Source organism: Thalassophryne amazonica, chromosome 21, assembly GCF_902500255.1.
Source record: "Thalassophryne amazonica chromosome 21, fThaAma1.1, whole genome shotgun sequence".
NCBI classification, from domain to species: domain Eukaryota; kingdom Metazoa; phylum Chordata; class Actinopteri; order Batrachoidiformes; family Batrachoididae; genus Thalassophryne; species Thalassophryne amazonica.
In genome coordinates this window covers 21,286,699-21,396,505 of record NC_047123.1, presented here as the reverse complement: position 1 = coordinate 21,396,505, position 109,807 = coordinate 21,286,699, and the positions used below count along the sequence as shown (strand labels likewise).

The 109,807-nt window shown below is 38.9% G+C and overlaps 3 protein-coding genes across 4 annotated transcripts in view; 2 read left to right on the top strand and 1 right to left on the bottom strand.

Moving 5' to 3' along the window:
* Positions 1 to 5,155: 5,155 nt before the first annotated feature.
* prep (prolyl endopeptidase) lies at positions 5,156 to 11,880 on the top strand. 2 transcript variants are annotated; one of them, XM_034162305.1, is made up of 14 exons: positions 5,156 to 5,357; positions 6,801 to 6,875; positions 7,899 to 8,032; positions 8,191 to 8,321; positions 8,622 to 8,831; positions 9,040 to 9,161; positions 9,249 to 9,354; positions 9,464 to 9,655; positions 9,736 to 9,933; positions 10,062 to 10,165; positions 10,245 to 10,476; positions 10,553 to 10,684; positions 10,772 to 10,928; positions 11,007 to 11,880. In XM_034162305.1, exons 1-14 carry the CDS (start codon positions 5,220 to 5,222, stop codon positions 11,299 to 11,301), a joined length of 2,226 nt encoding a protein of 741 aa, XP_034018196.1. In that variant the 5' UTR covers positions 5,156 to 5,219; the 3' UTR covers positions 11,302 to 11,880. The 2 variants fall into 2 exon arrangements, with proteins under 2 accessions (XP_034018196.1, XP_034018197.1); XM_034162306.1 differs by having other exon boundaries at positions 10,772 to 10,932; positions 11,007 to 11,044.
* Positions 11,881 to 25,696: 13,816 nt separating this feature from the next.
* On the top strand, positions 25,697 to 65,402 carry lin28b (lin-28 homolog B (C. elegans)). Its single transcript, XM_034162175.1, has 4 exons — positions 25,697 to 25,840; positions 26,454 to 26,644; positions 55,347 to 55,534; positions 64,938 to 65,402. Exons 1-4 carry the CDS (start codon positions 25,831 to 25,833, stop codon positions 65,248 to 65,250), a joined length of 702 nt encoding a protein of 233 aa, XP_034018066.1. The 5' UTR covers positions 25,697 to 25,830; the 3' UTR covers positions 65,251 to 65,402.
* Positions 65,403 to 109,505: 44,103 nt separating this feature from the next.
* Positions 109,506 to 109,807, bottom strand: part of LOC117503306 (glutamate receptor ionotropic, kainate 2-like) — a 176,745-nt gene continuing 176,443 nt past the window's right edge. The window contains exon 16 of the mRNA XM_034162522.1: positions 109,506 to 109,740. Coding sequence (XP_034018413.1) covers positions 109,576 to 109,740 — 165 coding nt within the window. The 3' untranslated portion in view covers positions 109,506 to 109,575. The remainder of the gene's footprint in view (positions 109,741 to 109,807) is intronic.

Below are 109,807 nucleotides of genomic sequence, written 5' to 3'. Positions count from 1 at the left end.
CCATAAATCAAACATTTCTTGCTATACCTCAATAACAAGTAAAGGGGTGGGGACCAAAACATGTTGGATTTAAATTACTCATAGACCCCAAGTTTTTATTGAGTCCATGAGCCCCAAGCCCATTTTGACGTGATTGGTATCACTTAAGGTGCACAAACAACACTTGCAATCCAGCCTTAGTATACCATGACCACCACAAAAATGTATAGTAGTCATCCCAGAGTGGTAGCTATAGCCAGGTTTGGGTCATTGAAGGATAACACTGGGGTCAATATTTAAAAATGCACCAGTCATATTGAAGACTATACCACATTACCACAATATGTGATTTTTATAGGGCGCATTCACTTTGGGCTTTTGTGTGTGCGTGCTTGATTTCTTTTCTTTCTTTTTTTTAATTGACTGATTTTGCTGATCCACCCTTGCCAACAATCTTCTGGTGGGAGATACAGAGCACCAAAATGCAGACTGAGTTGTTTTAAAAACTTATTTGTGCCATCCTCTATCACCATCCAGTGTAAGACTCAGTCATTAGTAAATCCCTTCGGCTGCTCCATGTTTGCACTCAGGGTCGCCACAGCAAATCCAAGGTGGATCTGCATGTTGAATTGGCACAGGTTTTACGCCGGATGCCCTTCATGATGTAACTCCACATTACATGGAGAAATGTGGCAGGGGTGGGATTTGAACCCGGAATCTTCTGAACTGAAACCAAGCGCATTAACCACTAAGACTCAGTCATTGACCTATAAATTTCTGTTTAGACGTCTTGCTGTTAATCCTGTTAATTTCCCCATTGCTATATGTATACATCGTGCGACCTACCATATTGGAGCTTGCATTATGAGAACCTATGCAATACTGTCTGGAGTGCAGTAGGAAGGGTCTGTGGAATATGGCTATAAATGCAATATGTGGCCAAGTGCAGTGTTGACAGTTGTGCAATATGTTCTTGTTTTTCTCTCTTCCCCCTTTTCTATCATCTCTTTATTAACTGTAATATACGAGGATGAAGCTAGAAAGCAGATGTTAGAGTTAAAGCATTCAAACACCCTGAGTTTCTATTTGTGAATTATCTTTGTTTCTATTTATTAAACTTTTTTTTTTTTTCATGAAAGTGACTGGAAACTGTCATTTTGACATTTGACCGACAATAAACTCAGAACTCGCTGTCACTGGCCGAAGTGTTCCACTGGAGGTAGACTTCACGCAACATTAAGTCATAGTTCAATACCTCGATTTGAATGCATGCTTACGTCATGCAGTCTAAAAATCAGCTCAGGGGTGAGTGACCAGTAACATAGCATGTCATGCTTTATAGGAAATATTTTCCTGGTTGTTGAATTAAACTTTAAAGCTACTCTTGGAATAGATCGACGAGAGTTAAAACTTTCCATCTGAAATGTCAAAGAAGCTGCTGATGCACCAGCAGAACAGCCTACGGTTTTGTTTTTGTTCCTTAAATCATGTATCTAATCTCTAATCTCGTGATCTTAAAATTTACTGTTGTGTCTACCATCTTCCCTGTGTGGCGCTAAAAAAGAGAGGCACTTCCTTTGTGTTTAATCATTTTGTTATGAGTCAAACGTAAATAAAAAGAAAGTCACGTTTCTTACTAAATGCGGCGCTTCGCGTAAGTGGAGAGAGAGAGATTTATGGAGGGGTTAACCTCGTCGTAACCCTTTGCGGTGAAATACCACAGGTGGCCGTCCTTCTTCGGAGACAGCTGCTTCCGACGACGCGGGCACCGGTCACTTCGGACAATGTAGGAAAACAGGAGAACAAAGGAGGTCTGATTCACACAGGCCCAATTACAACAATACCCCAGAACACACAAACGTACCCTTGAACCAAGTCGTGAGTGTAAAAAGTCCGTAAACACAAACACGCTCAATCAAACTGGCAAGTGTTTTTGTCCCTACACCTCAATCTCGTGCCGTCCTGTTTGGGAAACAGAGGCATCACGAGACAATTGTTCTGTGACCCATATCTGAGGCTGACATAAGCAAACAGGAAGAGATCCCCCTCAGCGTAGAGCGGTATTCCTGACTGCAAGGCAAGGAAGGGAAGAAGAATGGAGGGTTGACCCAAAACACGCGTGAACATTCCCAATGCAAGTTCATCCCGGATGATCGGGAGAGAGGCCGAGGCCTCTGAGAACTTCAGCCGCCATGAAACGGCACAGGTTTGTCTTCATTCTTCCTCCCACTCCACTTTCACTGGACGACACGTCTCTTCTTCCGCACTGGCAGGACATCAAGCAGAATGTGACACAAACAACATTCTGGAATTTGTTTTTGGTTTTATGACATCTGACGGTCTGGTCAGCGCTGGAATCCCAACCATGTGTTTCCTCCTGGACTGAAGCACTTAAAACGTTGTCTTATCTTCATTGCTGTAGGATGACACACAATCATATTTGGCGTCATAGCGGATTAACAAAGCACATGAAGGGCTCGACCGCATTTGTGTTTGTTTTGGATGACTTCAATCCACCAAAGTTTACATTCAGCTGGCACGATAGAGCGGCAGATAGGCTTTATGACAGGGTTATGCGGTACTCCAATGATCAAAAATCAAACACTTCCTCAACCTTTTATTCAGCAGGTGTCTCATACATTGCCCGCTATCAGTCCACAACAAACAAAAAAGAATGTCGTGTTAACATAAAGATATGTACATGGGTTCTCCAGTGCAGTGGCATTGGACAGTTTTGATGGAGATGCCGCTGTCCACCAGTTGTCTCTTTTGTATGCTCACAAGTATTTTGAAAAGTTTATTTGTTTGTTTGTGGGGTTTTTTTGTTTGTTTTACTTTTTCTGTAGCAATTGTTTCATTTGGTATTTGTTGCAATTCAAAACTGTGACCTAGTTTCTGAGGCTGTTGTTTAATTTACTGTTTTATTGCACTTTGACAATGTGAACCATGTTCTGAATCATTTGTTTCATTTATTGTTTTGTGCACTTTGAATCTGTTACCCAATTTCTGAAGCAGTTGTTTCATTTAGTTTTTTGTACAGTTTCGAACTTTGAACCATTTTCTTAAGCAGCTGTTTCATTTAATTTTTACAGCATGGAAATTGTGAGCCATTTTCTGAAGAAGAATGCTAAACTTTTCTGATGCTGTTGTTTGATTTCATGGTTTGTGCACTTGAAACTGTAAACCATTTGCTGAATCAGTTGTTTAATTTATTGTTAATACACTTGAAATTGCTGAAACAGTTACTTATTGTTTTATGCACTTTAAAATCATGACTGATTTTCTGATGCAGATGTTTAATCTATTGTTTTGTGCCCTTGGAAACTGTGAACCAATTTCTGAAACAGTTGATTAATTTAGTGTTTTGTCCACTTTGAAGCAGTGATCCAATTTCTGAAGCAATTGTTTCATTTAATGTTTTGAGCATGTTGAAACAGCAAACCAATTTCTGAAGCAGTTCTTTTATCTATTGTTTTGTCCTTTTTGAAACAGTGAGCCAATTTCCGAGGCAGTTATTTCATTTTGTGTTTTGTGTTTTTTGAAACTTGAAACTGTGAACCAATTTCTGAAGCAGTTGTTTAATTTATTGCACTTTGAAATTGCAAACATTTACTGAAGCAGTTGCTTATTATTTAAGCACTTTGAAATCATGAACTATTTTCTAATGCAGATGTTTAATTTACCGTTTTGTGCACTTTGAAATAGTGAGCCAATTTCTGAAGCAGTTGTTTCATTTATTGCACTTTGAAATGGCAAACTTTTACTGAAGCAGTTGCTTATTGTTTAAGCACTTTGAAATCATGAACTGTTTTCTAATGCAGATGTTTCATTTACCGTTTTGTGCACTTTGAAACAGTGAGCCAATTTCTGAAGCAGTTGTTTCATTTAGTGTTTTGAGCACTTTAAACAGTGAACTATTTTCTGAAGCATTTCTTTCATTTATTGTTTTGTGCCATTGGAAACTCTGAACCAATTTCTGAGACAGCTGATTCATTTTGTGTTTTGCCCACTTTGAAGCAGTGAGCCAATTTCTGAAGCACTTGGTTCATTTACTCTTTTGTGCATGTTGAAACAGTGAACCAATTTCTGAAGCAGTTGTTTCATTTTGTGTTTTGTGCACTTTAAACAGTGAAGTATTTTCTGAAGCTGTTGTTTTGTGCACCTTAAAACAGTGAATTATTTTCTGAAACAGTCTGTGATTCCAATTTGAGGATCCTTAACATGAAGCCCCAAATATATGTAACCATGAACAATAAATGATTTGCACATTGTGACCCCTTTAGTGTTTTCCTGCGTTCCAGTGTTCATCTTCCAGGCAGGATGAACGAAAATATGATCACTATCAATGAAGTTCCTGTGCAAAATGCATTTAAAAGAAACCCATTGAAAGGACTGACTGCAGAGGATCCAGAAAGCGCGGTGCTACCTCAGCGCGCCTTATCTTGTGCTAACAGTCATTGTGTAAGAGCACTTGTTAGACGCATTGATGGTTGAATCAGGACTGATTGATTAAACAGAGAGGAAAGAGGAAGGAGGAAATGATGAGTATAAAGGAAGGCGAGTGATGGATTGACCTCTGACCTCCTCTGTTAAACAGAAAACACTGGTGATTGACACTACGGGGTGTGCAGTGTAACAAACTATAACGACAACATTTAGACTGGATGACTATGTTTTTGCAGAACATTTAATAGCAATCTCCTCTGTAATTTTTGATAGGTGTAGATGTAGTCCAGCTTTAGAAGGAAAGAACTGGAAAACACAAGTTTTTAGAAAGGTTTAAAAAAAAGTAACTATTTGAAACTCTCCAAACACCCAATTAAGAAATTCCTCCACAAAATATATCTGAAACATTAAACCAGTTGTTTTAAAAAAGGTCACTTTTTAAACTCCTTAATATGCCAAATGCTTCACAGTTTCAAAATGCTTGAAACATTAAATAAAACTATTTTGTTTTGAAATGAGTCACTGTTAAAAGTCCTGAAATGCTACATGACCCAAGTACTCTAAGAATTGATCTGTTATGCTGTTATGAAATACTCAAAACACAAAACAGGGCAGCTTCGAAACAGGAATTGCTCTTTCGAAACTCCTGAAACACTAAATGTTTCATCCGTCGTCTTTCTCTTGTTCATCCTCCCAGTCGAAAGATGGCGCTATATCATTTACTGACGCACCTCTTGGAAGTATTTGTTGACTAGAAGCCGCTGGTCATCTTTTTTTTGATTTGTTTAAAGTTAATGTTTTGTAAGTTCCACAGATTCATTTCACGACCATTAAATCAGTCTTTGGAGCGGCTTTTTTTCATACGTAAATCCCGAACACTGGCGTCAAAAATGCCCTTTCAGTACCCGCAGGCTTACCGAGACGAAGCGGTTGTAAGTAAAAGCCTACTGTCTGGTTAGCTTAGCATGCTAACAAGCCGGGAGCGTTTCTCATTCATTGGAATAAGCTTTGTTAGCATGCTAGTTAGCGCCGCTGACTCAGGCTGGCTGTTGACAAATGAAAAAAACGTAAACTCTAACGTGACTGCAGCTTATTAAAACTTTTAAAAACTACTCTAGTTAATGCGTTAGGTGGTATTTACTTTGTCTTTTTGGTTAACAACAGTGCTTTGTAGGTGGCAGCTCGTTAACGCAAAGCAGTGCTATACTTTGGTCATATATACACTCAACAAAAATATAAACGCAACACTTGGTTTTGCTCCCATTTTGTATGAGATGAACTCAAAGATCTAAAACTTTTTCCACATACACAATATCACCATTTCCCTCAAATATTGTTCACAAACCAGTCTAAATCTGTGATAGTGAGCACTTCTCCTTTGCTGAGATAATCCATCCCACCTCACAGGTGTGCCATATCAAGATGCTGATTAGACACCATGATTAGTGCACAGGTGTGCCTTAGACTGCCCACAATAAAAGGCCACTCTGAAAGGTGCAGTTTTATCACACAGCACAATCTCACAGATGTCGCAAGATTTGAGGGAGTGTGCAGTTGGCATGCTGACAGCAGGAATGTCAACCAGAGCTGTTGCTCGTGTATTGAATGTTCATTTCTCTACCATAAGCCGTCTCCAAAGTCGTTTCAGAGAATTTGGCAGTACATCCAACCAGCCTCACAACCGCAGACCACGTGTAACCACACCAGCCCAGGACCTCCACATCCAGCACGTTCACCTCCAAGATCGTCTGAGACCAGCCACTCGGACAGCTGCTGAAACAATTGGTTTGCATAACCAAAGAATATCTGCACAAACTGTCAGAAACCGTCTCAGGGAAGCTCATCTGCATGCTCGTCGTCCTCATCGGGGTCTCGACCTGACTCCAGTTCGTCGTCGTAACCGACTTGAGTGGGCAAATGCTCACATTCGCTGGCGTTTGGCACACTGGAGAGGTGTTCTCTTCACGGATGATGCGAAGGAGATGTGTTGCACTGCATGAGGCAAATGGTGGTCACACCAGATACTGACTGGTATCCCCCCCAATAAAACAAAACTGCACCTTTCAGAGTGGCCTTTTATTGTGGGCAGTCTAAGGCACACCTGTGCACTAATCATGGTGTCTAATCAGCATCTTGGTATGGCACACCTGTGAGGTGGGATGGATTATCACAGCAAAGGAAAAGTGCTCACTATCACAGATTTAGACTGGTTTGTGAACAATATTTGAGGGAAATGGTGATATTGTGTATGTGGAAAAAGTTTTAGATCTTTGAGTTCATCTCATACAAAATGGGAGCAAAACCAAAAGTGTTGCGTTTATATTTTTGTTGAGTATATATACACACACACATACACGCTGTTCTGTCTGTTTCAGGTTGATGATTATCATGGCTGCAAAGTACCTGATCCATATAGCTGGTTGGAGGATCCTGACAGTGAAAAAACACAGGTAAATAATGTTTTCAGGTTGTGAAATCAGTATTATTATTTATTTATTGCATTTTGGAACTTCAGGATCTCTGGCTAATCATGTAATTGTGTTGGAATATACAGTCAGCTGCATTTGGTCAGTGCCAACCCATTGGCTTCCCATTTCCATAAAGCACTGTAACTTCCCACAATGCACTACAATTTTTAGGTGTGAAAATCGGCTTGTGTCAGTCTCCGGTAAAGATGAGAGCAATGATGGGCACAGAAGGTGCCCATTTTTTGAGTGATTTGTGGTCTTCAAAAAAAGGAACGTGGTTCATACAGGTAGTTTTTGTGATGCTGCATTGTGTAGCAACTCATCTGGGAAGAATAAAATGCTTAGGATCAAGAGATCATACCAGATTCCAACACAAAGATCCAAAAAGATTGCAATTTACAAACCAGAAATTGTCTACTGTGAATCTTGGATGAAATCTCACACCTCAAGAGGTTGTTATATTTCCAGATGCGAAGCCACTAGATATTTGTACTTTTGGCTCTGTGTGAACAAAGCAGCTGAAATGAAACAGTTAAGTTGTTCTTGTATTGTGGACTTAACTTTAATTCAAGGGGTTGAGCAAATATGCTTCATTAACCATTTAGGAATTACATCCGTGTCTTTTTCCTGTGTTTTCAGAGACAATACATAATTGGACAGTCTAAATATGAAGATTTTTGTGAATCCACATCATGACTTTTACACCTAGTTTTCTTTTGACAAGTCAGGAGATGGATACATGAACAACTTGGTCATTCACAAATACTGAGAGTATGGTATTGTGTGGTTAATCTGTCATGACTAGGTACTTGTCAAAAAACAAAAGGACACCAATGACAGAAGCCAAGGTACCCATGACAACTCTGCAGGAGTTACAGGTGTCTGGCTGTGCATCTTGCAACTACTGCATTGTATATTGGTGTTAAATATAATTGTATCCAGATATTTGAGAGGTTCTTTAAAGATTTCCCAAGGATGATTTTCTGTATTGTTGTCTTCCACAAGGCTTTTGTAAGTGCTCAGAACCAGCTGACTTTACCATTTTTAGAGGGCTGCGAAGTGCGAGATCTCTTCAAGGAGCGCATGACCGAACTGTATGACTACCCCAAGTATAGCTGTCCGTTCAAGAGGGGGAGCAGGTGAGGCCAGGGTAACCACAGTAGAATCATGTTGCTGCACTTTATTTGGGTCACTGACGCACGAGTTTGCTTTGGTTTACTCGTTTCCTATATTTGTGTTTCCAAAGCACAGATCTGCAGATCCTCTGCAATTAATGCTTCTGTCACCCCGTTTGCAGGTACTTTCACTTCTACAACACCGGCCTCCAGAACCAGAGCGTCATGTACGTGCAGGAGAGTCTGGACGCTGAGCCCACAATCTTCTTGGATCCAAATACATTTTCTGATGATGGGACTGTTGCTCTACGAGGTATCAAACAATAATTATCACAATTTCAAGCTTAGATATAATTTCTTTTCCCTAATGGAAGCATTTGGTGCACATGGTTAGTTAAAGGACCGTTGGAAATTTGGCTATCACATTTCTGTGGAACACCTTTTATATTTTTAGTCCAAAGTATCTGTTAATCAAAACACGCTTTCATGTGGTTATAATGTGTTCATGAATTAAATTTTAAAAACTAAATTCTGACTCTGTTATGTCCAGAATCAAGCTGTTATTTTTAGTTACACCACAGAGCTCAAGATGTGCTTTCCTTAACGTATATAGGTTACGCGTTCTCTGAAGACGGGGAGTACCTGGCGTACGGTACCAGTGCCAGTGGCTCGGACTGGGTGGAGATCCATTTCCTGCGTGTTGCGGGAGCCGTCCTTCTGGAAGATCATCTTGAACGAGTCAAGTTTAGCTGCATGTCGTGGACCCATGATGGGAAAGGCCTTTTCTACAACTCCTACCCTGACCAGGAGGGCAAGAGTGATGGTGAGGTCCCTGCTCCAATCTGGAGGCAGTGATCAATGATTTAATTTGAAATTATTATTATTTTTTTATTATTATCATTATATCTCGTTCTACAATGTGGTTGTTTCTGCAGCCCCAGCCCACCCGATTTACATCTCATCTGACAGGTGTATTTTCTCAGTTCCCACTAGGGGGCATCAGCAACACTAAAATATTTTGTGTCTGTCAGGAACTGAGACCTCCACCAACCTGCACCAGAAGCTCTACTTCCACATCTTGGGGACTCCACAGTCTCAAGATATCCTGTGCGCCGAGTTCCCTGAACACCCCAAGTGGATGAGTGGGGCCGAGGTATTGTGCAGAGGTTATTCTTGCACCTGAAATCTTAAAAAGTTGAAATATACAACACAACAGAGTGCATGTTGTCATGCATTTCAGGTGTCGGATGATGGACGCTATGTGCTGCTTTCTATCAGGGAAGGTTGTGATCCTGTCAACAGACTGTGGTACTGTGACCTCCAGACCACCCCGCAGGGAATCACGGGTGCGTTTTGCATGTGTGGGTACTTCCTGCATTGGCCTTGTGTCTTTGTATTTTCTGGAGTCTTCGTGTTCTTTTTAAAGCACAAAAATACTCGCCTCCTTGTGTTTAGGACTTCTGCCGTGGGTGAAACTAATCGACAATTTTGATGCTGAGTATGAGTACGTGACCAACGACGGCACGTTGTTCACTTTCAAGACCAATCTAGATGCCCCGTGTTACCGTCTCATCAATATAGACTTTGCCTCGCCGGCACAGACCAACTGGAAGGAGCTCATTCCTCAGCACGACAAAGATGTTATTGGTAAGACGCAGCACCGATCAAGTAATGGTATTGGTTGATTAATTGACTGACAGAAGATCTCCTTTATGTATCGCCTGCAGTGTTCGCCACCTGTACCTACTCCAGCTACCTGTTTGTGTGTTTCCTCCATGACGTGAAGAACGTGTTGAAAATGTACTGCCTGAGCTCAGGGGAGGAGCTGCGGACCTTCCCCCTGGACGTCGGCTCCGTGGTGGGCTTCACGGGACGCAAGAGGGACTCGGAAATCTTCTACTACTTCACCTCCTTCCTCTCCCCAGGTAGCACATTGCCGAAAGCGAATCAGTGCCATATTTATAAAACATCTCCATGCCAGTGTCGCAGTTAAAACCAGTGCGAATAAATGTGTGAAGCTGCTGGAACTAATGGCCTCCCTCTTGCTGTCCAGCGATCATTTATCACTGCGATCTGACCAAGGAGCCGCTGCAGCCGCACATCTTCCGAGAGGTGACTGTCAAAGGCTTCAATCCCGCCGATTACCAGACCACACAGGTAAATCAGAAAAGCAAAAAGCCTTTTTGTGATCCCGTCCTTCCCTAATTCAGTCGGTTTATCGTGTCCTTTCTGATAGATTTTCTACCCCAGCAAAGACGGCACTCAAATCCCCATGTTCATTGTTCACAAGAAGGGCATCAAAATGGACGGATCACATCCGGGCTTTTTATACGGCTACGGAGGCTTTAACATCTCCATCACACCGAGCTACAGCGTCTCCCGCCTCATCTTTGTCAGACACCTGGGTGGAGTCCTGGCTGTGGCCAACATCCGAGGAGGAGGGGAGTACGGCGAGACTTGGCACAAAGGTACGAGAAACATTTGGAACCTCATTGGTCACCTCGTTTTGTTTTAGTCACCAGCCCTGTGTACGTTTTCCTGCAGCGGGCATGCTGGCCAACAAGCAGAACTGCTTCACGGACTTTCAGTGCGCGGCCGAATATCTCATCAAGGAGGGTTACACCTCTCCGGCCAAGCTGACTATAAACGGAGGGTCTAACGGCGGCCTGCTTGTAGGTGTGTTCTGATGCCCGCAGAATCATGTCCAAATGAGCGTCTTTCCCCAAACCGCCTGTGACATGTTTGTGTGTTTTCTTCCGTCAGCCGCGTGTGTGAACCAGCGGCCGGAGCTGTTCGGCTGCGCGGTGGCTCAGGTTGGCGTCATGGACATGCTGAAATTCCACAAGTTCACCATCGGCCACGCCTGGACCACCGACTTCGGCTGTGCAGAAGTCAAAGACCAGTTTGATTGGCTCATCGCGTAAGTGTTCCATGACCAGAATGGAATTTTGACCATTCCAAACACTCAAAACGCATTTCTGTTTCTCCCCATTCCCAGTTACTCCCCGCTCCATAACATCCATGTCCCAGAGGGCAACGGTGTCCAGTACCCCGCTATCCTCCTTCTAACGGGGGACCATGATGACCGCGTGGTGCCGCTGCACTCCCTCAAATACATCGCCACCCTGCAGCACATCGTGGGTCACAGCCCCAAGCAGACGAACCCCCTGTTCATCCTGGTGGACACCAAGTCGGGACACGGCGCCGGCAAGCCAACCAGCAAGGTCATCCAGGAGGTGGCGGACACGTATGCCTTTACTGCTCGCTGTCTGAGCATCTCTTGGGTGAAATAACCTGCGACCCTTTACAAAAAAATGTACTTTTTCTTTACTTGAAATACGTTTCTGAAAAAGGAAAAATGACAGCAGCTGATCACGCAACCGTTATGTTGTTAGATAGCCGCATCCTGTCTTCTGCTCATGTCTTCCCATCTGCCACCCCCGCTGCCATCTCCTTTTATGACCCTCTTCCCACACCGTACACACAGACGTTTATAGCCCTTAACAATTAAGACAGAGTTCCTTGTCGTGAGATAAACGTGTAAAGCGAGGATCAGCCGTAGTGAGATCAAAGTATCAAAAGACTTTTGCATCCGGTTGTGCCGATGTGCATGTTATTTATTTATCATCTGTTCTCTCAGTGGAGAAGGTAAATGCTGACGAGACGGCGTAGTCGGAATTGTGACGTGCGTCGACAGTATTGTTTTGACCGCGAGAGCAGACACTCGAAACACGTTGCTGTGCGTTTTGAACGTCAGTCCCCGTGTTCCTTTCAGACCGACCAGTTCTACCTCTGACGTGTACTGATTGTTTCTCTTTTAAAGGGATACAAACACAACGCCATAACAACAATAAACAGCTTTTTAAAACCGATCAATGCACACTGATTTTTTTTTTTTTTTTGTATAACACTGAGGCTGTACTGTTGTGTACAATGAAATGTGTGTCACTGACATAACTCACATTTTCCTCATCATCTGAGATCTTTGAATTCTAAACAACTCATGCTTTCCAGTTACCTCTGGCTTCTTGATGAATTCTGGCATTCCTCAGGGATGTGTTGCAGCTCCTACACTGTTCACTTCTTGCTTGGATTGTGTGTTTGGTAGGATTGTGCTGTTCAGCCACTTTTTTATTTTTTTTTGGTGAAGACAGGTTTACTGACCTTGAGCTTTCTGGACCGGGGCCATCAGTACTATACAGTGAAACTCGCGATTTGTGCAGTGGTTTGTGTCTGTGCATCCTCAGCCTTTGACATTAGGAGACAACTGGTAGTGGAGCATTTAACATCGATTTTACAGCAAAATTGTGCAAATACTGATATAAACACAGAATTTTGGCATGATTATTCCCAAGGTAGTATTTACTAAATGTGATTTGTGTGATCTTGGTGTTAAATTGTAGGTTTTCAGGTATGCTGGATTTAAATTTTCATATTCCAACAACACTCTGACACTCTGAGTTGCATAAATTTGGCATTTAACCATGTTGACAGCAGATATAACACAATATATTAAACACTTAACACCTTTTAATAGATTAGTTTCCGGTGTTGAGGACCCCCCCCCCCCCAAACGGGTAAATATCAAGGGATGCACCCACTGGCTACAGCAGACAGGTTACATTCAGTTGTCTCCAGAAAACAAAGCAGTAAAGCAAAGCAAATAAATTTCCACCCATCATGTGACTTTTAATTTTGGCTCAAATTTGGTAAAACACGTGTCTGGAAAATGTATGTATGTAACCACCAGATGGCGCAATCTACCTATACTGGATGGATAGTAAATCGGTCAAAAAATAAGTGGGCAGGTAAAGCTAGAGGTGTTAGCCCTGGTGAGAATTATTGGCAACCTAGAATTTTAAGTAAAATATGTTAATAAATAACTGCAAATGACCCAATTTCGTACAACCAGAATATGTATTTTTTTTAATCATCTTGGACTTCATTTAGGAAATAGGGTGCTGTAAATCTGTAGTAGGAAAGAAGGAAACCCACGAGGGAAGCCACCAGGAGTTCTTTTCCTTAATGGAGGTCACTGGAAAAACTGCATAGTAAACCATGAGTGGTACGTATCTGGTGATATTCTGGTTTACTGCTGGCTGTAGATAAGCAGGTTCATAGTGGAGTGGAACAGAGAAGAAGTTTTGTTGCATGAAAACATCAAATCTAGGTTTGAATTTATGGGAAAGATGTTAAAATGTTCACTTGTTCTTTGCTACACTCCACAGTGAAGCTGTGACTGATCATACAACAGACACACTCATGTTGTCCTTAGAAGTTTTCAACTGTGTTGCAGTTTTCTTGGTGGCTTCCCTCACTTGCCTCCTCCTTCATGGGGACCATGAGATTGCGTGACCTGCTTGTTCACACTCACCTGTTGCTCTGTGGTAGACAAAGGCACAAACCGGAAATGGCATAAAATATCTGCCCAGTGGGGAAAAGCCACAAACTGGACAACATTGTCGTAAAAAGTTACAAACTGGAAATGACAGGGTGAGATGCTGAAGAGATTCACTTGTGCATGTCCATGACATATACATAGTACCAATAATCCTGACTGAAACTGCAGAAAGAGCTGTGCATGTAGGTCTTTAAGCTTCCCTCACCTTGGTGTCACCTGCAGTATTGGCAGATAATTATTGGCAACAACTTTTTGGTCTCCTGCCGCAGACTTTATATCAGTTTGATTATGTTTTATTTATTTTAATTGAGCGCTTTGTGGATGGCTGTACTCACACCTGAGTGGACAGATTTTAGTGGGAAAATCTGGTGACAAGAAGCTGCGTGGGGGTTGTGAAGCGTGGATGATGATGAGTAGGGGAGTGGGGGGTTGCACGAGCTGTGGACCAGGAGCCGCCACAGAACTCGCGCACACACACACACCACACGTTCCTTTAACGCGTCATCACGTGCGGAGGCTGATTGAAGAAAAGCTTGTCCTTAAATTTGAAGAGTAAAGCAGCTCATTTTTAAGAAGAGATTTTTGAGACTTTTTTTCCAAAAGAAGCGGCTTTTGAATCGCGACCCGTGCCACACTTGCTTTTGTGTTTTTTTTGTTGTTTTTTTTTTTTTTTTTCTAGTTGCCAGATCTGTGCCGCAGACTCGCACCAATCTGTGAGTCCGCCGGATCGCGTTTAAAACAACGCGGCTCCGGTTACTCACCGACTATAAAATATTCATCCATGGAAACAGCTCTCTGATTCCAGCAGGCTTTCACACGCGTGTGCGTGCGGGTTAAACTCGGGCCCTAAACATGTAATCCAAACTAAAAGGAGCGGCTCCGAGGCCGTCGGGCGCACTCACACCGGCTGCGCGCACGCGGTGCCACTCTGATCCAGAGGCGGGGAACCCGGAGGATGTCCGCTTCTTCTTCCACAGGTGAGCCACCACACTCACACGGATTACATTTTAACGCATGAATAACACGGCAAACGTTGATTTTTGACGTGGTGACAAGAAGAAGAAGAAGAAAAAAACAGCTTAATTAAATATGCGCAAAGACGCGCGCACCTTAAAATAAAATTACTAATGAAGATCGAAATGATCACGGATAAAGTTAAGATAATTTCAGATAATATCTACAAATAAAGCACACAAGCTTTATAAATAATTTTAAAGAATTGGTAAGATTTTTCGTTAAGGTCGAACATGTATAAAACTTATTTTTTTTTTATGTTCAAAGCGTGAATGAATCAGAGGATTTGAATGACGTCACGCTGACGTGTCAGATTCCGGCGCAAAAAAAACTAAAAAAAAAACTTATAGCACTGGGGAGGAATTTAGAGCGGATATTTTGCACCATCGTGCACATTTTCTCCCCTAATTATTTTTGGCGCAGCTGCTGCTTTCCCTGAACCGACCCCCCCTCCCCCGCCTTTCTCTGACGTCACTGACGTGTGTCGTGTTTTTTTTTTTTTTTTTTTTTTTTTTTTTTAATTTCCTGGTGGATTTTCTGAACGTGAAAGTAACCGATTTTTTTTAAAGTAAATTTTTCTGTTTTAGTTCTCATCTAAAACTAAAAATAATTCTTGCACCAAGCCCTCTGAAAATATCTCTTATTTAAAATTGCGAACGAACGAAAACCGAACGAAAACACCGTCTGCATAGAAAAAAAAACCCAAATATGACTTTTATTTAATTTAGCTACCAAACAAAAAGTTTTAAATATTTTGTTTTCTTTTTGTGACGGAGTATTGAAGTTTTAAGTTCCAGCCAAAAAAAAAACAAAAAACAACAAACAAACTAAAAAACACAAAATAAATAAACAAACAAATTTCGTTTATTTAAATGATAAAGTAAGTAAGTCCCTTCGGCTGCTCCCTTGTTTGCACTCGGGGTCGCCACAGCAAATCCAAGGTGGATCTGCATGTTGATTTGGCACGGATGCCCTTCATTTTAACGAAATTCTTCCGGTTTATTGGAATAAATCACTCGCATTTAACAAAAACTGTGCAGTCTTATTGTGAAAAGGTGCCGAAGCATCAATCTTTGCATACTGAAGTTCAGCAGTGTTTACACTGATTTTTTTTTTTTTTTTTTTTTTTTTTTTTTTAAGTGAGGGATTTTAGTGGCTGGTATGCATGGAGTAAACCCACCCCTGCAAAAAAAAAAAAAAAAAAAAAAAAAAAGGAGCTCAATGACCCCTTTGAACTGCATTGACAGGGTAAAGGCACATTTCCTCTGGGAGCCTGTGGGGTGAGGTGAGGGGGGATGGGTGAGGTTAGCTGGGGTGACAGAATCCAAAGTCTGCTCACAAAGTTGGTATTTAAAGAGCTCAGAATCCCCATGAGCTCCAGCAGCTTTACACCCTCTAATAATCCCTGCTGGCTCTCCATTGTTTTTTTTGTTTGTTTGTTTTGTTTTGTTTTTTTTTGCTTCATTTCATGGCAGGAGCTAAATGAATGATTTGATTGGTTAATCAGATCTTCTGCATGATGATGTGGCAGCTGCAGTATATGATTCTACTTTATCGATTCTAAAGGGTGATTAAACATGATATAGTCAGATTAATGTACTGTTGTCATGGACACCTTACGGATAAAGACTGGGGGAAAAATGTAAAAAAAAAAATTCTGTGTATCAGGAAAATAATTCTGTTCTCAAGAAAATAACTCTGTTATTAATAATTCTGTTATTTTCCACAATATTACTCTCATTTGATGACTATAAAACATAATTTCAAAAGAGTTACAACAGAAATGTGGGAACTTTCAGACAAAAATTGTCACTGGTGGACGCAAATTCACCTGGTGACAAATTTACACCTCATTAAAGGCAACAGAAATACATCTTTTATAACTTTTTTTGAAGCACTATATCCTTAAAATTACAGAAAGCTTACCAAAGCTTATAACTCACCCAAAATGCAGTAGAATCTTCAACTGTGTGGCCCATCCACAGACAAACAAGCTTGATGGAAAACACACCCACCACATAATGCATACAAATAAATGAATAAAGTAATAATAATGGGAATAATAACTTTATTTATAGTGGAGATTCTTAGTCATCCAGTGGGTTGAGTCTGGTCAAGTGGACTTCCTTGAAAGTCCACTTGACCAGACTCAGTCCATACTTGGATTCATTTATAATACATTTCTAACAGCTTTACAAAGTGCTTTACATTTCGATGACATGAAAACAAAATAAACAGGAAAAAGTAATGAATAAAAAAGCAGAAAAATACCAAAAATCAACAGTAAAATTATGAAGCAATATTTTTATATTTACATTTAAAATATGGTGACATGAAAATGCTAAAAAGAGAGACAAAATTCAAAATCAAGTCAAACAAATCAAATGTAAAACACTTAGTGAGTGTTTTAAAATAGCACATTAAATATCAGGAGTTTATTGGAGTTTATTTTGTTTAGTGCTTTGATTCCTGGTAAAGGGTCACATATATAGCTATTATAATTACTGTTATAAATAACAAAGTTGCAGAGCCCCCCCAAAACTAGTTAAAAAAAACTAGTTAAAAAAAAAACCCTGCAACTTATACTCAGGAAAATATGGTATGTTTTATTTTTGTTTTGGATTTTAAATGAAGATTCGTTCATTAGTTCACAGAGAAATGATAAAACCAAAGATAAAGAGCCTATGCAAGGAAATACAGTGGTATGTAAAAGTTTGGCCACCCCTGATGATTTGTATGATTTTCCTTTATACTGTAAATCATTGGTTGTTTGGATCAGCAATTTCAGTTAAATATATCATATAGCAGATAAACATATTTGAGAAGTGAAATGAAGTTTATAGGATTTACAGAAAGTGTGCAATAATTCTTTAAACAAAATTAGGCAGGTGCATAAATTTGGGCACCCCAACAGAAAAAATACATCAATATTTAGTAGAGCCTCCTTTAGCAGAAATAACAGCCTCTAAACACTTCCTATAGCTTGCAATGAGAGTCTGGATTCTGGTTGAAGGTATTTTGGACCATTCTTCTTTACAAAACATCTCAGGTTTGTTGGTTTCCGAGCATGGACAGCCTGCTTAAAATCACACCAAAGATTTTCAATAATATTCAGGTCTGGGGACTGCGATGGTCATTCCAGAACATTGTAGTTGTTCCTCTGCATGAATGCCATAGTAGATTTTGAGCAGTGTTTAGGGTCGTCTTGTTGAAAGATCCAGCCCCGGTGCAACTTCAACTTTGTCACTGATTCATGAATATTGTTCTCAATAATCTGCTGATATTGACTGGAATCCATGTGACCCTCAACTTTAACAAGATTTCCAGTACCTGCACTGGCCATACAGTCACACAGCATGATGGAACCACCTCCAAATTTTACTGTAGGTAGCAAGCGTTTTTCTTGGAATGTTGTGTTCTTTTTCAGCCATGCATACCGCCCTTTGTTATGTCCAAATAACTTCACCAGTTTCATCAGTCCACAGCACCTTATTCCAAAATGAATCTGTGGTGTTTGTGGTGTGTATGCAGAAAAGGCTTCCTCTGCATTACAGCATCATACAAGATCTCTTTGTGTATAGTTGAATGATTCACAGAGACACTATCTGCAGCAAGATCACGTTGTAGGTCTTTGGAGCAGGTCTGTAGGTTGACTATGACTGTTCTCACCATCCTTCGCTTCAGCTTATCTGAGATTTTTCTTGGCCTGCCACTTTGGGCCTTAACTAGTACTGTGCCTGCGCTCTTCCATTTCCTTACTATCTTCCTCACAGTGGAAACTGACAACTGAAATCTCTGAGATAGCTTTTTGTATCCTTCCCCTAAACCATGATGTTGAACAATCTTTGTTTTCAGGTCATTTGAGAGTTGCTCAGAGGCTCCCATGTTGCCACTCATTAGAAGAGCTGCAAAGTGGAGAAACATTTGTAAATGGCCACCTTAAATACCCTTTCTCATGAAAGGATTCACTGTGTAAGGAGGTCAAGGGTCAATGAGCTTACCAAACCAATTTTGTGTTCCAATAATTAGTGCTAAATGTATTCAAATCAGTAAATGACAAGGGTGCCCAAATTTATGCACCTGCCTGATTTTGTTTAAATAATTATTGCACACTTTCTGTAAATACTCGAAACTTCATTTCACTTCTCAAATATCAGTGTGTTTGTCTGGTATATGATATATTTAACTGAAATTTCGGATCCAGACAACCAATGATTTATAACGGAAAATCATGAAAATTATCAGGAGTGCCCAAACTTTTGCATACAACTGTATGTTATTTTGTCTGTTCAGTTTGTTGCTCTTATAATCAAATCACTAATTGATATAAGGCTTCTTCCTGTGCTGTTAAAAAATTTTAGGCATTAAAAAATTAAATAAAACAAGCAAAAACAATAAAAAAATTCCAAAAAAAAAAAAAAATCATTTACAATAAAGACTACAGAATGTTTCACTTTTAAAGCTGAAATATTTGGTGTGAGCTTAACTGTCATTTTTGCATGGTGATCAATTCATTTTTTAATTGTTTATTGCCTGGAATCATGCATTGGGCTGCAAACCTACAAAGTGATCAGTTTATTCATTTGAATTTTTGGTTTTATATATATATATATATATATATATATATATATATATATATATATATATATATATATAATTTTTTTTTTTTTTTAATAAAGGACATAAAATTCTCTAACATTTAGTTTTCCATATTCATTTTGGATATTATTTGTACACATCAAATTTGTTTTTTAATTGACATACCAATAGACAAGAAATAAATACGCATGACACATTTATACAGAAACAGGGGGCTTAAGAATTCAATTTTCAGTGACCACTATCCAATATGGTGTTTATGAAATCATGGTCTACAAATGTCATTTTTTAAAATTAAAAAATGGGACTTATTTCTCTAATATTCCACTTTGTTTAATAAAATTGAGAAAATTCACTCCAAAATTTGATTTTTCATGTGTTATAACACTGGCAAATGTCAAACTTCACATTTTAATGACATGTTAATGAATTAAAAAAAAATAGGGTACACATTTAAACAGAAACAGTGTGGTTAATAGTTAAATAATCTGTGAGTATTACCCTGATCATCTTTGTAAAATCACATATCAAGCTAAAAAAACAAGACACTTTTAATTAATCCAATATATATTCTAATATATTGTTTTTACTTCACAAAATGGTGAAATTTCTTTGTAACACTTGATTTTTCATCTTACTTTTTAAAATTAACATTTGTAAATGACAGATTTGGTCTTTTACTGATATAAGGGTTAAAAAAAAAAATCAGAAAGCACATTTATACAGAAGCAGCGTCGTTCAATATTCAGTGATTATGACCTCATTTGTTGTTTATGTGAAATCATATGGAGTAACAATCATATCAAAGTATTAATCAATCTGAAAAAGTCTGTGACTTACTTTTAATATGCTATTTTATTTATTAGAAAGGTTCCATTTCTCTGTAACATTTGATATATATTTAAAAGTAACATTTACAAATTTCAGATCTGGTGTTTTATTAACAGTGAAGAAATGTACTCATACAGAAACTTTAAAGTGCTCAAGAGTTTTACATAGCATGTTTTAAATGAATAAAAGACAGTTCGTTAACGGAATATATATATAAATATAAAAAAACTTTAAAAGATCGATAAAGCACAAAAGTGCTTTTATAACTAAAATTAGCTCTTGACTAAAACTGAGAACATTTAATATTTTAAAAGTTATTTAAGTATTTATATCAAATATTTGTAAACAGCTTTTTCTTTTTAAATGTATAATCAGCTGACAAATTTTTTTTTATATATTTTTAAAATGTAAATGAAAGTCAGATTATGAAGTGTTATTATTATTATTATTATTATGTTATATTTTCTTGCTGGTCACTGAGTGGAAGTTAAAGATTTAATTTTACTGTTGAAGGATGTGTGATAATCAGCTGCAGCTGAGGATGGATTTGTTGGTGATGGACGCGGCTCACGTGACTAAAAGCATCACTTTTCAACTTTTTTCTTTTCGTATGCAGTTGCATTCCAAAGCTGTGAGTTCAGCTCTGCTGCCCGCTGCTGGGAGGTGACTGCTGAAGAACACGAGCTCAAAAACAACACGTGTCCATGCTGAATGCTGATTACATTTCTTAGAAACTGAACATGAACATGCAGTTCTGAAATCAAATCGAACTGAGTCCCTATGATGTTAAAAAAAAAAAAAAAACACCACTCCATTCAGCTTCACGTGGCTCCTTTTGTAACGCTGAACTTTTACATCGCAGTATGTGACAACATATTTCCACCAGCACATGAATTTTTCATTATGATTCACAACATTCTAAGTCTTTGTTTCACTACTGTGTAACATGCAAATGTGTATTTTTACTTGCAGATTCAAATTCTTTCCTGATTTGCAGTACATTGTAGGTTTTATTTCCATAGATGGTAATAACTGATCTGTCATCAGTTTTTATAGGTTCTAAGCATAAACAACTCACCTGGGATCTGTGTTAAACTGATCTAGGATTTGGTTTTATTATTGATCTAGGATCAGTTTTTATTACTTTTAAATATGACAACGTAGTCTCAGTTTTGGGATTTTATTATTCCACCCACAGAAACTTTTAATGACTTTTAAATATAATCATGTTTGGGATCCATTTTATAAACAGCTTTTAAATATAATAAACTGATGAGCAATTGTGGAATCTGTTTTTATAAACAGCTTTTAAATATAATAAACTGAGGATCACTTCTGGGATCTGTTTTTATAAACAGCTTTTAAATATAATAAACTGAGGATCACTTCTGGGATCTGTTTTCATAAACAGCTTTTAAATAGAATTAACTGAGGATCACTTCTGGGATCTGTTTTATAAACAGCTTTTAAATATAATAAACTAAAGATCACTTGTGGGATCTGTTTTTATAAACAGCTTTTAAATATAATAAACCAAGGATCACTTCTGGGATCTGTTTTCATAAACAGCTTTTAAATATAATAAACTGAGGATCACTTCTGGGATCTGTTTTCATAAACAGCTTTTAAATAGAATTAACTGAGGATCACTTCTGGGATCTGTTTTTATAAACAGCTTTTAAATATAATAAACTAAAGATCACTTGTGGGATCTGTTTTTATAAACAGCTTTTAAATATAATAAACCGAGGATCACTTCTGGGATCTGTTTTCATAAACAGCTTTTAAATATAATAAACTGAGGATCACTTCTGGGATCTGTTTTTATAAACAGCTTTTAAATATAATAAACTAAGGATCACTTGTGGGATGTGTTTTTATAAACAGCTTTTAAATATACCAAACTGAGGATCACCTTTGGGATCTGTCTTTATAAACAGCTTTTAAATATAATAAACCGAGGATCACTTGTGGGATCTGTTTTTATAAACAGCTTTAATAATAAACCGGGGTTCAGTTCTGGGATCTGTTTTTTTTAACCGCTTTTAAATATAACAAACTCAGGATCACCTCTGGGATCTGTCTTTATAAATAGCTTTTAAATATAATAAACTGAGGATCACTTGTGGTATCTGTTTTAAAGCAACTTTAAATATAGCATGTTGCCTGTTGTGATCCACGGGTTCTAGATTGGGTAGTGTTTATAAAATAGGTAGCTGACATTTTGTTCATGGGTGGTAATGAATTAAGCAAAGCTTGTATAATGAGTTGGAATGGAGTATGAGTCTAGAATGTTTTTAGAATGTTATAACCTAACCCTTTTATTTCCTGTTATGTAATTTTTTAAATATTAATTTTCTATCATAATGTATTTCTAAATTGTTTAGGTTCTTGTTATCATATGCACACTATTATTATTATTATTATTATTATTAGTGTATTTTATTATTACTTCTACTTTGTCATTTGTTTTTTGAATGGACCACAATGGAAATAAGTGTTTTCACTTCCTTGTGTTATCCACATATTTTTTAACATATTTCCAATTATATTATGTACTTACACTAACCTTATTAAATAAAATCATGCGCTCGCAGTTTTAATATTAAGATGATTTACTGCCCCCTGCTAGAATGGTGTGTGAGTCCAGAATGTAGTTAGCAGCGTTAGCTAATATCAGTAGCTTCTCCAAAAATTTTGTCCTTTCAACGTTCCGTTTTGGCAGCGTTCATCCTTGACCCAAAAGACATAAGTATACCAAATGGTAAATGGCAGCTCTCCCCAGTTTGTCCGTTGCAGGTGCTTCTAATTTTAGACAGAGGTGGTGGTAGAAGACATCAAATGCAATACTGTTCTCACTCATGGTACCAGCAAAATGAGACTTAACTAGACTAACTAAACCAATTGAACTACAAAAACACAATAAATCAATAATACTAACAACACTGTTAAACTAACATGAACTAGAAAAATAACATTTAAAACCCCCAAACCCCAAACTCCCATGATGCATTGCAGCAGACCATCCATTGTTTACTGGTTAGTTAAATTGCTAATTTCTCCAAAAAATGTGGCCTTTTAACTTTCCATTTTCACACCATTCATCCTTGATCCAAAATACATAGGCACATTAAACAGCAAATGTCAGCTCTTCCCGGTTTCTCTGTGTTTGAAGCTGCACGCATGCTTGCACGTAGAGTCCACTTGGCTATAAATATAAACTAAGAATCACTTGTGGACATGTTTTTAAATAGCTTTTAAAGATAATAAAGTGAGGATCACTTGTGGGATCTGTTTTTAAATAGCTTTTAAATATAATAAACTGAGGATCACTTCTCAGAACAGTTTTTAAAACAGTGTTTAAGTGTAATAAACATGATTTGTTGTGTGATTTATTTATTTACATCTTTTAAGTATAGCAAAGCTGATAATCACTTTTAGGTTTTTTTAAATATAGCTTTTAATTATAATAAAAACTGAAGATCAGTTCTAGAACATTTTAAAAACACCTTTTAAGTATAATAAACATTTTTTTGTTGTGATTTATTTGTCTGTTTTATTTTTTTAACAGCTTCTAAGTATAGCAAAGCTCAGAATCACTTTTAATTTAATTAAGCTTTGTATTATAATAAACTGACTACTAGTTCTGGGATCAGCTTTGCAATTTGAGAATTAGTTTTAGATTCATTTGTTAAAGAGCTTTTAAATATAATAAAGGGAGGACCAGTTCTGGGATCTTTTTTATATTAAAAGCTGATTAACTAACATCTGATTAGATTTAAAGTGATCTTCACTGGTTTGAAATACAATAAAATAATCTTGGATTAGTTTTGGTGTGATCTTATATCAGTTTTGTTTTACAGATTTAAACTGTAATAATGTAAGATTTCCCATTTATTTTTTGTTTCTTTAATCAATTATTAACTGATCTGGGGTCAGTTTTATAGGTTTTTTGAAAAAAATAGAGTGACCTAGGATTAGTTTGATCCTGTTGTACTTTACATTTTTAACTATAACAGAAAAACAGATCTGAGATCAGTTTTTCAAGTTTCAAATTTACTAAACCTATACGGCCAGGTTATTATTATTATTTACAGGTTTTAAACTAACTTAATATTACTTTTTGTACTTCTGAAGTATAACTAATTTGGGATTGCAGTTTTTAAACTGATTTAAAACCAGTTTTAAATGTCTTAGAAACAGGAAACTAACCTGGGAATCATTAATCTGGTTTTACAGAGTTGAGGTATAATATAAAGTGGACATTTCTAGAATTTATCCTTCTTTACCAGAAGGCTGATAACACTTTTTGGACATCCTGCAAACAAACAAAACAAAACAAACACACACCAGTGAAAACATATACTAATTTGCAGAAAAAAAAAAACAACACAATATCAATGTCACAATTGTGATAGTTATAATTCCATTGCTATTTTTGAAGTATATCTATCTGCCTGTCTTGCTCCCATTTTGTATGAGATGAACTCAAAGATCTAAAACTTTTTCCACATACAAAATATCAGCATTTCCCTCAAATATTGTTCACAAACCAGTCTAAATCTGTGATAGTGAGCACTTCTCCTTTGCTGAGATAATCCATCCCACCTCACAGGTGTGCCATATCAAGATGCTGATTAGACACCATGATTAGTGCACAGGTGTGCCTTAGACTGCCCACAATAAAAGGCCACTCTGAAAGGTGCAGTTTTATCACACAGCACAATGCCACAGATGTCGAAAGATTTGAGGGAGTGTGCAATTGGCATGCTGACAGCAGGAATGTCAACCAGAGCTGTTGCTCGTGTATTGAATGTTCATGTCTCTACCATAAGCCGTCTCCAAAGGCGTTTCAGAGAATTTGGCAGTACATCCAACCAGCCTCACAACCGCAGACCATGTGTACCCACACCAGCCCAGGACCTCCACATCCAGCATGTTCACCTCCAAGATCGTCTGAGACCAGCCACTCGGACAGCTGCTGAAACAATCGGTTTGCATAACCAAAGAATTTCTGCACAAACTGTCAGAAACCGTCTCAGGGAAGCTCATCTGCATGCTCGTCGTCCTCACCGGGGTCTCGACCTGACTCCAGTTCGTTGTCGGAACTTCGCACAGCCATTGAAGAGGAGTGGACCAACATTCCACAGGCCACAATTGACAACCTGATCAACTCTATGTGAAGGAGATGTGTTACACTGCATGAGGCAAATGGTGGTCACACCAGATACTGACTGGTATCCCCCCCCCATAAAACAAAACTGCACCTTTCAGAGTGGCCTTTTATTGTGGGCAGTCTAAGGCACACCTGTGCACTAATCATGGTGTCTAATCAGCATCTTGGATATGGCACACCTGTGAGGTGGGATGGATTATCTCAGCAAAGGAGAAGTGCTCACTATCACAGATTTAGACTGGTTTGTGAACAATATTTGAGGGAAATGGTGATATTGTGTATGTGGAAAAAGTTTTAGATCTTTGAGTTCATCTCATACAAAATGGGAGCAAAACCAAAAGTGTTGCGTTCATATTTTTGTTGAGTATATATATATTGCTTTGATGAGGCAGTAGCCATCAAATAATATTTAATTTATTAAAGTGTTGCTGCTTCACTTTATATTAAAATACTAATTATCAGCAAACATGCAGTAAATTATTTATGTTTAAAAAAAAAAAAAAAAAAAAAACTGACTGCGTGCTGGTTGCGAGTCTGATTCCCTCGTTTGCCTGAAGTCGTAGTAGGAAAAAAAAGGAAAGGAAAGCGTGTAATTGACAAAGTCACGTGATCTCACTACGGGAACGGGCACAGCCTGAGAGAGAGAGAGACATGACAAAAATATCAAACGGCACAGCGCACGCACGCCGTGTACCATGCGAGCTAAAGCGGTGCGCGTCGGGTTCGTGGACGCGGGATTAATGGTGACCGTTTTCACGCAGGAAGCTTCTCAACTTGGGCGCAGAGGGTCCGCGGGGAAACATGGCCGAAGGTTATTCCGCAATTCTTCTTTTTTTTTTTTTCCCCTGTTTTCTGCTCCGGTGTGGACGCGTGCGTGCGGGAGCAGGAGGAGGAGGAGAGGAGCAAGGTGCAGCGTGATGATCTTAAAAAAAAACAAACAAACAAAAAAAAAAAAACACACACACACCCAAAAACGCCCAAACTGAAGCGATCGTCCCTTCGATCGGCGCGGCTGCGTGTTGCGAGTGGAGCTCCACGCGCGCACACCTGCCTTCTGGATCCACTCATCAGAGTCGTGCGCGAGGAGGTGGGGAGGGAAAAAAAAAAAACGTAACCCTCCACGAGTTACACCGACATGCCCGAGCAAATCGTCACGGAGTAACTTTTTTTTGTTTGTTTTTTTTGGTGGTGTGGGTGCGCGTTTGTTTTGCGCCCCTCTTGGAGGTAGTCTTGAAATTTTCTACTGTTCCTGAACTTCTCACAGCCTGTATTTGGAAGAGGGGATTCCCCTCCTCCTCCTCCTCCTCCTCCTCACACACGCGCGCGTGTCTTAAAGCACTTTTACGCACCGGTTACGCGCGCGGGTTGTGGAAGTCTGAGCCAATAATTTTTTTATTTCTCCCCCCACATGTTAAATATTTTAGGAGGGCCGGGTAAAGGTGACGCAGAAGACCCCGACAAGTCCACCGAGCCGGAGTCCCGGACTCGAACACAGATCCTGTCCGGATCGGGCTTCTGCAAATGGTTCAACGTCCGGATGGGTTTTGGATTTATTTCGATGACCAGCAGTGACGGGGGTCCCGTGGATCCTCCTCTGGATGTTTTCGTCCACCAAGTGAGTTGACTCACGTGGGGGGGGAGATTTGGGGGTTGGACAACAGAAAAGTAACTTGTGATGTCACGTTGTTTTGTTTTCACAAAGAATCATCCATGGCTTCTCTTGGCACCTGAATGCAGCCCCGGTTCAATGTGCGCGGAAGTGAACACACTTTCAAGGATATAACTTTAGTGTTTTTAGAGTTGGGCTTTATTAACTGCACTTTTTTTGTGTGTGTAATTGTGATTGTTGAGGTGTTTCAAGTGTATAGTCTTGTCACATTAAAGGGGCCACAGTTTACAAAATATTAAAGGTGCACAATGTGTTTTTTTTTTAAGATTTAAGTCCTAAAAAGAATTTTCTTTGGCATTACTATTAGCCTTTAATTGCGGGACTCGTTATATAAGAGTGGCAATATGATCAAAATTCACTTTGTCGAGAAAAACTGCAAAAATATCAAAAGATTGCAAGATTCTGCCCCTTACCAAAAACCAAATCACTGGATTCCTCATTTTGAGTTTATTAAAGGTCACGTTGCAAACCAGGCCTGGGACCCTCACAGACAGTGTCCATCTTGTGAAAGGCCCCTAAAATGAGTCATAAACCAGGCATGGTTTAGTCTCACATTTTAATGTTACTGGCTCTCACCAACAGGGGGAGATCTCCCTGTGTCTGAAGCTTGGGCACATGATGAAATAAAACTTAACTTATATTTCTCGGAACTTCCAAACAAATAACACAAATACTTGATAGCTAACATAAACTAAAGAATTAAACAGCCTTGAACTACTTATGGTCGCAACCTATACAGTCCATGATTGTGTTGTCAATTACGATGACTTGCGCGAAGGATGCTGGGAAGCACACAGTGACAGCCAAAAAGAGTAGAGTGATGTCACCTGGCTGCTAACTCAAACAAAATAATCCACGATGGCAGAAAATGCTCCAAAACATCTTATATCTCTGTGAAATTAACATGTTTCTCATATATTTAGTAAAAGTTGGCAGAAAATAAACACTTTTAAATATAAAAATGCTATTTTTGAAATGAGGTAACACTTTTATGGGGATTTGCACGACATCGTATAGATGTTAGCGTGCACGCCAAGGGAACGCACATTACGCTAGGTCAAATGCGCACACGTGCTTCCACCTGCAGACGGGTTTAAAAGGATAATAAAATATTCGTTATGGAATTCGCTCCAGGTAAATACATTCATTAAAATGAGCTGTAATTTTGCAACATGTTTACAAAAATAAACCAACATTTTAATACTTGGATTTCAGTATAAACTAAATTTTATCTTCTTTTTTTTTTTTGAAAGGCCGTACAGCTTTAAAGACCGATGAACACTGGATGGTATGGTACCGATATTGGGGAGTAAAAAACAATAAATAAAAATACAAAACTGATATATGTTAATGTATACATTTAAAAAATGGGAGTGGTTCCTAACATTTTATTGTCAAGCATTTATGACAAGGAAATGTGTTTGATGCTTCATGTTTTATTGTTCTAATATGAACTCGATTATAAATAACTATGAATATAACCAATAACTAGCCAACGTATGTCACTCTGCTTTCACTTGGATTGACAGTTGCAATGTCATATTGCTCAGCATTTGCATAAAATAGATTTAATATCTATTTTGGTTCTACCTCGCTAGCTGCATCGCGAAAACCTGTCTCTTGTTATTAAATGCCCGCTCTGATCAAAAATGACAGGCAGCTTGTTGCATTTCCTCTGTCTCTTGTTGCTAATGTGACCAAGGGACAATGGGGTCCCAGCCATGCTTGACAGCGAGCGCCCACTGCAGGACAAACTATGCAATAACACCATTTTCAACAGCCAAAGCTTTTTTTTTCTGTATTGGTTATTTGGTAAATAAAAGTTTTTTTTTGGCAATACAAATATATATTGTTTTTGTAAATAGTTGAGGTTTAGTATTAAAAATCCTGAAAGTCCCACAATTCCAGGATTTATGAAAAATTCTCTATCAGCAAATTTTAGACTTGAAATGGCCTCATTTTGGATGTTTGTGACATATGTAACGGAAATTAAAATCATTATTCCCAGTTGTTCTTTGACAGTCTGCAGGAGGGAAGAAGGCCTGTTTTTACTTTTGTGCTGCTACATTTCTGCATCACCTCTGAGAATTATGGGTAATCAAACCATTCAAAGGCTTTTGTGAGACGCTGGGGTGCAGCATTCACGACTCACAATGGCACAGTGTCTCTGCTGCACGTCAAAAGAAGCTAATTGGTTGAATTTACTGCTGCGGTTTACCCGCAACAAAGTCACAGACCAGAGAAAGAAGCTTGAGGTTTATATCAAACGTTAAGGCCTTAAGAATAACAACCGACTTTTATTTGCCAGTTACTTCGGAAAGTTATTCACTGTTTCAAAACGCTAGAAAATGTGTCACGGTTGCATCAGGAAATTATTCACTGTATTTAAAATGCTCGAAACAGTAAATCACTATTCTGAAATATTTGAAACTATACAAAACAATTACTTCAAAAAGGGATGGACTCGTTTTGCAGAGCTTGAAATGTGGAATAGTTTTTTTTTTTGTGTGTGAAATTATTCAGTGTTTTCAAAAATAATTTAAACAGTAAGCTAAGTGCTTGAGAAAGGAATTAATGTTTACCAGTATTCAAAATGGAAAGTGAAGCAATTACCCTATTTTCTGGATTTGGTATTTTTGTAGTATGCTTTTTATTAGTGGCATTTATTCTTTTATTATTGTATTATATTTTGTATCGTACTTTGATTCCTGAAAAAGTCCTATATAAATGGTGGTGGTAGTAGTAGTAATAATAAGAATTAATAATTATTATTAATGAATACGTGATTTTTTTTTTTTTTTCAGTATACAAGTCACAGGACGTCCCAAACTTATTAAGGAAAAAAATGCAATTTATTCTCTGCAAATTATGGTACTCAAAATGATTTGTTGCAGAAATGAATTAATAATATAAAACAGTATGGGGGAAAAAAAAAAACAACTCCCCATTTTAATTATACCAAAAAAAAAAAGAAGAAAAAAAAACATACCTGTCTGGTGTAAGAAAGGCAGGCAGAAAAAGATAAAAACAAACAAACAAACAAGACAAAAGTAATGAGCAAAATCAACCACCATGAATCACAGCAGTACTATAATTAAAAACTAGACCAAATAAAATCACACACGGGACACCCTCAACCCACCCCTGATTTTTTTTTTTTCTGGCTACGCCCCTGCATTAAACACTTTTAATACAGCCCATCTTTAAATACACCAAATTTGTCCTTTTACATGACTGTTGTTGTGGTTTCTCCTTCTGTCGGAAGCACATTTAGGTTTTGTTTGTGTCTTTTAACAACATAAAGTCGGTGCTTTATTCATTGCTGTGAACACGACTTTGCTGTGTGGCTGTTTCACGGTTTGATTTTCACACATGTTGAACGATATGTTTTTAATTTAAATTTTTTTGAATGTGCACTGCAGGTATGTTGTGCTGAATTTTGCTCCTTGCGCATATTTATTGGCATCAGTGATCAGTTTATTGAAACACTGCAGCTTTGTGTGTTATGCACAGAGTTAATTCTGCGCAGCAAGTCCAGATCATTTGAGTCATCCTTTGTTTTAACTCCTCTTTTGACATTAAATTGTGCCTCTCGTGTCTCCGTAATGTGGCTTAAAAACTCTCTCCGGGAGGTGTTTTGGCCTCGCGGTGTTTTGTGCTCATCTGGTGGGAGGGGCTTGTGTGGGTCAGATGTCACAGTGGTGAACACAGTGCAGCGATCACGTCTTATTCAGAGAAACGTTGGTTTTATTTTCATTTCACATATGTGTTAACTCATAGCCTTGTGCTGATCCACTTATGCTTGGGTCACATCAGTTTATAATCTAACTTTACCTGTGGCTTCAAGAGAAAGTTGCACAATTCTACGCACAACTGTTCATGTTGAAATAACTCTGTTATAAGCAAACTTTAAGGCTGAAATGGCTCATTTTACACTTCTGTGACATATGTAACGGACGTCCAAATCTGGAGTCTTGCTGGTTCCACGGGACACGCCCACAGTGAAGTGATCTGCGCTGTGTGAGACACTCCCAAATGGCCAATCAGTGGCAGAAAGATGGAGCAGGTTTTATTCCTTTATGCGCTTTTGATTCGCAGGTTTTTCGGTGATGGGGAAAAGTATAGGATCATTCGTCCACCTTTTCTCGACGATTTGTGACTTTGTGACTTTTTTTCCCTTGTTCAGCTATCGTGTGCCGTGCGAGCGGCCCCTAAGTCACCCAACATTATCCGTCTATTCTCCGTTGAATTACACTGAGCACTTCGTGAAACCGGGCCCCGGTTGACCTACATTAGCTTACTGTAAATGTGTATAACAGGGCCCCTTTAACTTCCATGTTTGCATTGCCATCGTTGCTGCGGATAATGAAAAATAATCATAATAGACACAGCTGCCTTTTCTTAAATATATATTTCTTTTCAGATGGATCCATTCCTATTTTGCTTCTACTTCATACTCCAGGCTTGTGATTTATTTGCTGCTCCGAGATGTTTAGCCGAGTATCAGGCAGAAGCTCTAGTGTGGGAACGAGCTGAGCAGAAGTCAAATAAACACGGTCTGTCTCAGCGTTTTTGCAGCTGAACACAGGGACGTTGGTGCCACACAGGCGTGTGATCCAAAATGATCAAAAAGCTGTAAATATTAAAATTACCTATCATTTCATGCAGTTGTTCCTAAAAGACCATTAATGTTAATACTATTAATTAATGTTAGTTTGATATATTTAGTCGTATCCTGACAGCCGACAAGAAACTGAAAAACTGCAATGTTTTTATCGAACCGTGGGGTTTGTGCTATAAAATACTGCGACATCAACAGCAATTGATCAGATGTTTGTCTGTGATCTGTTACCAAATCATGAGTGTGGAGTATCAAAAGTAAGAGTAATAAACAATTTACAAATATAAATATAAATACTCCTCACTACTGGTTCACTGGCTACTACTGTTCCTCTCATTCCCGTCGTCTGTCTTCCTGTTACTCCTCCTTCTCCCGAGTGAGGAATTGTACAGTCGGATGGCCTGAGGGCCGGTGCAATAATTAGACTTTTTGTGTAACTGATGCATCCTTATTGTATGATAAACAACTTTTGCCTAGATCAGTGTTAGCAAGTGTGGGAAAGTTCAGATCTGATGACTTCAGACTTGGACTTCTGTTGCGTTTTTTGTTTAAAAAAATACATCATGGTCATCAGTTACATTACCAGTTTGTTAATTCAGGCATTTAATCACAAATGATTTACGACTACCCCAAAATATAGTACTTGCAAGCGTGCGCCACGGTATCATTTTGTTAGCTTGATCACAGATCACTCGTACTTTTTGGTGTTTAGTTATGTTTAGAGCAGTTTAACTTGATATTTCATGTTGTTTTAATTCGTTTAATTCTGAGTTAGCGTCATACCTATAGTTTAAGGGTGTACTCTCACTAGACCAGGTTGCCTTGTACCATGTCTTAGCACCATTGTTAACCATCCTGCCACATTCCTCCGCTGGCCTGTACTTGTACTGCGCTACATGTTCAGCGTTTCCCCTACAGTATTATAGGCCTGGCGGGCCACCAGGCCAAGGAGAACCCCCGCCAAGCCAGGCATATTTTTTTAAATAACGCCAGTGAAAAATAATGCAGAGGAAATAATTACTAATATCCATTGATTTGGAAGTCAGTAATCATTTTGTTGCATCAACAAGGCTTTGATTATGGCTTTTGATTCCCCTTATTATTTTATTTATTTTGATCTTACTGGTAGTCAGCTAACAGAAGGTGTCAAACATCACAATCTATCGACGTCACGGATTTTGATTCTCATCAACATAAAAAAGTCTGACATTCCTTCCTGGAATATATTTTTGCACTGTAGATGTCTTTACTTATGAAACACTCCCTTGCCGTTTGTGCAATATAAGGTGTTTTTGAAACTCCTTTACGACATTTTACACCAGACAGGTGAATTTCTGAAGGTAAAAAAAAGTATAAAACTGTAATTTGTGTGATGGATTTGTATCGTGAGGGACTTGTTAAATTGGCCACTGTCCAACACGTCAATCAGGACTGCTAATTTGTGTCACTATAAATTTAAAATAACTTTAAAAGTAGTCCAATTCTGCTTAAAACCGCAGACCTGGCAACATGGCTCCACTACCACAATAATAAAGTTTGAAATGTTGTTGACTTTGTGGCTTCTTTAGAGTTTGTTTGTTTGTTTAGTCCAGAAGATCATGGGTTCAAATCCCCGCCTGACTGGAAAATCACTCAGGGCCCTTGGGCAAGGCCTTTAATACCCTGTTGCTCCCGATGTGCAGTGAGCGCCTTGTTTGGCAGCACCCTGACATTGGGGTGAATGTGAGGCATAATTGTAAAGCGCTTTGAGCGTCTGATGCAGATGGAAAAGCGCTATATAAATGCAGTCCATTTATTTGTTTGTTTTTTTTTTGGCTTTGCTGGCATTGCATGTGCCTTGCGTAATAAATTACGCAAAGCAGGATTTATCAGTCAATCGTGCTGCACGCGTAACAAGATTTTAATGGAGGCAGCAGATGATGAGGGAGCGTTTTGCAGCTTTGCTCGCTGACAGCAATTCATGTTGGTCAATAAAGGCAGAAACCAGATCCTTCTTAAAAACAGCTGTGCTTGAATGAATTGAAGTCTGTACTGTTCAAGTAGTAATAATAATATTAATTGCAATTGTTCATTGATGTGAAGTCCAACTGAACCATACCTGAGACCAACTCTTGAAGCGGACTCAGGCATGGTTAAGCAGACTGGACCTTTGGGCTCAAACATGCTTGGGCACAATATGAACCACTTTATATATGATTAGCTTGATAGCATTCTTGCCTCGCAGTAAGAAAGCCACAGGTTTGGTTCCACTAATGTGTCGTCCTTTTCTGTGTGGAGTTTCCATGTTCTCTCCGTGTGTGAGTGGGTTTACTTCCGCCATCAAAACATGCCTGTTATGTTCATCGCCCGGCAGGGCTTGGATGCAGACTTGGCAGTCCAGTCACTGTAGAAACATTCAGTCCGAAACCACATGAGGGTGGAGACTGGTGTGGCTCAGAACGCAATGTGCAACTGAGTGCCTGCTCTTGAATCTGAGTAATCTGTGCAAATGGACCTTCGACTTCAGGGTTATCGGAACGCCTGGCCAAGGTTTAAATTTGTTTTTTTTAAAGATATGAGCGCTGAAGAACCCAGGCTTGCCCGGTAGGGTTGTTCCATTTGATTGACAGCTTAGAAAATCATGAAAATGTACAGAAAAATAAGCAGGGGGTGTTTGGGGGCATGTCCCCCTAGTCCCCCCTTGTTGTTACACCCATGCTTTTGTGTGTGTGTGTCCGGTTAGCTGCTAGCTAAATGCAAAACAAAACAAAAACATTGTAAACACGTCACATTAATTCACGCACAACAGTGGCCCTCACAAGAGGAGCAAAGGTGACGAGGTGACTAGGAAGGAACATAAGGACAATCCAGCGAGGAGAGAGGAGGGATTTTTCCAAGAAGCGGGAAGAGGAGGAATGTGGGGAAAAATACGCATATGTAGGGTTTGCAGGGCGCTAGCAGTAGTCAAGGAGGAAAACATGAGCGAGAGGATGGAAAAAGACGAGTGAGTGGAAGAGCAGGAGGTAGAAAGAGGGAGGGAGCGTGCATGCGTGAGTCAGAGGGAGGGAGGGTCCCCGCCCGGCGCCCAACCACGAGTTCGCTTCCTGTGAGGCCTCTTCATCACGGATCACATCCGATCACTTCCTTTTTGGAAGGTGTGCTCGCGTGAGCCGGGGGTGGGGGAGAGGACGTGCATTTTTTGTGTGTGGAGGGTGAGGTTAAAGCGGGGGCCCCTGGCGAGATTAACCTCTGCTCTGTGTCACCGTTTGGCATGCAGGCCCCACCCACCACCAAATCAGCCAGTATCGGCCTTTGTCTCTCCACCACCTCCACCGCCCCCCCAATCCAACCCTTCACTTCTGCACATCAAAAAATGCAAAAGAAGAAGAAAGCCCGGTCACGTGACTTCTTTTTGAGGCGCGGGCTGCACACAGCGGAGATAATAAGCTGAACTGAAGCTCCTCTCTGCTCCACAGAGCAGCTTCGACCCTTCCCATCAGTTTGTTGGTTCACTACAAATTCTGTTCACTTTCACACAAATATGTGAAAAATGTGAAAAATTCTTAAATTTGTCAAAAATTGAATGAAATGTCATCTGATTATTAGAAATCCTCTGATCACCATCTCCAACCCCATGTGGCTTTTAACTGGGTCAGTTTCTTTAAATTTTATTTCAAATTGTTAGAAGGTGAGCGTCCTTCCATCACTGCTTGTTGTGTTTGCTTTGAGGAGAAGAAATACACAAACTACAAACAGAAAGGAATTGTAGATCTAAACCCATGACCTTTTTGCTGTAAAGCAAGTGTGCTAGCCATTTCTACCGTTCCGCCCATGAATTCACTGTGAAGCTAACTTTCTAAAAGTAACTGAACATAAAGCTGAAAATCTACAACGCTAACTGAATGTAAAGTGGGATATAAAGCTAACTGAATCTAAAATGGAATATAATATTCGTAATGTAAAAATAACTGAATGTAAAGCTGACAAACTAACGGAACCTAAAATGGAGTATGAAGTTAACTGAATGTAAAAATGAACGTAACACTCATAGACTGTTAATGCTAACTGTTTTAAAGGTGGGATATGATGCTAACAATAAGAAAAATGACGTAAAGTTGACAAACTATAAATGCTTGCTGGTTCTAACATGAAACTTGATGCCAACACTGCAAAAATGAACACAGAGCTGACAAACTATAATGCTAGCTGATTCTAAAATGGAACATGATGCTAACAATGTAATAATTTATGTAAAGTTAAAGAACTACAATGTTAGCTGACTCTAAAATGGACTAAGATGCTAATAATGTAATAACTATAACGCAATGCTGGAATACCCTCGGCTGTACAAGCATTGTGTTCTTTATAATTTGCAGTTGTTCAATTGACTTTTAAGATCTTACTGTCTTGCGTACAATTTGTACATGTTCAAATCAAATCATTTATTCATGTTGTGCAAATCAAGAATATTTGTCGATCACCCTCTGTGCATTTGCAGTTATTAATGAGACAAATGTAATGTACATACGAAGTTAGCCTTGAGTGAGCGAAAGTTAGCGTGCAAGCTAACATGAGTTAACGAAAGTTAGTGTGCAAGCTAACATCCGCAAATGTCTTGTAAATGACTCCAGAGGTGTTATCGGGTTATAAAAACAGCTTTTTCAGTTTTAGAAGTGTTTATTTCTCGCTAGCATTTACATAATATACCAGAAATGAAGTTGTTAGCTAGTAGCTACACCAGGAAGTGATGTCACCATGCTAACCTCAGCGAAATGTCTTGTAAATAAGTTCAGAGGTGTTATTAGGTTACGAAAAGTGTTTTCAGTTTTAGAAGTGTTTGCTTCTTTCTAAATCTAAAAATAACAGAATATTAAGCTGACAAACTACAATGCTAACTGAATGTAAAATTGAACATAAAGCCAAATCAAATATCAAAAATACTTAAGAGAAAACTAAGTAACTAATTTAACTAGAAAACTACTAATTCAAAGACTATCAGAATATAAAACTAATTATAGCAAAACATAAAGCTACAGTGGACAGAAAGTCTACAGGGCAATTCAACTGTTGCAGATGTTACATTTGTAAAGAGTCTGAGCCATTTCAACCAGTCTCACACGAAATGTTGAAGCCATAAGTCCCTAATCTTGTGTGTGGGCATAGTTAAGGTCTTGAGGTATTTAGGGAAGTAAAGATATCCAGTGATGCTTTTTCTTTGTTTAAATGAAAACAAAAATATGAGTGTGACTGACGTTACAAGAAAGACATATGAAAATTTCTTCAAACTTTATTTCAAAATTCTCTGAAAACTAATAATGATATATAAGCGAGAAATTCAGGTGTATAGGGGGAGTAGGCTCAAAAAAATGCTGACTGCAGTAGAAAACAAATAGAGGCAACTTGGCAGCACTGGATTCAGGGTTGTGAAAAATTCAGTGTGATGGATGATACATCTGATACATTAACATGACTTGCAGATAAAAAACATGTTTTCTGAAATATTTTACTGATTTGCTTACAAAGGATGAAATAATCCAATTATCGATCATTTTACATCAAGTTACACCCCTCCATGCGTTTCTTGGTTTAAAAGGTTTTAGGAAATCTGAGAGAATGGTGTCCACTGCCCCTAAATGCCCAACCATTCTAGAGATACATATAATAAGAATATATATCAAACCAAATATATATATATATATACTCAACACAAATATAAACGCAACACTTTTGGTTTTGCTCCCATTTTGTATGAGATGAACTCAAAGATCTAAAACTTTTTCCACATACACAATATCACCATCTCCCTCAAATATTGTTCACAAACCAGTCTAAATCTGTGATAGTGAGCACTTCTCCTTTGCTGAGATAATCCATCCCACCTCACAGGTGTGTCATATCAAGATGCTGATTAGACACCATGATTAGTGCACAGGTGTGCCTTAGACTGCCCCCAATAAAAGGCTACTCTGTAAGGTGCAGTTTTATCACACAGCACAATGCACAGACGTTGCAAGATTTGAGGGAGCGTGCAATTGGCATGCTGACAGCAGGAATGTCAACCAGAGCTGTTGCTCGTGTATTGAATGTTCATTTCTCTACCATAAGCCGTCTCCAAAGGCGTTTCAGAGAATTTGGCAGTACATCCAACCAGCCTCACAACCGCAGACCACGTGTAACCACACCAGCCCAGGACCTCCACATCCAGCATGTTCACCTCCAAGATCGTCTGAGACCAGCCACTCAGACAGCTGCTGAAACAATCGGTTTGCATAACCAAAGAATTTCTGCACAAACTGTCAGAAACTGTCTCAGGGAAGCTCATCTGCATGCTGGTCGTCCTCATTGGGGTCTCGACCTGACTCCAGTTCATCGTCATAACCGATTTGAGTGGGCAAATGCTCATATTCGCTGCCATTTGGCACGTTGGAGAGGTGTTCTCTTCACGGATGATGCGAAGGAGATGTGTTGCACTGCATGAGGCAAATGGTGGTCACACCAGATACTGACTGGTATCCCCCCCCCCCAATAAAACAAAACTGCACCTTTCAGAGTGGCCTTTTATTGTGGACAGTCTAAGGCACACCTGTGCACTAATCATGGTGTCTAATCAGCATCTTGATATGGCACACCTGTGAGGTGGGATGGATTATCTCAGCAAAGGAGAAGTGCTCACTATCACAGATTTAGACTGGTTTGTGACCAATATTTGAGGGAAATGGTGATATTGTGTATGTGGAAAAAGTTTTAGATCTTTGAGTTCATCTCATACAAAATGGGAGCAAAACCAAAAGTGTTGCGTTTATATTTTTGTTGAGTATGTATGTATGTATATATATATATATATATATATATATATATATATATCAAATGTAAAAATCTGGCAAAAACTGATAACCAAGTAATCAAACTAATCATTTGACAGTGAAAATTCCTGTGGGAAAGGGATATTTCCTAATGAAATCAACTTGTGTTGTAAAGTTGGGGGTTTTATAAATAAGTTGCCCCTGCTTTCAGAATCTATAACTGAAAATAATTTTTGCCAAACTTCACAGGAAATTATTTTAAACATTGTAATTTATACAAAACTACAACTACTTGCTGAGCAAAATAAATAAATAAAGTGGCAGATCACTTTTATGGCAGAAATATTAATAGATATTCCTCACAAACTTATACAAGTTGTACTGGCATTGCACAAAAATAATAATCATCAGTGTTGCCAGATACAGCTGATGGTTTCCAGTCTAAAGACTATTCAACAACAGACAATCACACACAAAACTATAGCTATAAAATATTGGTTATTTAATATGATATGAATATTATGCATAATATTTAAAAAATATAAATGTATATTTTAACTGTCCAGATTGATCGGTGTATCATAAAAACAACTGAATCAGACGTAAAAATCCTACAGTAACAAACTATTTGTTTGCAACAAACCAACTCCCCTGCAATACCTTCACACCTCCAGGGTGGCAATCTCCTCATTTTTACAATCGCTGCTTTAGTGTAAGAAGTAAATCTGGACTTTTATAGCCCTTTTTTTTTTTTTTAGATAAGTAAGGGATTGGACACATGAACTTTTCCAAGTTACAAAATGTATCTTGGATGTCATGCTCATCAATTATTAAAGCTGTACGGCCTTTCAAATTTCACAAAATGGATACAATTTAGTTTCTACTGAAATCCAAGCATTATACTGTAGATTTATTTTTGCATGTTGTTGCAAAATTACACTTCATTTTAATAAAGAGAACATATATATTTGGGGGGCATTCCATGGTGAATATTGCCTTTTCCTTCTAACACCATTATGCAGATGAGCTGCAGGAGTTTGAGGTTTTGAGATTACTTGGGATCTAACCCCCTTGCTTGATGCGCGTTCCCAGGGCGCACGTGCGAACATCTGTAAGATGTCTTGTAAATCACTTCAGTGGTGTTATCTGGTTACAAAAACTGCAATTTTAGATTTAGAAGTGTTTATTTCTGGCTAACTTTGACAAAAAATACATGAGAAACATATTAGATTCATACAGAAATAAGCTGCTTTTCCACCATCTTAGTTTACTTTGTTTTAGCGGGCAGCCAGCTGACATCACGCTGCCTTTCTTTACTCTGATTGGCAGTTTCCGAGTGCTTCCCAGAATCTTTGCATAGGTCAGGGGAAGTCCTCACATGGTCTATGACATCACTACCAAATGTAGCTCATGTGATCTGATTGCTTGAATTTAAACCCATCATGGGGAGAAATTCTAAATTGTTTCCAGACAGTGCAACATTGATAATATTTGCAATATCATGATGAATCCTTCATTTATATGCCAAGGAATGAAATTATAGTGGTGCCAAATGAAATTCTTTTTGTGAGTTTAATCTTAAAAACCCAAAGGCCATACTGCTTTAAGAAGTACAGAGAGTAGTATGGTAATCTATTGTAAATGTGTCACAGTACACTGAGTGACTGTGCCAAAACAGATAATGAGGGAAGCAGCCAAAACACCAAAGACAATTTGTTATAATATTAGACTGCTAGTACAACATTTATTGGCGGGGGGGTCATACTTCCACCAAAGCCCCATCTTTATTGCAGATATGTCTTGTGAAAAAATAGATCTATATTATTATATTCATTGGTATAATGTTCTGGCTTGCAAGCTTATTATTTTTAATGTTATAGCTCCACCCCTTTAGTCATGTCAATCATAACATTCATGTGTACCTATTATAGGATAGACCAGTTTTACACAGTGTAATGGCAGATAGTTAATAATAATAACAACAACAGTAATGTTTGGCTCCATCCCTTTTTGCAGAGCAACCCCAAAATGTTATATGTAATCGTTTCTATTTTCAAACACTTTTTAGAAATCCATTTATTAGCCTTTATGAAGTTGATAATTATCTAATAACCACAAATGAAATTTAAAATCTGTTATGTGGTAATGAGCAAAACAATTTAAATGATGATTTCTAGAACATTTGAAATTATTATATAGTTTTGTCTTTTGAATTTTTCACTTCTAAATGGATTTAACATTTTTTTGAAGGAAATCAAGTCTTACTCAATACTTATTCATCAATAAATATTTTATCATATGCATCCTCCTGTTCTATTGTAGTGATTTAATATTTCGTTTTTCACAATTTGTATGTGTGTTTAATTTGTCTTGATAATAGGTTATCGATCTGGAAACATTAAATGTCAGATCTGTATGATAAATTTAGTATTACATATGTATTTGTAGGCTAAATAATAAGTATTGATTGTGGTTCATAAAGGACAGATAATGCAGAGAAAACATCCATTCCAACAAAAAGAGGAACATGGCAAAAAAGAAAAAAAAAATCACAAGACTTTTGTTCTTTTGCTATGTTAAAAAAAACCTTTGGAAATATATTTGAAGTGTGACAGAAAAAGATAACCCTTACAATAATGTTTCCTCAAATAAAAAACATGCCGGTCAGCAAATGGGAATCATGAGGATAGACAGAAATTTTAACTGCTTTTGCATCATAATGTATTTCTCACTAGTTGTTTGTTTTTATTTAATTATTACTGATTTGTCATGAAGAACTTTTGCTGTTTCCTGTTTTTTTTTGGCTATGTAAAGCTTTAATGGAATCCTTTAAAGTCATGATTTTATTTCATGATCTGTGCAGTAATATCATTTGTATTAACCAGGACAAGTGCATGAATGTTTGAATTTTTTAAAATTACTGCCTATAATAATCATATTAGTGAAATGGTTCTGTGTTGTCTTTAAAAACACAAACACTGACCCCCCCCCCCCCCCCCCAAAAAAAAAACAAAAAACAAAAAACAAGCAAACAAACAAAGAAACGGTAGCATCTATTCTTCTAACGTTTTGAGTTTTAGGGGAAAGAGTAAAAATTGAATAACTGTATAATAACTTTCAACTTAATTTCATATATACAGTACTGTGCAAGTTTTTATCATCCCAGATTCATAATGAAAGTAGTGTTTGATGCTCCTCCCCCCCGCCTCCTTTTTTATCGGCATGTCAACACAAAATGAATTCCAACAAAAGTGAATATGTGAGCTATATTTTTATTCTATAATAATAATAATAATAATAATAACTAGCACATTACACGTGGAGATCCACAGGCTCTAGATTGGGTAGCTTTTATAAAACAAGTAGCTGATATTTTTCAAGGGTGGTAATAAATTATGCAAAGTTTCTATAATGAGTTGGAATGGCGTGTGAGTCCAGAATGTTTTTGCAACCTTAGACCTCAACAGTTTTTAGAAGAACTCATCAACCCTTTTATTTCCTGTTAATTACGCAATTTTTAATGTTAATTTACTATCTTAATGTATTTATAAATTGTTTAGGGTCTTGTTTTCATATACATTTTCTATTATTATTACAGGTGAACCCCGTTAACTCACGTATGTGTAACTCACATTTTGGCTTTATTCACGGTCGATTTGTGGGCCCCAAAAATTTAGACTACTGTATAAACACTACCGTGTGCTTTTGGTCAACCTCATTAACTCATGGTTCAATTTTGTGGACCCCAACTTGTGCGAGTTAACTAGGTTCACATGTATCATTATTATTATTATTATTATTATCAATATTATTATTGTTATTATTTTATTTCATTTTCTACAATGGAAGTAAGTGTTTTCATTTTCTTGTGTCATCCATGTATTTTTTGATGTATTTACAATTATGTATACTTACATTGAACTTACTAAATAAAATCACACACACATGCACTCACGCTTTTAATGTAAAGATGATTTACCACCCCCTGCTGGAATGGCATGAGAATCCAGAATGTTCTTAACAGTGTTAGCTAATATCCATAGCTTCTCCAAAAATATTAGTCCTATCAACGTACCGTTTGGTGGCATTCATCCTTGAGAAAAAATACATAATACTATATTTTTTAAAATTGGTATCACGATATCCTGAAAACTCAACTACTGCATGCAACAGGTATACTTCAGAATAATTTGTTTCTTAAAAGTTAAAACATTTACCGCAGATTGTCAGTTATCAAGTTGTTGGCCTCAGGGTGTATGGTTTTCTTCAGGGTGTATAAAGCCATATTCATTAGTAAACAACTTGATAACGATTTTATCATATACCTATAAATGATAAATGTTGTATGGTTTTCTGAAGGGTGTAAAAAGCCATATTCGTTAGTAAACAACTTGATAATGATTTTATCATATACCTATAAATGATAAATGTTGTATGGTTTTCTGAAGGGTGTAAAAAGCCATATTCATTGGTGAACAACTTGATAACAATTTTATCATATACAGTGGTCCCTCGTTTATCGCGGGAGTTACGTTCTAAAATAACCCGCGATAGGCGAAATCCGCAAAGTAGTCAGCGTTATTTTTTACAATTATTATAGATGTTTTAAGGCTGTAAAACCCCTCACTACACACTTTATACACTTTTCTCAAACAGGCATTAACATTTTCTCACTTTTCTCTCCTGTGTAAACACTCAAAGTTCAAATCTTAGTAGAAAAAAATAGAACATTTTCCTATAAATAATTATGATGGCTTTTGGAACTAATGAATTTAATTTTAACGATCAACCTACGAGGTTGGACACGTAAGAAATTATTACTAGTGACTCACCAATATTTTACAGTTCCTCTGACCGCGCCTCTTCGTCGTGGCGCTGCTCCGCTGTCCGGATTGGCTGATTAATCGGGTGGTATGAAAAATATTACCCGTCCGCGAAAAGGGTGTATTGCTATTTATTCTTTAGTGTTTTATCCAATCATATTGGCGTATCATTTATAGGTATATGATAATCATTTATACATAGTTATTGGGAACTGATGAATTTATGTATCATGATAGGTATTGAATTGTGGAGCTAGTGTATTGTTACACCCCGTGTGCGTGTGTGTGTCATTTCTCTGACGTGGTCACAACCTCACATGAATACTGACCGACACAGGCCAGTCTGGTGGCCGGCAGAGGGTGGGGGATCAGGGGAACTGGCTTGTAATTGTGGTTCTGTTTTGAATTGACGTACTTATTAGCAGGCTGTGTGTTTTTTCACCAGCCACCTCACTCAGCGTCATTTCCCCTCATGCTGATAAATGTTGCGAGATGATCTAGTGCTTCCTCTTCCAGATCAAATATTTGCCCCTTTGATAATCGCAGGTGTTGGACGTTGTTAATTTGAAGTTGGGGAAGCTTAAAGGCTTTTAACAGTTTGATGGGGGTTTGATTCTCAGCAGCTCTGTTGGTGGTAGTGAATTTAAAAATAAATCAATGTATTATTTTCCACTATTTTAGTTAAATTGTTAATTTTACTGAACGTTATATTTTATATAAAAGTACTTCACATTACAATAAAATAAGAAATGTTTCTAAATCCATCAAGGATGTGTTGTTTGGATAAACGTTGTTAGATATTTTCAAAAAATATTCAAAAATTAAATTTCACAACATTCTGTGGGAAGTTTTTAGCCTGTTTGGGAATAGAACCCATTAAATTTAAGATGGTATCTTAGTAATATTGTGCACATACAACTTTTTTCTTAAACAATTTTTGCAGATTTGCGATATGTCATTTTGTTGCTAACTCATCCTGAAAGTGTTTCACAAGAAAACCAATTTAATGTGATGCAAATGGAAATCGACTTTTACGATGAAGCCACTAACGTTGATGAGGTCCTGTCACCGAAAACAAATAAACGCTAAACATTTTAAAAAAAATACGCTTATGCATTTTTGTTTTAACAACATTGTTTAGACACTTTAAACGTTTAAACCAAATTAAATTTATTTTGACAAAGTACAGAAAAGAGTGGCCGACACAGTTTTTTATAATGGCGTAGCTAAAACTGAGCGTTGTGTATTTTAGTAGAAACTAAAACTTTTTCTCACGACTCTATCTGTATGAAATATTTATTTTCATTACATTTATTCCCGATAAGAGGTACGTACTCTTAATGGTTTCTTTTCTTGTTGCCTGGTGTGCTGTTTGACAGCAATGCATGGTGAAAAATGTGATTGTGGCCTGGAGGAGGAGACATTATATTTAGAGGCCGAACCACAAAAAAACTAAATAAGTTGTGAGACATGTTTTGGTAATCATACCGACTTTTGAGGTGGATGTGCATAAAATGAGATTAGATAGAACTTCGATCCCTGCTGGAAACTAAGGTTCCAGCAGCATTGTAGAGCAGCACACAGGGTAAGAAGCACACAGAGTATTAAAAGTAATGAAGAAAAACAGTTTGCAAATATAAATATAAATACCAGACACAATGATAAATAGTGGTTTACTGGCTACTCATTCCTGACCTCTGCCTTCCTGTTACTCCTCCTCCCCCTGAATGAGGAAGGGGGAGGAGGAGTATCTTTTTTCATACAATGTGCCTGTAAGGTGTATGTGCAAACTGTGGTGTATGAATAGCAGAAAAACACTGCAATCAGTTTTAGAAAAGGTTTTTGCTGATCTTAGACACAATCAGTTTCTGCTGATTCATGATATCGGTGCACCCGTACTGCAACTAGGCACACCTCAAACCAACGCGCTCCCGTGCTTAGGTTGAGCCCGTCTGTCACATTTTGGGGCGGATCTGCATAAAATTCAATCCCTTTTTGATTTTTAAGTTTTGCAAAGTAAGTTGGCGTGAGACTTTGTGGAGCTACACCTTCATGTCGTTGGCCACTTAACATTTCCTGCTTGTAACAAGCTCCTTAATGGCACCGCACCTCATAGTCACCGCCTCCTGCCTTCCTCCGTGCACGGCCCTCCTCTGATTTAAAGCATCCCATAATTAGCCACCTCTAAGAGTTAGCGGCGGCCGCCGATCCAGGATGGCGGTGGGTCTCCTTGGCTTCCACATCACGTTACAGCTTCCTGTATCGATTGCTGGGACAGGCGATGACGTGGACCCGGCTGATGAAAAGGAGCGCTATTTCTATCCAGGATGTTCATGCCCGTATTGATCACTGGCTCCATCCGACACACACACACGTGTCGTTTCAGACATATTTATTATGTGCAACATGCTCGAAGGCATAATAAAGCCATTTTGGAACATTTAAGTGTCAATTTCATGGTTTATTTATTTTTTTATTGACCACATGGTGGTGGTGTGGTCCTCCCATCATGCAGGGGTTGGGGTGGGGGGTGGGGGGGGTATGTGTTGGTGTAGTTTCACTGCTGCCCCCAGATTTCTGCTGCTGACCTCTGATCAATTGGGTTTTTGTTCCTCGACCCCCGCTATAGGTGCAGCCGCTGATCAGGAGCTGCTCCTCCGTTGAAGCTGAACAGAATGTGCTGGAGGCATTTCCACGAACGACTCCCACCCCCACTCCCACTCCCACTCTAGGCCCCTCCTCCATTTTGTTCTCTCGCTCCCTCTTCCCCCAACTGTGCCCTTTCCTGACCTCTGTACGTAAACTGAAACAGATCAGGACACCCGCCAGGTCACCCAAGAGGCGGGGACTCGGGTTTCGCCAGTGCGCGCACACGCGCTGTGTTGATATTGCGTAATAAACCGCCACAGTCCCGTGAAGCAAACGTCAAAACGCACATCACACGATGCACGAAGTCCTCCGTAGAGGAGATAGGGTGTGTGTATGTGTGTGTGTGTTTTCCTGCATTTCAATAGAACAAAAGGGGTTGTGTGGTTTCCTCACTGATGCATTGTGGGCATTGGTGGTTGCAGAGGGGGTAGGGTGCTGAGACAAACCACTCAACTTTGACCTGCAGAGACAAACTGCTTGTGAACTGAAGACAGGAGAGGAACAGGAAAAGCTCATGAGCTGCAGGGAGCAGTCAATGATCATTCATTATTATTCACAATACATTGGCAGTAGCGGGGGGATGGTGCGTTTGATTTGCATTCTGCTGCTTTGCAATTTAAAAGTGCCATTCATTCATTTTAGCACCTTGATGATGATAAACCTCAAATCAGTTGTCATTTGCATATATATATATATATATATATATATATATATATATATATATATATATTAGGCAACATATTTTCATAGAAATGTGTAAAAATCTTGGGTCCATTTTTTATAAAAGTCTATAAAGCAACTACAGTGGCTTGCAAAAGTACTCAGCCCCTTGGTATTTTGCGTATTTTAATTTGTTTATGGCATTTCAAATACAAAAGGTAAATCAGCCTTCTCACTATAAAAATTTCTAAAAGGATCTTCCTTAGACTCAAACTGAAATTAAATCTCTACAACTTGATATAAATTAATTAAAAATATAAGATCCAAGGTGATGGGTTGCATAAGTAATGGGCCCCTTTGGTATAATACCTGTAAATAATCAGTTTAATTGCCAGTTTTCTTCAGACAAGTCAGGGGATGGATACATGTACATTTCCAAGTCATTGAATATGTCTTGAACTTTATTTACATCAATTATGAAGAAATACAAACAGTATGACACTCTCTGATAAATCTGTGTGGAGTAGACAGTTCTCAAAAACTGAGTGACTGTGCAAGAGGAAGAGTGAGGAAAGCCACCAAGACCCCTAGACAACCCAGAAGAAGTTAGAGGCTTCTGTGGCTGTGATTGGAGAAATTGTGCATAGTGCATGTTTTGCATTTTGTATCCCGAGTTATACAGCTTCATGATGAAGTGGTATAGAGGGCGGTTTTCTTTCACCAAAACATTAAATCTAGGCTTGCATCTCAGATGTACCTTCTGGCAAATTGTAGCTGAACTTTCAGGTCTTCTTTTTAGTAAAACCCTCCTCTGTATCACTTCATCATGAAGCTGTATAACTGGGGATACAAAATGCAAAACATGCACTATGCACAATTTCTCCAATCACAGCCACAGAAGCCTGTAACTTCTTCTGGGTTGTCTGGGTGTCTTGGTGGCTTTCCTCACTCTTCTCCTTCTTGCACAGTCACTCAGTTTTTGAGAACTGTCTACTCCAAACAGATTTACCACAGAGTGCCATACGGTTTGTATTTCTTCATAACTGATGTAAATAAAGTTCAAGACATATTCAGTGACTTGGAAATGTACATGTATCCATCCCCTGACTTGTCTGAACAAAACTGGCAATTAAACTGATTATTTACAGGTATTATACCAAAGGGGCTGATTACTTATGCAACCCATCATCTTGCATTTTATATTTTTAATTAATTTGCATCAAGTTGTAGAGATTTACTTTCAGTTTGAGTCTAAGGAAGATAATTTTAGAAATTTTTGTATTGAGAAGCCTGATTTATTTTTTTTGTATTTGAAATGCCATAAACAAATTAAAATGTATGAAACACCAAGGGGCTGAATACTTTTGCAAGCCACTGTACATCTGCCGATATAAGCAATGAAAAGATTCTATCAGTCAGTTTATAATAGACCGCTAAGCATAATGAAATGTGGCGGCCTTGGTACCCACCAAACCTTGGCTTTGGCAAAGAACAAAACTAACAAACAAGTTCAATTCAAGCTACACATAAATTCAATACCGCACACTTATTAAGAGCAGAGGTGTTAGCATTCTTCCTGTTGAAAGGTTGTATATTCATCTGGATGGAGGCCCATGGCCCCGAAAGTACATGATGACTTTGTGTGAATAATTGTATTCAGTTGCATTCTATTTTATATAGGATACATGTCCTAAATCTAGCATTTCTAAACCTGCTTAACATTAATTTATTAACTTGTAGAGAATTGGTCCATTGGTATTCTGGGATGAAATAAAGGGCGGGTGGACCCAAAGTGGCTTGTGGGTCCACACTAAAGACCCCTGGTAGAGAGATTCTGCTCCAAAATTGTGTGGATTTCTAATAGTTTTGTTTGAGATGGTGTTAAACAGTCAGACAGTTAAGTTTCATTTGTTTGATTTAAGAAAATTCAGTGCAGAAAAAAGTTTCATGGCTCAACCTTGTTCTTCGCTTTCTTTTTGCATTTTCTTTTCTCACATCTAAATTCATGAAAAAATCCTTTCTGCAGGCTTGTGTGGAGGTAAAACTGTGTTACCTAATTTTTTTTGAACGTAACTGATGTGAAACAGTTGGAAAATAAGCGCATATTTCTGTGCTGAAATGATAGCCACACCTGATTCTAATCCATCACCAAGCCACTAACTATCCAGCAGGTGGCAGACACGTCTGTGGGATATTACATGGGCAGAACACTTTCTTTTTACTGCTGGGTGCATCAAAGTTCACCAGATGAGAAGGTGTTTGTCGTCATTGTAGGTTGTTGTAATTTGTTGACCTACATGCTGATGGCATTTGTTATATTTGAGTTATCATGTGAACAGTGTGGGGGGATGGACTCACTCGATTTTAGAGGGTGCATGCTGCTGCTATTCCAAAGATATTTCCGAAAGGTTACATAAATAGACTCCCATTCATCATTCGAAGCTGGGAGGGTTGTGCAGCTTTGAGTCCTTTCTGATGCAGTAGAGCAATGGTCTCAAACTAGGAGCCTGGGGGCTGGAAGACGTGATTATATACATTCATCCATCCATTCTTTTGGTATTTAACTAAATTTACTTTTTGCTCTTCCATAAGCACCTCCTTGATAAGATAAAATAAGATAATCCTTTAATAGTCCCACACCAGGGAAATTTAGCACAGGGACAGTCCCAGAACAACAGTGCAAATATGCAGTCAATGTCAAACTGGATTCAACCTCCAAGACAATTTCATGAAATTTCAACAAAGCAAAAATGGGGAAAAAAAAAACATTGATTTAATTGATGAATTGATTCTAAAATTAATTGACAACTATTTTGATAACTGATTAAAAAAAAATCCAAATTTAATTTCTAATTTTAGCTTCTTAAACCGTGAATAATATTTGATTTATTTTGCTAGTTTCTTTACTCCTATCTGGTGTTAAACTAAATATTTCTGCGTTGTGGATGAAACAAAACATCTGAAGGTGTCATCTTGCGCTATGGAAAAGTGATCCACACTTTTCACAAATTTCTGACATTTTATGGACCAAACAACAAATCGATTAATCAGTTGATTATTTTCTTGATTAACTGATAACATAGGGCACATTTAATGTAACAAAAACAAAAGTTTTTCTCATGAAGTGAAGATATTGACGCAAAACAACCGAAAGCTTTTAAATATCACCTAATTTTCAACAAATAAATTTATTATTCATTAATTATTATCTCCAATTTGTTGTTTTTGTGGACTTTGGCCTGTGAACGCACAAAGTCTTTAGGTTTTTATATATCTGAAATGGGCTGTAAATATTATTTTCCTTTATGAAATATAAAACATTAATAGAAATATAAAACATTCACTCATCTTCAACTGCTTTTCTGGGATCGGAGGGGACCCCATGTATAAAACATTATTATTTTTAATTAATATTAGCATATGAAGTGTAATATTTGCTCTTTTACTGACACGAATGAAGAAACAAATGCTAAACAAGGCGTTTGAGCGTTTTGCACAGCACTGTACGTGCACGTGGGCTTTAAAAGGAAGATGAATCGGGTTTGGCTGATTCATTTCCGAGTGCTGAAGCCTGTAATTTGGTGTTGTTGTTGCACAGCCATTGCAGGTTGATCGATTGTTGCTGTTGTTGTTTGTATGAAGTCTGCGCAGAATCGTTGCCTTCGCCGCGCTTGCTGTCTTTTTTCCCCAAATCCGATATGAGTAGGCCCAAAACGGATGAGTCCTCCATCAGCCATCGACCAGTTGGATGCTGATGCCGGATAAAATCCGCACGAACCGCAGGAATGTTTTCCAATAATGCATCTGTGAAACAATGCATGAATGGAAATGTGTGTAAATGTGATCGGTGGATAAATAACAAGGGCTCGCTTTTCTGTTCTAGAATTTTATTTCATCTGTTGAGTTTGTTTGCAAAATTGTTCTTTGACGGAACCCTTTTTCATCATAATTCTGATTTACAGATTTAAAGAATTACTGCAGATTATTTTTATTTTTATTTTTTTTGTTGTTTTTTTGCAGCAAATCCATCTAAAAATACTGAAACTACTTGAAAATGTACTTTAGCAAAACAAAAATACACATCACTCTTTTCTAGGTTCTTCCAATAAAACAAATAAAAAAAAAGTTAATTTAATCTGTCAGCATACTATGTTTATTTCACAGGCCTTTGTAAATAATGATTAAGTCGTTCATTTTAATTTAAATGGTAGAAAAAGCTAAATTTTAATTTGATGGATCACTATAGAGTTTTTTGTTATTTAATGGAAAAATTATAAAATTAACAGTAACGTTAAAAAACCCCTGTTATAATCAATTACTTAAATTAGTGTTGAATAAAAATGCATTCATTCAGTTAACCTAAAGTTATTACAGTCTAATGATTAATTATTAAGCTGTTTTTATTTTTTAAAAATTCTACTGATTAGAATGTTGGTTTCCTTTCTTCATTCTTTGTTTGATTGAGTGTCAGACAATAAATTCAAATTGACTGAGACAATCTCAAGTCTTTCCTTAATTTTTTTAATTAATTGATTAGTCTATCGACAGAAAATGAACCACCAGCAGGTAGTATAACTGATTATTTGATAATTATTCATAAGATTTTTGTATGCAGCTTCTCAGTTATGACATTTTAAAATTTATTTCTGTCCATTTGAATTTGAACTTTTGGGCTGAAAAAAAAACCCAATCATATTCCCATAACAAATTAATAATAATTTACAAAAAAAAAAAATCTAATGTGTATTATGTTAATAAAAAAAAAACAGATTAATAGCAGAAATAATTGTTAGTTAAAGACCAAGAAAAACCTGAGTGGTGTTCATTTAGGCCTTTTGCCATTTTAATTTTGACAAATCTATAAAAAACTGCCATGACAAATGTTCTTTAATTATATCAATCTTTTAATTTAGATTTATTTATTGCACTCATAAAACAAGCTCCACATATTTATGATTTTTATCTACAGTCTTGAAGAATCTGTAGCATTTTCCTGGAATCCTGCTTGATTCCAGTGTTCCGCTCTTGTTTGTGCACTTCTAAAGGCCGCCTGAAATCCATCAAAGTGCCGCAACTTCAGTCACTATTCTTAGTTTGCAATTAGCTCTCACATCCTTTAACCTTCTCTCTCACTGTTTCTTCTCGCCGCCTTTGTGCTCTCACTTTCGCATTAATCTTGATCTCCTATAGATGCGTTTTGCTTCCTATATGTTGCTGCCACTCACTTCATAAACAAGAAAACCGCCGCCTGCAGGTTGCACTTTCTCTCTCTGTAGTTTCACATTTGATTCTGTGTGATCTTTTGTTTTCCTGCGTCTCCTACATGTCGGTCTCTTACAGGAGGCGCCGCGCTTACACTTTCCCCGCGTCTATATTTATAGGCCTTGATTTCTAGCAGGTAGCAGGTTTGCGTCGCGTAGGCGGCGTTACCTCAGCTGAGACGTGCAGGGCTCAAAGGTCATGGATACAGTGGCGGCCGTCATCGCCGCATAAATCACAGTGCAGCGCTTATGTAGCGGCTGGATCAATAATTACGATCATGTAGATAAGCCAGGAAGAAGATGATTGCGTGGCTGCGATGTGATTTTTGTTTCGCTTTACATCGGCGTGGGGTGTTGCATGCAGGAGACCGCGCACCCAGTAACCTCAACGGATTTCTCGATGTTGATGTGATGCTATAGAGTAGTTCTTTAAATTAAAGGGGTCATGTTGTGCCACATGATGGTGCACGTACAGACCCTGCACTCACTGCAACCGTTCATTCATACTATTATATAGTAGAGTATATAGAGGGCGCAAATCAAAAAGCACGTTTTGAAATGTTCCCCTTTCATAATGATACGCCATTTACGTAGCACAGTACGTGATGTTCCCACCTGATTTGAACTTTGGAACAATGTTCAGAAACATGGGTGTTGCAAATGTTCTGGTGTCGCAGACCGAATGGTCCACCCCTAAAAATAGGTCCTCCATGCCTCCACTGCACATGCATCATTTCAGAGCTCTGAGAGAGAGTCTCTTCACCCAAAGCGATCAAATTGATTAATAGGCTTATTAACCATCAGATGACAAGGTAAAACCTCTTCAATCATTCTGAAGTCAGTTTTAAGCAGAAACGAGGTGATACTTGGTGACGCTTTGAAATGTCCGATGCGCAGTGAATGCATCAGCTAGCAACTTGTGTAGCTGTGGCGTTCTGATCGCTTGCACCATCGTTTATGATGAAATAATGTTGAATTTATGTGGAAATGATTGTTGTACAAAAGCTTCAGATATCTGTCGCTGAGATAGATGATGGCTGGAGTGCAGCTTTAAGCAGAAACGAGGTGAGAATCAGTGAACCGCGGCTAATGACACATGCAGTGAAAGCAGGGTGGACCGATTTTTAGGGGGGACCATTCAGTCTGTGACACCGGGACAGTGTTTCCACTTTATATCACTAATTTGCAGTACAGACAAAAAGTTTGGGTATCGTCTCCAGCCACATGTTGTAGCCATTGTCATTACTGTTTTACTGTCTTCTTCACAGACTAAAGTTAATTATGGAGTTCCACAAGGTTCTGTGCTAGGACCAATTTTATTCACTTTATACATGCTTCCCTTAGGCAGTATTATTAGACGGTATTGCTTAAATTTTCATTGTTACGCAGATGATACCCAGCTTTATCTATCCATGAAGCCAGAGGACACACACCAATTAGCTAAACTGCAGGATTGTCTTACAGACATAAAGACATGGATGACCTCTAATTTCCTGCTTTTAAACTCAGATAAAACTGAAGTTATTGTACTTGGCCCCACAAATCTTAGAAACATGGTGTCTAACCAGATCCTTACTCTGGATGGCATTACCCTGACCTCTAGTAATACTGTGAGAAATCTTGGAGTCATTTTTGATCAGGATATGTCATTCAAAGCGCATATTAAACAAATATGTAGGACTGCTTTTTTGCATTTACGCAATATCTCTAAAATCAGAAAGGTCTTGTCTCAGAGTGATGCTGAAAAACTAATTCATGCATTTATTTCCTCTAGGCTGGACTATTGTAATTCATTATTATCAGGTTGTCCTAAAAGTTCCCTAAAAAGCCTTCAGTTAATTCAAAATGCTGCAGCTAGAGTACTGACGGGGACTAGAAGGAGAGAGCATATCTCACCCATATTGACCTCTCTTCATTGGCTTCCTGTTAATTCTAGAATAGAATTTAAAATTCTTCTTCTTACTTATAAGGTTTTGAATAATCAGGTCCCATCTTATCTTAGGGACCTCGTAGTACCATATCACCCCAATAGAGCGCTTCGCTCTGAGACTGCAGGCTTACTTGTAGTTCCTAGGGTTTGTAAGAGTAGAATGGGAGGCAGAGCCTTCAGCTTTCAGGCTCCTCTCCTGTGGAACCAGCTCCCAATTCAGATCAGGGAGACAGACACCCTCTCTACTTTTAAGATTAGGCTTAAAACTTTCCTTTTTGCTAAAGCTTATAGTTAGGGCTGGATCAGGTGACCCTGAACCATCCCTTAGTTATGCTGCTATAGACGTAGACTGCTGGGGGGTTCCCATGATGCACTGTTTCTTTCTCTTTTTGCTCTGTATGCACCACTCTGCATTTAATCATTAGTGATCGATCTCTGCTCCCCTCCACAGCATGTCTTTTTCCTGGTTCTCTCCCTCAGCCCCAACCAGTCCCAGCAGAAGACTGCCCCTCCCTGAGCCTGGTTCTGCTGGAGGTTTCTTCCTGTTAAAAGGGAGTTTTTCCTTCCCACTGTAGCCAAGTGCTTGCTCACAGGGGGTCGTTTTGACCGTTGGGGTTTACATAATTATTGTATGGCCTTGCCTTACAATATAAAGCGCCTTGGGGCAACTGTTTGTTGTGATTTGGCGCTATATAAAAAAATTGATTGATTGATTGATTGTTTTATTTTCCTGTTCTGTTGTATATTTTGCCCAAACAGTTGTGTCCGTTGTGGTTCCTAGCTTAACTTGTTTGCAGTCACTGAAAACCCAGGTAAAAGCTTTCTTTTAGCATATGCTATCTCCCCAGGAGGGGATACCATGCTATGCTAAAAAGAATGAAAGCGCCTGATTCCTTCTCCTGTCCTTCGTCTTTGCAGCATTTTCTGGTAGCCTATAAAAGAATCTGGAATCTGCATATATCAGTCAGGATGGCAGCAACAAAGTAAAATCCAGTTTTCAGCTGTAAGTCATTGACATAAACCTGGAGGTTGAAGTCACATCAATGGAGAAGTAACCAGTTGCTATCCACCTTGGACTACATCAGAAAAATGGTTTGCGAGCAAATAAGTTGGTGCTGAGCTAAATATTCCAGCCTATTCTGGATGATACATGTGACAGTGTTTTGTAATATGCAAATGATCTTCCACCTACTCCCATTGATTTTTGATTGCTAATATGCAAATGTGACTTAAGAAATGGCATGGCCACTGGGGTTTGGTGGTATAGATTTTTAAGACGGCGCCCCTTCACTTCTTCATGAAGGGAGATTTGCTACAAAGGTATTATTTTTACTAGGTGTACCTAATAAACTGGCAATTGAGTGTATACTTGTTGAGAAATACAGCAACCTTTCTCTCTCTCTCTCTCTCTCATATGTCACATGAAGGATTCCGACCTTCCACATACCTTCATATGACTCGTGACACACTAGCAAGTGGACTTTCACGAATACTCACTGAGCAAACCATAATTATTTCTTAATTATTAACTATTCTGTGGTGTATTTTCCTTTCATAATAAGTTGTAGCGCTCTCAAATAACCACCGGTCCTGGATATGGTGCTTTTGTTCATCCGTTAATGTCCTAAAGTCTGCCTGGGTATGTCACACAAAGTGAAGAAGAGTGGGCGTGTCTCAGAGTAAACAAAAGTTTAGATATGGGCTTCTGCTACATATGTCACAGAGATGGAAAATGACCTGTGTCAGGCCTAAATGGTAATTATACCAGAGTAGTTTTAAGATGCACTGCAGTAGAACTGTGAAACCCCAAGAGTAATTACCGTGGGAAAAAGTAGATATTGATTTTGGACAACATGCACCCTTTAAGAATTTTATAAAGTAATAATTTAAGCATTTTAAAAAATGTCTCCCCCTCCCAACAGAGCAAACTGGTGATGGAGGGCTTCCGCAGCTTAAGGGATGGGGAGCCGGTAGAGTTCACCTACAAGAAGTCCTCTAAAGGTCTGGAATCCTTGCGGGTAACCGGACCCGGTGGGGGACCCTGCACAGGCAGCGAGAGGAGACCCAAAGGGAAAGTTCCACTGCAGAAACGCAAACCAAAGGGAGACCGGTAAGTGTCAGAGTCGTTCGTGGCACAGACATTTCTGCATTTCACATTTCATTGAACGTACACTATATGTTCTTTTGGTTGCACTCAGCTCCTGAGTGGGCTGATATTAAAGATTGTATCTGTTCATCTCCCCACATACATGCCTGTTGCCATGGTTATTGTGCGCCACAATAAAGGTCTGAATAGGGTGGCTATCCTGACATTTCTGGGATGTTAAAGGATATGTCGCATGTTATTTAACATCCTGGTTCCCAATACAACATCAAAGTGTTCATGATTGCAAGTCTATCCGTGCACATGTCGTAATAATTAGTGATCGCTAATGTATTTTATTGCTAATTATCTCTCTGGGAATAATTCCAGGTGAATGTCTGGAAAACATTCTGTATTTCTTGTTGTTTCTCGGCGTGTGACATACATTTTAGCAAACGCACAAACATCCTGATGGTCAACAGACAGAGTGAAACGAACGCTGCTACGTCCGCTAATGAAGCTTCCGAGCTTTCATTCAACAGTGATGGCTCAGATTTACATAGGAGAGGAGACGACACACTTCACCATGAAACTCTTACGTTTTTGAGAGAGTGTGTCAGATTTTGGATCCTAACGTGTGCTGACTCTGCTGTCTGTGTCGCAGCACGCTATTTTACTGCCGCCGTGAACGTGCACATGGAACGTCTCCACGTCGCTGTTTTTAGAGGCTTCAGTCACGTTATTTTCAGGAGATAATGGACTTTCTATCTAACATGCCAGAATTGTGAGAGAACTGTGACGAGATGACGGTGGAGCTGCAGTGGGAGCAAGCCAAAATAGCGGAGCAGATCGGAGAGGCAGCCACTTTTGGAAGTGGCCAAGAGAGCCCAGTAGCCATGGGGATTTGGCTGGACACACTTGTCCTCAACAGCTAGGATTATCTTTTTTCTTCTTCTTCTAAATCAGGACCACAATGGGAAAACGTCTCATGCTAGTGGCTGTGGTTGCGTAAGTCCATATTTGGACTGCTTCTTGCTCCGTCAGACACACCTGCTAAGCCAGTCTGCATTCTGAGTCAAATCCAGTTTATTTATTTAATGGGGGATTTTCAAGATCCCACTAGACAGCACCTACGCGCATGATGTCATGACGTCACAACTCTATCCGGTTAGGGAGACGCGGTTTGGTATTTTGGTCGTTGAACTGTCCTAGCAGCGGCTGTGCACACAGCGTCTTTTTCTTTCTTTTTAAAATCATTTCTGTCAGCTCACATGAAATAGAAATTTTATTAACAAAGAAAACAGCAAATAGTATCATGTCTGCCAGCTGTATTACGTTGTGCTGAAGTAGAAGGGTTGAGTGACAATACGGCGCCTACACAAGACAAGCTACAGCCGACTACTCCTACTATCTGACAGTGTAGTAGGTTGCAAGCTGTGCGTCACAGTCCACAGGGTACCTGAATACTCAGTAAGCAATCAGTCGTAGTAGTTGAAGGGTACTTGCCTGACCTCCACAGTTTTCAATTGTATGACACTACGCTATCCCATGATGCAGCTGGAGCCTGGCAACCGAATAAGAAAAACCTCCTGGAAAACTCAAAGACGATAGCAGTCATACTTGAAAACATAACGTGTGTGTGATGGTGAGGCATTGTACAGTCATACATTTCTAAAGTATCAGAAACTGTTTTAAAATGTCTGCCATTGCAAAGTAGACATTTTCAAAGCATCTGCAAAATCTGTAAACATCTGGGTGAAAGGACAGGTAAGAAGGTGGCGGTATAGTGCGCCCCAACTGTACTCCTACTACTCACCTGCTTACTTCAAGTAGGTACTACAGTAGTGGTTGGATAGTATGTAAGTATTCGGATGCAGGGAGTGTTTTAACCAATCATAGCACGCTTCTGTACTTCCACCTTCAGAGAAGGGGTGTGGCTAGGAGCAGCAGCTTCTTTCCATTTAAAGCGACAGACACGGAAACAGGCTGTTTCTTTTGAGACTTGAAAATGTTTGCGTTTCTGTACTTACTTGTTTTTAAGATGCATCACCTCAGTGTCTGTGGTATTTTAGCCTCAAAAATATAATATTGAAATGCTGAAATACAACCCCTGGCAAAATAAATGATTTTCGATTTTTGAGACATATTGCTTTAAGTTTTCTGTCTTGACGCTTTGATGTCTTCCTTGGTCTACCAGTATGTTTGCCTTTAACAACCTTCCCATGTTGTTTGTATTTGGTCCAGAGTTTAGACACAGCTGACTGTGAACAACCAACATCTTTTGCAACATTGCGTGATGATTTACTCTCTTTTAAGAGTTTGATAATCCTCTCCTTTGTTTCAATTGACGTCTCTCGTGTTGGAGCCATGATTCATGTAAGTCCACTTGGTGCAACAGCTCTCCAAGGTGTGTTCACTCCTTTTTAGATGCAGACTAACGAGCAGATCTGATATGATGCAGGTGTTAGTTTTGGGGATGAAAATTTACAGGGTGATTCCATAATTTTTTCCTCAGAATTGAGTGATTCCATATTTTTTTCCTCTGCTTGGTCTAAAAAAGTAACCGTTACTGACTGCCACAATCTTTTTTTCTTGATTTCTTATAGTGTTTCTTAAAGCCAGAAAGTTGCATTTGACATGACTTTAGTTTTGTGTCATGTCTGTGATCTGCTTTTTTTCTACAAAATTAAACAACTGAATGAACATCCTCCGAGGCCGGTGATTCCATAATTTTTGCCAGGGGTTGTATATGCTAGCACAATCCCTGCAGATACATCCTTGCTAAGACTTCAGACAACTTTATTGATCCCTAAGAGGGCAGTTATGTTTACACTCCAATTACCTCAGAATTGAGGTAAAGTGGATGAAGGCCACAGCAGGAGGGGCCCGCGCTGCCCAGCATGGGGGTTGAAGGCTGCAGCAGTAAAAATCATGCTGCCTTTGACTCCCAAGCTAATCTAGCCAAAATTCCCCAAAATAAAAACACTTTTAGTAAATTTATTCAGTGAGCTTAATGAAGTATATAAAATCTCCCAAATAAGAGAAGCAAAATATTTAAGTAGGTTTGTTTAGTCATAGTATTTATGAAATGTAAATTTATGTATTGATGATTGTAATTTATTAAAATCGCAGCCAATAAATTTGACTATAATCTGCTGAACCATTAGCCTTTCCTTAGAACAGTTAATTGGAAAATACTGAGGAAAAAATGTTTAGTCTTCTTCTAAATTATGTATTTAATACAGTTGTAGTTAAGTTGCTAGTGTCCCATAAGGTGATGCTAATGAGCTAACATTAGCATGAGCTGATTGCCTCCATCGTGAGCAACAGGGTTTATAATGGCCTTTATAAAATACATTATTATATAGCTATGACGGTACGCGCGCTCTGATTGCCGCTCTGATATTTTCCCATATCAGACCATTACCATGACAGTCAGTCCGGATCGCGCATCAGATTTGCGACTTTGTTTACAATTTTCACAGTGCGAAATAAAAGAAACAAGATGAAAACGCAGCTGCGAACAGTCAAGAACAGATTGAAAACTTTGTTACAAACCAGAAAGCTAAAAACACTATTAAATAAACCAAGTCGGACATGAACATTCTCCATAAATATCTAAACAGCGTCGGAAAAAACACACAGATTGAAAACTTACCAGCTAATGTCCGGACCATCTGTTAGCAAGTTGTTCATGGAGGTGAAGCAAACGAGTCTGACTACGAGGTCAACACCGTCAGCAGCTTCATATAAGCGATATACCGGACATTCATGTGCTTATATATATGAAATAGCCATGTAATAAACAAATTATTAACCTCGCTTGCTTGGTCTGTACGAGAAAATATCAGATCTGTGTTTTTTCCATACTGTCAACACCTCTGATATTTTCCGATACAGACCTCACGCTCAGTTAATAATCCTTTAATACATACTTGTAGCGGCAGAGGATGTGAGTGAAGCCTTAAAGCATCAGTGTTGATTTAATCATTCACCTATCTTGAAAAGTCGCTGGTGTCATGAACATGATGCTAACAGGCTAATGTTAGCATGAGGTGAGTGTTTCTAAAGCCACCATGACACTTGCCTGAATTTGATCTCAGCACTGCTGAGCAAATCGTCGTGCCAGTGCATCCCCCTTTATCCTGCCTGAAGCCATGCTATATAAAATAAAGCCTGCGCCATATCATTTCGTAGCCGATGACGCACTTGCTCTCAGAACATGGCTGATGAAACCATTCTCTTATTGCTCCAAGAATTACAGAGAAATTATTTACAGCTGAAGGTTGTCTCATGCTCGTTGTGTGGTGGAGAACGCATTTGGAATCTTGTCTCAAAGGTAATTATTTATAATATATATATATTAATGGAAAGGGACATCTGTTGTTACTCCTGTGACCCGATCCCGGATAAGCGATTGAAGATGAGTGATGAGTGATATTGTAATGGATTGGTAAAACAGTTGCATGTTCATACCTTCTTTTGCGTTAGATAATGTATCTGTAAAGGTATGTTTATTATATTTGGAGCATCTCTTCATAATCTAATTTCAGCTTCAGATGCCCTGAGCGTAATCACACTCAGTGTTTTCAAATAAGTTGCGCAATGTTCACGCAAGTGGTATGAAATTTCTGACAGAAATTTTGAACATTTCAGCTGCACACAGTTCACATGCCAGTGCGAGGATCAAATTCGTGCAAGTGTCAAGGTGGCTTACGTTGCTAGCGTCACATACCGTGATGTTAATGGGCTAACATCAGCGTAAGATGAGTGCTTTGTGAGCAACGGCATTTATAATATACTTTTATAACAAACATACTTAGTTACAATTTTACTTTGGAAAAATCATACTGCAGATCTTAAGATCATTTTACATATTGTCCACAAATAATTACAATCTGTTTGTGACTTTTGAATTTTTCACCGGACAGTTTAACGAACTAATTGATGCTTTTGGTCGTAGAGAATTATGGTATGGACTTATATGACCTCTTTTTTACTAAACAGTCTTATCATTTATGTTACTTCTTCAAACACAAGTCTTTTATCACAGATGCTTTGAAGGCACCAGGCGTGAAAAGAAACGCTTCACTTAGAAGGAAACCGTATCCAACGCATGTGATTGTTTTACACAGATGAATTATTGATTTTATTTGGGGTAATTGATCCAGTGTTAGGTCAAGTATCTCTGCCTTCTGCTAAGATGGCAGCAAGGCAGTGTTGGATTCAGAGGTTGGCAGGTAGATTTCTGTGATGTCATGTTGTGTAGCTGTAACCCTACACTGACCCCTGCTGGTTGCTACGTTACTAACCCCTGTAGTGTAGTAATCTGTGGGCGAGTGCTCGGCAGTTTGGCTACTCAAGGAAATATGGAAAATGTCATCAAAATGAAAACATCTGCGTGAGTGTTGGTTATGTAAGAATCTTTGTATTTTATTTTGCAAAGAAGAATGTAGATGCATTTGGGGCTTGATTGGTCATTGTGAATGTCAGCAGCTATCAATTTATCCCTTTGAATTCATTTAACCTAAGATAAATAAAACAAACGGCATTTACGTTGTACGTACCTACTAATTGCAATAATAAATATACCAAAATCGAACTATAAAAATACATTAGTTAAACATTTCTGTTGATATTTAGTGAAGGGGCCCAATGCAAATATATGAATCTACTTACAGGATCAGTATGAATAGTAAGAACAACATCATCACCAATAATAATGCCAACAGTAGTAACAATACTAGAGCCTGACCGATATATCGGCCAGCCGATATTATCGGCCAATATAAGCCCTTTTCAAAGTACTCACTATCGGCCAATAGAACGCCGATAATTTCTCAAACAGAACAGTTACTAAAATGTTTGTGTTGGCAATGTAAAATGTCCTTGCACCGTTTGTCCAGTAGATGGAGCTCTGACTCCATTCAACTGAGAGCTGCTCACAGTAAGTCCCTTCGGCTGCTCCCTTGTTTGCACTTGGGGTCGCCACAGCAAATCCAAGGTGGATCTGCATGTTGAATTGGCACAGGTTTTACGCCGGAGTTCCTGACACAACTCCACATTACATGGAGAAATGTGGCAGGGGTGGGATTTGAACCCGGAACCTTCTGAACTGAAACCAAGCGCATTAACCACTTGGCCACCACCCCTGCTTGAGAGCTGCTTAAATGTGTTCATCACCGGCCACCGTAGTTCGCCGCAGCAACAAGATGTACAAGATCAGATGTATTTCACAACTCTTTTTAAGGATATGTATTTGCTATTTTCACAAAGTTTTAATTCTTGATTGCATTTTTTTGAACTTGAAAATTCTTCTGTGTTATAAAGTTAATCAATATGAGGACAAAGCTTCAGCTTTTAGCTCATACCTTTTTTGTTAAGGGTCCGAAAAAGAACATTTTATTCATTAAAAAATATATAAATATATATCGGCTGATTTATCGGCTATTGGCAAATCAGCTAATTTATCGATTATTGGCATTTTTTTCATCCAAATATCGTTATTGGCATCGGCCTCAAAAAATCCATATCGGTCAGGCTCTAAACAATGCAATTAATAATAACGGCAACAACGCCAATAAAACTAAGTCAGACTGCCAACAACAATGTTCATTAAGGTCAAGAAAGATGGACTTTATTCCATGTTTTACATAAACTTTTTTTTTCCAGGAAATAGTATTTAAGTTCAACTTAAAGTGTCAAGACATCCATTGTTTACTTTGTTACTGTTAAAAATGCACTTCTAATAAAGTGAGTATTGGCAGAATTGATTATTGTTTTCATGTTGAGGTGGCAGGGGGATTGTAGTCGACAGCTGCTAACTTAGTTACTTTTAAAATGGAGTATTCAGTAAAGTAACTAAGCTACTTTTTCAAGGAGTAATCAGGAATTAGATTACTTTTTCAAAGGAACTGTGGCAACACTGCGTATGACTGATGGATATCATTAAGGTCAGTGTGTTGGGTCTTTAAAAAATGTCTTGGAAATGTTGAAAAATGCCCCATCTTGCTAAAAGAGTGGGCAAAAAACAAGAATCCAAATGTGGATCAGCATTGCTTGAGTAATTGTGTTGTTCATGCTGATGAGTGTGATAATTTCACATTTCATGGAAAACTGTTAGTCTTCAGAGTAATCCTGCAGACGAACAGACAAATGCCATTTGAAAAATCTGACTGTTCATTCGGCACATTTAAAGCGCCAATTTTCAGTGACATCTAGTGTTGAAGTTTCAAATTGCAACCAAACCAAGAACTAAACCTTGCCCTTCCCTTTCCAAGCATGCACCCATGTGTTGATGACAGAGGTGGGCGATACCGTTACTGATACTTTTTCATATTTAAGCTTCATAGACCCAAAGGATCCAAAAGACCTAGGATAGAATTTTGCCAAGCATTGTACGTGACAACAAAATACTTTATTGTCACAATCAACATTTAAAAAAAAAAAATATCACTCAACACAACTTAAAACAAAATCTCCTGAGGTAGAGGGCAGACAAATCACAATACAAGGGTGCGCTGCTCTGTGTTGTGTGCTGCAGCGCTGCTCTTACAGACAGAGAGTAGACTTTGATGAATCTGTGTGCACAGAGTGCGTGCGGGAAAGAAAAAACCTTGAGTATTGATCTTTTTACAAGGAGGATCGTTCAATATCAATACCAGCGTTGGCATCGATATTATCGATATTAGGATCGATCCGCCCACCTCTAGTTGATGACAAATCTAAAACGGACACGTGACACACTGTAGACTAGCACACAGACTGGTATCATGAATATCATGTTGTACTGTTACACTGATTATAAATATTTTCAGACTATGGAACGTCAGAGTTTGTAAACTAGCTTGCACTCAGAGGTTCATCAAACTGCAAAACTGCATAATTATTTAATGGTACCGCATGTACTGTTAGTGAACGAGATGCCACTAATGTTAATCTAATATCTACTATAAATAGTATATAGTGGGATGGAGGCATATTTGAGTCCATGTTGTTAGCTGTCTATAGGTAACCTAAAAGTTAGCTATGATAACCGCTAATCAGCTAACTGAAAAGGTTATTGTGATAATGCTAAACTGATATGCTTATTAGATTTGTGTAATAGCTCCAGCAGAAACAAATATATGATGTTAGGGCTTACAAATGACTTTTAAACTTTAAAAGAGTTAGCAAACTTAAAGTTAGTTGTACTAAATTTAGTGTAAACTCATTGGTCCGCTATTGATTTTCAAGGTTAGTGGAAAAACAAATTCATGAACAAAAAAAGGTATGCTGATTAGCTGTTAGCAGATTAGCTAAATTGTGCCCACCAGTACTTGGGAGCGCCTATAAACATGCAGACTATATAAACATAGATTTCCTCACGTGATGCAAAGCGTGTATTTTTAAAGAACGCAATTACAGGGTATTAAACATGCTGCAAGAAATTTTACCCCTATGTATATGTTGGTCAAAACTCTGTTGTGCAATTTTAAAGTGCCTAATTAAATTTAATGTACATTTAATGTAAATGTACATGTGAATTTCTTTCTTAAACCAAGCTGTCTCTCAGGTAACTCAGTGAGATAGTGGTATGTAGACCTAACTTCGATAAGTGTTCTTAGACAAGTTTCATCTGCTTTGTCTCAGTGCACCCAGCTAGAGGTGGGCGATACCGGGAATTTTGGTATTGATCCGATACCAAGTAAATACAGGCCCAGTATTGCCGATATTGATACCGTTATCGATACTTTTTCACATTTAAGCTTCATAGATCCAAAGGATCCAAAAGACCTAGGATAGAATTTTGCCAAACATTGTATGTGACAACAAAATACTTTATTATCACAATCAACATTTTTGTTTAAAAAAATATCACTCAACACAACTTAAAACAAAATCTCCAGAGGTAGAGGCTGACAAACCACAGTACAAGGGTGCGTTGCTCCATGTTGTGTGACACAGAGCAGCGCTGCTCTTATAGACAGAGAGTAGACTTTGATAAATATGTGTGCGCAGCAGTCAGGGCGTGTGGGAAGGTAAAAAAGCTTGAGTATCAATCTTTTTACACGAGGATTGTTGAATATAAATACCAGCGTTGGCATCGATATTATCAATATTAGGATCGATCTGCCCACCTCTACACCCAGCTGTAAGTAGGTACTCACTTTCAGCTGGAGAAGTAATCTGCATCATACTTGCAACCTGATTTTTTTTTTTGGGGGGGGGGCCTCTCAAACCCGCAACCTTCTTGCTTACTGTCGATTTGGTGCCATAAGTGATATATGAAGGTAGCAGCCTTGATCCAGGGAAAAACATGTGTTATACTCCCATCTAGCGGTGAAGCCTGTTTATGACCACTCTTCTTTTTCATGGATTATTGCAAGATAGATGAATGTGACAAAGTTGCAGACAGCGTTTGATGCCTCTCTTTGCTCCTCCCCTGCAGATGTTATAACTGTGGCGGTTTGGATCATCATGCCAAGGAGTGTGGCCTGCCCCCCCAGCCAAAGAAATGCCACTACTGCCAGAGCATCATGCACATGGTGGCTCACTGCCCTCACAAGGCACCGGCGCCCCCCACAGGCTCTCAGGACCAACACGCATCTACCTCAACCTCCAGCCCAGGGGCCAGGCCCTACCTCTGCCCCCCGGAGGAGGAGGAGCAGTCCGGCTGTTCTCCCCGGGAAGGCTTCTCCTCCTCCCCAGAGGAGCCACACCCACACCGCGGCCCCCGGATGCAGAGGTGTAGGAAATCCTGAGGTCGGCTTACGGAGGCGAACCCTTTCGCCCCTGGCGTTGCTCCTCAGTCGGGGATACCTGCAGCCCCACCCCCTTCATCTACCTCACAGCTGTCAAACATGGGAGGTCTTTATTCCTTTACTACTTTATTTTGTTGTTATTTTTCTAACCAGCGCAGCTATGGCAACAATCACCTGGGTACGGACGTGCGTTTGTGTGTAACTGTGACTGACATGCAGCTATGGCAACCACCGCTGGGATGTGACTGCAGGAAGTGACTTTCGGTCCGCGCAGCTCAACAGTGAAACAATGTGGTATGTTTTTGTGTTTGTTTTTTTTCCCCGTCACCTGGACCTACAGTAAGTGTTAGCTATTTTCCATCTTTCTGCTGAAAGGTGTCATCTGTATTCACAGTTCCGGCTTGATTCAGGAATTACAGTTTTCCAGGAATGACCTGATTTCCAGAAGTGGAGCATACCGCTACTTATATAGCGCAATATGTTGATGTGGAATATCTGAATAGTGATTGGCCATATTATGAAAATACTAACCACAGTTAGCAGGAGTTAGTATTCGTGCTAGTATTTGTGTATGTCTGTTCAGACTAATGCTACGCTCATGTTAGCTACAAATGACGGCAACACGAGGTTGGCTTTGTTGCTTGATGGACGCTCCTGTGGCGTGCATGCTACATGTCCATAAGATCTCATGTAAATCACTTCAGACGTGTCATCTGGTTACAAAACATTGTTTTTAGGTTTAGAAGTGTTTATTTCTTGCTAACTTTTACAAAATATATGAGAAACAGATTTATGCAGAAATTAACTGTTTTAGAGTGTTTTCCGCCATCTTGGATTAGATTTTTTGAACAAGCAGCCGCTGCCTATTGACTTGAATTAGCAGTCGCTGTGTCGCTTCACTTAAAATTAGCATGAAATAGACTTCAGGTCTATTTTTGCCCCCCCTAGCTGGCAGCAGTGCTCCTGTTATCACTTGCCATTACAAAACGCCCACTTTCACTGAAAATGAATGGCAAGTCGCCACTTTGTCTCTGTTGCTTGCTGTCGTGTGTAGCTAATGCTACTATAGCTTAATCCTAGTTGATGCGAACTGCGCATGATGCTAACAGTTAATGTAAACTGTTATACTCATGGCTGCGTATGCTAACTTTAACAGAGGTTAGCATTTTCTTTCAATGTAACAAAGTTGGGTATAAAGAGCTCTTTATCTGGAAATCCGCTAATTCCTAGAAGGATGTGGCTACAGACACGAGACATTTCCACGCATTGGTGCTCCAACACTCAGAACCCAAGAGCACCATGCAGGGACAAACAACATATACTAGTATTGCGACTTCAAGTAATGCTTTGAGAGGTTCCTTTAAAAAATCAAATTGTTACCATTTTGAATTATGGCAGAAATCTTGCGAGTTCTCATGTGCCGTAGCCAATCAAAATAAAAACATAGATAGAATATGGATAATCACTGTATGGCACTGTTGGATAGTACTGCAATACATTGTTAATACAGTAGTACTTGTCGTAGTTGCTCATAGTGTAGACGCGCCACTGCGCGGAAATTTCTCGTCCCTGCAGCCCTGTCCTTACTGGAAAACATGCAGTACTGTTCATTCATTCATTCATTCAAAAAAGGAATAATGTTGCATCCATTTTTAAACACACATAGCTGCTTGGAAAAAAAAGGGTCAGAAAACTTAAAAGCTCAAAATACCCTTTCTGCGCTAACCCAGCTCGATGGGGTCGCTACCCCGTGGATCAAAATGCTCAAACTCAAATAATACCTCACATACGTGAAACAGACCGGACCAACTGATTGTTTCTCGAAGCTCTGAAAGAAAGCAAAACTCTGAAATTAGAGCGCCTCACCTCTGGGCGCTCGTCGACACAATAGAACCTTCTGTTGTCTATTATCATAGATACGCACGCCTTACGAAATGTCATATTATCCAGTTAGAATATAGGTTAGATTCAAGGTAATCAAGAAAAACATTTCAACATACTATGAAATTGTAGACTTCCACTTTGGTAGTTGTGTATTTAGTTGAAAATAGTATATAAATTATAGTATAAGCCATTAATATATATGTAAAGTTACAGGATATAATTGAAATTATATTAAGTAACACATATTAATAATTAGCTTTGATATAAGTGTAAAGCCCCGTATGTTGCATGGGATACTTTGTTGTTGTGTGAGAACTTTAGTGCTCTCTCTCCCTCTCTCTGTTTGGTTTTCATCCGACTGATGTTTTTTTTTTTCATTTTATGCTCTTTAGTTTAAATAGGACGAAAGACCTACACACTTGTTTTTATAGTGTGGTAACAAACCTGGCCACTGCTCGACAGTAGACTGTAAGCAAAGAGGAGCTCTTGAAAGATAAAGTCAAAATATATCTGTTGCCACCTGGTGGTTGGTTGCAGAACAGATCATTAATCCAGTGCTATCGCACTTGGCCGGGATAGGCATTGAGTTTTCTCTGCGTGGTTTGAGAATGGCCCTAGGATATGTTCTGCTCACTGTGGCTTGGCACAAACCAAGAAAGATTGGTTGTATTCGTACCGGTTTTGAATGTTTTCAAGAACTCTGTTGGACCCCTTGCTACCACGGTTTAACTGGTGCTTGGCTCGGTATCGGCTTAGCGCAACTCAGCGTCAAATTTTCATGCCAAATATGGAAGAAGTTGCCCCAAGCAATTGCAAGTTCACCTAGAATGTACACAAAGTTCACCTGGAGTTATGCCAAGTTGCTCCGGGCTTGCCCTCAGCTGTCCCTAGTTGAGCGTGGGTTGGGCCGAACTGGTTGGGAGCTGGCCAAGTTCTTGAGGGGGTATTGTTGTTGGCTTGAGAGTCTGCTTGACGAAATCAGCCAGGTGGCGCTGAGCTGAAATGGCACCAAATTCAGCCAGGTATTAATTGCTGGAGGTTTTATAAGAATTTTGAAGTTCATACAGATGACATTATACTGTAAATTTTCCAAAGTAGAATAGGCTTTGCAGGGAGTACCTATGGTCCCACTCCAATGAGTATTAAATTAACTCTATTGTGGTCGTAAATGAACTCAATCATAGTAGTTTACATTATCTCGATTGGTTAATTAGCTTGATTTAAGTCTATAATAGATACATTATATAAAGAATAGTTTATACACAGTATCAGCTGCCCCCATCAGATATGGTAAATTAACTACATTTCTATAATGTTATTCCTTGTGAAGCAGATGCTCAAAGAGTGCCGTTGCAACCCCTGTCAATTAGCCTAATTATCAATTGCTAATACCTGTTCCACAGTGGGAGTTCCCAGAATTCTCCTCACGAGGATCATTAGTTCGTGATTCCCCCAGATGGAAGGTGAAGAGTTCTGGGGACTCCCATTGTGGCACAGATGTTAAGGTTCAGTGTTTAGATGGTTCTAATGAAGGCAGATGGCAGATGTGTGCTATTTAATAGTGTTGGTTGATTGGAAATGCGAATGGTTGATAGTTTTCACTTAGCATCACTGATCATAGGAACTCTATATATATATATATATATATATATATATATATATATATATATATATATATATATAATAGGCGCCATTGGACGACTATAAGATTTAGTTTGATACAGCCAGTAAAAGTAAAGTAAGTCCCTTCAGCTGCTCCCTTGTTTTGTACTCGGGGTCGCCACAGCAAATCCAAGGTGGATCTGCATGTTAAATTGGCACACATTTTATGCCAGATGCCCTTCCTGACGCAATTCCACATTACATGGAGAAATGTGGTAGGGGTGGGATTCAAACCAGGAACCTTCCGCAACTCAAAGCAAAAAAGTAAAAGGTCGGGAATGATCTCAAAATTTATGCAGTTGAAATTGCAAATTAATTCCAGGTAGTTTTTCAAGTTGACACAACCAGGGCCAGAAATAAAAAGAACAGTCGAACAACACAGACGACAACTTTTCCGTTGTTTAATTCTTAAGAATTTGCCATTGTTTACACTGCCTCCCCGAAGCCTGATCTGCTAATGTTAGCTTCTCGGATGGCTACTTTCCACTTTCGTAAGTAAAAGCAAGGGGTGGGTCAACTGTGGCTAATTGGAATGCTAACAGTTTATAATGGTAAGTTGCGTAGATGTTGCGACTCCTAGGAAAAGAACATTCACGGAAGCATTGTTACCCCCCCCCTTTTTTTTTTTTTTTATAACATCCACCATCACAGATGCGTAGTTACATTGCTGGTTGACTTCCTCCACTCACTTAATGGTATTACGAAACCATTGTCTGAAGATTGTTTTTATTTTATAAATTCCTAATAATATACATGTTGTATTTTCTGCATATTTGTGTTTTTGAAAAATTAGATTCTATCAAAGAAGCATGGACCAGACTTGTCATAGGTAGTTAGCATTGATGTAATAGCGCCTGGGTTTGTGGTACGGACCAAGCACAAACAGTCTGGACCCAAAGATTTTTGTGTTTTACAAAATCCTATGTCTTAATGTGACCTACTATACTTGTAACCAGTTTGTTTTTGAAAACAGATGATTTGAAAGGCTTGTACTTGAAGTGACTGGTTTTGAATACACCCAAGCTAGGTAATTTGCTAACCATCCGACAAGTAATTTCAAGAAATTTATTCATGAAATCTACTTTTGTGTCACGATAGGTTGAAAATTAGGGGTTACATCTTTTGCTGGGGAAGAGTGTAACATTTCTGTTCCCGCTGAAATGGTTTTACGAATGTATCTTTCTATTGAGAGCTTACAGAAGAATTTGCTTCTTGAGGAAAACCAAATTTAAAATGCTAGCCCTCGCCTGAGTTGTTTGTTCAACAAAATGATGGTACATCTACAGTTGAAAACTGTCTTATTTTATGTAATCCTAACACATATACATGTGTCCAGTATCTTTCTTTATGATCTTTTTGATTTTGGAAAATTATTAGATGATTTCAAGGGAGTGTGGACCAAATGTGTCACAGGCTACTAGCTAGGAGTGATGGCCAACTCGCTAAATCGCGAAATGATTAAAAATGAAGTCCAGGGACTTTTTTAATTTATTTTTTTTGTTTTTTTCCATTATGGTTTAGTTTCACCACAGGTTTCAAAGGAAGGTTTATTGCTTTTCTTTCAAAAGACTACACTCTGGTAGAGTTTTACAAAACAGAGTGTGTGAGAAATAGCTAGCTTATACAATAGCTTCCTGGATTTGACTGCGTACCATCAATATCATGTTTCCTCCACAGAATATGATTTCAAAACAACTCGAAACTACCTATGTGCTATATTTTGGCTTCACTGTCATGCTGTGAGAGTACACAATGGTGAGGCGTCCATTTTTTTTAACAGTCTACGCGCCTTTATTTAGCACCTCACCAGTTGTTGAACTGAATGTTGTAGAATGTCACGGTTGTGTTTTTAAAGCCACACAGCTGTTAATGAGATGGTAATCTGTTCCTCATCCATCTATGCTGGTTATTTGTTAGCCAGCTAACACCCCGTTTTAGTGCAATGTACCACTGATGGTGTCACGTGTCAGAGAGAGAGAGAGAGAGAGAGAGAGAGAGAAAGAAAAGAGAGAGAGAGCACAGCTTTTGGTATAATTTGAATCCTAAGCATGGCTTTACTGGCACTTATTTGTGACCTAATAACTCTTCTCTGACCATAGTGAATGTGAAAAGAGCCTATCTGATGTTGACTCCTCACAAAGTTCAACTTGGGGTCACTTTGGAGTCATATCTTAATGTTCTGACAAATCAAATAACTTTGTATGCTGATATCAAACTAGTTTGTGTGCTTTTGAAGCTCTGAGCAGACAAAAATGTTTTTGGTATATTTCCGTACCAAAGAGTTTGGCTTTATTGTTATTATTGTTGTTGTTGTTTTTGAAGGCATTTAAAGTGTAGTGTTTGCTCTACCTGCTCGCTCTTTCAGAATAAGAGCATTTTCTTGCTGAAAGAGCACCACTGCTTTTTTCCCCTCTACGTTCTTTTTTTTTTTTTTTTTTTTTTTTTTTATGTACAGCTTGTTGAATGTGTGCTAGAGTTTTGAAATCAAATATCATCAACGCAGCTTGACGGAGTTAAAAAAAAAAAAAAAAAAAAAAAAAAAGAAGTGAATGACCAAAACCATGTAAAGAGCACAGTCCATCAAATCTCTATGGAAACAGCATCTTTTTGTACAATGTATTTTTACATTTTTACACACAGGTTCTCTCAGGATGGCTAACTCTTCTCAGGGAATTAACCAAAAAAAGTGTATTTTATTCTTTTGGGAAACATCCACTGATTGACTCAAATACTCTGTTAAGCAATGGCGAAGAAACTTGTTTTTAACAACTACCTCTTGAGTTCTACATCGTTGTGCATTTCTGTTTATTTTGTATGTGTAATTTTTCTTTTTTTTTGTTGAGGTTGTACAATGAAATGAAATGTACGTAGGTCTCCGCTGTACTGAGGTGCTGGATGAGAACCTCCAAAGTGTTGCCACAGATTCCCTGGTCTTCCTTAATACATTTGAACCCCCCCGGTCAAATTCAATCTTTTTAAAAATTTCTATTTACAGCAAAAACCTACCTCTACACACCCTGTACCTCCTTGTAGCTCCTCTACCTCCTCCATGCAGTTATCTCCTTGCTAAAAGAATTTTCAACAAATATTTTGCCATCTAAACGTTTTTAAAAAAAATTGTAAGACTACAAATAATGGTTTATGTTATGGGTTAATCTGGCGGTAATTGCTTTTTGTAAACTTTGGATAGTACATCCACCCATCTACATTTTTCTCAACAGTCCACACAGCAAAGATATTGAGTTTTCATTGTCACAAAAAAGTATTTGCCACTATTCAATGTCTCCAATTTTTATGTGAAAAATTTTATGTTGTCCTTCAGACTATATTTAACATGAAACAAAGCCGACATGAATAAATACAAAGTACAGTTATATCATCTATACATAGCCTTGGGAGGTCTCCCATTGCCGATTTGTGATGCCAATTTCTATGTTTTGAGCGCAAAAAATATTCAGATACCCAATCGTGGCCTGACATCGGATGTAAGTCGTGGTAAAAGTAATGCTGTAGAACATTGTGAGCATTCATGAAATTTTTTTGAATATGTTGACAAAAATTTGTGAGAACATACATCATGATCCAAAACTGAATAATCGGACATTATGTGCGCAGATCGGGATGTAATATTTTGCAAAAGTAGTTGACCGCTTTCATCAGAGTACAGTATGCAGTAATGGGGATTTACGAGTCTCTGAGCATAAGCGTAATTCTCATTGTCCTCTGCAACATAAATCCCGTGAAAAGCATGTCACCTTTCAACAGCTGACACTTTTCAGATGTAAATTGAATAGAATAGTCTTTGTCATTGTACTGGAGGGCAATAAAATTGTGGGTGCTCTGTACACCATAAAAAAACAAGACATCTTATACACCACAAAAAATTGTTTAACAATGAAACATGTACTTATATATATATATATAGGAATAAAGTATAGTTTAAAAAGTGACTGTAAAGATTTTTTTTTAAAAGTGCGGGAGTAATACGTAATAAGGAATCTGTACATGGGTGTATTCAGCTATAACCAGCAATACTCAGCAATCACCGCTTACACTCGTTTGTGAATAGTATAGTATTTATCATGATTATTATTTTAGGTCCCGGTTTCCTCAGTTTTGTAATCTGGATGTAAATTGGGGTCACAACTTGGCAATGGGACACTGCTCTTATAAAATAGTTTATAACATTTAAGTATAGACTGTTTCCTTGACCTTCTACATTATCTATTCTGTCTTCATTTATTCATTTATCTTTTTACTTTCCCAAAGTTAAACTATTTGAGACCTTTTAGACAACTTCACGTTGCTGCAACGGTTGTTTGACTGATGATTTCACTGAACACCATTACCATGATTTTTCAAATCCAGCTCTAACAGTGCAGTTTGGTAGATTTGTGGATTAACTCAGTCTGGTCAAAATACTTTCTCCACAAGCTGAGTTAGTATTCAATCCTTTTTGTTTTTTTGTTTTGCTTCTACACTGAAAAAAAGTGAAATTTGGATAAACTTAAAAAAAAAAAACAACAACAACTCTAATTTGTTATACCTACATTTATTAGTCCCCACAACCTGATTCCAGATAAGCGATTGAAGATGTAATGTATGTTTGTACATTTAGTAGTTCATATTTCTAATATAGATTAAAACTTAAATTACATCTACTAAAATTCAGGTGTAACAAATTCCAGTAATTTTTTAAGTTGGTCCAAATTTCACTTAGTTTTTGAACAACTGTACATTGTGTTTATGCAGGTTGTCTTTTGTTAAAAGAAATCTCATGAAGAGGCAAACTACAACATTCAAAATCATAAAAACGGCAAATTATCACATTTTAAAAAGAGAATTCTTGGGATTTTCCGGCATAAATTAGTTAAATTTCTATTGATTGCTGAATTGATTAATCTTTCGAGGTTTGGCTGTATGCACATTTTTAGCATAGGTTCGTTTATCCCGCACGTCACGCGTTGAAGGTTTTCTGCCAGGAAACACTAAAGATGTGTTCACATTTATGGGGTCTTGCACTCTGTGCGCCTCATTGGTCCACGTACATCTTTACCACCCTACAAATGTTGGCGTCTCCATACTTGTACCCACTGATAAACACTGCTAGCATTAGTGACATTGTTAGTTTAACTACTTGTACATTAGCTACACTTATTTCACACTTAAACGGGCATATTTGTGTTATTTACTTGGATCTAGAGGTGGAATTAATTTGTTGTTGCACATTTTTGGAAATCCCAACATGTATGTTATTAGCATTAGCCTTTCGAGCACAGTCAAACGCCAGCTTATTGGGATGGTTGTTCAACAAATTTGAACTTTTTAAGTGCGGTGTACATTGCATTCCTCCATGTTAATGAAGAAGGCGTGTGCAAAATGCTTTCTCGTGATAATGTGAACGCACCTTTAGTTGCAGATAGCAAACCATTTTGCCTCCAATAAATGGGCTATAGACACATGAAAAAAAGAAATATTTGACATTTTTTTCATAACCTCATTTCGAAAAACAGACTGTTGTTTAATTGTACGTACTTAAGTATTTTATAACCACTTGATCCGACAGCCTGAAGGTGGAAAACGACAGGACAGTACTTCACACAAGGCGTGCCTATCTTTATTTCTTATTTCAACCAACCCTGTTACCAGGTAGTTTCCTGTTTTTGTGCTCAGTGGTCGTGGCCTTTGTCGGGCGTTTTTACCGCCTCAGATAATCAAAAGTCGTGCGGTTTGGAGATGATGCCATATGTAGTTTAAGGTGGCATTTACTTAAAGGGTTTGTACTAATGGTGATACTACTTAGATGTAATATTAAAAAAATGTTTATGAAGACCAGTATGTTTTAAAATGCTACAGATGGATTTTTGCCTATAACTGCAGTATTAGGATGATAAAAGAAAGTATTTTATGTGTTGCTGCAGCTCGACAGTATATCTGGAACTCTTTAAACCAGTTATAGACAGAAATGCCCAAACAGTAAAATAGTGTTGTTATTGTTGTTATAACTTTATATTTGATTCCTATCATTGTAACTACTGATTCTTTACATTCTTTATGCTCAGTACAGCCAAGAAACCTTCGCAAGCAGCACAAGAATCAAGGACATATGAATCTGATTTTTTTTTTTTTCTTTTCTAGAGGCTTCTTGAGGGCTGCACATAAGATGACAAATCAGTATATAGAACTGCATTATTAATATGTTTAATGTTCACATGAACAACACAATGAGCAAAGAGTTATTGTCACAGAACAAGTACAAATAATACAATGAATACCATGGCCCCAAAAATGTTGTGCAAAAGTTTTAGGTACCTTGTAATTTTGTTTCCAAATGTTGTGCTTCATGCCCTTCATTTGCAGATCAAATAAATAAATAAAATCGATCCCCCCCCCCCCCCCCACCCCTTCCATTTCATTTGACAGGTCATATTGTAATATTTTTTGGTGAGATAACATTGGTCAGCATAGTCTCTTTTTAAAAACAAACAAACAAAAATGTTTGTAGCCAAAAATACAACTCCTCACTTGGGGGAGGAGGAGTAACAGGAAGACAAGGGGCGGGAATGAGAGGAACAGTAGTAGCCAGTAGCGAGCGGTATTTCTGGTATTTATATTATTTGCATTTTGCAAATTGTTTTTTACTTCTACTTTTGATACTCTGGGTGTTTCTTACCCTGTGTGCTGCTATACAGTGCTGCTGGAACCTCAATTTCCCTGATGGAGTCTTCCCAAGAGATTAATAAAGTTCTATCTAATCTAAAAATATGACAGGCACTGAGGTGAGGTAAAAGTTAATACAGCAGCCAACAACTGTTTTGTATGTAATTATTTAGTGGCTGTTTCTTGTGCAGAGAATGAAGCAAAACTCCCTCTGTGCTCTGAGCTTTTCTCTTCCATTTCCATTCCCAATCTGGCTGTGCATTTTGAGCCCCACCAAAAGAGACAGCAACATTCAGTATGCACAGCATAGCTTAACTTTAATAAAATTACTGTAAAAAATACAACCAAATTTTATTATAAGTTGTAGTAGCCTACTTAATATATATATATATATATATATATATATATATATATATATATATATATATATATATATATATATGAAAAGTGGTTACACATTTGACTTATTTATATTTGTTTAAAATTATATATTAAAGTTTTCTTTTTAGGCACATGAATCATGCCTAAAACGTTTGCACAACACTGTAATCCAAAACTCTTGACTGCAAATTGGCACCAATTCAAATACCCAGTTAAACTAGGAAGTATTTGCGTCAGAATATTTATTTTAAAAGGATTCAGGTGGATGAAAATATAACTCTCGCTTTCCATTTGTACAATCGAATTTTGCCTTGTGTTTAAGAACTTGAAACTGGAATGCATTTTTTTTGTTGTTTAAATTATAACACTGAGCTGCTAATTATAAATACATTAAACTCCATCAATTCAAATCTGAAGTCCCAATAATTAAAATGAATGTCACTTATACACAAGCAGTATAAATATGATTCATTATCTTTATTTCAAAAGAACCGATCTCAGCAGTGAGTCCCACTGCTCCCTCTTGTGGTGGAGGGTGGAATGGCATACATGCCTTGCCTTGACTGGAGAAGCAGTGTGTCTAATAAAAGGGGGGATCTTTTATTTTTAAAGTGAACTGTGATATGTTGTGTTTATGTGCTATAAAGTAATACTGGAACAATGGACCTCGAGAGCCTAACTCCAAATGTTTTAACCATAACCTCAAATTTCAATGTTTTTTTTCTTGTTTTTCGACTATTTTCTAGTATGTTTTCTGGAGTGTGTTTCAAGCCAAGCACTGATTGTGTGTAAATGGAGAAAATGTTCTTTGTGCATATCATTCAATATTTTATCTGTAATATAAATATACTGCCTTTTTTCCTGTGAGTCCTGGGTTGGATTTTGAAACGTCCTAAATGTTTTACTTGACTGGAAATTAAACCTATTGGCATTAAAGTATGAATAATTTCCTATTACACAACGATGTGCTGTAATTCTTGCACAGGTATTGTTTTTGCATATCAGATGTTATATTGTGGTTTTACAGACTAAAAAAAAAAATCCCACAATCCCATATTAATATTTAGGCATTCTCTTCCTTAATAAAAATGGCAGCCCAAGCAATTAAAAACCTTTATTGAACACGCATGAACACAGAACAATTATGGCGGCTGTTTCCGGCAAGAGCGGAAACGCTCTTGTCTTTTGTTTAATTTCATTTACTTATTTTAATATCTGGTTTACGCATCTTCCAACGCACAAAAGTCCGTAGGCAAATTAGATTTACTGGCAGCCTATTTATAATATTATCTCGATGTTTTGTCTTTACATGTTGGTGACGGTACAACAATAAACAATCACAGGTGTCGTATGCCCCCACGTATACATATACAGTATTACACACGTCAACTCAGTGTATATAAAGTTGTATGCAAAAATTTGGGCACCCCTGATAATTTTCATGATTTTCTTTTATAAATAATTAGTTGTCTGGATCAGAAATTTAAGTTAAATATATCATATTTAACACAGTGAACACAGTGATATTTGAGAAGTGAAATGAAGTTTCTAGCATTTACAGAAAGTGTGCAATAATTATTTAAACAAAATTGGGCAGGTGCATAAATTTGAGCACTCTTGTCATTTTATTGATTAGAATACATTTAGCACTAATCATTGGAACACACAATTGGTTTGGTAAGTTCATTGACCCTTGACCTCCTTACACAATCATGAGAAAGGGTATTTAAGGTGGCCATTTGCAAATGTTTGCCCTCTTTGCATCTCTTCAAATGAGTGGCAACATGGGAGCCTCTAAACAACTCTCAAATATAATACAGTCTATGGTAAAGGCAGACCCCCCCCCCCCCCCCCCCGCCAACTGAAAAGTTACTTCTGATGGAGATTTCATAATAAAAGAAATTATCATCATAATTATTATTTTTATTAATATGTACATGTTGCGGACATGATGACCAAAGCTCTTCAGCATCTCACCATATCATTTTGGTCCTTCAGACTTTTTTTTGAGTAAATGCTTCCGTCGAGCATGTGCATGGCTAAAACCTTTCAGCTTCTGGGGGGGCTTTATGTTAGAAAGATTAAGAAAAGAAAATAAGATTATAAAATCAAACCTTCACTGTGCCTTGTGATAGAATCACTACGGTAACCAGTCCAAGATGGCGGCAGCATTTTTTGCACCTCAGCAACCCATGCAGCATCTACTCCTCTTTATAATGTCTATGTTCATCTACTGTTGGGCTTGTGATAGAATCACTATGATGACTGATCCAAGATGGCGGCCGCATTTCTTGCGCCTCAGCAACCAATGTGGCGTCTACAACCCCTGGCAAAAATGATGGAATCACAGGCCTCGGATGATGTTCATTCAGTTGTTTACGACAACGGTTTGTTTGTTTTTTTTCCCCAACTGGGGAGATTTTTTGTGCCATTTCTGGTTTGTGCTTTTGTCTACCATAGAGTGAGCCTCGCAGCGCTCCACTCGTATTAGCTCAACCAATAAGGTCAAAAGACATGTGGGAGGTGCTACAGAGTCACGAAGTTGCCAGACAGATCTGCATCGTGATGCCAATATCTTTGCGGGTAGATGAAGGTTCCAGGGGTTCAGAGTTGTAATGTTTCTGAGTTCACTGTATCTTCATGATATTTGAAGACTTACTGGTGAGTTACAGTAGAGGCTGGATGTCTATGGTACTCGGTCTCCCAGAAGCATCTGTGGGCAGTATTTGAATAACTTTGTATCAAAGGTGGGTTATGTCGAAAGATCCAGATGAGGGTGATTACATGCATCATCCAGGAGTATCACCTGTGACATGACACTCTTGTGGCATGTTTTGTCTGAATGTGATCCAGCACATAGATACTTCAAATCTGAAAACCCCAGAAATCAGATTGGGTCAAGGGGATGCTCATCAACTGTCAAAGGCAGCTAAATGCTTACTTTCAGGAATGAAAGGATAGAGAAAAGGTCTACCTAGATCCAGGGTGGGCAAGACTGCAGGTTGTCCTTGCTACCTGTCTTCTCGGCATGTGATTTCACAGAATATCAGGATGGTAAGTTGAGGGGAAGCGCTCATCAAAAGGTTGCATGACAAACCTGGCCAGTCGTAGATCTGGTGTTTCCCACCCCTGGCCGAAGATGATTGAAGTTCCTATTTAACCAATTCGGAAGTTGTATGAATAATTTTTATCTGGTTTGCTAATTACAAATAGAAGGCATTGATGATATCACAGGGCAGGCTGGAGAGGAAGTCAACAACAAACAATGTTTTCAGGTAAATCATTGGAATCAGTTTGACATAACATCTCAAGCACACAAAAGTTGTGTGAAAGTTGAAAGCCAAACTGTTTTGGTTTCAAAACAGAGGTTGTAGGGCTCCATGGTGGCAGTGGAAAAGGTGAGAATAAGGATGACTCGGTCACTGGTAGTCTTGAAGGTGCAGCAGTGGAGGAGTCTTGGGGCCAAAAGATCTGAGCCCAGATGGGGAGCCTTTCATGACTATAGAAGCAGAATGTAGCAAAGGATAGTGGTCCTGCAGCAGACTGAAGAACCAAAAACATGTTATTCCTGTTGTGCTCTCAGGTCAAATTGCTCTCCACTAGGGGGCAGCAAAGTGCCATATTGTTAGTATTGTTCCCCCCAAGTCTCTGAAGGACGAAACCAAAGCAGATTCATCACCTCAACACATCTGACTCAAAGATGCTGTTGTTTCTTCACGCAGCTCTTCTGCTCCTCTCCAGTGGCTCGGTACTGCCGACTTTCTCACCAGATTCTCAGCAAGCTCCTTGTTTGCAGTTTCCTTTTAATACTCACCAAAAATATTTTCTTTACATCTGTTTTTCCATGTACTATTCTTTTCCCCACTGTTTTTCCATGTAGTATTCTTATAGTATTGTTTAGTATTGTTTTTATGATGCATCTTTGTTTTCTCATAGTATCCTCATGATATTGTTCACAGTTTCCTTTTAATAGCTACCAAAATGGTTCAGTTTTATCTTCCCTTTCACATTTTTCACCCCAGCTTTTCACATAGTATTCATGATATTCTCTTAGGATTGTCTGTGATTTACTTCTTTTGAAAAACAATAATCAACAAAATATTTTCTTCTACAAGCGAAGCAGCACGCAACAGCAGAAAGCTCATTCATGGTACACCATGTCCCAAACAGGAAGTGCCAAATTCTGAGTCCACAGTGAAACAGGAAATGTCAAATGTTGAACACTTCCTGGATTGACAATAGAGGACATCTTGTGGGCTCTCGCGGGAATTCAGTGGCAAGCTGACACTGAAACAGGAAGTGCCAAATTTTGACTCCACAGTGAAACAGAAAATGTAAAATGTGAACACTTCCTGGATTGACAATGGAGGACATCTCGTGGGCTCTCGCGGGAATTCAGTGGCAAGCTGACACTGAAACAGGAAGTGCCAAATTTTGACTCCACAGTGAAACAGAAAATGTAAAATGTGAACACTTCCTGGATTGACAATGGAGGACATCTCGTGGGCTCTCGCAGGAATTCAGTGGCAAGTTGACATTGAAACAGGAAGTGCCAAATTTTGACTCCACAGTGAAATGTAAAATGTAAAATGTGAACACTTCCTGGATTGACAATGGAGGACATCTCGCGGGAATTCAGTGGCAAGTTGACACTGAAACAGGAAGTGCCAAATTCTGAGTCCACAGTGAAACAGGAAATGTCAAATGTTGAACACTTCCTGGATTGACAATAGAGGACATCTTGTGGGCTCTCGCGGGAATTCAGTGGCAAGCTGACACTGAAACAGGAAGTGCCAAATTTTGACTCCACAGTGAAACAGAAAATGTAAAATGTGAACACTTCCTGGATTGACAATGGAGGACATCTCGTGGGCTCTCGCGGGAATTCAGTGGCAAGCTGACACTGAAACAGGAAGTGCCAAATTTTGACTCCACAGTGAAACAGAAAATGTAAAATGTGAACACTTCCTGGATTGACAATGGAGGACATCTCGTGGGCTCTCGCAGGAATTCAGTGGCAAGTTGACATTAAAACAGGAAGTGCCAAATTTTGACTCCACAGTGAAATGTAAAATGTAAAATGTGAACACTTCCTGGATTGACAATGGAGGACATCTCGCGGGAATTCAGTGGCAAGTTGACACTGAAACAGGAAGTGCCAAATTCTGAGTCCACAGTGAAACAGGAAATGTCAAATGTTGAACACTTCCTGGATTGACAATAGAGGACATCTTGTGGGCTCTCGCGGGAATTCAGTGGCAAGCTGACACTGAAACAGGAAGTGCCAAATTTTGACTCCACAGTGAAACAGAAAATGTAAAATGTGAACACTTCCTGGATTGACAATGGAGGACATCTCGTGGGCTCTCGCAGGAATTCAGTGGCAAGTTGACATTGAAACAGGAAGTGCCAAATTTTGACTCCACAGTGAAACAGAAAATGTAAAATGTGAACACTTCCTGGATTGACAATGGAGGACATCTCGTGGGCTCTCGCAGGAATTCAGTGGCAAGTTGACATTGAAACAGGAAGTGCCAAATTTTGACTCCACAGTGAAATGTAAAATGTAAAATGTGAACACTTCCTGGATTGACAATGGAGGACATCTCGCGAGAATTCAGTGGCAAGTTGACACTGAAACAGGAAGTGCCAAATTTTGACTCCACAGTGAAACAGAAAATGTAAAATGTGAACACTTCCTGGATTGACAATGGAGGACATCTCGTGGGCTCTCGCGGGAATCAGTGGCAAGTTGACATTGAAACAGGAAGTGCCAAATTTTGAGCCCACAGTTAGACAGGAAATGTCAAATGTTGAACACTTCCTGGCATGGGCGGAGATAGAGGGGAGGCCAAGGTGGCACTGGACCCCCTAAAATGCCATCAGAGGGAGTTTATCCTCATTGGAGGGAGTTTTTCCTTCCCACTGTCACCTGTGTGCTTGCTCTGGGGGTTGGTAAGGTTAGACCTTACTTGTTGCCTTGAGGCAACTTTCTTGTGATTTGGTGCAATATAAATGAAAATAAATTGAAATTGAAATCATGGCACTGCACGTCTAGTTGAAAAGAAGCAGCTGCATTTTGAAATCACTGACACATATTGCCTGCTAGGTCCCTCCTGTACAGTAGTTGGCACGGGGTATTACAAAAATTTCTAATTCACCATAGTAGAAGAAGAAAAATCTTCAAGCCAGATTTGAGCCTGAATACGTCATCTGAACCACATACTCCTAATGACACCAACGTTATATCGGCGAGTAAACAACCGTATTTTATGCTAGAAATAAGGTCCGGGTTGTTAAAAGCAACATTTCTCCTTTAATTCAGGCAGCATTAGATAATTGTGGGTGGGTCCAATTATGCACTCGCATTCTGCCTGTATGCACCCAGACAGTATTATAATATTGTGTACATGCTCGTTTTTGTCTGTGATTCATGCACGGCATTGCATTAATGGGAATTCTGAGACTCTGTGGTGAGAGGTTTCCTGGGAAGATGCAGAAGAGCTTCGCTCGTTCATGTCCGCAACATATACATATTAGCCAACAACATACCTCCCCTCCCCATTGTATTTTCATGGTATTGCTTGCAGTTTAATTTTTAATAGCCAAAAAAAGCTATACCACATTATGTGTCTGATCACAAAGATTCCAAAAAGGTATAGTTTGGACTATCTATAACTAAATGTTTTGGAGTTATGGGGTAAAAACAGCAAGAATGGTGTCAAAGGTCAGTTTCAGTTTGTACAGCGGTCAAAAGTTAAAGTTGCTCCAGTTATGTTAAAATTTGGTGCAAATTACTGGTTGAACTAATAGGATTAACAAATGGAATAGTTCTGACTGTGTTGAATGTTTGGTCTCCAAAGTAAAGGTTAATGTCGACGTCCATTGGATTCTATGACATGTGACATACGTATGTTACCCTGTAACATAACTAAGCATGACACATGGTGCAAACTATTCCTTTTTAAAATCCTACTAACTCAACCGATAATTTGCATCATGTTTTACCATAATTGGAGCAACTTTAACTTTTGACCCCTGTACAAACTGAAAGTGACCTTTGTCGCCATGCTGGCTGTTTGTACCCCATAACTCCAGAACATTCAGTCACAGATAGTCCAAACTATACCTTTTTGGAATCTTTGTGATCAGACACATAATGTGGTATAGCTTTCAATATGATTGGGACATTTTTTTTTTTAACCCTATGCAGTTCTTCAATTAACCCCTACTTAGCCCCCTATTGAAAATTCAAATGGCTAATGTTATTTTTCTAAAATATGTACCAAAAGGTATACACAGTCAAACTTTGGTGCTTGTAACCGGATTTGAAGGATTCCTCTGCAAATATTCTGTTATCTGCTGCACTAAATTAAGGGTCATGGGGGAGTGGAGCCTATCCCAGCAGTCATAGGGCGTGAGGCGGGGTACATCTTGGACAGGATGCCAGTCTGTCGCAGGGCCAGTTTACTTTTTGATACTTGCTAAAATATTTCCCGTACACGTTCCTTCCTCACATGGTGCTGTGTGTCACGACTTGGCTCGGTGAGCTAGAGGTTTGTAGAGGCGGCGATAAGGATGAGTCGGGGGATAAACAGTGTTGGACCTTTGTTGCAATGTGTGCAAATCATGGAAACGTGCACGTGGATGACGCCGGGTGTCTCAGCCTTCCTCTCCCTCGTCCTATCCCTCATTCCTAAACTGCGCGTTGACCTTTGTAGCACTGCCTCCAGGCTGTATGCTTTAACCTTTCCAGTGAGATAGAAGGGAGCGTACTCAGGGACTACACCATAAATCACAACTCCTGCCGGTTCCGTGATAGACAACAACGTACCCTAGCGGACGCGGGCCAGTGGGGGAAACGCTCGTCCTCTCTCATCCCATCAAATCCTACTCATCTTGCAAAAGCACACAGATGGCCTTCCTCAGCGTGTTGGCCGCGCCGGAGCGCTGGGCCATAATATCTACAAGTGCACCCTGAATAATTCATCCATCATTAAAATGCGGTACGAGTAACGAGAGCCACGAGTGTGTTTTCGGCTTCTTTCTCAAGTAAAACACAGGGGTCATTAGAAGTCATTTCTGGTCAATTTTGTATGATCAACCATGCTCAAGAGAAAGAAAGAAAGGGAAAAAAAAAAAAGAATTCTCATTTACTTTCTGTGCATTGGGTATTCATGTTAAAGGAGATCAAAGGGGACAGACAAAGAGATGAGAGAATCGACATGTTCTCGTCTCCATTTGGCTCGCTATGAGAGGGGGAAAATTACTTTAAAGCCGCTGCCGCGATGAAAGAAATGCGTTTTTCCTGATGTATTCTTCCAGAAGTGGAATCAACAGTATGAATGGCTCAAAAGGAGAGTGAGAGAGAGCGTGCGAGGAGGAGAGAATATTTGTTTGAGACAATTTAAAGGGGGGTGTGAGGGAGGAACACGAGTGCTATTTGACAGTAGAGAACAAAACAGTGATTTTTGCTGTCAGGAGATGCGACTGGCATCAATGCAAAAAAAAAAAAAAAAAAAGTCAAATCTCATTTACAATGTACACAATTTTTGCAGTGTAAAATGTACTCTGCTGGGACTATATCCGGTCCAAAGAGAGTTATATAAAATCTATCAGAGAGTGAAATCAACTGTCATATTAAAAAAAAAAAAAAAGACTAGTCAGGATCCTTGTGGAATTACATTAAAGTTTTTTTTAAGAGATTTGGTAAACTGTACATTTTTAGAAAGCTTATAAAATAATGAATTCAAAACATCATGGTTCCTTATTTCCCCCAAAGGTTGTTATGACAGCCATCTTGGATTTCTAAAAATGGAACCCTTCGAAAATTAACTGTTCACTTTCTGGACTTCTGGTCAACCAATGATCACGACTGAAGACCCTAAGTAAGAATTTTGGAGGGCAAGATTGGACGTAGGTGACTTCAGTGATTTATGGGACATAGGAACCTGATCCATGTGGGTGTCTTTTCCTTACTCATCAGATCCAGACATTTCTAACTGCCTACTACTTGGAGAAAAAAAAGTCTTCAATCATTCTTAGAATTTGTCATAAAGGCTTCAACCTCTTCACCCATGAATAGTGCTGTTATTTGTTAACTGTGTACCATGGAGTTGACCTACAAAAAACAAAAACAAAACAGAAGTCAAAGTGTAAAGTTAGTTTCCGATGGTTGCCAAATGTGGAAATCCAAGATGGCGGCCATATCACCCTTTCAAAAATAAATAAATAAAATAATGGAAAATTTAGAATGGGAGGCAGAGCTTTCAGCTTTCAGGCTCCTCTCCTGTGGAACCAGCTCCCAATTCGGATCAGGGAGACAGACACCCTCTTTACTTTTAAGATTAGGCTTAAACTTTCCTTTTTGCTAAAGCTTATAGTTAGGGCTGGATCAGGTGACCCTGAACCATCCCTTAGTTATGCTGCTATAGACGTAGACTGCTGGGGGGTTCCCATGATGCACTGAGTGTTTCTTTCTCTTTTTGCTCTGTATGCACCACTCTGCATTTAATCATTAGTGATCGATCTCTGCTCCCCTCCACAGCATGTCTTTTTCCTGGTTCTCTCCCTCAGCCCCAACCAGTCCCAGCAGAGGACTGCCCCTCCCTGAGCCTGGTTCTGCTGGAGGTTTCTTCAGGTTAAAAGGGAGTTTTTCCTTCCCACTGTCACCAAGTGCTTGCTCATAGGGGGTCGTTTTGACCGTTGGGGTTTTTCTGTAATTATTGTATGGCCTTGCCTTACAATATAAAGCGCCTTGGGGCAACTGTTTGTTGTGATTTGGCGCTATATAAATAAAATTGATTGATTGATTGATTGAAACACTGATATTTTTAATTCCTTATATCACAAGCTTTTTAAAAATGAATAGTTGTCAAAATCTAATAAACAAAACAAAATGAACAAACCTATGAATCCTTATATAAGGAACCTGATAATTGTTAAGAGTTGAACAACTTGATTTAGCACTATGATAGTGTTAATTTCATTCTGCTAGGTAATAGTACTTGTGGGCATGAAAGCTGTAAGGGCTACAGCAATCTCACGTTTGGTCAATTCTAGAACAGACCTCCATGTGTGTGCCAATTTTGGTAAAAACTGGAGTGAGAAATGTTAATTTTGACCCTTGGCCTCAATGACCTTGACCCTAATGATGGATCTTTGGCATATTTGTTCTCAAATGAGCAATTCATCAACTCAAATCCATCCATATTTGTGCCAAATGTGATAAAAATCAGAGTGAAAAAAAATGTAAATTTCCAAGTTTGACTCCATTGGCCTTGGCCCTCCCTTTGATTTACCTTTGACAAATTTGTTCTCAGTTGGACAACTTCAAAACCTACCTACTGGGGGAAATAAATCAATCAATCAAAATTTTGACCTTTTCCAAAAGAAACCCCTTAAAGGAAATGCCAAGCTTGACCTTCATTCACAAGTTTGGCGGAAATTGGGCCAAGGATCTGGGTATAGTAGGCGAACAAACACACAGATAAATTACTTAAATTATACTATGATGACCAGTGTTGCCACAGTTACTTTGAAAAAGTAATCCAATTACTGATTACTGATTACTCCTTGAAAAAGTAACTTAGTTACTTTACTGATTACTCAATTGTAAAAGTAACTAAGTTAGATTACTAGTTACTTTTTTAGTTACTTTTCCCAGCTGCCGACAACAACCCTCTGCCACCTCAACATGACAATGATACCTGTTTTGCCAAAACTTACTTTATAGTCACCCTTTCTTGACTTCAATGAAAATAAATACTTGTTTTATAAAAAGTAAAATAAAGACCTCTTTCTTGACCTCATATTTAACTGTTGACAGCATAGTAACAGTAAAACTTGCAATTTCGAACCTACATTGTTTATAAATGTAACTATTAAATTCATTCTAGCATTTTTCTAACATTTAAAGTCTCTCTAAATATTTTACTTGTCGAAATTAATATTATTTTAAGTAGTATTAGTAGTTAGTATTAGTAGTAAAAAAAAAGGCTTCAAAACTGGACTTTTAATCTAGGGGTGTTGTGAGGGGGGCACATCTCTGCCCCACGCCCCCATTCAATCTGGATTCGCCCCTGCTTTGGCGTTTGAGCACAAAGAATGGATAACATTTATTTATGCAGAAAACGTGACCAGATTTACAGGTAAGAAAGTTTTATTGCGTTTTCACATCATGTGGTCCTCAGAAAGAGAGTTTAGGTGCATTTGAGTGGAAAATAGTGTTAGTTGTTGACGCGTCGCGGAGGATCAGCTGTTTTTAACGAGACGATACGGAGCAGCTCAGCTCAGAATTCTAAATAAAGGAGGAAAAAAGTATAAAAATGTCTTTGTAAAGCTCAGTGCAGGTGTGCTGATCACCGCGCTTTAAGAGGTGAGGACGAGTCGAGCAGCTGCAAAAAACCGCGGATTAAAAGCTCACAGCTCACTTAAAGTGGGCAGTTCAGTCGAACCCCGACCTCCTGCCCACAGACAAAGTTTAATGCTGTTATCGACCCACAATGAAGAATAATAGTAACGCACAGTGACATGGAGAAGTAACTTTAATCTGATTACTGATTTGGAAAGATTAACGCGTTAGATTACTCGTTACTAAAAAAAAGTGGTCAGATTAGAGTAACGCGTTACTAAGATGCCGGTTACCGGCATCACTGATGATGATGATGACACATATTCCTGACAGCATGCCAACTGGAAATATTCCAGAATTGGACTTGGACCCTAATTGGAATTCTGCTACAACGCAAAACTTGTGAACGTGCATAAAGATGTGGTCCGGAAGTAGAAGTACGTCCCTTCGGCTGTTCCCTTGTTTTCACTCAGGGTTGCAACAGCAGATCTGAGGTGGAATTGACACAAGTTTTACACCGGATGCCCTTCCTGGCACAACTCCATATTACATGGAGAAATGTGGCAGGGGTGAGGTTTGAACCTTCTGCACTGAAACCAAGCAAATTAACCACTTAGCCACCACCCCTGGCTGCGGTCAGGAAGTAGGAGTATTGTACAAATTAGAAACTTTGTATGCATTTTAGACAGAAATGAACCCCAAAGCCTTATTCCAGTTTGTGTGTCCATTTGGGCTCACTGGGTGCCATGCTGCAGAAAATATTTCAGTGAAGTGAGTAGGGGTATGTCAGATTGGCGAAATGGACTAAAGTGGTGGGCGTGCTGTGGTTCAATCAATCAATCAATTTTATTTATATAGCGCCAAATCACAACAAACAGTTGCCCCAAGGCCTTTATATTGTAAGGCAAGGCCATACAATAATTATGTAAAACCCCAACGGTCAAAACGACCCCCTGTGAGCAAGCACTTGGCTACAGTGGGAAGGAAAAACTCCCTTTTAACAGGAAGAAACCTCCAGCAGAACCAGGCTCAGGGAGGGGCAGTCTTCTGCTGGGACTGGTTGGGGCTGAGGGAGAGAACCAGGAAAAAGACATGCTGTGGAGGGGAGCAGAGATCGATCACTAATGATTAAATGCAGAGTGGTGCATACAGAGCAAAAAGAGAAAGAAACAGTGCATCATGGGAACCCCCCAGCAGTCTACATCTATAGCAGCATAACTAAGGGATGGTTCAGGGTCACCTGATCCAGCCCTAACTATAAGCTTTAGCAAAAAGGAAAGTTTTAAGCCTAATCTTAAAAGTAGAGAGGGTGTCTGTCTCCCTGATCTGAATTGGGAGCTGGTTCCACAGGAGAGGAGCCTGAAAGCTGAAGGCTCTGCCTCCCATTCTACTCTTACAAACCCTAGGAACTACAAGTAAGCCTGCAGTCTGAGAGCGAAGCGCTCTATTGGGGTGATATGGTACTACGAGGTCCCTAAGATAAGATGGGACCTGATTATTCAAAACCTTATAAGTAAGAAGAAGAATTTTAAATTCTATTCTAGAATTAACAGGAAGCCAATGAAGAGAGGCCAATATGGGTGAGATATGCTCTCTCCTTCTAGTCCCCGTCAGTACTCTAGCTGCAGCATTTTGAATTAACTGAAGGCTTTTTAGGGAACTTTTAGGACAACCTGATAATAATGAATTACAATAGTCCAGCCTAGAGGAAATAAATGCATGAATTAGTTTTTCAGCATCACTCTGAGACAAGACCTTTCTGATTTTAGAGATATTGCGTAAATGCAAAAAAGCAGTCCTACATATTTGTTTAATATGCGCTTTGAATGACATATCCTGATCAAAAATGACTCCAAGATTTCTCACAGTATTACTAGAGGTCAGGGTAATGCCATCCACAGTAAGGATCTGGTTAGACACCATGTTTCTAAGATTTGTGGGGCCAAGTACAATAACTTCAGTTTTATCTGAGTTTAAAAGCAGGAAATTAGAGGTCATCCATGTCTTTATGTCTGTAAGACAATCCTGCAGTTTAGCTAATTGGTGTGTGTCCTCTGGCTTCATGGATAGATAAAGCTGGGTATCATCTGCGTAACAATGAAAATTTAAGCAATACCGTCTAATAATACTGCCTAAGGGAAGCATGTATAAAGTGAATAAAATTGGTCCTAGCACAGAACCTTGTGGAACTCCATAATTAACTTTAGTCTGTGAAGAAGATTCCCCATTTACATGAACAAATTGTAATCTATTAGACAAATATGATTCAAACCACCGCAGCGCAGTGCCTTTAATACCTATGGTTCAATGTCTCATGGAAAAGGGAATATCCCCAATGGAGACTCATTAGGACATGGTGATGACATTAGGGAAGGATAACCCATCTTATGATCCTGGTCAGCCGAATTGAAGGCAGACAGAACAAGCGTTAAAGATGGCGCAAGATCAGGAAGACCCAGAACTGCCACCTCGACCAATATGATTCAGAAGATCCATGATATGGTCCTTGCTGACAGAGAAATGAGTGAACGTCACATAGCCAGTACTGTAGGCATTTGCCAGTTCATTCGGTTCTGATGGAAGAACTGGGAATGATGAAACTTTCAGCAGGATGAGTCCCAAGTCTTCTCACAGCTGATCAGAAACTCATGAGGTTCCAGATGTTCAGTGAGAATCTCCATCTTTTGGGTGCAGATCTGGATAAAGTCAGGCGATGATTCGTGACCATTGGGTGGGTAGGGAGAGTTCCCATGGGATAAAAAAGCTTTTTAACCTACCATCCCTGGTTCTCAAGACCAGGCACCTAAGTGGCTCTACTCTACTCTTTTCTACTCTCCTATTTTACGCTTCCTTTTTAGATATTTAGATATACCTTTGTATACTGGCATAGTTCCACCTTAGAAGTGGAATATAATATATAAGATATACCTTACTGAATTTTCATGGACAAGAGATGGGTCACTTCCAACAGGAGTCCAAACAACAGTCGAAGCAATTGAAGCGTAGGTTCTCCCCCGCCAAAGAAAGCCAAAGCTACCTCATCTACTGGGAAGGTAGATGAATACCTCTGACGAGGTATTCTTTTTCACCAGGACAATGCTCCGGTCAACACGTCAGTCATAGCAATGGCTCCCAATCCTGAATGTGACTCCGAACTTGTTCTGCACCAACCTTTTCCCCCTGATTTGGCTCCTTCGGACTTCCATCTGTTTCCAAACATGAAAAGGCATCTTTGTGGAACTCATTATAATACGGATAATGATGTTATATCTGCAGTGGATGACTTCCTTGAGCTCCAGGATAAGACCGTCTATGAGAACGGCATCAAGGCACTGCAGCAATGCTGGAAAAAGTGTGTGGACCTACAGGGGGATTATGTTGAAAAATAAAGCATGACATTAATCCATACCTGCCAACATCTGAATGTACTAATGCAGGACACCCACACATGGCTGCGAGCGCCAACGGCGCGAAGCGTAACTAGGGGAGTCCGGGGGCGTGCCCAGACCCACACAACTACGGGTCTAATGGGTGTCCCATACACACACTCATGTGGGACACGGGGTAGATACTGGGACTGTCCCACCCAAGGCGGGATGGTTAGCAGCTCTGTAATTCAGTCGGGCTCAAAACATTTCAGTCACCCCTCATAAATTTGTGCGTACTCCATTGAAATGATACTGTTGCTAAGTCAGGTAGAATGATTGGTTTATTTTCACACAAAGTTAATGAAATATGGGATGGCGAGACTACACGTCACTTCCAGCGAAGTGGCAAATCCAAAGGTGAATATTCATATTTCCGCGACTGGCCACCTGATGAAAACAAGCTTGGGTGTATCACTTGTCTGTTGAAATAATCTGGTTTGGTTTTGTAGGAATTCTCACTCCTAAATGGAGGCCAGTATCAGGCTGGTTGTCAGGCTAAGTCCGTGGCAACCCATAAGATAGCTTCTCTCTTTTTCTGTGGACTTTATTGGCAACCATTTAGCTCATTACTGCCACTAACTGGACAGGGGTGTGTGCTACAACCTGCTCTTACATCTGACCAGATGGTTGAGTGAACATTACTGACACGTTACAGTCAGAAATAAAACACCACACTAATCACATCTCCCTTTCCTTGAAGTGAATAATACTACAATGCTGCACTACATAGAATTTATTAAGGGCCATATAAAATAGTCATTTGATTTGCTTTATTTTATTAACCAAAACCATTTAGAAGCTCTTTGTACTGAAGGCAGTTTTTTCTTAATGCATTGGGAGCTTTTCATTTGTCAAGCAAATGTATTAGACTGGATTTAATGTGCTTGCAGTGCGTCATGTGCAAGTGCATTATCGAGGACCATAGAAATCTGCATCGGTATATGAAATGGCTCGGATTGGGATCACGGGCGAAAACAAAACAAAACAAAAAAATGATTGCAACATCCTTAAATTTAGAGAATGCAACAGATACTGGCTGAATGGTATATTCTGTGTGGTAGTAAATGTGTCTGGTGTATGCAGTTCTCATAAACTGAGTGACTGTGCAAGAATGAGACACATGAGGGAAGCCACCAAGACACAAATGATGAATCTGAAGGAGTTTTAGGCCCCCGTGAATGTGATTGTGGAAACTGGGGGTCGTGAGACTTTTGCCTATTGTATCACCAATCGGGAATTGGGAGCAGAGAAGGCTTTTCATGAAAGAAACAGAACAATCTGAGTCATCCACATAGACCTTCTGGCAAACTGTACATGAAATTGGAACTCATTCTTTTTGTCCACTCCATCTTCAAGCTGAAGAACAGTTCCTCTAGTCAGAGCTAAACTTGCCTGTAATGCCTTCAGAGTAGTCTGGGTGTCTTGGTGGCTTCCCTGACCAGTCTTCTTCTTGCACGTTCACTCAATAAAAAAAAAAAGGCTCCCTATTTCAGTGTCCATCCCCTGATATGTCTCAAGAAAAGTGGATGCAAAAGCGACAATTTGTCTTTAAAATAATATTCAGTATCTCCAGTTACTTATGGGCTTTGAAAATGAAAAAAGTGACTGTAATTCCTAAATATTTAATATGATACATTTCATGTGTATATTTTTTAAATTTTGCTTCACAAAAATGTTCTGCTTCATTATTGTTCAATAATTTAATACAGTAAAACTTGCATATAATGGATTCATGTGGAACAGCAAATTTTGTCCATTATAATCAAAATCCGCTATATGTATAAAACTGACAAAAATCCATTTTTTTCTAAGCCCACTGTGGGGTGGCACCTTAAATTCCCAAAGCCTGATTTATGCTTCTGTAACTCTGTAAGTCCGTGTCCAGGCAATGACATTGACGTGCGCGTGACCCTTTTAAAGTTCTCCGTCGCATCTTTATGCAATTTGACGCAGGAACAGTGGCTTTTTCTGGATTAATTTGTCCCTCAATGAGCTCCATTTCTTCATACAACTATCAACCTCCAAACCAACAGCACGGTACGTAGAATTTCCTCCATGAATTGCAGGTCATTTGAGCGTCTTTTTCTGACTCTGTTGAAAGTCGGTCATATTTGCCAACTTCTCTGGCAAACGTATTTGATCCATGATGAAAATGTAATCGGCCGGCTCACTGTAAAAAGTATTAAAATATGATGGGAGAGGAAGGAGTGAAATCAGAAAAGTGACAAATCACAGGCTTTACGGTCTCAGTCATTTAGCAGGTGCATGTCAGGCGCCGGGGAGGGTTTGCAGCCAGGCAGAGGGCTCTGATCTAAAGCGGTTTGGTTCTCCATACGCAGGGGTATGTGTGAAACTTAAAACCATATTACATTGCAGGCAACAAGCAGCATTTTGTTAATAATCGCTGGCCTTGAATTACATCCTGCACGCCGTGTCTTCGCACGGTTTGAAAAAAATAAATGATTGGGCTTTTAATCAAGGAGATACGTTACCCAATTTCCTTGAATCAGCGAGTGTCAGTGCCGAACCTCGTTTCATACCTTTGTGTCTGGGCACGTCCAGACTGCTCTGTCTGGTATATACGAGGGGTTTTTAATGAAAACCATTGCAATCGGATGGGACGTTTTGTCCGATGTGAGTGGAAATCCATTATACAAAATCTGTTATATACGGTGTTTATTACATGGAAAACCATACAAAAGCACTGGGACTTTTTCTTTTGTCCGGGGAGTGCGAATGTCCAGTTTACACGATGATGGTTTAGGTGAGTTATGCTGTATTCCGATTTATGCATTTTGCATTTATGTTTGAACATATTTAAAATTCTTTACTTCAAATCTAGGTGTATTAATAATTCTCTCCAGTCAGGAAGTTAAGCAAAGGTTTAGTTGGTGAAATAAAGCGATAAACACATGAAGGAATCAGGAGGTGATGATGATGTTATGACAACTGAGCAGATGATGAAGAATTCAGTTCTGCTGATTCATGTTGCCATGACAACAAAGAGAGGGCCAACTGCCACCTGTGAGCTCACAGAGCGTGGCAGAAATACTGAGAACCAGTCAAATCATTGCACGGTTAGCACTTGGAGCGGTTGGCCAAAACATCAACACCTTTTTAATATGTATTGACTTATAAGGGTCGTTCTTGACCGGTTACTCCAGTTACTTGTTGCTTGGTGCTTCTTTGCTGCCTGTTTTGGCTTTTACAAGTGTTTGATTTTGTCGACGGAGTTCACTGACAGTTGGCAGGCTCCCTAGTAAATTTCTATAAGTCATAGCCAGATAAGATGGCTTATACAAAAGTAATGTGCGTGGTGTGCAGAGTGGAGGCAGAGTGTCTGACTTCTTTCCAGTGAGATCTGGTGTTCCTCAGGAACGTGTTCTGGGTCCCATTCTGTTCAATGGCTACATGGACTGGGGTGGGGTAAAGTTGTGGCATTCTCACACCACTATGTTCCTTGTTGGCGACAAAAGGTTTCTGGTTTCCTGACCTAGATTTTGTGGATGATGCTGTGATCTATATGGGATCCGTGGATGCTGTAATTGTAGCACTTGAAAAGTTGAAGAAGGAAGCACAGTGTTGGGGTTTGCAATCATCCTGGAACAATAACCAAGTTTTCAATGATTTCCTGTACTGGAAAATTGTGCAGAGTGGAGGCAGAGTTTCTGACTTCTTTCCAGTGAGATCTGGTGTTCCTTAGGAATGTGTTCTGAATCCCATTCTGTTCAATGGCTACATGGACTGGGGGTGGGGGTAAAGTTGTGGAGTTCTCACACCACTATGTTCCTTGTTGGCGAAAAAAGGTTTCCGGTTTCCTGACCTAGATTTTATGGACGATGCTGTGATCTATATGGGATCCATGGATGCTGTAATTGCAGCACTTGAAAAGTTGAAGAAGGAAGCAGTGTTGGGGTTTGAAATCATCCTGGATCAATATCCAAGCTTTCAATGATTTTCTGTACTGGAAAATTGTATGTTTGGTTACACCAAAGCAAAGTTATTTTCTGTGTGGGGTTTGGATTGCTCTCACTGTGTTCACTTAGGTTTCCTTTGGGATCTCAAGTAAATTGGACATCAAAACCAGATTAGCCAGCCTATATACAGGTAATGTGAGTGGTGTGTGGAATGGAGGCAGAGTCTGACTTCTTAATGAATTCTGGCATTCCTTAAGGATATGTTCTGGGTCCTACTCTGTTCAATGCTTGCACCCTCCAAGGGAATGGGTAGTGTTCATACACATCACTGTGCTCCTTGTTGGCTTTTACTTCACTTTGTGGACAATGCTGTGATCTCTGCAGAATCCATGGATGCTGTAATTGTGGCATTTGAAAAGCTGAAAAAGGCGTTGGAGTATCAGGGTTTGCGATTGCCCTGAACTACCAGCATCCAAACTTTCAATGACTTCCTGGACTGGAAAGCCCAATTCTTTTATTCTGTGGATGTTCTCACTGTGGTCACATGGGTTTCCTCCAGGCAAACCAATCTTCTCTCACCATCATTGCACATGTGTTGGGTTCTTCTCCTCACAGGGGTTGATGGCAGATTTGACACTCCAATCACTGTAACAGGATTGACCAGCATCTTGAGGGTGGGATGATACGTTGACATCCTCATAGACATGCATTTGGGTGCATGCTCCTCGATCTAAATGGATCTTCTGTTGATTTTTACATTAGTTGTACTTTTGTGAAAAAGCACCACCTGCACACCATCTGGGTTAAGAAATACCAAACCAAGTCAGTAATTGCTTGCACGGTAATGCTTTATCTTGTGATTTCCATACAAGTATTGTGTGGGTCATGAAACTAAAATTTCCTCCAAACTTTCCATAATTTCTTCCCACCCCCGACTCCAGGAGACAGCCACTACCCCCCTTATTTTTTTGCCTTTTGACAGAGCTGTCAAAGCATCGAGCCCACAATCCTTGTTACACACGCAGCAAAGAGGAATGAAAACATTGTCAGCGGTAAGACTCGTGGGGTAACGGAGACACCAGGAGCAGGGTGAATCACTTAGCAAGCTGTGCTCCTCCATTCGGCAGCTGCCGCCCACCATAACACATCTGCCACTGGGAAAACATTCCGACAGAAAACCTCAAACGAATTGCGGCACAACACAAAAGATCACTTCTGCAAATTGAAATTCATTTCCAATCGAAATGGGGCTCCCCCCGCACCCTGAACACATGTGTAGCTTTAGCAGCCCAAATACAAGCAAGAAGCACTGCAGACTTGATAGTGAGGACCATAAATATTCAGACACTAACCTTTTAAAACTCCGATCTTTTTTTTTTGCTCTTTACACTTCACCTGGATCAAGACTAAGATCCTGTTTTACAGTAAGACCCTGGACTTGGACATCAGAAGTGTATCCGTGTGAGATGAAAGTGTCAAACTTGTTGCTTCATGTCATTTCTCTGAATCCTTGGAGATCGAGCGACACCTGGGAAGAACTCGTGATACCACCGGACAGAGGTGTCTGGTGATGTCGATGCCTTTGCAGGAGAACAAAGGTCCAAGTCCTCGGGATTCTGGAGCTTCCTGTCTTGTGAGATTTGGACGTGCATCTGAGATGATGACTGGATGTCTTTTTGGAGAATCCTTGTGTACCTCTTGAATGAGATACCTAGGGAGACTCAGATGACGAATATCGCTTGGATTGTGAAAGAATGTTAGCTACGGAATGTTGTAGAGCAACTAGCACTGGATAAGGAGCTGCCCTACCATTATGTAGACCCAGGTTTGAATCTTGCTCATGCTGCCTGTCTGTATCCTTGGACAAGATGCTAAGGCCCAGTCCCTTTGCTCTTTCATTCATTTTGCACATTCCCTTAATCTGCATTACCCCATTGAAACCTGCTGTAAAAGTGGGTATCACTCTTGGTTTGGGAAGTAAATGTGAGGCATCATTGTAAAGCATTTTAAGCATCTGCTTGATAGAAAAGTGCAATAAAAATGCACTCCTTCTTCTTCAGTTTGGCCATGTGGTGCATTATCCAGTGATCCAACATGCACATTGAGGATATCAGTGGTTGGAAAAGCCCAAGAAGTTGACCTTGTTTCACCTGGTTGTGCCAGAGAGCTGGGGATGGACTGGTTGTCTGCATGGGTAGTTGTCATCCAGGACCCATTGCGGTTCTCTAGTGTACTGATGGTGGCGATGCCTGGAACCAGTGCCGACTCTCAGACCAGACTTGGTTCTCTACCGCAGTAAATTGGAGTTGAATACATATTGTGACACTGGGCATCTTGTGCAGACTTGAACTTTGAACTTGAAGGCAATGTCAAACAAATTAGGTGAACAGCATAAGAACCGCAGCTTGTGGTATCACGATCAATCATAATCAGACGTAATCAGACAAACCCATTGCGTACCTCTGCCTCTCCGGGGTTCTGTCTCGCACTACAGATCCTCTGCAAACATCTTCATCCATGAAAAGGACTCAGAGATGATCCTTGATGCAATCCCATCTTCACCTTCAATTCTTCTGTCTGTTCCAAAGTAAATGGCTCAACGTTCAAACGTTCAAGAGGTATAGTCTCATTTAGTTGGATTTAAATTGTCGCTCAAAAATACCCAAAAGTCATAATGGGTCAAAACTGAAAGTCTGTGCTTTGGGGTCATATTCCCAATCGACTTCAATGTGCTGTGTTAGACAGCCTAAAAAACCTGACAGTTCTTCTGGTGTGTCCTCCTGTGCTATCTTTTGGCTGACACTTGCCACTGCAGGGCAAGATTCTAATCATCACTTTTTAACCAACAACTGCTGCCACACTCAGCCAGCTACTGCGTACCCCTTTGATTGGGAAGTCAAAGCTTGTTTCTCGGTCTGAAATAGCAGAAAAAACATGAAACTACAGAGAACCAGTCATTTACCCTGGCAGAATGATATCACACAAGCCACTGTTAGGCTTGTTGCAATGGGTCATGAGGTAGATAAGTACAACACCAATTCCAGTGAAGTTGGGACATTGTGTAAAATAATGTGCAAATCCTCTTCAACCTATATTCAGTTGAATACACCACAAAGAAAAGATGTTTAATGTTCAAACTGATAAACGTTTTTAATGTTTTTGTGCAACTATTTGCTCATTTTGAAATGGATGCCTGCAACACCTCATGCTCAAAGAATACCTGTTTGGAACATTCTACAGGTGAACAGGTTAATTGGAAACAGGTGAGTGTCATGATTGGGTATAAAAGGAGCATCCCCAAAAGGCTCAGTCGTTCACAAGCAAAGATGAGGCGAGGATCACCACTTTGTGAACAACTGCGTGAAAAAATAGTCCAACAGTTTAAGAACAATATTTCTCAACGGTCAATTGCACAGAATTTAGGGATTCCATCATCTACAGTCCATAATATAATCAGAAGATTCAGAGAATCTGGAGAACTTTCTACACGTAAGCGGCAAGGCCAAAAAACAACATTGAATGCCCGTGACCTTCGATCCCTCAGGCGTCACTGCATTAAAAACCGACATCATTGTGTAAAGGATCTTACTGCATGGGCTCAGGAACACTTCAGAAAACCATTGTCAGTTAATACAGTTCGTTGCTACAAGTGCAAGTTAAAACTCTACCATGCAAAGTGAAAGCCATATATCAATAACATCCAGAAACGCCGCCGCCTTCTGTGGGCTGAGCTCATTTGAAATGGACAGATGCAAAGTGGAAAAGTGTGCTGTGGTCTGATGAGTCCACATTTCAAATTGTTTTTGGAAATCATGGATGTCGTGTCCTCCGGACAAAAGAGGACAAAGACCATCCAGATTGTTACTAGCGCTAAGTTCAAAAGCCAGCATCTGTGATGGTATGGGGGTGTGTTAGTGCTCGTCGCATGGGCAACTTACACATCTGTGATGGCACCATCAATGCTGAAAGGTACATTCAGGTTTTGGACCAACACATGCTGCCATCCAAGCAACGTCTTTTTCAGGGACATCCCTGCTTATTTCAGCAAGACAAGCCACATTCTGCACGTGTTACAACAGCGTGGCTTCGTAGTAAAAGAGTGCAGGTACTAGACTGACCTGCGCATTATGAAGTGCAAAATACGATAACGGAGACCCCGGACTGTTGAACAACTGAAGTCATACACCAAGCAAGAATGGGAAAGAATTCCACCTACAAAGCTTCAACAATTAGTGTCAGCAGTTTCAGCTTTTTTGAAACATGTTGCAGGCATCCATTTCAAAATGAGCAAATATTTGCACAAAAACAATAAAGTTTATCAGTTTGAACATTAAATATCTTGTCTTTGTTGTGTATTCAATTGAATATATGTTGAAGAGGATTTGCAAATTATTGTATTCTGTTTTTATTTACATTTTACACAACGTCCCAACTTCACTGGAATTTGGGGTTGTAAATTATTTAAAATCAGCAATTGTTTAAGTGATTTTAGGGAAAGTTATGTTAAGTATTTGGACAGTGACACAATGTCTATAATCAATATGCGCTTGTTGTGTAGATGTTCACCCTTAATTCATGGGATTTGTCAAAAATGAACCATTTAGGAATTACAGCCATTATTTAATACACAGTCCTCCCATTTTTAGAGCCCATAACCAACTGAACAAATTAAACATAATGATTATTGTGACGGCAGCACGGTGGATTAGTGGTTAGCACTGTTGCCTCACAGCGAGAAGGTCGTGGGTTCAATTCCCGTGGCCTTTCTGTGTGGAGTTTGAAAAAAAGAAAATTGAAACATAGATTACAACACCATTACTAGTTACATAAATAAAATGATAAATATAATATAATGATAAATAAATAAATAAAATGTCCTATAAGTAATGCCTCATAAATAAAATGATCATGAACAACAAAAAATAAGGAGTGCAAGTAATATAATTAGCTTGTTTGCTAGTTTTTCCTCCTAGGCACCCACCTTTTTCAGGAAATTACCTGTGTGATACATCAGTCAAAGCTTGGAATCAAATTTTGTTAACAGAAATGAAAAATAACAAATTAATACACCACTTCTACATACATTCCACTATAGCCAAAATAATATAAACCAATTAAACATTTCATTATTATATAAATAAGATTAAAAATAGGATGAATAATGGTATGAGGAGCTGTGTCTTTGGAAAAAAGTAAAAATAAATTATTTCCCTCACTATGTGGAAAATCTAAATAAATTCCACAGGGGACTCGAACCAGCGATGGAACAGATGCTCCACTATATCACACTACACAAGTGAATGTGTGACATTTCAAGTTTAATATTTTTAAACAGATTTGACAGTTTTTCCACATAGATTTGCACTATTGGTTTATAAAAATGACATATACCATTATAAATGTGGATAAACATCTTTTCAGCAGAAAAATGCTCACTGGGAGGCGTATAGACACACCCCTTTATGTTAATTCCCTCATTTATCCTGGGAAAAATAATTACACGGTCCGCTCCCATGTAGACATTAAAGGCTCGTTCGACGCTCATGAAAAAGAAGAATAACAATTGCAGTTAATTAAACATAATGAATAGATGGTTAGGAATGATTCTTTATATCCCTTGAGTTAAATCAGAAAGTCTACACCACAAGAACATTTTATTTTGTCTCCATTGTGCTGGATGTACAGATGTAAAATTCCAAAGACGGTGACTGTCCAACTACTTATGGACCTGACTGTATATCAAACTAGAAGCACTCGGAGAGCGCAAACCTCCGCCAAGGCCATAGGGTGACTGACGTCACATGGAATACCCTTTGGCAAAGAGACTTATTCCACGTCGTTTCACACATCTACAGTCATGTTTCAGATTCAGTGGTTAAACTCTTAGATCTTCAGCAAATGTATTTATAAAGAGAAACTGCATGAACTACACACGTTTTTTAATCTTCCAATAATTTTATTCAGTGAGGAGAAACAAATGCTAAATTATGGTTGTGTTGTCACTTAATTTTTGTTCAGCCTTTATGACCTGTCTTCATGATGTTAGATGCAAAAATGTTGAAACTGGCCCTATCCTGCAATGATAAAGAATCCTTAAAAAAAATGACTGGATCCGGATTGTGTTCCGGATAATTACCAAAATTTAATGACTTCTAAGTTAGACCAAGATACACCCCTGGTAAAAAATTTCATTGAAATCCATTGAGGATTTTTTGAGTAATCCTGCCAACAAACCAACCAACCAACCAATCAATCAATCAACCAACAAACAGAGGCGACGGAAAACATAACCTCGGCGCAGGTAATAATCCAAAGTGTGAGTTTGACTTTGTCAAATATCATCATCAACTGTCACGTTTTCAACAACAGAGCAAGAAAATGTTCCTAATTGCAACTCATGATTGATTAAAATAGCTGGGAAATGAGCAGAAGAATCCATTTCCACCTTCAGAAGACCTTCCACGGTGACGGCAGGTGTTCTTCGCCTATAATATCTACTGTATGACGCACCAAAGTCACATTCAGAAAGCAATTTTCTGTCCAAAACACAATTTCACCCATTAATTGTCTAATGAACAAGATGTTTTCCATGGATACCTTTCCAATGACCACTTAGGAAAAAGAGCAAGAAGATTTAATATGATGGAAATAAGTGTGACAGTCTAAATGGTCCCCGCTGAATGTACTGACGCATGTTCCGACCTTCCCTGTCAATCTGGAGGGCAGATGGGGTGGCCATTTACTTTGTGGCTGCAGACACAGTTTTTTATCATTACTTGTTGAAAACCTAGCCAGAAAAACAGCTACCCCACCGCCGCCTGCACAAGAAAACAGTGGAAAAACAGAACGTTCAGAACATTTGTGGATCTGATTTGCTGTGTAGTCAACTCGATTGCTGCCGTCTCTGTAGGGCATTGTAAGAAGAGGCACTTGGCGCGCCTCCTGCCTCCCCAAGAGCTGCCTCATTAGTATGCATGTTTATGCAAATATAATAGGACCACTCATTTTTGTCGCAACATGTATTCTCGATGAGGTATTTATGGTGTAAGGTGTATTTAGCATGCAAATGTATGCAAATACAACAGAGATATAGTGATTTGCAAAAAGAGCGTATTGCCCTCAGTAGTATGCAAATCTACACAAATATTATGGCAGCGATCATATTGCAAATATGTCCTCCACATGAGGTTCTCATCGTGTAAATATAAACATTTCAACATTCAGGACTGCAAAGATATACAGCAATTCCTAAAAGATACTGTAATTCATTAGCATGTATAATTTTGGTGCTAGGTTGATGTTGCACCCAATGTTAGCTTGAGCTGAGTGCCTCCACTATGAGCCATGGGATTTATAAAGTGCTTAAAAAATACATACTTGTGGTGGTGAGGACCTGAGCGAGGAGAGCGAGCCATAAAACCGTGATTTATTCGTTCACGTGTTTTAAAAATCCATTAGTGTCACATAATGTGATGCAAACCGGCTAACATTAGCATGAAAACTTGCTAGCATCACATAATGCAGTGCTAACAGGCTAACTTTAATATGAAAGCTCACTAGCATCACATAAGGAGATGGCATCACATAACGTGATGCTAACGGGCTAATGTAAGCATATGCCAAGTACTTTCATTGTGAATAATGGGATTCATTAAAACCAATGGTGGGCACAGCTAACCAAAAAGTTAGCTTTGATAACCATTAATCCCATAACAGAAAAGTTAACTTTTTTGATGCTAAACTAATAAACTGCTAAAAAAATGTATCTTTATTACAGATAACCGATAACTTTTAGTATTGATTCAGATGCAGCCACATCAGATTACACTGTCTGCTTCTGATAAACGAGTTTCACATTCACTTTTCGCTGCTGGGTAAATTCAAGGATCACAAACACATAAGAACGCAAGAATAATGAATGAATAAAAAAATAAAACCCCAAACTGTCAACAGTATTAGAAGTCACAGATTATCTCAGTAGATTAGATACACAAACTAAAAACATGCTTTCAACCGCGCGGCTTAAACAACCAAAATACATTCATCAATGCATTGATTGGCAGAGTAAAATACATGTAGTAAATATAAATTCTTACCTGTTAGTTTCAGTGGGATTCATCTGAATAAATAATCCACATGAAGAATCCTTTTTTAAAAATCCAAAACAGTGTCTAAACATGAAGAAAAGTCCCTCTGTACACACAGCTGCGCCGTGAGAGCTCCTCTTCCCACCGAGTCTTGCTGATTAAATTACAGCCTCAAAGAAATAAAATAAAATGTTAAAATTAGTCTGTTTTGTTTTTGTGTCGAGTGGACTCACTCACTGTAATGCCCAAAGTGAACCTGAACTACACTACCCACAATACTCCCTGCGTCGACCAACCAATCACGTTTTGCGCTTAATGATGACATCATCAGCAAGCAACAGGCAGTCAGTCTGCTACAAATGCCCAACAGACAGACTAAAATGTTTGATTTTAGGGTTTACAAATGTTCTTGACCGTTAAACTTTGCCCACTTTACCAGCAAAAAAATGTTATCGGACTGAAAGTTATCAAAACTAAATTTATTGGAAGATAACTGGTCCGATGATGTTTTTAAAACTTATCCGAAAAGCTAATCCGCTAGCGAAAACATTAGCTTCGATTAGCTGAACTGTGCCCACCACTGCTTAAAACACATTTAGAATTATAATTTGCATAGAAAAGTATCACTACACAGCTTCAGGTAATTTTACATATTGCCTGAAAAATTATAACTATGTGTGGTTTCTTAGTTTTTTTGCCGGATAGACTAGCTAGCATATAACAGACACACAGATTTAGCCTTAGAGAATTATGGTATAGTATAGATCATAGCAGTAGTCATTTTGCACTTGTGCTTCATATGAGGTACAGGCCAGGTCAGGTCTGCAAGCATTGTTGGTGGCGTATGTCACTGCATCTACTCCACTACGGAGCCATCTTGAGTCCTGTACCCATCTACTTGTTGGAGCCAAGTGGAACGTTGGTGTCTCGTTGGCGGTCACCAGCCAGTGCGATCTTCAGCAATGGGGTCTCCTGAGTGGTGGACCACAGAAAAGCTCCTTCACCATGCAAGTGATACCAACCATTTGGCATGACGTCATTCCAGCAGTACCCTTTTGTACTGAAGAGTACTTTGGCAAAATATAGTTGGATATTGGGAACCCACTGTGGAAATATGGGTGTTCCATCTCTCCTCATTCAATTCAATCCAATTTACTGTATTTATATCGTGCCAATCACAACATACGTTGCCCCAAGGTGCTCATTAGTATGCAAATATGTGAAAATATCATGACAAGTAATGTGGCCTCATGTGCTCCCTATGAGTTTTCTTATTGTGTTTATATGGTTTAGTAAAACATTTCTTATTAATATGCAAATGCATGCAAATGTATAGGTGACACTCATGCTGCACCACCTACTTTACAGGAGATATCCACAATATGCAAATGATGTTCCCATTGGTAAGCACTGGGGAGATATTGTATTATAATTTAATAAACGTTTGTCTGGTTGTTCCACCACTCCTCCCAGCTCCTTTGGTATTTTCCCACCACACTTGGTGTATGGATGGAAGCTGACCTTGGAATTGCAGTTGAAGGCTTTGTTTTGGAAAAAGTTCAAGGTCATTGGGGTCAGTGATCAAAACTGTGGTCTGTCTGTCTGTTCCTCCACTCCTCACAGGTCCATGGTATGATTTCCACAAACTTGGTGTGTCCATGAAGGTCAAGCCTGGAATTAACTTAAAGGGTTTGCTTTAAAAAAAACAAAAGGTTAACGCCATCAAAAGACACACTTATAAGGTGATTTGCACCAAACTCGGCATACTTATGGAAGTAGCTTCCAGAATTGCCCGGCACTGTCAAATTTGCCCAAAGTTCAATGACTTGTCTGTCTACCTGAAGAAGCAAGGAAGAAGGAAAATGATGATGATCATGCTGATGATCCTCCCTGGTCCTTTTGCTAATTTCTACCAAACTTGGCATGGCAATGAATGTTGACCTAGAAACTGCCCTTAAAGTACTCATTCTTGCAACAGAACCCGATTTTCAACCCAATTTGAATGAAATGGGGCACAAACTTGGGTGGGTTCCAACTTGGGTGGGTGAATTTCCTGGCAAGGTCAGCCAGATATCAGACAGTTGGGTGAATGTCAAGGAATTAAGGTCATTGGAGTCAAATGCCTCATTGCTGTAGTCCTTACAGAGTAGTCAGGACCTCAAATTGAGGCTCTTCTAATTAGTATGCAAACTACTGCAGAGTTCATGTTGCACCATCAACTCCACATGAGGTACCCGTGATATGAATGAGCTTGATTTTTCTCAACACTGGTGAGATACAGCCATAATTCAAGAATTAAACCCTCCTCATTGCGATGAACTTTATACAATACCCATGTGAGCCACAAGAATGTACGCATAGAGTGTGTAAATACGAGCTTCCAATTATTCAGTACTGCTAAGATACAACCTTTCCCAGAAGATTATGCTCCCCTTGTTAGCATAGAAATCTATGCACAGACCTCTGCAAAAACTTAATCAGCTCATCTATATCCTGAGGACTATATTGTTAACATCAAGTGCCCAACATGCACTGGATTGATCTTGAGTTATCTTCACAAGCATGTGTTTACATACACACAGACAGATGTACTACGTACGCCCGTTCCAGTGTGACGTAGATATTCTGTTGTTGGGCAAAGTGGCGAGGCCAGGCTCACAGACGATTCAGTGGTGCGGCAGCTCACGAGAAAAATAACCACTCACCCTACTTACAATCTTGATTAGATAAACAATTAAGTAATTACCTTATGCATTCACTCCCTGAGATGATACAAATCAGGTTTGTGGACATGTAATCAATTTGAAGAGGCCCGAGACTTCAGAATACTGCAAGCCGTAATGTGCCTAATTATGCTCGATGACATCAGCTGATACAAGCCCAAATGACTTCTCAATACATCGTCTGTCTTATCTGGTGTCATTTCGAGATAGTAATTTCGTACCAGGATAACAGTACTGTGCAAAAATCCTAGGCATGATTAAAAATATGTCAGCAAGCAAAGATGATGCAAATGATTAAACTGTCTTTTACTGACGTACTGCACTAATGCATTTTTTAAAAAAATTGTCAAAAGCTACATTTATGTTGAGCCATGAGGGCTGGACGTTTGCACAGTACTTTAACAACTTTCAAGTTTTAGAACAACAGATTCTACCATCTGCACTGCTCTCCTAAAGCAGTGTACTTTATTTAAATGTGTGTAACCCATGCAATTTTCTTTTTGTTGTTTGGGTTCAATACACACACCATCTGTCTACCCCAGGAAACCGAAGAATGGGATGATAATGAAGAGGAAGAAAGAAAAGAAGAGGAAGATACTCGTAATGATGATGATGATACTGAAGAAGGAAGAAGATGATAATAGTGATGACAATGACGAAGAAGATAGTAATGATGATAAGGAAGAAAAGAAGATAATGATGATAATGAAGAAGAAGCAAGAAATAAGGCAAAAGATGGTGATGATGACAATGAGGAAGATCATAATGATGATAATAAAGGAGAAGTAAGATGATAATAGTGATGATGACAATGACAAAGAAGATAGTAATGATGAGAATGATGAAAAGACAATAATAATGATAATGAATAAGAAGCAAGGAAGAAGGAAAATGATGATGATCATGATGATGACAACGAGGAAGAAGATCATAATGATGATAAAGAAGTAAGAAGAAGATAATAGTGATGATGCCAATGACAAAGAAGAAGATAGTAATGATGAGAATGAAGAAAAGACAATAATAATGATAATGAATAAGAAGCAAGGAAGAAGGAAAATGATGATGATCATGATGATGATAATGAGGAAGAAGATCATAATGATGATAAAGAAGTAAGAAGAAGATAATAGTGATGATGACAATGACGAAGAAGAAGATAGTAATGATCAGAATGTAGAAAAAGATAATGATAATGAAGAAGCAGAAAAAGTAGAAGAAGAAAGAAATTCTGATGCTCTCGAGGATTAAGATGATAGTCATGATAATGAAGAAGGAAAGGAAGATGATGATGACGACAATGAGGAAGAAGATCATAATAATGATAATAAAGAAGAAGGAAGAAGATATAATAGTGATGATAATGACGAAGAAGACAGTAATGACGAGAATGAAGAAGCAAGGAAGAAGAAACATGATGATGATCATAATGATGATAATAAAGAAGAAAACTTTGATGATAATGAAGAAGAAGCAAGAAGGAAGAAGATGATAATGATGACAATTAAAAAGAAGATGATAATACCGAGCACAATGAAGAAGCAAGAAAGAAGGCAAAAGATGGTGATGATGACAATGAGGAAGAGCATATTGATAATGATAATAAAGAAGAAGGAAGAAGATAATAATGACAATAATGAAGAAGATAGTAATGATGAGAATGAAGAAAAGAAGATAATGATAATGAAGAAGAAGCAAGGAAGAAGGAAAATGATGATGATCATGCTGATGACAATGAGGAAGGTCATAATGATGATAATGAAGAAGAAGGAAAAAGATGATAATGACGATGACGACAATCAAAAATAAGATGATAATGGTGACGATGATGAAAAAGAAGAATATGATAATACCGAGCACAATGAAGTAGAAAAAGATAATAATGACAATGAAGAAGATGATGATAATGACAATGAAGAAGAAGCAGAAGAAGTAGAAGAAAGAAATTCTGATGCTCATGAGGGTTAAGAAGTCATGATAATGAAGAAGGAAAGGAAGATAATGATGATGATTATGAAGAATACAATAATGAAAAAGAAGATGATAATAAAAGAGAAGATAATGATGAAAATGAAGAAGAAAGAAGATGATGATGATGGCAATGAAGAAGACAATAATGATGATACTGAAAAAGAAGGAAGAAGATAATGATGGCAATGAAGAAGAAGATGATGATAAAGGAGAAGAGGAAGATAGTGATGATGATGATAATGAAGAAGAAGACACTAAGGATGAAAATGAAGAAGAAGTTGACAATGACACTTAGAAATGGCAACACCTGTAACTTGATGAGATTGGAACAGATTTTTTTTCAGTCTATTTGAGTGATTCCAAATCTTCAAAATGGCCATTCTTAAAGAGTTTGAACTTTTAGGGTCATGCAAGATCAAAGATCAATGTCCACAATGTAGAATCCACAGGTGTATGTTTAAACAATTTGCAAAAATAGCCGTTTTAAGGTACCCATATAGGTACCTTAAAATGGCTATTTCTGTGTTTTATTTTGATCCATGTCTCACAGACACACATGGAGGAGGTTCACCGTACTGCAGTTAGCCACTAAGGGGCAATAGTGAGCGTTCGATGCTACGTATGCCTTGTTGTTTGAACATCATTTATGATCATTATGCAAAATGTCTCTCATAACAGACTGACTTGCTTTGATTAGTAAATGTATTATCTCCAGGACTGCCAAGAAAGTTCTTACCTTGAAAACCATGATATCGTCAACAAAACATTTGACCTATGATACAGTATCCAGCTAACTGACGTCACTGACCAGAGCACCGTTGCAGTTTTGAGAATGACCAACTACCTTTACTGTGTTGACAGTTGATTTATGGGGGATTAGAGTCTCTTTCAAAATGTTAAACTCAGTTTATCTTTATTCTTTTCACCCTTATTTAACCCTTTATCCATCACATTGTCCCCATACTTTATAGCTGTCAATACAACCTAACACACAAGCGACTGATTCCTTAAAGGGGTCATATTGCGTGAAATTAATTTTATCTACCTTTTACAGCTAAATATAACTTGTGTTGCATGTTAAACATCCTCAATGTTTCACAGGTGTATGAGTGTGCATGTAGAAATTCTCATGCTATAAGAAAAACTTAGGTCTGAAATGACTCGATGTTAGCTTCTGTGACATATGTCGCGGATATTATATTTGTGCTGTGAATTATGTCATTCCTTGAAAACAGAAAAAATGGGTATTTTCAGGATGAATCACCTGTGTGTTATTTTGTAATTTAAAAAAAAAAAAGCAAAAAAAAACAAAACAAAACCCGACAATGTGAATTATGACCCCTTTAAATGACGAGAGATGCATTTTACACGGCAAAGCAGTCAGTTTTGAGGGCTGTGTTGATATCTGCTACATATTTTGTCTACATGATACAAAGTACTACAAAACTTGCTGTTGTACAAAAACAAACTTTTCTTTCCTTTTTTTTAAGAAATCCTGCATTGAAACAACAACTGATACAGAGTGAAAACTGTGTTGGGAAGGACAGACATGGGTGAGAATCTCGACAGTATACATCGCTTGGAGAGGCGTTGAACATATAGGCGTGCTCGAAAGGTCCTCACAACAGCAGAAACGTTGGCACGAGAAAAGGCGATACAGTGAATTTTTAAAAAAGAAAACGATGAGTTTGGCTTGGGTGATTCCAAACTGAGTGTCACTTTTATACATTGGCTCATGGAGCGCCATTTGGCGCTGATTGCCACTTCCTGTTGTGAGATTAGCATTTCAAATTGCTTGAAAGAAAGCCTTTGAAGGAAGGGACACACGTTAGGTGGTGTAAGACAAAAGGGCTTTGACATCAACAGAAAAACTACATCTGTCACAATAGCGATTCCGCCTTATGCACACGTGTGAAGTATGTGGAGAACGTTCGCGTGATTGCGTACACGTCACGCAAGGTCCAAACAAGTTTTGTCCAAAAAAACCTCCCCCCAGCTCCGCTCCTCTTCAGACAAAACAAACCGGCGGTCATTCCCCTCACCCCAATCAAAAAGTGCGTGACGCTGTTCGGAGAGCTATATTTCCACAGGAAACATCCGTCTTCTTCTGTTACGCTGTTAAACTGCAGTCTGCGGTTAAGTCAGCGTTGATTTGACTGTTTCTCATGTGTGTATGTGCGTGTGTGTGTTGTCTTTTTCTTCTTCTTCTTCTTCTTCTTTTTTTGAAAGCCTCCCCTTCGCTGAAGGAGCGTTCATTGTTCACGCCATGGTTTCCTTCCCTGGGAGTCTTCTGTCATTAAACGTGTGCATGTTGATGACCTCCTCTGTCTTAACAATGACTGGCGGCTGAGGCTTCTGTTTGAGTCGGCGTTGGCACTTCAGTGACATCCGCAGCTCATCCATCATGGCGCTGCAGAAAGATCGCTGGAAGACAAACGGGAAAGATGCAAAGGTTGATGAATGCACTCAAAATGACTTTTTATTATTTATT

Bases quoted from the DNA above. Each gene is read 5' to 3' on its own strand.
- prep (XM_034162305.1), top strand. From the start codon at position 5,220: ATGTTTTGTAAGTTCCACAGATTCATTTCACGACCATTAAATCAGTCT. The intron at 5,358-6,800 runs GTAAGTAAAAGC...TGTCTGTTTCAG, and splicing joins CTTACCGAGACGAAGCGGTT to GTTGATGATTATCATGGCTG. The intron at 8,033-8,190 runs GTGAGGCCAGGG...CCCCGTTTGCAG, and splicing joins CCGTTCAAGAGGGGGAGCAG to GTACTTTCACTTCTACAACA.
- lin28b (XM_034162175.1), top strand. The intron at 26,645-55,346 runs GTGAGTTGACTC...CCCTCCCAACAG, and splicing joins TGGATGTTTTCGTCCACCAA to AGCAAACTGGTGATGGAGGG. The intron at 55,535-64,937 runs GTAAGTGTCAGA...CCTCCCCTGCAG, and splicing joins CGCAAACCAAAGGGAGACCG to ATGTTATAACTGTGGCGGTT.